This window comes from Salmo salar, chromosome 29, assembly GCF_965601325.2.
Source record: "Salmo salar chromosome 29, fSalSal1, whole genome shotgun sequence".
In the NCBI taxonomy this organism is placed as follows: Eukaryota; Metazoa; Chordata; class Actinopteri; order Salmoniformes; family Salmonidae; genus Salmo; species Salmo salar.
The window spans coordinates 13,876,303-14,015,980 of record NC_138319.1 but is presented as its reverse complement, the minus strand read 5'-3'; the positions used below and the strand labels follow the sequence as shown (position 1 = coordinate 14,015,980).

Here is a 139,678-nt window from a genome sequence, read left to right as displayed (position 1 = left end):
AGTTACACATGGAATAAACAAGCGTACAGCCAATAACACAATAGAAAAAAAGAAAGTCTATATACAGTGTGTGCAAATGGCGTGAGGAGGTAAGGCAATAAATAGGCCATAGTAGCGAAGTAATTACAATTTTGCAGATTAATACTGGAGTGATAGATGAGCAGATGATGATGTGCAAGTAGTGATACTGGTGTGCAAAAGAGCAGAAAAGTAAATAAAAACAATATGGGGATGAGGTAGGTAGATTGGGTGGGCTATTTACAGATGGACTATGTACAGCTGCAGCGATCGGTTAGCTGCTCAGATAGCTGATGTTTAAAACTTCTTAGGGCTAGGGGGCAGTATTTTCACGTCTGGATGAAAAGCATGCCCAAAGTAAACTGCCTGTTACTCAGGCCCAGAAGCTAGGATATGCATATAATTGGTAGATTTGGATAGAAAACACTCTACAGTTTCGAAAACTGTTAAAATAATGTCTCTGAGTATAACAGAACTGATTTGGCAGGCGAAACCCCGAGGACAAACCATCCAGGGAAAAATAAAATTGAGGTCATAGTATTTTCCATTAGTTTCCTATTGAAAGCCCTATTTAATAGGAACCTGGTAGCAGTTCCTATGGCTTCCACTAGATGTCAACAGTCTTTAGAAATTGGTTGATGTTTTTCTTTTGAGAAATGAAGAAGTACGGCTGTTCTTTGTGAGTGTCACTCCAGATGGATTCTACTATTTGGTGCGCGTGAACTGGAACGCGCTTCACGTTGTTTTTATCCGGTATTGAATACAGTATATTCCGTCTTAAATTTGATTGATTATTTACGTTTTAGGACACCTTAGGTTGGATTAGGAACGTTGTTTGAAATGTTTGGATCAAGTTTACAGGTAACTTATTAGATACTTTGTAGTCATGTTGGGCGAGTTGGAACCGGTGTATTTCTGAATCAAATGCGCCAAATAAATTCACATTTTGGGGATATAAAGAACGACATTATCGAACAAAAGGACCATTTGTGATATTTCTACGACATTTTGGAGCGCCAACAGAAGAAGATCTTCAAAAGTAAGGCATTTATTATATCGTTATTTCTGACTTTTGTGTCGCCACCTGCCTGGTTGAAAATTATTTTCATGTGTTTGTATGTGGGGCGCTGTCCTCAGATAATCGCATGGTCTGTTTTCGCCGTAAAGCCTTTTTGAAATCGGACACTGCGGCTGGATTAACAAGAAGTTAAGATTTATTTTGATGTATTACACTTATATTTTCGGTTATCTTGAATATTGATATTTCTGTAGTTTGAATTTGGCGTTCTGCAATTTCACTGGATGTTGTCAAATCGATACTGCTAACGGGATTGGCGCGGGAAGGGATCGCTAACAGGTTAAAGTTAGTGAGGGAAATGTAAGTCTCCAGCTTCAGTGAGTTTTGCAATTTGTTCCAGTCACTGGCAGCAGAAAACTGGAAGGAAAGGCAGCCAAAGGAGGTGCTGGCTTTGGGGACGACCAGTGAGATATACCTACTGGAGCGCGTGCTACGGGTGGGTATTGTTATCGTGACCAGTGAGCTGAGGTAAGGCGGAGCTTTACCTAGCATAGACTTATAGATGACCTGGAGCCAGTGGGTATGGCGACAAATATGTAGCGAGGGCCAGCCGACTAGAGCATATAGGTCGCAGTGGTGGGTGGTATAAGGGGTTTTGGTAACAAAACGAATGGCACTGTGATTGACTGCATCCAGTTTGCTGAGTAGAGTATTGGAAGCTATTTTGTAGATGACATCGCCGAAGTCGAGGATCAGTAGGATAGTCAGTTTTACTAGGGTAAGTTTGGCGGCGTGAGTGAAGGAGGCTTTGTTGCGAAATAGAAAGTTGATTCTAGATTTGATTTTGGATTGGAGATGTTTGATATGAGTCTGGAAGGAGAGTTTACAGTCTAGCCAGACACCTAGGTATTTGTAATTGTCCACATATTCTAGGTCAGAACCGTCCAGAGTAGTGATGCTGGTCGGGCGGGTGGGTGCGGGCAGCGAACGGTTGAAAAGCATGCATTTGGTTTTACTTGCATTTAAGAGCAGTTGGAGGCCACGGAAGGAGTGTTGTATGACATTGAAGCTTGTTTGGAGGTTAGTTAACACAGTGTCCAAAGGGCCAGATGTATACAGAATGGTGTCGTCTGCGTAGAGGTGGATCAGGGAATCACCAGCAGCAAGAGCGACATCGTTGATATATACAGAGAAAAGAGTCGGCCCGAGAATTGAACCCTGTGGTACCCCCATAGAGACTGCCAGAGGTCCGGACAACAGGCCCTCCGATTTGACACATTGAACTCTGTCTGCGAAGTAGTTGGTGGACCAGGCGAGGCAATCATTTGAGAAACCAAGGCTATTGAGTCTGCCGATAAGAATACGGTGATTGACAGAGTCGAAAGCCTTGGCCAGGTCGATGAAGACGGCTGCACAGTACTGTCTTTTATCGATGGTGGTTATGATATTGTTTAGTACCTTGAGCGTGGCTGAGGTGCACCCATGACCAGCTCGGAAACCGGATTGCAGAGAGGAGAAGGTACGGTGGGATTGAAAATGGTCAGTGATCTGTTCATTAACTTGGCTTTTGAAAGGCAGGGCAGGATGGATATAGGTCCATAACAGTTTGGGTCTAGAGTGTCACCCCCTTTAAAGAGGGGGATGACCGCGGCAGCTTTCCAATCTTTAGGGATCTCAGACGATACGAAAGAGAGGTTGAACAGACTGGTAATAGGGGTTGCAACAATGGCGGCAGATAGTTTTAGAAAGAGAGGGTCCAGATTGTCTAGCCCAGCTGATTTGTACGGGTCCAGGTTTTGCAGCTTTTTCAGAACATCTGCTATCTGGATTTGGGTGAAGGAGAAGCTGGGGAGGCTCGGGAAAGTAGCTGCGGGGGGTGCGGAGCTGTTGGCCGGGGTTGGGGTAGCCAGGAGGAAAGCATGGCCAGCCGTAGAGAAACGCTTATTGAAATTTAGGTAACCTGCCTAAATGACTACCGACCCGTAGCACTCACGTCTGTAGCCATGAAGAGCTTTAAAAGGCTGGTCATGGCTCACATCAACACCATTATCCCAGAAACCCTAGACCCACTCCAATTTGCATATTGCCCCAACAGATCCACAGATGACTCAACACTGCCCTTTCCCACCTGGACAAAAGGAACAGCTATGTGAGAATGCTATTCATTGACTACAGCTCAGCGTTCAACACCATAGTGCCCTCAAAGCTCTTCACTAAGTTAAGGAACCTGAGACTAAACACCTCCCTCTGCAACCGGATCCTGGACCCTGACGGGCCGCCCCCCAGGTGGTAAGGGTAGGTAACAACACATCCGCCAAACTGATCCTCAACACGGGGGCCCCTCAGGGGTGTGTGCTCAGTCCCCTCCTGTACTCCCTGTTCACTCATGACTGCATGGCCAGGCACAATTCCAACACCATCATAAAGTTTGCCGATGACACAACAGTTGTGGGCCCGATCACAGACAATGATGAGACAGCCTATAGGGAGAAGGTCAGAGACCTGGCCATGTGGTTCCAGGACAACAACCTCTCCCTTAACGTGATAAAGACAAAGGAGATGATTGTGGACTACAGGAAAAGGAGGACCAAACACACCCCCATTGTCATCGACTGGGCTGTAGTGGAGCAGGTTGAGCGCTTCAAGTTCCTTGGTGTCCACATCCCCAACCAACTATCATGGTCCAAACACACTAAGAAAGTTGTGAAAAGGGCATGACAAAGCCTATTCTGAAAATATTTGGCATGGGTCCTCAGATCCTCAAAAGGTTCTACCGCTGCACCATTGATAGCATCCCGACTGGTTGCATCACTGCCTGGTATGGAAACTGCTCGGCCTCCGACCACAAGGCACTACAGAAGGTAATGCCTATGGCCCAGTACATCACTGGGGCCAAGCTTCCTGCCATCCAGGACCTCTATACTAGGTGTTGTCAGAAGAAGGCCCTAAAAATGTTTAAAGACTCCAGCCACCCTGGTCATGGACTGTTCTCTCTGCTACCGCACGGCAAGCGGTCCCGGAGCGCCAAGTCTAGGTCCAAAATGCTTCTTAACAGCTTCTACACACAAAGCCATAAGACTCCTGAACATTTAATCAAAGGGCTACCCAGACCCCTCTTTTATACTGCTGCTGCTCTCTGTTTATTATCTATGCATAGTCACTTTAACTATACCTACACGTACATTTTACCTCAATTACCTTGGCTTCTGTTTAATTATTTGTTACTTTTATACTCTATTTTTTACTTAACACTTTTAAAAAAAACTTCTTAAAGCATTGTTGGTTAAGGGCTTGTAAGTAAGCATTTCACTGTAAGGTCTACACCTGTTGTATTCAGCGCATGTGACAAATACAATTTGATTTGATTTGTGATCACCAAAAAATGATCTTGTGATCTCAACCAAACAACTTTTTCATGTCGTGATAATGAGATAAATAAGTTATGATCTCGACATAACTAGAGAATACTTGTTTTATTCATATGTTCTCTCTGGACTTCCATACCTATCGACTTCTTGAAGCAGAGATCTCTTTGTCGGAGTTTACCCAGAATGCCCCGCTGACAACGTACGGGCAATGTACACAGTCAGCGTTAATACGATTCCAATGGAGTTTCCCATCTCCTCAAAAGTACAGTATCTCTGAGGTAACTCTCCCATAAATGGGTTGGCTGACAACTTTATGAAAATGATGCATGTGCATGGAATGAGGCAGAAGGCTGGTCAGATAGCTAGCAACAATGACAAGAAGCTGTCATGCGAGGAATCATAGGTGGCTCGTTTCAGCTCAGTGTATCTTGTTATTGATATCATGTCTTGTTTTGACTCATGTCATGTCTATGCTAATATGTATAACATTCGCTAGCTAGCTAACCAACGACTGTAATGACTAACAATGTTCTAATAAGTGCTCATTGTGCAAATGTGTTTATGATTTTACTAAATATTTGGAGAATACATCGTTTAGATGTTGTTCGCAATCTAAGCCCACCCTGTCTGTTTCGCCCCATACTTGCGCACACGTCGATTTCGTTGCTATTGACAAAATGCGATAGCAGCTGGGCCGGTCTGCTAATTTATAAAGATTAATAGTAATGGCGTTTTTTGTAGGCACTAACTCCGCTATGGCTCGTTGGCCAAAGCCTACATGGGGAAATTTAGTTTTTGTATGGTTTTGGGATAGATGCCGAAAATAAGGTCTGTGGAAAACCCAGGCTTAGGAGACCTTATGATTTGTTCTATGAGATCATCTTCATCAGCTAACGTAAGTTCAAAAAATATTTTAAGCGTGTATGTTATAAAAAAGAGCTCATAAAGGCTTCAGAATTGATAAAGGTCATGTTAACTGACTGATATTATCTCATAGAACAAAACGTAGGCTAAGCCTGTGTTAACCTCAGACCGTATTCTCTGTGGTTATCCCAAAACTCTATTCTTTCCCCATTTATTTTCCCCATAGGAATGGCTGACCAAACTAATTTCCGGTTTTTAGTACTATATGCTGGCGAACTCTATTTGACTGTATATGAACCAGAAAAAATGAGGGAGTGGGATGTCTCGCTTCCTCTTGCGTCTCTATTATGAAATCGTTTTTTACTCGTGTTATACAGCTACGACCGGAAGTGACTTTTTCGTGGCAGGTTAGGAGAATTAGTTTAAAGTTAGGAAAAGGGTTAGGGTTAGTTAAAATGTTCTCCTGACCTGCTATGAAAAGTCACTTACGGTTGTAGCAGTACTCCATCTAGTCACAACCAAAGATTAGCTCTTATATTGACAAGATATTTGAATGACCGCTCTAACAATGGAAGTAAATGTCATCAACGAGGGAAGGCAGACGAGATCAGGTGGGACCATTTTAGCCAATGATAGGGCAGATACGCATGTGAACGACAGGCACAACTAGGTCGTTTTTCTTAAAATTGCCAGTGTGGTGATACAGATGGTTTGTCGAGATTGATTTTAGCTAAGCCTAACCCAGCTATGGACAGAAGCGACTTTACGTAGCAGTTTAGAAGTAACACAGCAGGCTAGGATAATTAACGAACAGGTTAGGAAAATGAGGTTAAGGTTAGGAAAAGGGTTACGCTTCGATCACACCGACAGCATCATTGCATTTTGGTACACCAAAATGACACTCATTTCCAGTGAAACGCTGCGTTTGCCTTGATTTATCGAACGTATGCATCAACCTTATGCATAGACCGCTTGACAGAAATGGTAGCAGAAGGTGAATGTTGAATTTTTGTTGCATACATATCCAGATGATGCTGCATACTATTTTGTGCAATGACGCTGTCGGTGGGATCGAAGCGTTACGGTTAGGTTTAGCTAAAATGCTATAGTTGTCAATAACTGTTATCCAAATCAAATGAAATTTTATTGGTCTCTCACACACATGGTTAGCAGATGTTATTGCGAGTGTAGCGAAATGCTTGTGCTTCTAGTTACGACAGTGCAGCAATATCAACAAGTAATCTAAGAATTCCACAACGACTACCTAATACACACAAATCTAAGTAAAGGGATGGAATAAGAATATGTACATGTAAATATATGGATGAGCAATGACCGAGTGCCATAGGCAAGATGCAAAAGATAGTATAAAATACAGTATATACATATGGGATGACTAATGCAAGATATGTAAACATCATTATTAAAGTGGCATTAATAAAGTGACTAGTGTTCCATTTGTTAGAGTGGCCATGTAAGGGGTGCGTAACCGGTGGCAGGGAAGTCAGATGCAGGAGAGCAGAACTAAGTAATAGCCGAAGCAGTTTAATAGCGAAACCAACGGCATAGAGTAACAAGACATGGGTACAAAACCCATCGCGCACCAGTCAACATGTGCACAAGCACTTACAATAAACAATACCACACAAAGACATGGGGGGGAACAGAGGGTTAAATACACAACACGTAATGAGGGAATGAAAACCAGGTGTGTGGGAAAACAAGACAAAACCAATGGAAAATGAAAAATGGATTGGCGATGGCTAGAAGTCCGGTGACGTCGACCCCCGAACACCGCCCGAACAAGGAGAGGAACCGACTTCGGTAGAAGTCGTGACAGGCCAATGATTTAGAGTGGCCTATAATGTGGATAAAGAGTTACTTATCTAACAGAACACAGAGGGTGTTCTTTAGTGGAAGTCTATCAAACATAATCCAGTTAGAATCAGGAATTCCCCAGGGTAGCTGTTTAGGCCCATTGCTTTTTTAAAATCTTTACTAACAGCATGCCACTGACTTTGAGTAAAGCTAGAGTTTCTATGTATGCGGATGACTCAACACTATACACGTCAGCTACTACAGTGACTGAAATGACTGCAACACTCAACAAGAGCTGCAGTTAGTTTCAGAGTTGGTGGCAAGGAATAAGTTAGCCCTAAACATTTCTAAAACTAAAAGCATTGTATTTGGAACAAAACACTCACTAAACCCAAAACCTCAACTAAATCTTGTAAAGAATTATGTGGAAATTGAGCATGTTGAGATGACTAAACTGCTTGGAGTAACACTAGATTGTAAACTGTCATGGTCAAAACATATTGATGCAGTAGAAGCTAAAATGGGGAGAAGTCTGTCTATAATAATGCGATGCTCTGCCTTCTTAACAACACTATCAACATGGCAGGTCCTACAGGCCCTAGTCTTGTGGTCAGGTGCCACAAAAACGGACTTAGGAAAATTGCAATTGGCTCAGAACAGGGCAGCCCGGCTGGCCCTTGGATGTACACAGAGAGCTAATATTAATAATATGCACGTCAATCTCTCTTGGCTGAAAGTGGAGGAGAGATTGACTTCATCACTACTTTCATTTATGAGAAGTATTGACATGTTGAATGCACCGAGCTGTCTTTCTAAACTACTGGCACACAGCTCGGACACCCATGCATACCCCACAAGACATGCTACAAGAGGTCTCTTCATAGTCCCCATGTCCAGAACAGACTATGGGAGGCACACAGTACTACATAGAGCCATGACTACATGGAACTCTATTCCACATCAAGTAACTGACGCAAGCAGTAATATATGATTTAAAAAACAGATAACAAAAGACCTTATGGACAGCGGGGACTGTGAAGCAACACAAACATTGGCACAGACACATGCACACACACACACACACACACACACAGACACACACGATAACATACGCACTATACATACACATGGATTTAGTATGTAGATATGTGGTAGTGGTGGAGTAGGGGCCTGAGGGCACACAGTGTGTTGTGAAATCTGTGAATGTATTGTAGTGTTTTAAAATTGTATAAACTGCCTTAATTTTGCTGGACCCCAGGAAGAGTAGCTGCTACGTTGGCAGCAGCTAATGGGGATCCATAATAAATACAAATGATTTTAAGTCTGTATGTAGGCAGCAGCCTCTATGTGTTAGTGATGGCTGTTCAACAGTCTGATGGCCTTGAGATACAAGCTATTTTTCAGTCTCTCGGTCCCAGCTTTGATGCACCTGTACTGACCTCGCCTTCTGGATGGTAGCGGGGTAAACAGGCAGTGGCTCGGGTGGTTGTTGTCCTTGATGATCTTTTTGGCCTTCCTGTAACATCGGGTGCTGTAGGTGTCCTGCAGGGCAGGTAGTTTGCCACCAGTGATGCATTGTGCAGACCGCACCACCCTCTTGAGAGCCCTGCGTTTGTGGGCGGTGCAGTTGCCGTACCATGCGGTGATACAGCCCGGTAGGATGCTCTCGATTGTGCATCTGTAAAAGCTTGTGAGGGTTTTAGGTGACAAGCCAAATTTCTTCAGCCTCCTGATGTTTCTCCTTCTTCACCATGCTGTCTGTGTGGGTTGACCATTTCAGTTTGTCCGTAATGTGCACGCAGAAGAACTTAAAACTTTACACCTTCTCCACTGCTGTCCCGTTGATGTGGATAGGGGGGTGCTCCCTCTGCTGTTTCCTGAAGTCCACGATCATCTCCTTTGTTTTGTTGACGTTGAGTGAGAGGTTGTTTTCCTGACACCACACTCAGAGTGCCCTCACCTCTTCCCTATAGGCTGTCTCGTCGTTGTTGGTGATCAAGCCTACTACTGTTGTGTCGTCTGCAAACTTGATGACCAAGTTGGCGTGCATGGCCACGCAGTCATGGGTGAACAGGGAGTACAGGAGGGGCCTGAGCACGCACCCTTGTGGGGCCCCAGTGTTGAGGATCAGCGAAGTGGAGATGTTGTTTTCTACCTTCACCACCTGTGGGCCTGCCCGTCAGGAAGTCCAGGACCCAATCGCACAGGCGGGGTTGAAACCCAGGGCCTCAAGCTTAATGATGAGCTAGGAGGGTACTATGGTGTTGAATGCTGAGCTGTAGTCAATAAACTGCATTTTTACATAAGTATTCCTCTTGTCCAGATGGGATAGGCGATTGCATCGTCTGTGGACCTATTGGGGTGGTATGCAAATTGCAGTGGGTCTAGAGTGACAGGTAAGGTGGAGGTGATATGATCCTTGACTAGTCTCTCAAAGCACTTCATGATGACAGAAGTGAGTGCTACAGGCCGATAGTCATTCAATTCAGTTACCTTTGGCTTCTTGGGTACAGGAACAATGGTGGCCATCTTGAAGCATGTGGGGACAGCAGACTGGGATAGGGAGAGATTGAATATGTCCGTAAACACACCAGCTAGCTGGTCTGCGCATGCTCTGAGGCCGCGGCTAGGGATGCCGTCTGGGCCGGCAGCCTTGCGAGGGTTAACAAGTTTAATTGTCTTACTCATGTCGGCCATGGAGAAGGCGAGCCCACAGTTCTTGGTAGCGGGTCGCGTCAGTGGCACTGTGTTATCCTCAAAGTGGGCAAAGGTGTTTAGTTCGTCTGGAAGCAAGTCGTTGGTGTCCGTGACGTGGCTGATTTTCTTTTTGTAGTCCGTGATTGTCTGTTGACCCTGCCACATACGTCTCGTGTCTGAGCCGTTGAATTGCGACTCCACTTTGTCCCTATAGTGACATTTCGCTTGTTTGATTGCCTTGCGGAGGGAATAACTACTCTGTTTGTATTCGGCCATATTCCCGGTCATCTTTCCATGGTTAAATGGTTCACGCTTTTAGTTTGCGCAAATGCCGCCATCTATCCACGATTACTGGTTAGGGTAGGTTTTAATAGTCACAGTTGGTACATCTCCTATGCACTTCCTTATGAACTCACTCACTGAATCAGTGTATAAATCTATATTATTCTCTGAGGCTACCCGCATGATCAAAATAATCTTGAAGCGTGTATTCCGATTGGTCAATTTTAAAGCGTGGATTCCTCAGCCACAACCGTACAAACCATCAATCTTGACAAAACATCAGTACCATCACACCGGAATGACACATGCATCCACTTATATCAGTACATTTGAAACAGCCTAAACATTACTTAACTTCGACCTCTGTCACAACCAATGGTTTATATATACACTAGATGACTGACAGGGGGCACTGTTTTGAAGCCACCGTGCCTCCATATTGGCACTCCCCCAACGTTGTAAATAATATTTTAGAAGCTATAGAAATTAATTTATTAATGTCTACATTTTGCCACGTTTATTCTATTACAGACACCTTAAATCATACTTTTAAATTATATTATATGAGCTAAACATAACAATTAAAAAATATATAGAAACATTTTCCTTAAAGTCAATTTTTTTGAAAGTTCTATTGTTACTATCCCCCCCCCAAATACTTAAATACATGTAATTTTGTCCTTGGACATTTTTATTGAAATACTGTAGAATTCCATTCATTCATATGGAGTACTGCTTCGTACAGACAGTGGCTATTCAAATTCAAGGACTTTTAAGTACTTTTTCAAGCGCTCCAATTTATTTTCAAGGACCATCAATTTGTAATAGTTCATATTATGCAATTGTTTCTAGTCACCACCAGATGGCAGTATTATCGCCACAACCTCATGGAAAAAATTACTTAGTATTCATCACTACCTTACATGTTCTACTCAATAATATGTTGTTTCACTACTTATTACCAACATATATGAGTGGTAAGTCAGTACTGATCATTTTGTATTTTGAGTAGTGATGAGCAGAGTTTTGGGACATGCCTACTGGTGAATACACATTTCCTATTCGCATTACTACACAATTCTATCTTAATGACTGTGTTTATATTGTGCTTCAGCACAGGATGCATCATTGTGTCTTTCCCCCTTCATGTGGCTCTTCACGGCCAATTCACCCATGCTCGCAATGTCAAAGTGTGACGCATTCTTTGCACTTTACATGGTGTGGGTTGGATCCAGTGATGTCGTGGTTAAAAAAAAGATGGATAAACTATACTGAACAAAAATATAATACACAACAAGTAAAATGTTTCATGAGCGATCCCAGAAGGCCAGATTGAATCTACATTTGCCCAGTATTTTAGCTATCGATGTGATGCCTAATCAATCAGTTCTGTACCTGCCTGGCTGAGTGGCAGTGTGGGTGGAATAGGCGAGCACGCTTGGCAACCAGAGCGAGAAAACACGTGAGGAAATAAAACTCGGTAGTCTGCCTGAAAATGAATTCGCAAGACCAATACATTTTTCAACAAAATGTAATAAGCATATTTGATCATTATCTGTTCTCCTCTCATTTGAATTCAAGTGGGCATTTCTCTGACATCGCCTGATATACAGGTCCTGGATGGCAGGAAGCTTGGCCCCAGTGATGTACTGGGCCGTACGCACTACCCTCTGTAGCGCCTTGCGCTCGGAGGCCAAGCAGTTGCCATATCAGGTGGTGATGCTGCAACCAGTCAGGATGCTCGGGATGGTGCAGCTGTATAACTTTTTGAGGATCTGAGGACCCATGCCAAATCTTTTCAGTCTCGTGAGGGGGAATAGGCGTTGTCGTGCCCTCTTCATGACTGTCTTGATGTGTTCGGACCATGATAGTTTGTTGGTGATGTGGACACCAAGGAACTTGAAGCTCTCCACTTGCTCCACTACAGCCCCGTCGATGAGAATGGGGGCGTGCTCGGCCCTCCTTTTCATCTCCTTTGTCTTTATCACATTGAGGGAGAGGTTGTTGTCCTGGCACCACACTTCCAGGTCTCTGACCTCCTCCCTATAGGCTGTCTCATCGTTGTCGGTGATCAGGCCTACCGCCGCTATTTCGTCTGAAAACTTAATGATGGTGTTGGAGTTGTGCTTGGCCACGCAGTCATGGGTGAACAGGGATTACAGGAGGGGACTAAGCATGCATCCCTGAGGGGCCCCGTGTTTAGGATCAGCGTGGCAGATGTGTTGTTACCTACGCTTACCACCTGGGGGCGGCCCGTCAGGAAGTCCAGGATCCAGTTGCAGAGGGAGGTGTTTAGTCTCAGGGTCCTTATCTTAGTGATGAGCTTTGAGGGCACTATGGTGTTGATGTGAGCCATGACCAGCCTTTCAAAGCACTTCATGGCTACAGACGTCAGTAGTCATTAAGGCAGGTTAACTTGGTGTTCTTGGGCACAGGGACTATGGTCGTCTGCTTGAAACATGTACAGTACTGTGCAAAAGTTTTAGGCTGGTGTGAAAAAATGCTGTAAAATAAGAATGCTTTCAGAAATAGACATGTTAATAGATTACATTTATCAACGAACTAAATGCAAAGTGAGTGAACAGAAGAAAAATCTAAACCATATTTGTTGTGACCACCCTTTGCCTTCAAACAGCATAAATTCTTCTAGGCACACTTGTGGAAAGTCAGGGATTTTGTAGGCATATAGTCAGGTGTATGATTAAACAGTTATACCAAACAGGTGCTAATGATATGTAGGTTGAAACACAATCATTAACTGAAACAGAAACAGCTGTGTAGGAGGAATAAAACTGGGTGAGGAACAGCCAGTTAACAAGGTGAGGTTGCTGAAGACAGTTTACTGGCAAAGTCATACACCATGGCAAGACTGCGCACAGCAACAAGACACAAGGTATTTATATTGCATCAGCAAGGTGTCTCCCAGGAAGAAATTTCAAGGCAGACAGGCGTTTCCAGATGTGCTGTCCAAGCTCTTTTGAAGAAAGCACAAAGAAACGGGCAACGTTGAGGACCGTAGACGCAGTGGTCGGCCAAGGAAACTTACAGCAGCAGATGAAAGACACATCATGTTTACTTCCCTTCACAATCGGAAGATGTCCAGCAGTGCCATCAGCCCAGAATTGGCAGAGAACAGTTGGAACCTGGTACACCCATCTACTGTCCTGAGAAGTCTGGTCAGAAGTGGCTTTCATGGAAGACTTGCGGCAAAAAGCCATACCTCTGACGTGGAAACAAGGCCAAGCGACTCAACTATGCATGAAAAAACACAGGAACTGGGGTGCAGAAAAATGGCAGCAGGTGCTCTGAACTGATGAGTCAATGTGAAATATTTGGCTGTTAGCCGAAGGGCTGGAGAGCGGTACACAAATGACTGTCTGCAGGCAACAGTGAAGCATGGTGGAGGTTCCTTGCAAGTATGGGGCTGCATTTCTGCAAATGGAGTTGAGGAGACCATTCATTCTGACCAAATCCCCAATGACGAGAAGTACAGGCAGATACTTATCCACCATGCAATACCATCAGGGAGGCATCCGATTGGCCCCAAATTTATTCTGCAGCATGACAACGACCGCAAACATACAGCGAAAGTCATTGAGAACTATCTTCAGCGTAAAGGAGTCCTGGAAAGGATGGTATGGCCCCCACAGAGCCTTGATCTCAACATCATCGAGTCTGTCTGGGATTACATGAAGAGAGAGAAGCACCTGAGGCTGCCTTAATCCACAGAACTGTGCTTAGTTCTCCAAGATGTTTGGGCCAACCTACCTGCCGAGTTCCTTCAAAAACTGTGTGCAAGTGTACCTAGAAGGGTTGATGCTGTTTTGAATGCAAAGGGTGGTCACACCAAATATTGATTTGATGTAGATTTTTCTCCTTCCTTGGTGCTGAAAAGAAAGCTCTGCTGTTGGGACAGCTTTATGTAGGCACCGTTATAGTGCAATGCACATATTGTTTAGTATTGTGGCTTTGCTGGCATGCACCTAAACCATTTTGAGGGAGTTTTTCCCAAGAGTTACATGCTAAAACTGCCACTGAGCCTACTTGAATTTCAGAGTTTCAAGTTCAAGTACTTAAGCGCCTCAATATGGCCGACCAGTAGCTTCAAAGCCTCTGACTAGCCAATAAATAGCATGAGCAATCCAGGGTTTATATATACACAACCCCAACAATCTTTCAGTGTTAAGATTACTTCCGGGAGGTTTTGAGTCATTCATAACTTTAATCAAATGAAATTTTTCAGCAATGAATGATTGAACAACATAGGGTGCACTGGAGACAGAATAGATTTTTCATTACTCTCCATGGTCCTGATCCTCCGAATCTGCTGCAGGATCAGTTTTAGGGATGTGAAGGAAACCATAGATATCCTATTAAATTACATATGAAGTATTCTAATTCCTAATTCTGTGAAGGAAACAATGGAAATCACTCACAACAAATATTGTACCAGCCTAGATAACCCAAGAGCAGTACCAGTAGTAGACTATTTCTTCATCAAGTGGGGAACAAAAGACAGCCAATTGTCAGAATGGTATAGCCTATATTTCATTACATCTGTACAGGAATGCATTGTAAATACATTTTACATCTAGCGCATTGTTTGCATAGTAAGACGACAAAAATCGTAAAAAAAGAAATGAAGACAACATATCATGTGCAGACTACAAGTCTATCTTTTTAATATTTAGAATAAAGGCACTATAGAAAAAGGATTCAACTTATCCTGTAGCATATTTGCAATTGGATTATAAGAAAATAATGTATAGTAAATAATGTATTACATACAGCATCATATTACAAATTCAATTAAAAATTGACCCGTTCAGTCTTCCGTGGCATTATTTTTGCATTTGAGCTAACATTCACTCTGTTGCACTCTTCAGCTGCTGTAGATGCCGAATCAGTTCCTGGGGCAGACCCAGTTCAGACACTATGTCCATGCAACACTGTAGAAGTTGCTCAAGACTTTCCCCTGTAATGGTAAAGGGGTCTGTGGGCAGTGTGAAGCTCAAACGGGGCTTTTGTGGCAAGATGGGACCAATGTCCATATCACTGTCTTTCCTACAGCAGTCTGAGCCCTTGCTGCATCCCCCGCCTCCACAGCAGCTTGACTCAACCTCTCCAACCCCCAGATCCTCCATGTTCTCCGAGACGTCACTGACGCTGGGTACGGGGTTCTCCAAAACCGTCTTCATTGCCTCCATGAGAGAGTCCTCATGCTTTACAACCCGCTGTAGGAGGTCAGTCACTGAGGTGGGGGTGTCTGGTCTCTGGAGCTGGCACCAGCACTGTATAGCACTGTGTAGAGAGATACAAAGGGCCAACAGAATCAGAGACAATGGGAGAGAGAACAGAGTGGGACAGGCATGGGTCACGCACAACAAAGAGGACAGCAATAATGTAGCCAGCACAAAGAGTCATATGGTCACATCATGGAAAGAAGCTACCTTATTATTCCTTTTAGCTGCCCAATGGCCATGGTGCTTGCAGCTCCTTCCCTGTATCCCATGTTGAAACCAAGCTGGAGTGATGCTTCTTTTCCATGGTCGATGCCATCAACATAGCCGTCCTGACAGAGAACCACAGAACAGCATAACGTTCGTTACATTGTTTCTAGAGAGGGTGCTGTGGGTTTTACCAAGCAGACAGTTGTATTTACATTAGCTGCCTACAATGCCCACATTGTGTGCTGGGTGACGCTAGAAGCAGGGCGAAACACTTCGAGTTTTTGTTTCAACCTGGTAGTTACTTGCGTTCACCTGGTTTCCCATGTCTGAATGACCCTTATTAGAAGGAGAGGACCATGAAAACGAGAAATGTTTCGCCCCTACAGGTCCGACATTGAACAGCCCTGTGCTACAGAGAAGTGAACATTCTAGCTATAACTGGCTGATTAGCCGAATAATTGTGAACAAGTCCAATAAACCAACGCAATACGTAAAATATTAGGATAAAAAGACGGAACATGTAGCTAGCTATGACAGCTAGCTAGGTGGAAACATGATTGATAAACATTATCCATGCATTTACCTTCACACGTTTCTTCATATTGTACTTCCATTCTTTGTCCTGTAAATTAATATCATCCGCATCCTCGTCAAATACATCCTCTCCACTGTACTGTACAGACTTAACCCAAGACATCGTGGACTTTAAAAAATGAATTTCTGCTTCTTCAAGCTTGAACGTTTAGTAACATAGTTTGACTGCAAATTACGTGGGCCAGAAAAGTTAATGACGTCATCACAGTGCGCGTTGAGTTTTTTTCTTCTTTGGATGGCAACGTGTTCCCAAAGAGACTAGTGCTTACATTCTGCCATCTACTGCGGTGAAGTAAAATCACACACTCGTCTCCAGATTAGGTTTTATTTAGACTGTAGATGGCGCTAAACCCATACAGGTCTACAGAGCTGCTAAAAAAAGAAAAGGCCTACTGTACCACTGTTTGTCATCTACATTTGTTTACTCTATGCCAATTTTTTTAACAAGTAAAACTAATTATATGAAAACATTAATGAGGATGTAGTTCATAAACATCCAAGGAGTAGGTCTATTTCGAAGATAGCCTACACAGAAATGCAAATGAGCCTTTGCTGTAGCCTATATCAAAATGAATTGCATCATAGATAGTACGTTATGCATTTGAATGATTGGTATTATCAATAACCTTTCCATCTACTACCCATCCCAAATAAAATGCACACTATTCATATGTGGGAAATAAATATCTGATAACCTTGTTCTAGTCACTAGTGAAAATAGAAATACAGAGTATTCTCTTTAAAGCCTCTGTGGACACAGACAGTCTCTTTTTCTTGCCCCTAGCACTTCAGCCCACCTCTTTGGGATCTTTGCCTGACTGCGGACAGTCCTAATTCATTAAAGCTCCCTGAAACTGAGAGAGGGATGTTAATATTTAATCATTAAATTACTGGCACAATGGAAGAACGCCAGAACAGAAATAATGGCAATACCTTACACTTTCAGACTACTTTGTGTGCAATAAATGTTTCTGTCTATTTACAGAGTTTTGGAGCCCAGATATTTATCCATTAAGAGAGTTGCAAAATGTCCTTTGGGAGCTGGTGTACACGCAGAGTAAACATATTTTGAAAATGGACTACTCTCTCCCATAGCATTTCATTCATGATGCCGAAAATGTTAATACTTTTACTTTGGCAGCTACAGTACCTAACCCACATCCTTGATCATTCTAGTAAAATTTGATTTAGGAATTATGATTGACTGCTTTGTGTAATTGAGTAGTGACCAAATTAATGTTAATTTTCAATAAGTCTTCACATTTTGTTTAAGTAAATGTCACAGGGCTGAGATTGAATATCAAATGTAGATCATCTTGTTGTGGTATTAGAGGTCTGTACCATATGATCTATTTACACAATACATCCGCAAACATCTTTTGTCCAGCTTGACTGCATCTGTTGTTGATGTCACTGCTCAGACGCTCTTTGCTATCTATCTCCTGTTGAAGTTTCAAAGAGGAAAATACTTGCTCATCAATATTGCATTTCCCCCTTCTTACTTTTGAGAGAAGAAAAAAGTCCCTGCTTTATTTTAAGATTTCCCATTCTTCATGCCACGCTTTATGGAAAACACAGGAGAGACAGAATGTGGTGGACAAATGCATTTCACCTAGGTAAGAATGCATTTGCAGGAGCTGGACAACAATGGCCTTGAGAATACTCAGAGGCCACGGTGGGTTTGTCTTTGCTTTGGAAATGGAGTCAGTCCGTGGGCCTCATTCACAGCAGCAGCCACACCTTCAGTCCCTCTGCACAGAAAGCAGAACAACCAGCCAGGGCAATCGCCTGACACATTTCCATCCAATTTCCACTGCAGAATGTGTTCATTTTTGGCCTAATGGCATGTCATTTTGCTGGAGCCTTTGGTCAAGAATTAATCCTGGAATCAAAACAGATTTTCCGGAGAGCAATCTTCCATCAAGTATTGATTTTTTTACACTCACGGAGCCTGTACTCCCTAATTTAACCTGACAGCCGGCAGCACAATGGACTGGGAGCACCTTGGCATCTCACAGAGGGAACTCTCCACCTCCTCCTCGCTCTCTCGTTCTCACTCTCTTTCTCTCTCCCTCCCTCCTTCTTTATCTCTGTCTCCCTCTTTCAAAAAGTGAACGCAAGGTGTGGAAAAAAGAATCAGGGAATGTAAAGCTTCCTTCTCCCCTGTTTTTACCTCTAATTATGTTTTCAAGTATAGTGCAACTCTGCAAGGTATAAGGCTGAGAGAGAAAAGGGGAGAGAGTCTTCTGGGGCCATCAGGTATCATTATGGGCCTGTTGACATCTCTCTGTTTTTGAGTGATTCTCATCTGTGATTTCCCCCAGCCATTTTCCTGAGATGTGCGTGGAGGGTCTCATCATGGCCCCATAAAGAAGGCCAAAGTGTCCTCACTGGGCCCCCACTAATAAGACAGCAAAGATGCAGCCAACCATACCACTCACTCCTCTATCCATATCTCCTCTCTCACTAACTGCCTTTTGCTTTGTGCTCTCTGTCTCTTTGTCTCAAAGTACACTATAGGTGGTTCAGGGAGAGAGTGAGAGGCGGATGAAGAGGTGGATGTTGTCCATACAAACATCTCATCAGAGGAACAGTTCTCTTCCAGACTACCAAACATCCGAAAGAAGGGATCTCTGACCCTTCAAGACTCCTGTGATCCATGTACAGAAATATATAGCACTCTCTCAGATGGTACCACTCCACTTAGAATAAAACCCAGTCGTCTTGTTTTGACCTTTTTTGGATTATATAAATCTGAAAGAAATGGACAGCACAACGATTTCCCACAACGATCAGGATAGCTATGCTGTGTGTATAATGAAATATAGCAGTGACTATGGCTAGAGATCCGGTTCGGGTCCATTCATTTCAACTCATTAATTGAAAGTCAATCCATGGGCAATCCTCCTATTTATAAAGCCAATTCCTTATTGAGTTAACTTGGGGTAGAATTGACCCTGGAAGAGATAATCAGACCTATAGATTTTCACCCTGACAACAATAATTAGGTAAAGCAGATGGTGTTTGCCATTCGATTTTTACATAATGTTCTGAACATTACAGTAATGTAAATATCTCTATTGAATTCATTCAAAATGATTGAACTTATCATTTCCACAACACCAAGAATGGTAGAGAAAAAACTGAAGTCAAATCAACCTCCTTGGAGAAGTGGGACACATGAAACACTGGGCGTAACCCTGAGTCCTGATGGAAAACTGAAGGCATCACAAAGTGAGAAGATGCATTCACACAGTCAGTGTAGACAAGACAGTGTGGAAAGTTTAATGGGCTGTGGGCAATGCAATCTGCTGCTCCAGTCAGGGTGCCAGCCATCTCCATAAAAACCTCGGCTATTAACTCTTCAACCTTCAAACGCCTCAAATTGTGTCATGGCTAATAATGGTGGAAAAACCTCCAGAACAACACCAAAAGCAACAAGGGATCATATGCATGGACAACTTGGATTGCATGAGGATTGGTAATTGTACCCCCAGAGGCATCCTGGTGTGCAGAGCAGAGCAGCATAGTGGGAGACTTCTCAGCGGCTTTGGGGGCTGAGCAGTGAGAGGAGCAACATCTCAACCTTGAGGAGGAAGTGAAAACAAGGAAGCGGAGGGCTGCCGGTAGTGAGGGATACACCGACAGTTCGTTTACTGAGAACATCAGCCCAGTGCACATTGTCGGAAAGATAAGGGAAGTGAATACCTCATGACTGATGGAAAACAAAGGGGGCAATTTAAAACCATCTGCATCCAACACATGCACCCTCCTCCTCCACCTTTATCTTTCTGTGTCCTGACTGATATTGAAACATAATCCATTTGGACTGCCGACATGTCATAATATTTTCTTCTAACCCTCTTTCCCTTCCAGGACAATTTCAGTTGGTGTCTAGTTGAACAGGAATGTGCTATAAGTCAGTCGGTTGACTTTTGCAGAGAGATAATTTTTTTTCTATTCAGACTGTCATAGATCAACCCAGAGAGACGTATTTCTCTCTTGTTTGAAAGACTATATATACGTTCTGTAGCCAAAATCCAAATAGAATTGTCTAATTTGCCAACAGCACATAAAGAAGTGATAAATGTCCCCCTCTGATTTAATTGAGATAGGGCACTTGTTCTTGTCTATAACTGTGCTGTACTTTGTCATGCATTTGTATGTTTTATATGGAACCCAGGAAGAGTATCTGCTGCATGTGCAGAAGCTAATGGTGATCCTAATAAACTAAAGAAAAATAAAATGCAAAGAACTCTGACCTGTTTCTGATTATTATTAGGGGTCAAACAGCTTCAGTATTGACAGTATTGATTAAAGATACTTTATTAGAAACCTTAAATAAATACAATTAATAGAACAGAATATTCTATACTGAACAAAAATATAAATGCAAAATTTAAGGTGTTGGTCCCATGTTTCATGAGCTGAAATAAAAGATCCCAGAAATGTTCCATAGGCACAAAAAAACGTATTTCTCTCAAGTGTGCACAAATTTGTTTACATCCCTGTTGGTGAGCATTTCTCCTTTGCCAAGATAATTCATCCACCTGACAGGTGTTGCATGTCAAGAAGCTGATTAAACAGCATGACCATTACAAAGGTGGTGGGGACAATAAAAGGCCACTCTAAAATGTGCAGTTTTGTGACACAACACAATGCCACAGATGTCTCAAGTTTTGAGGGAAGGTGCAATTGGCATGCTGACTGCAGGAATGTCCAACAGAGCTGTTGCCAGAGAATTGAACGTGCATTTCTCTACAATAAGCCGAGGCTTTAGAGAATTTGGCAGTACGTCCAACCAGCCTCACAACCGCAGACCATGTGTAACCTGGCCAGTTCAGGATCTCCACATCCGGCTTCACCTGTGGGATCGTCTGAGGAGAGGGATGCTGCTGAGGAGTATTTATGTCTGTAATAAAGCCCTTTTGTCTGGAAAAACTCATTGGCTGGGCCTGGTTCCCCAATGGGTGGGCCTGGCTCCCGAGTGGGCGGGCATATGCCAAATGAATTTATTTCAATTGACTGATTTCCTTCTATGAAATGTAACTCAGTAAAATCCTTGAAGTTGTTGCATGTTTACATCTATATTTGTGTTGATTACGGTTCTCAACAACGCTCCATGATATGTGGACCAAAATATCTGCATATCAACTGTGCAATTTTGAACGTTTGAGTGTGATTCTGTATCAGTATTGCACTGTCCAGAGGCAAATGGGTGAACTGAAAAATCATGTGGACTTTAAGAATGTTTGTCTATTCTATTCAATTTCTATGATACCACCTCACATATCGGGTTACACCTCTCCTTACAAGATTAGCGTGTTGTCTATATGTTGAGAGTGAGATCTGTTGTTTCTGTGCACTGGTCACTCACTTATTGACACTAACTTTTGGAGTTGAAGTTTACTTTTCCATCAACAAACTAGAAACATTTGAAGATAGTGAAAAAAGGTGAGTCGGAATAGCTGTCTCTGCACAATGATATGGCACATAGTAAAATAAAGGAACTGGAATAAATACAAAACAAAAGAATATAAAATAGCCCAAGTTATACCTCAACCATCGCCACTTAAAAATACATCTCGTATTTGGAAACGAAGAGGGGAAAAACTGAAAGGATGACAAAAAACATCTTCAACATCAGTTTTCAGCCTAATGTTAATAATTTATGTTTTCTGTGCTTTTTTTTATTATTATTATTTATTTACTACTTTCTATTCACCAGACAGTCAGTTTTCAAAGGCTTCATGGACAAGAAAGCTATTTCAAACTTTGGAGTTTAGTTTCAAAAGGCTTTCACCCAAGAATGTGTTTTCCCCCTCATACACTTGTATCGGTATTGTTTTCTGCTAAGGCAAAGAAATGAAACATTGATGTGAAATAACCCTGACATGTATTCCTTTCTATTGACCCTATGGAAATCTAAATGAATTGCTACTGACCCCAGAGGTTTGCAGCCTGTCCGTTTTGCTTTTAGGTGCAAACTCTCTGTATTGAAAGGTGGTTCATTGGTGGAAAAGCCTTTGTGGACACATCTCTCTCAATCATGGCACAGTGGAAGTGCAAGAAAAAAAAAACCCTCTAATCTGATAGTCAAGGGGGTGGGGTGGGGGGGATATGGAGCAGAACACAGAAGTCTGAGTTAACTTTATGCTCCAACTATACATGTACGTATACACTGTGTCAGGGTTTTAATGGAATTGAGATGCACTTGCGTTGACAGCAAAGTATGCATTGGTAAAATAGGATAGGAAAATATGTCAAAATCTTGCGAGACTGGAGAACAGTGAATTCAAAAAGCCGATTTTCTGCAATCCATCCCTTATTACCCCAACTGCAGTGTTTAAAATGTCTGTTGGTACACTCTTAGAACCCCAACGAACACTCTTTTTCTAAGAGTCTATATTAGGAATGTGGTGCATTATTGCTTTCTTCATCACAATATGCAGCTCTTAGCAGAGAACTTCTCTGAAATGTCCCTAAACATATATTTTAGATTCGGATGATTTATTCTACATTTCATAAGAAACAAGACAGTCCATTCATGTCAAACAATTGTTTATTATTAATTATGGTACAAATAAATGTGACAGACTTGAAGAATTTTAGAAATACACAAAGTGCTGCATAACTGACCAAACAGATATTGCTCTATAGATTAAGTTCAGTCTATAAAATTTAAAGCAACCTTTGCAGATTCATCAGCTTTGGTTTCAAGGTCGTTCTTGAGTTCTAACAATATTTCAAAACCAGTTGGTTGTGTGAGTCTGTGTGGATATCGTTTGAAAACATTTATTTAAATTATGAATCTTTTTTCTTTTTTTTAACATAATTGGGTGCGATTATAAAGCCTTCTTTGTCCCTTCTGAAATAGGGCACACCTTGAAGACTGTAACTGAGCAGTGCATGTAACAAAGTCACAGAGAGAGAGAGAAAAAAAAACAAGTAACAACAAAGTTTAGAAAGTCCTGTACATGTGACCCTGGAAACCACTTGACAAAAATAAAACACATTTCATACAGAATCTCAGTTCAGACACAACCCCCCCTGACCCCCCCCCCCCCCCCCCCATGAGAAGTGAACACTACTTACAAACATTTTACAGGAGCCATTTTTCTGTATTTTCTTCTGTCATGGCGTTTGCATGGCATTGCTCAGTGTACGAGGACAGGGCTGAGGTAAAATGTCAATGAACTACAACCTATCTAATCATCGACTCTCTTCGTATTTCAAGATTGTCAGCGACATGAACCCATTTCTCTGTACAATGTGCATATAACTATAGAGCTTTGGTCCAGCATCGAAAGGTTGAGCGAAGGTATAAATCCGTTCTTTGTCTTTGTTTTTGGTTACAGCTTCATTGTTAAGCCTCAGTACTACAATGCCCATACTATACATCCGCCGCAGCATCATCACTTCTCTTACATGTCGGGATGAGGTGGGGTGAGACAGGGAGGGAACACACAAACATCTTTGGATTGATTTAAATCACATATGACTTAAAGTATATTATGATTGACCACTATTTAGTAATACTGACTTTGAATATCTAAAAAGGTGTACTATGACACTGTTTAACACTACTTCCTGTAAAGGTATACCATAAAGAATAAATATAAGGAACTCGTCAGGGAGCTTGTATGTATAGTACCTCTTCAACCTCAGCCTACTGGAACATACAGTCCAGACTACCATATCAATGAATGTCTATTTCCTTATGCGTTTGTAAGTGTTATCAAGTGCACTTTGCGTTGCTAGGCAACGACAGTGCACAGGGGGACTAACAGACATTGAACAAAACACACCAATACGAAAACATTGCCGAAAATCCAAGTTCACTCACCCTGTCATGTAACACTCGCCATTCTCCCTTCACCTTATTTAAGTGTTTTATATGAGTCAAATAAGAACATTTCACATTAATGTGAAATCTTAAGAGTTCTGAGAAGTGGTTTTACACATATGTACTAGTTTGCAATATTCAGTGGAGAAGTTCAACACATTGGCAGTATAGGTTATTGACACATCAACGGTGTAACAATATTGATTCCTTGAATCGTCCATGTGGGTCCTGGTAATATTGAAGTACACCTATGGGGGGTGATCTTCGACGTTATGATGAGACTCTGTTTAGATCTGTATATTAACAGCTACACAGCAACAACACCCTATGATTTGTTAGTTGAAATGAATATGGATTATGTCTGGCGGACGGGCTATTGGGTTGTCTTGCATTTCACACAACTTTTTCCAATACACTTTTTTAATTAGGCTATACTGTCTGTCAAGGCTTCGCTATAGAATCACTCAAAGCAAAAGACAATGAAAACAAACACAAAACAACAGCATGACATTTTGCAAACAGTATTTGACCCCTGAAGACAACGATTCAGAGATGAGAAAAACCTTCCGATTGATTCGATTAGAATGAGTTGCTGAATGCTTAAAGAAAGTAATCCATATTTTGCTCTAAGGGCAGAAAAATGTGAGATAATTGCTAAATCCTCTACATGTGTAATTTGTTCTCTGTGACAGTGTACTCTGAAGAATGTACTTAATGATTTGAAGCTTGGGCTACCTTTTTTGTTTTGTTGTCTTGTTTTCAGATTCCTGTAACCCAAACCTTGTTATCGGAAACACGCGGGAGCAATTCTGTTATGCTATGCTACAGCAAATAGAACAAACTAGACACACACTTCAGAAAGGAATGGGCAGAAAAGTCCTCACAGTCCAACACATTTTCTATATTGCAATATAAGAGGGTTGTCAATTAACAAAGAGTTCTCTTTTGAAAGTAAACATTTTATTTGGCATTCCGTTGGCTTTTGTGTAAAGTAGTTGAACTCAGTGTATGAAAGAAACCCCACAGAAAAAAAAGAACAAAAGGGAACTTATAAGCACATCAAAATAACTAAAACGTAATCGGCCAAGGTAAAAATCTCCCCAAGTCCTTGAGCTGAAGTAATGTGTTCTTTGGCTATCAGGCTTTGGCAACAGAATGACTTACAGCAGCACTTGACACAGTATAACATTGAGGGAAGTTCTCCCTGACACAACACTAGGCCTGAAATAACAGAATTGACGGCATGTTTCTGTATGTATATAAAAAAAAGTCACAGTTGTCAGAAAAGGAAAATAAGGTTGAAAAGACGTTGTCTTCCGTAGTGGATGACATAAATATTTTGGTGAACAGAGACAGAACCTTTATGGTTAGGTACTGAGTATACTCACACTGTTTGGACAGCCTTAAGTTTATTGTCCTTCATCAACAAAACATAGACACTCTCATAAAATCATTGATAAATACCTGTAAAAGTTGTTACCTGTAAAAACACTGTGACTTAAAATAGCTGCAGATGAGAAGGAATCTGAGACAAACAACATAATGTCATTGTTTCACCACAAAAATGCATTTACACGACAAATCTTTCAAAGAGAACTTTGACATTGTGATTTCAATCTGAAGACGGTATTTAGTAGATATTTACATATAAGCCCAGGAAATAAAATTAAGTGAAACAAAGATAAAATGTACACCCAACCTCACACATATATCGTAGATTTTTTGCCAGTACAAATGTAAAAATTTAGAACACATTTACACTTAAAAAATTATTCTTAGTATTCTGATGCAACAGACTTTGGTAAGTAGTTAGTGTTTTTGTCTTTGATTTTGGTATGATCTCTTTACTAAAATTTCCCTAATGGGAACCCAAATTTGGACAATGTTCTGGTCTATGAGGCCAGAATTCGATTGCTTTGAAACAGCACACTGTAGGTTTGTAATTTTTTCTCTCAAATGTGAACATATTTTTTCTTATATTTGGTTTTTGCCAAAATATTTAAATAACTGTGGTAATCACACGGACAACACTTATTTTTGTTTGCAAACTTTCATAACTGTCCTTTCAGTTGCCTTTAAAAAGGGAGAGGAATGTTCTTTCAGTCTTCATCTTACTTTGGGTCATGATCCACCATGTTGTTAGGACTTTCCTCTTTACCTCTAGTTTTGGTCGTTCATTTTGGGAGCTCTTCCAGAGAATCAGAGAGAGGGTCCATGGGCGCGGTCGGGCCGAGGTCCAGGTCCAGGTCACCGGGCTGTTTCAACCGCTTTATTGTGTTTTTCAACGCTTGCCTCTTGTTGCAGAACCAGACACGGACCACCTCACGGTCATAGTTCAGTTTCTCAGCTATCTCGGTCATTTCCTGTCCAGAGGGGTGCGTGTTCTTCTCAAAGTGGCTGTTGAGGATCTCCAGCGCTTGTGGGGTGAAAGAGGTCCTCCGCTTGCGTTTTTTGGAGGGCTCACTGCCGATAAACTCGGTCAGGTTCTGCATGCCGGACCGGTGGCGGGCCTCGGCCTCGGCCATCCAGCGCTCCAGAACCGGCTTAATCTTCTGGGCGCTTTTTGGGGTGATGTCCAACTTCTCAAACCTGGCAGGATATAAAAGGCCAGGGTTCAGTTTGCCTGTCAGACTGCTACCTATAGGGTTCTCTTGGGCTTCCTGTGGTAGGAAAAAGTGGCTTCTCAGGATGGTGTGTCTGGGGAGAATTGAGAGAGAAGAATCTTACTTAGGTGCCCTGCTGGGCCAAGGGATAACCTGCCTGCCTCAGTGAACTGGGCCTCCTATCCCAAGCAGCTGCCACTGGGACAGAGACACCCACCAGCCTTGGTTACATCCATGACAGTTTGTAGCCAAAGTTATAGCAGTTGAAAGTGAACGTTACATGTGGTGCCATTTTGTTTTCGCTTTGTTCGCTTGTCTTTTGTTTGGTTGGCTGTGGCTGTAGTTCTCTGTCCCAGATAGGCAGCGTTGGGGTGAGGAGACCCTGCCAATGGCTAAAAAAATACTTCAGATGGACCAATAAAACTGCCCGAGCACCTGACTATAATGGTCAAACACTGAGCTTTAGCTATGGAGACTACACTAGTATGCATTGATACACAATACCATCAACCTATCATATCATCAATCAGAAAATGGTAAAAACGGGTTAACCGAACAATGCAATTTTTCCCATACCTTCCTTCAAGTGATAAAAGTCAAGGTTTTTCATGCATATGGTCAAGCAGGCAGCAGTGCAAGCACTTAAACACAGAACTATCATTTACAAAAGCAGTTTGAATTATTCATAAAAATTGACATTTTAATACGTTTTTCTAACTTTTCTCCCTCCTAAGGGCTCATTGTATATTTAAAAAGAATACATTTCCACTTTTCAGTCTTGAATATACTTGCAAGTTTATGAATGCATGAAGCATAAGTAAATATTCTAATTTAGCCTATTGTGTACTTTAGTGCCTTTGAAAAGAACCCTCAATAGCTCAAAACTATCGTTCCAAAGTTCTGAAAGAGTTCCTAAGTCATGAACAGTAGCTAAATGATGGCTTGCTGGATCAGTATGCTCTCAACAAATAGTGGATATATACTACTGTACTATTAGAACATTGTAAGGGGTATCTGTACTGTAACTCAGTGTATTTTGACCCTGTCAGCTGCAGTGTTCTGTGAGACAAGCACAGAGATGGCGTTTGGCTTGGACGTGCTGAAGGATGATGGACCTGGGCTAAAGTTGCTGGGTTTCTCACATGCCGTGTAATAATGGAATCAGTGTCAGAGTGTGGTTTAAGCTGCCCTGCCCTCTAATGAGAGTCCAGACATCTGTCTAGGTGTTCGGGGGCGAGTGGCTGAGAGAAAAAGGAATACGCCTTTAAAACAACAGCGGAACATGTCTAGGCCTCTTCTATGACCTCGACCTATCACGGATGCCTTTGATATCATTTTCCTGGAAGGCAGGTGAGGAGATGCCTCAGAGCTGGGAGAAAGGACCCCTCTCACAGGACCAAAACGAAAGACATTTTTTAGTGGAGAGTCGACTTGTTATACAGAACGAAAGCGAATAATACCCTGTGTTTTTCCCGCTTTTCCCATCTCTGTTTTTACATTTCTGCTTGTCGACGGGCAGTATTATTTATAAGCCACTCTTAAACAGTGGAAAGAGGACGGTTCCATCCCGCAAGGAATACATTAGCCAGTAAATATAAGGAGTGGGTAGAAACAGGACATTTCATGGATCGACAGGGACCAAATGCACTCAAATGAGTGGAGAGCTGCTCGGCTGGCTCCTCAGTGAGGAGCCACTCCTACTAGTTGAGAACCACCAGTGGGAAATGAATACATACTGTATATCTACCTCTTTTACCCCCCTTTCCTCTCTCTCTCCCAACGGTCTTAAAAGTACCTTTTTCAGGCCATGCATAAACATCTGCTAAGTGCTAATGCTTACAGTGCTGTTTGTTTAACCCTTTAACAATATCGTGAGGCCATGTGTAAGAATGGGTATTTGACTAAGTGGAAGGTCCATTACTTACAGAATACAGGGGACAGATCCGATGTATTAAATCAGTATCCGAGCTTTCAGATATGAATCCAACATGCCAGGTACAGGTGGAGAAAGAAGTAGATGCGATGCAATATAAATAGGGTGGATGTGAAGGCACGTTTCTGCTTAATTTGATGTGTAAGTTTGAGTGTAAATTAATGTTGTAAATGCATGCAGCTTAAACATGGAAACATAATTCCCCATTCAGGAATTACACCAGAAACGAGTAGTTAAGACAACACTGTGCACCGATGCATTCTGAGCGGTATTCACATTAACAGCACTGTGAATCTTTGGACGTGTAGTTGCATTGAGGAGGAGGTGGATTTAAACTTAATGCATATTTTTCTGCAAGAAAATGTGTCATCCATGCCATCAATCATAATTTGCAACGTTATCTAAAAAGCATTTATGCAATATCATTATTTTAACCCTACACTTTATTTTACTAGGCAAGTCAGTTAAGAACAAATTCTTATTTTCAATGACGGCCTAGGAACAGTGGGTTAACTGCCTTGTTCAGGGGCAGAACAACAGATTTATACCTTGTCAGCTAGGAGATTCGAACTTGCAACCTTTCAGTTAATAGCCCAACGCTCTAACCACTAGGCTACCCTGCCGCCCCAACACGACAGATTGTATTTGCTGCTTGTACAAAGCACTCTATGATAAGACAATATTCAAACCCATTGGTCTGATGATGTCCTTATGGGATGTTTGTGGCCCTGTGATAAGCTAATAAAGCTTTTTAACAAAGTGAGCAATGGAATCCGACAAGATGGAACTCTGTGTCACTGTCTGTTCCAGTGATATATGACAACAGCAAGCCCCTAAGCTAGCACGCGGTCCCCTCGTCTCCTCCAACTTCCATGTCTCTGTTGATGTTAACTAAACTAAAGCATGTGAAGACGATCTACTTAAAACGTCATACCAACAAAACAAAAAAACGACGGTCTTACCGACATAGATAAACTCACGAGGACACATTACCTGTTTCTTTATTTTTGAAGCTAATGGCTTTTAATGTACGTTCTAAATGTCTGAATTATGCATGCGTGTAAATATTTCATGGGTGATTTTTTTGAAGACTTGAAACATTAGTTTGAAAGGGCCGTTGCTCATAAGAAGCCTGCTCCCCCAGTTTCAGATGATACCGGGCCATTTGATGTTGATGTGGTGAACATTTTAAGAGCGCATGGTAGCAGTGTGTCACATACTGTAGGCAGGACAGGTCATCAGCAGAGCACATGCAGTTCAGAAGCGCATTACAAATTAATACAGGAATAAGAAGGGGCACAGTGATGATAACTGTTGACAGTGATGCATGCTACTACAGTAAAGCACAATACTATATGGGTGGGTAGAGTACAAAGAAAAGGCAAAATGACATTAGCCACAGGTCACTGCCAAATGTCCGAACTTAATTAGATGTGATTACGATATTAAAACGATTGATTTCCTAAATTTGGTGAGAAAAATAAAATAGAACAGAAATAATTGTACTTTTAGATCATGGGAAACTTAAGAATGAAGGAGTTTGAATGCTGTGATTGTAATATAACGGCTAGAGATGTGCACTTCTAAGGGGTTTAGGTAAGGTTTAGTTAATTGGTGCTGAAGTTAAAGGAGGAAAGGCTTAAAAAGGACGAGACATTACCTGGTAACACCAAATGTCTGATTATCTAATGAATAAACGCAGCGTTTAAACGCACGTCCTTACGGGACTGTAGAACATGACAATCTTATTAACAGACCAGTTCTTGTCAGGTTCTCTTAAGCCCAATGTAGAGTGAACAGCAATAGGCCTTAGTAATTATTAAATGCTTTAAGTGCTTCGTGTAATACTCTAGGTAATGTATTTTGCATAAGTAAGTCATGTCAGAGGAGAGAAGAAAAAAAAAGAGAGGAGGACAAAGAATTGACGCGAGACCTTGATTTGACTGGATGGTCTTCAATTATGTATTCATTTTAATATCTTAATGATGTCTGCTTAAATATGAGATGAAATATGGATGTGAGTCGTCATGGACACCAGAAGGTGATGTGCGGTCTCAAAGACAGCACTCCGGAGCACCTTTGTCTACTGTAGCGACTACTGTAGCGACTACTGTAGCGACTACTGTAGCGACTACTACACCGACAGGAGAGCGCAGCGAGAGGATCAGTTGATCTACAGAGAAATGACCGTACATCATTCCGATATAAAGCGGTTTCAGATGTTCTACACGAGGTTCGACATATTTATTTGAATAAAACTGGTAAGATATTGCTTTCATTTGCCCTTTTAGTACCACAATGAGTAAGTCAACTTAACTCCTGCACTGCAGTCAAGAAAAAAAACTTTTATCACTTGATGGGAAGGATAGGAATATTCCAGGAGACACCATAATCAACAGATCGATGCCAGAAAATAGCATGCTTTGCTGTGAATCATTCGGCACCCCAAGTCCTCCTTACCTGCAGATGGCAGACTGACTATAGGCCGGGCCCTCGGCCGCGCTGAGCGCCTGACCCACCTGCGTCTGGGTCAGGCCCAGGGACAAGCGGCGGATTTTGAACGCTTTGGCGAACTCCCGAATCTCCTCCAGGTTGACCCCATCCACCTCGCTGGCGGCCGTCTGGGGGTCTACAATACAACACAGATAGAGGGGGGGGGGGGGGGGGTCAAAAAACAAGAAGGACCAAGGCACTCTTCGTATAGTTAAAACGCCTTTAAAAAACCATTTGTCAGGGAGTACAGATGGAGGCAGAGGGAGGGGGGTTAGCGCCATTAAACACACCGAATACAAAGAATATAGCTAATTCACATACATTCCACTATAATGTGACATTTCTGGTCTCTGTTGACGAACAACAGCAGTAGGTTTAGAAATATATTGTGAATTGAGTTAACGGTGATTGAAATTCTGGTGCTTCTCTGTCCGCTGGTTGATAATAGCAGCCTCTGTACAATATGTACTGTGACGGTATCGAGAGTGAATGGCGGGCTTTGCGTTTAACACTAAATTGAAAACGTTCCTCATTTAATCTTCGACATAAAAGCTCATAGACACATAATGGACACAGCAGCGTAGAGACATGTCCGTTCAATAGGCTAGTCCGCCGTGGTGCCATTGCCGTTCTCGGCATTCCTCCTGTTTCATTAGGAACAATAAGCAGACTGAAAGCCAACAGTTTTATAGCCCAAACTCTGTGCTTTTATCATGAAAAAAAAGAAGCCTGTGGAATGTTTATTAGAGGATCATTCCAATCATCCGTCCCTCCTTTGGGGAAGTCAATTGACACCTCCACAGAAAGACTGTGCTGCTGTGTGTGCTGCACTACTCAGTTGTTCAAAGATGACATCCAACTCTACTCTAAAGAAGACATTTTATTGTATAAATGTTGTTTGTAAATTGCTGCTTTGCGGACCCACATTTAAGTGACTTTGGGGACCTATTTTCCCTGAAGCATTTTGAAGAATTTCATAGCTAATAAAAAGTGATTTCACATTGTACATCAATGTCAGGTTCCCTGGCATCCTGCTTACTAAAGCAAAGTTTGTGCCAGTGAATTATTCATCTTGGTCATTATCAATGAATTATTAAAAGGAATTTTCCAAGCGTATTTAAGAAGAAAAAAATCTATCGGGCTGCCATCTTGCCGTGAGGCCTCATAAGAGACGCAGCGATTCTGAGCTTCTACGGCGGCAGAGCGCTAGACGTGCGAACATCTGGAGACATGGGACCAAGTCATCCCAAATGGCACCCTACTCCCAATGTAGTGCACTACTTTGACCAGGACCTATCGTTATTTTTTTCCCCCACTGAATGGAGGGTTCGCCTAGTCAAATGCAGGGCACTATATACGGAATAAGCTGCCATTTGGGATGCAGGCCCTGTATATCTTAAAAGGATGGGAGGATGGTCACTAACTGCATCCTCATCGGTTCAACCTTGGTGAGCATCTGATCATCCCCCAACGGAGAGCCGCTGAAGTGCGTTTCTATATGAAATGATTAGTCCTCTCTGGATCACTGTCTGTCCACTGTGATCCATCGCTGGTCTCCTTCCTATACGACTGCCTTCAAGGCTTTACCAAATAATACACATTCCATATGATGACGTTGCATTTCATTTACATTGGGTTTGAAATTCCTATGTACCCTGTGTAGGTATTTGTGATCTGAAAAGACATTGAATGCTTGAAAAATACCATCCACTCATTTAGAATAAAAATGTTGGTCATACTTTACTATAGTATGGATACTATCTGTTGATAAGCAACTGCTTGCTAAGGTTACGTTTAGGGTTAGGTTTAGAATAAGGGTAAGGGTTAAGGTTAGGGTTAGGGTTAAGTTTAGGGTTAGGATACGGGTTAAGGTTAGGGTTAGTAGATAGTTAGGTTGAATGCTAATAATGGTTTGTGGATAGTCTGTAAAGCATCTACAGATGGACTATCCAAATAAAGTGTTACCCTTGGACCTTGCAAATACAATGAGCTGGTCGAAGGGCAGTATATTGGCAAGAGGAATGTAGAATCAAAAAGTGTATTATGTATGATTGGACGCAGAAATAAGGCTCCATGTCCACATACGGGATATTCACCGAGGGGCTATGCATTCTAGAACCACGTGGAAGGTGTGTTCCGCGATGCATTGACGGAGAACCTTTCATACCATGCCGATCACTTCTATGTGTTCATTTGACAGTAGAAATGTGTTCAACGTCCACTGAAGTAGCTAGAACGTTTACTAGGTAGCTACGGTAGTTGCCTTGGTAACCAAACAAACAGACTTGCTAGTTTAGCTAACCAAACCATGAGTCCTCGCTTGCTAGTATGACAATTGAATTGAATTCGACTGTTGTTTTCAAAAGCAGCTGAAACATAGAACATGTAAGAATGAACTATAGCCATCGAATTTTACCGTGCTGATATACCATGCGTTACAAGGAAATAATGCACACTCTAGAATGGCCTTCAAGCCAATCAGAAACAAGTATTATCAACAATGCCATGGTGTAATTAAGCAATACGGCCAGAGGAGGTGTGGTATATGGCCAATATACCATGGCTAAGGGCTGTTCTTAGGCCCAGCCCTTAGCCGAGGAGTCCTATTGCTATTATAAACTGGTTACCAATTTAGTAAAACTAAATGTTTTGCCATACCCGTGGTATATGGTCTGATATACCATGGCTTTCAGTCAATCAGAATTCAGGGCTCAAACCACCCAGTACATAAAACAAGTTGATCAATGGCAACTCCTTTATATTGAATGCAGAACTCAGCCGCAGATGCCTTCAAAATGAGGGAATTTAAGTGAATAGCCTGTGCCAAATTAAATGTATTTATATTTATCTGACTAAATCAGAGTTTTTAAGGCAACGGTTGGCAAGCTGAAAAGCCTTAGGCCCTATGATTTATTAAGGGTCCACAGAGGGCTAAGCATTTGGAATCTGAGGCTGGTCTTCACTACACACAGTGTTTTTGATAGTCTAATAAACAGAATATTAAATAAATCCTTTAAGAAGAGGAAGGAGAACAATCTAAAGTTTCTGGACAAACAGAAATCCAGTGCTCTTGAAATAGAAGGTTCACCATACCAAAGACTGCGGTCAATTAAAACAATTCTCTGACAATGTAGGTTTATCTGTAGACTTGTATGTTCTCTTAACATGTATGTGTGTGTGTGTGTGTGTGTGTGTGTGTGTGTGTGTGTGTGTGTGTGCGCGCGCGCGCGCGCGAGTGTGTGTGCGTGCGTGTGTCACCGGGTACTCACTGCTGACCAGCTGACCCACGCTGAGGGCGGAGGAGGAAGATGAGGACGAGGAGGAGGAAGAGGCCTGGCGGAGAGGACTCTGGCTGTGGGGCATGTGGAGCAGGTTGGGCTGAGACGACACTGGGCCTGTCTGAACATGCTGAGCCTGAGGCAGCTGAGGACACACAGAAATGAAATATTGACTTAAAACAACAATACAACCCCTATAACGTTGCACCAATAGCACTATAAGCGATCTTCATAACCACCCACAGCAGTTATGGTGACTCTCCAGCACCTGTACATTGCTGTGACACTGCAGCAATTCTATTTGACATTAACAGCTTAATGAAGGCAGGTCTGTGCAGGAAAAGACACGTGGACACCCCCTCTCCCGTATCAAACATCATTTAGGATTTACAGGCAATGTGCTTCGGCTCCATGAAAACAATGTATTTTCATGTTTGTGAGCAAATGAATTGCTCTTACAAGATCAAGCTGATATGTCTTCACTCTAAAGTGAAGGCCGTCTCCTCCGTAAACTAGGTTGGCTTTCCCACTCCTCTCTCTCGCTATTAATTATTTTCCCCTCGGTATGTGTGTTGTTTGGAAAGTGCGGTGGATGTCAACAGAGATGCACATACTGTCAAGACAGCTGACAGGCAGAGAGAATTATCTAGCTTCACTGGAAATATTCCGCACTGCCGGCGCTGACAACCGTAAATTACACCTGTGGAACTGTCGTCGTCGTGCGTCTTTGAAGTGAGGACAAAAACCATAAACTTTATTACAAATGCGATCTGGTGTTCCGTGAAGTCACATTTAAGGCCGTCTTCTGAGTTAATCCACCCTATCAGATTGAACTATTGTCCTTCCCATTTACATATCACGTTTCACTTTTTTAACCTGCTTTTTTTTTATGGCTGAAAGCCTGGTTGATATTAGGTAGACTTAAACCTGTGTAATTTATTTGGTTTCATTAGTAGGTGTGCGTCTGTCACCTACCATGTATGTACAAGTCCAAAAGAAGGAAGCTATTTACTTTGTACATAAAACTTCCGCACTAGGTGGGATTTAACCTCACTCATACAAACAAACAGCATTAAAGAACTCATGTTCTTCCGAGCACAAGAGAGCCTTCTGTCCTGTTTAGAGGTTCAGTCTGGTCTTGTATTGTTTCGCTAGCTAGAGACACATGATTATCCCTTCAAATGTTTGATTATGAAGGAGAATTACATGCTCAGGTCACAGAGGTCAAATAGGTGTGTGGGGGGGGAGTATTTTAGTTTTAAATGGGATGATGAAAAGCATTGCTATTTGTTTGGCTCTGCAGGAGCTCTGCATGAGCTCAGCATACTTCCTGAGAGGGAGTCTAAGAGGATGCCTGACAGGTGCTTTACGCACACGCACACTGCTTGACAGATTTTTTTCTTCTTTCTGTAGTATTTCTATAATCTTTACTGCCCTAGTCAAAAGAGTCCATTTGAATGGTTTTATCGAAAGCAACTTCTTCCAAACACTGGGACCAATGAAATGTTACAGTTGGGAGTTATGTTTTTTGTGAAGGTATAACCTTTTCAAGTTGCGTTTAGACAGAAGATGAGACGACTTGATAGCTGAAAGAAAAAAACATCAGACTTGACTCGTTTTGTACAGGTTACTTTTCTCAAGAGTAAACCCGAAAAAAAGTTCAATCTACACAGATGATTTTTCTCCTCGCCCATTTTTTATAGTGTGTATCTATGTGTTCCTATAACCAGGTTTCCATCCAACCTTTTTATGCCTAAAAAAATGTCACGACAGGCCTGACGGAAAGAGCAAATTTGTCAGTAAACTTTCCAAATGTCGACAAAAAACACACGCTGGACAAGGTGGGATCTTTTTGTGATGGTAAAGTTAATTATGCGATAAATGGCGGTGGAAAAGCTTTTATGCGCAAATATTGATACATTTTTTGATTTTACTTTTATTTCACTAGGCAGGTCAGTTAAGAAAAATATATGATTTACGATGACAGCCTAGGAACAGTGGGTTAACTGCCTTGTTCAGGGGCAGAACGACAGATTTTTACCTTGTCGCCTCGGGGATTCGGCCAATGCTCTAACCGCTAGGCCACCTGCCGCTCTAACCATCATGCGATAACATGTTGTGTGGTCCTCCCACTACGACTCGGGAAAGCATGCAGTTTATTAGGCTACAGATGAAATAAGTTACGGTGAACTTCACAGGGTGGTGAAAGTGCACGGTGATGAGCTTGATGCTCCTTTCCTATAAATATCGAGGGTCTTATTCTGGTGACATGATGTTCGATGCTTGGTTGACGTTTGACAAATGTAAATAATCTTGCTCTTTTGTCCATAATAATCTCATCATGTAGGCTATACCCGCACTGTATCTGCAAACTGTTGGCTAGCGCGCACGTACCAATACCAGAGTGGACACATTCGCTATATAATTGTTTTTGTGACAAAACCATCAGTAGAGTTGAAGTCATTTTTCTAAGCACTACATCATCACGCACAGCCTTTTATTCGCAACAAGTCCGTTTGATGGAAACACATCTCTGGTGGGAAAATGCGCATCATTTGCTTATGTGGAATTTAGAATAGTCGCATGAAAATCTGTCGCCAATTGGATGGAAAATGTTTTTGGTCTGCAAATGTACTGTGATTAAGAACATATCTTCATGTGTCTGCATTGTGTGTGTGTGTGTGTGTGTGTGTGTGTGTGTGTGTGTGTGTGTGTGTGTGTGTGTGTCCACGCATGTTTGTATCTGTGCATGTGTGTGCGTGTACTGTACGTCTGTGTGTGTGGTTACCTGCTGTCCAGGCTTGATTGGTGACAGTGTGATTCCCTGGGTGTTGATGACAGGCAGGATTTGATTGCCGATCACCGTGGCGATGATCTGGCCCTGGGCGTTGGTCAGAAGCTGGGGTGTAATTGGCTGGACCTGCAGCGCTGGGTTTACGCCCCCTGATTGGCTCGAGGGCCCCCCAGAGTTGGGCATAAGTGGGATCGTTCCAATTATCTACGAAGGAGGGGTGAGAGGAGAAGGGAAGAAATCAGATGGGTCGTTCCAGTGAGCTACAGTACACGGATAAGTGTAGGAGGGTGAACGCCATTAGAACATATTGTTCGTGTGATCTACTGGACAGAAGTATGGAGCGATGTTCATGTTCTGTATGAAATCCCACAGCAAGTAAAACATAAAGTACTGTGCACGTCAATACAAGTATATCAGTGAGCGCCCAAACCATTAGAATGACAGTATCAAGCCCAAGCGCAGAGCACTTGATGGTTGAGTAAGTGTATGAGGGAACGCACAGGCAGATTCTCTGATCATCTGTCACAGAGGAGCTTTTTATAGGCCAAGGCAAGCAAAGGCAGAGCACCCAGCTGGGAGCACACTGCAAAGGTCAGCTCTGAGTACCTGTGTGTGTGCTGGTGCAGACCACTGACTGTGTTATCCATCATCAGGCCAGGAGAGGGGCGTGTGTGTGTGATTCATGTGTGTATATGCGTCTCTGTCTGTTTCTGTTAAGGGGGGGTTGGTAATGTGGCTGTGTTGAGAGATCTCCCTCCCTTCCCCTTCCCTCAACGCGCACACACACACACACACACGACCAAACAGCTCCCAGGGTCCCTGGGGTACTGCATCCCCTACTCCCCTCTTCCTCCCCCCCAGCTCTCCTCTGCTCTCCTCCACGGCTGTAATCAGGAAGTGCAGATCAAAAAGGGCGGCAGAGTGTCACCGCAGCGTTTTAGCTCTCAGAGCTGCCAGAGTGCGGCCAAGAGTAGCGCTTTAGGGGGGGGGGGGGGGGGACTTAGCGCCTCTTCCCAATGATGAAGGTTAATGTCATCTGAGGACTGGTCCTGGACAGACAACTTCAGTCTCTCTGCCTGCTCTCTGCACTGACAGAACAACAGCACCCATTATGCCAGAGGAGAGTGAACATGGTTGGGGTTGCCATTATTTTACAAACCTTGTCGTTTGGACCAGGCTGGAAGATTTGGGCTGGCACGTTCGCATTTTTTGTTATAGATATGTAAACAGTCACAGGCAAAATTCAAAGCAAAATAAATGGACACAAGCACAATGAATGTTTTGGTAGCTCATGCTGCACAGGGTTTCGACCTACTTCAAGCCTCGTGTATAAATGAGACACCGACATAATTTAATCTAGGCAGGGATTCAATTATTACACATGCACCTGTCACTTCATATGATTTCACAGCGAGATGCAAACAGATCCCTTCATACTGTAGTCCAGCATCTCACCACTGCTCCCGGTGCTAATCTAATTCTTCCTGCCATGCCTCCCTCTGCCTGGTCCCCCTCCCCTCTCTCCCCATTCCCTGTTTGATATAATGTGGAGGGATCAGTGGTAGAATTGTAGGCCGGCAATCTGTAATTCATCCCCTCCACGGCTCATTTGCTTACGTTGCTTCGCATTAAGCGACAGATAATTTATCTCTCTCTCTCCGCGCTCCGTGTCGCCTGCTCCGATTCCACCCTGTAATGCTCTCCTCTCCTGCCACTTAGCATATTTTATTGCGCCGCCTGACGCTCATGCCTCCCGACGGCTGGCTTCGCGTGCCTCTGTGGCGGTTGACTTGTTCCGCTCAATTATTCATCCTTATTGGACTAAGTGGTTGTTCTATAAACGTAATAACACACAGGCAGGGAACTGACAGCTTAGCTCTCGTCCCCGGACGCACCGCTAGCGCCGCGTCTCCACCTCTCCCTCAGACTTCCTGGGTGTTGCATGGCAGTGCTCAAATGGCATTTCTCAAGGCAGTCGATTGTGACACTGATTCTGTAAAACATAATACATTTAGAGGGAAGACCTGGTGGGCGGCAGGTAGCCTCGAGTGTAGAGCGTTGGGCCACTGACCGAAAGGTCGCTGGCTTGAATACTGGAGCCGACTAGGTGAAAAATCTGTCGCTGTGCCCTTGAGCAAGGCACTAAACCCTAATTGCTCTAGGGGTGCTGGCCAATGGCGACCTTTACTGTGACCCCACTCCCTGTGGGTGTCTCAGGGGGAGTTGGGATACGGAAGAAACACATTTCCATCACACATTTGTGTATAACAGAACAAATATAAGCACCCACAACTTATTATTATTTTACCTGTAGATTCAGAGAGGTCCATGGAGAAGACATGCTTTGGTCTCAGGCTACAGCCAGTTATGGCATTTTTTAACAACATACGCTGTGGCACCTTCTCACAAACAATAGTATTGTCAGCTTTGTCCAACCAGCATTCTTTATGTTTCTCGTTCCTTTTTGTCTTTTTCCTCCTCCTGTATTTTTTTTCCAATCGTGAGGCGTGTCAGGACCTGGGTCCTCTTTCGCTCTCTCTCTCCCTTCTCTCAGCAGAACTCATTAATGAACACATTAATCAATGATGTCGCTCTTGCTGCTGGTGATTCTCTGATCCACCTCTACGCAGACGACACCATTCTGTATACTTCTGGCCCCTCTTTGGACACTGTGTTAACTAACCTCCAGACGAGCTTCAATGCCATACAATTCTCCTTCCGTGGCCTCCAACTGCTCTTAAACGCAAGTAAAACTAAATGCATGCTATTCAATCGATCACTGCCCGCACCTGCCCACCCGCCCAGCATCACTACTCTGGACGGTTCTGACTTAGAATGTGTGGACAACTACAAATACCTAGGTGTCTGGTTAGACTGTAAACTCTCCTTCCAGACTCACATTAAGCATCTCCAATCCAAAATTAAATCTAGAATCGGCTTCCTATATCGCAACAAAGCATCCTTCACTCATGATGCCAAACATACCCTCGTAAAACTGACCATCCTACCGATCCTAGACTTCGGTGATGTCATCTATAAAATAGCCTCCAACACTCTACTCAACAAACTGGATGCAGTCTATCACAGTGCCATCCGTTTTGTCACCAAAGCACCATACACTACCCACCATTGCGACCTGTATGCTCTCGTTGGTTGGCCCTCGCTTCATACTCGTCGCCAAACCCACTGGCTACAGGTTATCTACAAGTCTCTGCTGGGTAAAGCCCCGCCTTATCTCAGCTCACTGGTCACCATAGCAGCACCCACTCGTAGCACGCGCTCCAGCAGGTATATCTCACTGGTCACCCCCAAAGCCAATTTCTCCTTTGGTCATCTTTCCTTCCAGTTCTCTGCTGCCAATGACTGGAACAAACTGCAAAAATCTCTGAAGCTGGAGACTCATATCTCCCTCACTAACTTTAAGCACCAGCTGTCAGAGCAGCTCACAGACCACTGCACCTGTACATAGCCCATCTGTAAACAGCCCATCTATCTACCTACCTCATCCCCATACTGTATTTATTTATCTTGCTCCTTTGCACCCCAGTATCTCTACTTGCACATTCATCTTCTGCACATCTACCATTCCAGTGTTTAATTGCTATATTGTAATTACTTCGCCACCATGGCCTATTTATTAACTTAACTCATTTGCACTCACTGTATATAGACTTTGTGTTTTATTTTGTTCTACTGTATTATTAACTGTATGTTTTGTTTATTCCATGTGTAACTCTGTGTTGTCGTATGTGTCGAATTGCTATGCTTTATCTTGGCCAGGTCGCAGTTGCAAATGAGAACTTGTTCTCAACTAGCCTACCTGGTTAAATAAAGGTGAAAATAAATAAATAAATAAATACAATGAAGATTATGCTGCTCTTCTCTTGTTTCCACAGAAATGTCATGTCATCTCCTCAGCCAGGACAATCGGTGGCGTTAGCCATGGTGGCCAGACAATATCCTTAGCCATTTCCCCCTCCTTCTCTCTCCATGAAGTGAATAGAGGCCCTTGTTGGGAAATCCTGACTTTCTTCATTAGAGCTCCAAGACACCAAGCATATCAATTTGATAAGGGTATGTAAATTGCTTTATACATCTCCCGAATCCTCTTGATTGTCTGGCTCTAAGATGGAATGCCGGTGTAGGTAATGTTGGGTACAGTAAAATCTTCCACAACATGCAAATCTGCACAGCAACTAGCATTCACCTGGCTTAATTTGTCCTGCTGTTATCGTTAAAGCAGGTGTTCAAAAGTTAAAATGGCAATGCCAGAATGTTTCCTCTACCTCTGAGGACTTCCACGAGCAGGAGTGATTTGTATTCCAATGGAGTTCCTCCCTGGTTGTGTGCATGCAGGTTAACAGTGCATGTGGGTGTTCCTACCTGGTGTAGTGTGCATTAGTAACAGCAGTGTCTGCCCTGCGGGCTGTAGCCTTTATCAAAGCCCATTGAAGTGGATGGATGGCTCATGGGGGTTTCACCAGGAAACACAAAGACCAGCCACCAGGGGTTAACAGGGCTGGGAGTTCCCCCCCCATCACAGACCGTTTTGGGGCTAGCTACTTTTCAGGTCATATATCTTACCATTTCTCTCTTTGTCAAATATTATAGGTTTCTCTATGGAGTCATGGAAGGTATGGCACAGAATGTGTGGTAAAATTGTGCATAGTACAAGGGAATACGTAGTCATATGACAGAAACATTTGTGAGGAAATGTTTCCTCTAGTATGGCCTCAATCTTCTCATTCACGTTTCGATACTGAGGAACTAAGGTAAAATGGTGTAGTGCTTTCCTTAGGCAGACTGTGTACTGATATGAAATTCATTATTGAATGAACTCTTTCTTACAGTACAGCCTTAATCACAAAGATGGGACTGAAGAGTGGCTTCGTTGATTACTGGACACATATACTTCATAATCAGGTTGACACATGTTAAAGCCACATTATTAAATCCAATGCTTTTCAAGGCCCCTGTCTGGAACCTACTCTAACAAGAAATCCAGGGTGCAACTTTCACTAGGGACGGGGGACATGTCCCCCCCACATTCTGAAATTGCATTTTCATCATTGAAACGTGATACAAACAAGGCAACGGGGTGCTTTAGGACCACGCGGACGCCTATGAGCAGTCGGGTAGGCTGTTTGGAGTGTTTATCTGACAAAAAAGAAAATATATATATTATGTCCCCCCCACTTATAAAACCAAAGTTGCGCCCCTGAAGAAATCCAATGGACATTAGTGATAGGGTGAATGACTGTAACCCCTACTGTACTGTGTTCCGCTCTCTTCAAAATACCAAAATACTTCATTTAGAATAAAAGACCTCTCTTAGGAGAAGAAAGGACTCAAAATCAATGCAGGACAGGGATTTTCACACAGATACCTTTTATCAAAGTCCTTGTGCTTTAGTACAGTTACAATGCTGTCACAATGTTGTCTTACCTAGCTAGAGAATTAATATTCAAGAAGTGTACATGTATTCGAGCTGTTCTAGTTCCTCTATCATTCTCCCAGCAAAATAAACACCAAAGTCTGATAAAAGCTATTCTTTTGTTTCCTATTTGAGAGTCTACATACCGACACCATTTCTGCTTTTACGGTGGGCAGCTTCTGAGGCAGTGTTTGTCGGCCTCCCAGTCAAGTTCCAGTCATGCATTTAGTCTCTGTAATGTTCCCTTCCCAGTATAAGAGGGGTGGTGGTGTGTACGTGCGCGCGTGTGCGGTGGGGGGACCCTGGCTACGTTAGTAGTGTGGTGCACGTCTCAGAGTGCTCAGACTGAATAATGCTCTGAAATAATGAGGTGGGGAGCAAAGGACTGTAGCCCAGGGCTTTGACCGTCTCAGTGACCTGATTATGTCAGCCAATGTCAGTCGGCGATACACTACAAAAGCACAGAGCATCCCATCAAATCCATCTCCATGGCGATCTGTCCCTGCGTCCCCGGCACCTTTTCCCAGACCAGGGAAACCCATACTGTCTCATTAGCCGCATTTAGCATCAAGGGCTAACACAGATTCACACAAGCTGTTTTCAGTACGTGTGGACAAACATAGAAAAACATCTACAGTCATACACAATTATAAGTAGCCTACAATACAGTTGAAGTCAGAAGTTTACATACACCTTAGCCAAATACATTTAAACTCAGTTTTTCACAATTCCTGACATTTAATCCTAGTAAAAATTCCCTGTCTTCGGTCAGTTAGGATCACCACTTTATTTTAAGAATGTGAAATGTCAGAATAATAGTAGAGAGAATGATTTATTTCAGCTTTTATTTCTTTCATCGCGTTCCCAGTGGGTCAGAAGTTTACATACACTCAATTAGTATTTGGTAGCATTGCCTTTAAATTGTTTAACTTGGGTCAAACATTTTGGGGAGCCTTCCACAAGCTTCCCACAATAAGTTGGGTGAATTTTGGCCCATTCCTCCTGACAGAGCTGGTGTAACTGAGTCAGGTTTGTAGGCCTCCTTGCTCACACACGCTTTTTCAGTTCTACCCACAAATTGTCTATAGGACTGAGGTCAGGGCTTTGTGATGGCCACCCCAATACCTTGACTTTGTTGTCCTTAAGCCATTTTGCCACAACTTTGGAAGTATGCTTGGGGTCATTGTCCATTTGGTAGACCCATTTGCGACCAAGCTTTAACTTCCTGACTGATGTCTTGAGATGTTGCTTCAATATATCCACATAATTTTCCTACCTCAAGAGGCCATCTATTTTGTGAAGTGCACTAGTCCCTCCTGCAGCAAAGTATCCCCACTTCTTTGGCTTGCAAGCCTCCCCCTTTTTCCTCCAAACATAACGATGGTCATTATGGCCAAACAGTTCTATTTTTGTTTCATCAGACCAGAGAACATTTCTCCAAAAAGTACAATCTTTGTCCTCATGTGCAGTTGCAAACCGTAGTCTAGCTTTTTTTATGGTGGTTTTGGAGCAGTGGCTTCTTCCTTGCTGAGCGTCCTTTCAGGTTATGTCGATAAAGGACTCATTTTACTGTGAATATAGATACTTTTGTACCTGTTTCCTCCAGCATCTTCACAAGGTCCGTTGCCGTTGTTCTGGGATTGATTCGCACTTTCTCAGAACGCGTCTCTTTCCTGAGCGATATGACGGCTGCGTGGTCCCATGGTGTTTATTCTTGCGTACTATTGTTTGTACAAATGAACGTGGTACCTTCAGGCGTTTGGAAATTGCTCCCAAGGATGAACCAGTCTTGTGGAGGTCTACAACTTTTTTCCTGAGGTCTTGGCTGATTTCTTTTGATTTTCCCATGATGTCAAGCAAAGAGGCACTGAGTTTGAATGTAGGCCTTGAAATACATCCACAGGTACACCTCCAATTGACTCAAATGATGTCAATTAGCCTATCAGAAGCTTCTAAAGCCATGACATAATTTTTGGGAATTTTCCTAGCTGTTTAAAGGCACAGTCAACTTAGTGTATGTTAACGTCTGACCCACTGGAATTGTGATACAGTGAATTATAAGTGAAATAATCTGTCTGTAAACAATTGTTGGAAAAATGACATGTGTCATGCACACAGAAGATGTCCTAACCGACTTGCCAAAACCATAGTTTGTTAAAAACAAATTTGTGGAGTGGTTGAAAAACAAGTTTTAATGACTTCAACTGTATGTGCATTGCTCTGTCATGAGCATGTTGACAAAATCTTCCCTGTACAGCAATTCTTACCCCTTACAGACTTCCTACACAAACAAGCATGGAATTAGGTCCGTCTTATCATAAAACCACAAAAGGTATTCGTCGGGCCGTGGTTTTAATTGAGTGATAAACAGGATAGCGGGAGGAGGGCGGAGAGCGAGGGATGAAATAGGGGTTAAGGTAAATAACTGGCTGGCGTGAAAGGGCACATTGTCCATGCGATCTTCCTTTAATATGCGCCGTGTGCATCTGCGATAAGATGATTCATTAGATAGGGCCCCACTCTGACAAGCGTCATCGTTCAAGCCTCTGGCTACTGATGGAACAATTCTGCAGCCACCCTGTAAATATGACAAGGTCAGCGTTTTACTGCGACGGGTGCATGCGGATAAGAGGAGGAAGGGCTTTGTTTATTCCCAAAAAGCTTAACATATGGCAGGATGGCTGCCGCGGAGCAACGCCACATAACACACAGCTAAAAAAATAAATAAATAAACCCCCAAACAAGATTACTACATAAGAAAATGAAATATTGAGACCATCCAGTCTTTGGAATTGTGTTTGTGTGTATTTAGTTAGTGGAAAGTGTTTTTTAAGACTGGTATAGTGTAACGTTGACTGAAGAACATGGAAAATATAGTGAAACCATCATTATGTGATGTGATTTCATTTACAAGTAGTTCTAGTCAGGTCTAATGAACACCGTGAAACCTATAGGATACCTCTTTTGATATTAAGACTGGTAAAGATCACTAACCTGTCCTTGTGCATTAGTGACCAGTTGCCCCGTGACTCCAGCTTGCAGGTTGGAGAGGGTGTTGCCAAAGACCTGGGATCCGGCCATGGAGCCCATAGCTGCTGCTGCTGCCGCCACCGCAGCCTGGCTGGCCAGAGGGTTCAACTGCAGGGACAGAATCATACAGGTAATGACTGTTACTGTTTGGTTATAAATTAGAACGGTGATCCGTGTTCTCCAAGTGGTACTGTAAGTAAACAAACATGGGAGACAGTGTAGGATGAGGGAAGTGAAGTAGCTTGACAGAATATGGTGCTGATGCTTTGTTACTAAAGACAGTAGTACTGTGAGGTATATGTCGAGTAGTCCATCATCCAGCCCTTAGAAGTGTGTGCCCAGAAGAGAGCCGGGGTGTGGTCCGGGAGGGCAGGGACAGGGGGTGGGGTCCGGGAGGGCAGGGACAGGGGGTGGGGTCCGGGAGGGCAGGGACAGGGGGTGGGGTCCGGGAGGGCAGGGACAGGGGGTGGGGTCCGGGAGGGCAGGGACAGGGGGTGGGGTCCGGGAGGGCAGGGACAGGGGGTAGGGTCCGGGAGGGCGGGGACAGGGGGTGGGGTCCGGGAGGGCACAAAGAGGGGGTGGGCCGGTGAATAAGTGCCTATTTTACCAGTCTAAGGGCTTCCTGTGGCCCTCGGGGCTACCCCAGGGCCCTGCAGCATCTCTGCAGGGACCGGGCAGCCCCAGACCATGTCGGTTTAACAACAGAAGGAGCCATGGTAGCTATGCATCATTGTATCCTCAACCACCTCAACACGCTCCCACTCTGAATCAACCTGCCACCATACCGCGCCACCACACTGCTCCTTCCCAGGGTTAAAAAAAAATGACCGCGTTTACCCCTGCTGTAATGGACTCATCTGGAACTGGTGGACAGGCCAAGTGATTGTAAAGGAACGTCTCCCGTGTGGGCAGAGCCCGTGGAGCTCCAACCTCGTAGGAGCGTGAGATCACCCAGATAAATCAAGCTAACCACGTATTAGAGGGTGGAAATGCACTGCTGATTTGGTTGTAGTGCGGCAGAGCAGAGCCTTATTAGGTTGAGTAAGTGGGAAAAAATAGCAGGCCGGCAGAGGAGACCGTCCAATGACTCAAGAGAATAGAGAAATAATAGAAATACTGTTTAGGCTGTGAATAACTATTCCTGGTGGTTGGCAATAATGTTATGCAGAGGGCTAATACATATTCAAAGACGGTTGGAGGAAATATTGAACAGCCTAATAGCACCTTAAAGGGGCAATCTGGAATTCAAACAGAAACAAAGCCACCACCACACCACTTTTTTTGGTAAACAGCTGAGGGATGGGGGCGGGAGAAATGTAATCACTCAAATTCCTATATAGCCTTTATATGTCACGCCGAGTAGACAATGTTACAGTCATGTAAAAACAATATTGATAAGTAGATAGATAACTTATATTATCATTCAGATAGTTCTGGACAATATCAAAAACTACTCCAGCAAAGGCATAAATTCCACTCCTTTTTCTCTCCGCACAATCGCTCTATGGGGATTTGAGCGTTGTTAAACTGAGACCGTTCAGTTGCCATTCATCTTTTATTGTTCCCTATCACCATGTGTTATTACGCTTTCTGAAATCAAATGATGGAGAAAAAAAAATGCCACAGAACGATCAATACTTTCTCATTGACAGTAAAGGTTAAGCACATTAAGAATGACACTGCATTTGTCTTATGAAATCATATTTCATGTTGGTGGCCTCAAATTGGCCATGATTGATATTGCGTCCCCTAGTCTGAAAGTCATCCATTTTTTTTTCTCTCTCCAGATAATCACAGGATTTTCTTTCTTATGTGCCCGTGCCCCGTTCGTCCTTCTGAAGCAACCTCAGTAGAAAACGTTAAGAAGAAATGTCTTTCCGCTTTTGTTATTTACCTTTTACAGCGCATTTGAGAGTTCATTCAAGCTTTTACTCGTCATTGGCTACTTGACAGCTATCATCATCGCCAAATGATAAAACATTTGCACATCGTTTCCATATATCTTTGGAGGGTTATAACTTTTGACAATTTGATTTGTTCTTCCATGATCTTGTTCCAATCAGAGGCTCATAATTTACAGTTAATTTCCTCTACTGAGGGTAGTAAAGGCCAGAGGAACAAAACAGAAGAGGAAGCATGTATTTCATTACTTGACATTCAGTAATCGTTTTGAAAACATGTCACTCTACAGTGATATGGATGCCCTGAAGGACTCGTGTCATTTTGGATATCCATATTTGCGATGATATCTACCGACTTCTAAACTTATCTCATTCATTTTTGGATCATATTGAAGCTCGTGTCAATGGAGATAGCAGTAGTTTGTTGATTTTTACATCTCATGGAATCAGCGGGAGTTCAAGATAAACAGGATCAAAATAACCTGGCTACCCCATGGAGTGGCAAGATGCCTTCGTGCCAAAACATCTTTGGAGTGGGATTGGTACTTAGACAGACTGATAGAGTGTCTAGACTCCTTTTTTTATGATAAAGTACACAGTGTCACTTAGCCTTTTTAGCATGACATTGTCTTTTTAGCATGACATTGTCTTTTTAGCATGACTGTCTTTTTAACATGACATTGTCTTTTTAGCATGACATTGTCTTTTTAGCATGACATTGTAGTAGTGAGAGCGAGATATACAGTAGATATAAGGGTTGTCTTCCTTACAATTCACATGCAAGTTCACACAATGACCTGTATTTGTGGCATATTTTCATAATATCAGAAAAACTAAAGCAGCTCCAGGAGAGTGTGACCAGACCCCCATCCTGCGTCCCAAATGCCACCCTATTCCCTAGTGCACTTCTTTTGACCAGGGCCCATAGGGAATCCCATGGCTGAAATCCAGATCTGTGGTGGGGGAATGGAGAGAGTCAGCCAGAACCCTATATCCTGCTTCCTGCTGGAGGAACAGAGCTGGATTTGAGGGGGGCTTATCTGGGCCGAATCTTCAAATGACTACATGTATCGGTGAGAAAGTGGTGGGAAAGGGTCGCCTGGGGATATCAGTTAGTCAGTCAGGGATTACATTAATAGATAATCCTCCCTCCATTTCTGAGTGGAGCCGCTCTCTCTCCTCTGCTGAGGGGGGGAGTGAGAGGTGATACAATGGCCAAGCCCAGGTGAGACAGAGAGGATTTGGTTATGTAATCGTTGTGATCGTTTAAAATATCAGGCCCTTAGGCGTTTTGGTTATGCTGGTCTGATAAAGAGGATTTCCTCGTGTAACTGGGTTGATGATGTGTGTTTGGTAATCCCACGGGGTGATGTGCTAGCCTGATAGAGGCACGGTGGAGAGGAGGAGGATGTAGAGAGGGGTGTCTACACAACAGCAGAGCAGAGCAGAGCAGAGCCAGGCTTCATGTGGAGGCGGAGAGGTCTAGATCAGTGAACAGACAACGGTATCAGCTCTGACAGAGTCACTTGACTTCCTGATGTAGTTGGCGTCCAGTCAAAATCAAATCAAATCACGTAAAATCACGTACACATATTCTGCAGATGTTGTCGCGGGTGCAGCGAAATGCTTATGCTCCTAGCTCCAGCAGTGCAGTAAAACTTAACGATACAAAACAATACACGCAAATCCCCCCCCCCCCAAAAAAAAATAAAAAGAAAGGAATGAACAAATATAGAAATATTAGAACCAGCAATATCAGAATCCGGAATATAATATGATGGTGTGTACAGACAGTATACGAATAGAAAAGGTTTGTACAGAAGTAGTTATACAGGATGAGCCTTGACTTGAATACAGTGTATACATATAAAGTGTGTAAAATAGTATGTAAACATTATTAAAGTGACCAGAGTTCAATGACTATGTAGATAGGGCATCAGTCTCTAAGGTGCAAGGTAGAGTACCAGGTGGTAGCCGGCTAGAACAGTAACTAAGGTTCAGGGCAGGGTGCTGAGTGTAGGTGGAAGCTGTTTTTCAGTCTCTCGGTCCCAGCTTTGATGCACCTGTACTGTCTCCGCCTTCTAGATGGTAGCGGGTGAACTGGCCTTGGCTCGGGTGGCTGAGGTTCTTGAGAATTTTCTTGGCCTTCCTGTGATACTGGGTGCTGTATATGTCATGGAGGGCAGGCGGTGTGCCCCCGTTGCTGCGTCGGGCTGACCGCACCACCCTCTGGGGAGCCCTGCAGTTGCGGACGGTGCAGTTACCGTACCAGGCGGTGATACAGGCCGACAGGATGCTCTCAATGTTGCATTTGTAGAAGTTCCTGACAGTCTTAGGGGCCAAGGGAAATGTCTTCAGCGTCCTGAGGTTGAAGAGGCACTATTTGGCTTTTTTTAACACACTGTCTGCGTGGATGTACCATTTCAGATCGTCAGTGATGTGCACGCTGAGGAATTTGAAGCTTTTCACCCTCTCCACTGCAGCCCCGTCGATGTGGGTGGGGGCGTGCTCCCTGTGCTGTCTCCTGTAATCCACGATCAGCTCCTTCATTTTGCTGATGTTGAGGGAGAGGTTATTTTCCTGGCACCACTCCATCAGGGCCCTCACCTCCTCCCTGTAGGCTGTCTCGTTGTTTTTGGTAACCAGTCCTACAACTGCTGTATTCGTCTGCAAACTTGATGATTCATTTGGAGACGTGTGTGTCCATGCAGTCATGGATGAACAGGGAGTACAGGAGGGTGCTGAGCACGCACCCTTGTGGGGCCCCAGTATTGAGGATCAGTGTTGTTTCCTACCTTCACCACCTGGGTTCAGCCCGTCAGGAAGTCCAGAACCCAGTTGCACAGGCTGAGGTTTAGACTCAGGGCCCCGAGCCGTGTCGTTGTCAGTGTGTGTTGTGTGTGTGTGTGAGTAAATTTCCCACCCGGTGTGTGTTTGTGTGTGTGTGTGTGTGTGATACTATTGTGCTTTGAAACTATGCTGCTATGTCCTGTGTAGCTACAGTGTATAAGTGGGCAGCTGAACAACTGTTTGTGGTAGTATTATTGTGTTTGATATCCCTCTGCTATTCAGAGGCTGTTATTCTAGTAAAACGAGAGCGCCGACTGGGCTGTAGCCTAGGATCTTGTATTGGGTAATATGGCTAGCAGTTTGAGGGAGAGCCAGGCATAAGGAGGGGGGATAGCGGTGTTTGACACCTAAACAGGTGATTTTCCGCCACAGTGCTTCCTCTCAACAGCACAACAGGAGGCAGAAAATGACAGACCTGGCCCAGCATTTGTGTTGATTGCGTGTGTTGCAGGAGATAAATAGCGATCTTCCTGTTTGCAGGGCCGCCATGTAAATCATTGTGTTCCAGACTTTTCATCCTCCCGTCAATAGGCTGGTGAATCGTGTGGTTATGGAGTCTTAGTGTTATGGATCTCACTAGTCGCTCACTGTGGCTGAATCGGGACAATAACACGCAAAACAGGAGGCCCATGAGTCTGATAATGACATTAAATAATTGCATAAATACATATTCTGGAGTCACCAGCGAGTGTTGCGTCTTCTGATGCTGTGTCATGTAAAGTCAGTTTCACTGTAGGACCAAAAACCAGTTTGAGACAGACAGCAGGTTATCAACACTGGACCACTAGCCACAGATGTTTCCGGTCACTACTACTTGCCATCAGTCTCTATAAGCCATATTCATCATCCTAACGGTATACATACTGTACAGTACATGGAGTATGGGTCAATATAGAGAAAATAAGGTCCTCGATTCAAGGTAGGTCATTCTTTGATAAAACAGTCACGTTGTTAAAAAGACATGTTTTTTCACCATGGGCAAAAGTTGAGGAGTATTACTATTATGCTCTATTATGCTCACTGTTGCCTGTGCTGTTGCCATTTGACCATGAGGGTCACCCGGGGGCAGTAACCCGTGTAATCTCTGGAATAGGAGAGAAAATAGGCTTTCTGTGAGCGTGGAGAAACCCCCTGGAAACTAAAGTGTCTGACACAAACTAACTGGAGTTTATTCTGGGCAGGCTCTTCTTATGTGCCTGTTTTTAAGTTAATCACTTTTTTTTCTCCGGAGGACACAACGGGACAGAACACAGCAGAGGAAATGGGTATCAACCGGGGCCAGACAACAAAAAGGAAGCAACTCACGGGACTTTAGTTTTGATAGGCTTGATGCATGCGCCGCGCAAACTTTTTGACGTTTAGCTTCCCCCCGAAAACTCACAATAATTGAGCAAAACATAATTATCTGTTGGTTTTGCAGAGATATGTATTGTAAAAGGAAAACAGAACGTTCTAGCATCACCAATGAGCTTGGAACAACATCCATTATTGTCCTCAGTTCTCTCAGCTCCTTATAAGGTCATTATCAGAGAGCATTTAGCTGGACCAAACCACCTAAGAGTGGACAATTACGGTAGGATGAAAATACTTCCTCTAGTGGAACTGCATACACAGCATGTGTAATGGACAAACAAACCTGTACATGAGAGCAGAGTATATCTGACCAGTATTGAAAATAATGTACTTCAGCTTGTCTGAGAGGGTCCTCGTGTAGTAATGGGGATGATAGCGCTAGAAGGAAGCCTGGCAAAGTAACGCAATTGAATGCAGCCAGATACACATAGCCCCATCTGTCAAAGTAGCACATCCATCTTAACTCCTTCTGTCATACTCGTCATCACTCAGCCAAAAGTATGGCAAAGTGAACCAAACAGGGAAAATGAACAATCAATAGCGTTATCGCTTCTGGATGAGAGGAACGGGCGTCTATCTCAGGAGGAAAAACAAAAGAAGTTTCCCATCCCTCGCTCCATTTTTCCCGGCCCCACCTCGCACATCCCTCCATCCCTCTCTTCTTTCCCCGCTCCTGAGTGAATGTAATCAGCTGTGACATGAGAAAGCACGCTCTCCGTCTGCCAGTCCTCTGCTGGGCCTATCTTCCCCAAACAGCTCCCCTCCTTGCCCCAACCTCCTTCCCCTCGCATCCGCCACTAGGCTCATGTACATCGAAATGCCATTAGGCCCTCTCAAACACCTCTAGTCCCTGGGTTGGCTGGGGTGACTGAGGCTCACACACTGCTCCTCCACTCCAGGTCATCAGAGCTCCGCCTGGGCCACCGATGGGCCTCTGTTACCACTCTACTTATGCGCCATTGTCACAAATCAACATTGGAAAGGACATTGAACATTGACGATGAGGGAAGAGAAAGCCAGAAAGGCATATAGAACGCCAGGGACAGTAAACGCCATGACAATACAACACCACGACAACAGTAACCACACGGACCATTCTACTGGCAGTGGACCAGAGACGGGTGGGAGTGGGGAGCGGTACGTGCTAACGGCGTGATGTCATCCTCTCCCAGCATTCCCGACAACTAGTTAACAGAGGGTGGTTGGGCTGATCAAATAAGATGTATTAACTCCAGGAAATAGACCTCCTTAGTTGGCGTGGAGAATGGCCATATTTAATGAACTTAATGAGGCAGAATGCAAATGAAGGAAGGGCAGAGTCGTGAAAACGTCGGGGCTAACTATAAAGGGATGATTGAGTGCAGGAGAGTAGCCGCCAATCTCCTCTCTCGCCAGCTTCATGTGAAATGAACAGCGGCTTGAATCGTTACGTCAAACCTGTTCTCGCCCATGTGTTGATAATTGTGGGGCTTGAGAGTTCACAACGGGGACCACAATGTTCAGTTTTCTCTGGTCAGAGGGACCAAAGACTGTGTGGCTACAACACGTAGCGTATAACATCCCTTTCATTCTAATTTCTCCCACCGCTTGAGGAATGGTCCATAATATTAGTCTTTATTTTTTTTCAGGTGTGTTACATTTACGGCCACTGGCTATGTGATGAAGTACTATTCGTGGAAATTCGCTGACCATTCCGGTTTTATGAAGTGACATATTTGGTGCAGTTATATCCGTATGGTTGTAAAGTTGAGAAACATTAGTTTTTTAGATTTTTTTTTTAAGCCACCTTTCCTCTCCTGCCGCAGATGTAAAACAGCAGAGAGAGTATTACTCTGGCTGAGAGTGTGAAGTGGATGCATTGCGTCCCTGGTCTGTGCTACTTCTCAGTTTACTACAAAAGTAAGTGAAAAATGAAACATCCGGTCAAAAATGCACTGAATAACAAAACCAGATAATCACACGGCAAATCACTAGGGGCTGGTTTCTCGGACACAGACTAAGCAGTCCTAGACTTAAAAGCATTCTCAATGGAGATTCTTCATATTAGGAAGTGCTTTTTAGTCTGTGACCAGGCTTAATCTGTGTCCGGGAAACAACCCCGGGAGATGAATGAAATTATGTTGGGTGTGCATTCAACCATTTCTGTTAAAAAAGTGAAGGAACAGCAATCACCTAACAAGATTAAACAAAATATATTGCTTAACTTTGGCAATTTTTTATGACATGATCACCGTAGCCACCATTATTTTTCATTTGGCGTAGAAATGCCATCTCTTTTCACGTTGCTGTTGTTTGACATATAAATATAGCATTTGAATGACTTTAATATCCTCCTAATCAATGACCGGTGATCTTTCCATGTCCTCAATTCAATATAGAAAGGGTCATCCATGATCCGGCTTTATAAACACAATAAAGGTAAATGATTACTCTCCTCTGTGGTGTCCAACAATACAGCCTATAATGAAGAGAAATGAGGGAGATTGAGGGGGAGGCCTGTCACGTGTCATTGGTCGACTCTGAGTCCAGAGATTAATCACAAGAGAGGCGCTCCATGGCCGAGACGTGGTCACCCCAGATCGATAAACCCCACCGCTCGGCGCGCACACACACACACACACACACACACACACACACACACACACACACACGGAGACAGACACACACGGAGACAGACCACACACACAGACACACACACAGACACACTCTCACACATACACGTTTCAATTTTTCTCAAACCCGTACAAGCATTTTTTTGGAGCAATGTTGTTGATTTTCAAAACAGAGTCGACAAGACACAGAACTCTGTGGCCTTTTGCAAAACAGTAAATGCGTTTTTTTACATTCAACAAAACTATATTATACCGTCCGAATTGCAAATAGATTCATCAAAAGAACACGACTGCCTGCAAAAACATGAACACAGCCACATTTCCTGTATGTCTTGAGTCCAAGCAGACAAAACAGAAAGTTAGTATTCTAAAAATCCCAGTAGATGAATTCATTTTCTTTGCTGTTAGTAAAGTACAACTATCCAAAGGTTGCAGAATTATGGGCAATTACTCTCCTTTTTATGAATATTTCGCCAAACAATTTCATACACATCAAATTTTATCCCTGATAAAAAAAGTTTGTAAAACATAAGTACATTGTGTGCAGGATTCATTCATCAGTATCATCGCAATCCAATTCCCCGTATTCTGTCACACTATCCACAATAGAAAGACGGAAAGGTGAACACAATGGAGGAACACAACTGATATGAATGTATAGGCCTCGATCCCCTCCAAAGCGAAGCTATATAATGGAAGGCCACAATGTTCGAAGAAAAACTAACCCACCCAACTTCATTCTCTGCATGTCTGCAATATTGTAAAAAATCATTAGATTGTCCCCATTGCCTAGATCCTTCCATATATTGTACATGGTGTGACACTGATGGGGTATTTTATAATGTTGTGCAGTAGTATTTACTGATTGCCGGAAACGGTGAACACAATAGCACACATTTCTCTTCTGATGAAAACAATGCGTTAATATTCTGTGAACAGAACCCTTAACAGTGAATGTTGAATTGACCGATGACATTCGGATGAAAAGTTTGGCAAAAGGTGGTCTAAGATATGCAAGTCAGGTACTAAGGCAAGAGAACCATCAGACGTTCTGTGAACGTACTCGAGCATTGCTGTTCTGCCGTAGATCGTTTCAACACAGATCTCAAAAATTGCTTGAGGAAAAACTAAGTAAAACTATTGACTTTGAATTCTGGTTCATTCACAGAATCTTCCATATCAGTTTCACTCTGCTAATCAAATGGGGCAGAAGATCCCCCACCTGGACGAATACATGATGGCGCTTCCCTTTCCTTTATTTCAATGGTGTATCAGCAGTTTAGAGTACAGCTATTGAGTGCCCCCACGAAGCCTGAATTAGATCATCTAATTCCAACATAACATGCAAATAAAACATTTTCTGGTCATATTTAGCTCTGACAAGAAATTAGGACTTTTGACTTGGTCTTAGCATGATGCCATAATGTAATAACATTCAATTAAAATAGGAGGCTCTTTGCGATGCTGCTGCTGTTGTGCGATGCGGCTGTTTTCCTTGTGTGAGCCCGATGCTCTGTTTGCGGTCACTAATGGGCATCAGAAATTACAGGCCGCAGAATCGTGGCCTGCGGGAGGATTGGCCTCCTCAGTGGAGCGGAGCACTTAGAACGTAGCCTGTGTCTGGGAGCCCACTGGAGGAGGGGGGGGGGGAACTCAATGTCACGGCTTACCCTCATAATTAAAGAAACCCTATTCTGTGTCCACTGTTAAGTGAGCCTTGGCTCAGCTCCTCATCTCCAAGGCTCTACTGTGGGCGTCTAATGTGTGTTGCACCCAATGTGAGCGTGGGCTGATCTGGGCACCAAGTCTGTCTACTGGCCATCTGCTCTGGGCTGGTAGCCTCTTGTCTTCAGCCTCTCGTCAGCCTCTCGTCAGCCTCCTCTCCTCTGCCCAGTGGGAGAGGAAGGCTGGCTGGGGAAGAGGAACAAGCTCCAAAACACAGATGGGAAGCAGCAAATAGGTGAGCATGTCGCTGTTCAGCTACTGCACATAGTAACAGAGTGCTGTGTAAAGAAAACCTGCTTGCAGTGGTGTAAAAAGTCCCTAATTGTCATATTTGAGTAAAAGTAAAAGTCACCCAGTAAAATACCACTTGAGTAAAAGTAAAAATAATTTCTAAAATATACTTAAGTATCAAAAGTAAAAGTATAAATCATTTCAAATTCCTTATTTTGAACCAGACAGCAATATTTTCTTGTTTCTTTAATTTACGGATCACCAGGGGCAAAGCATGTACACTACATGACCAAACGAATGAGGACACCTGGTCGTCGAACATCTCATTCCAAAATCATGGACATTAATATGGAATATCTCCCCCTTTTGCTGCTATAACAGCCTCCACTCTTCTGGGAAGGCTTTCTTGCTAGATTTTGGAACATTGCTGCGGGACTTGCTTCCATTCAGCAACAAGAGCATTAGTGAGGTTGGGCACTGATGTTGGGCGATTAGGCCTGGCTCGCAATCGACATTCCAATTCATCCCAAAAGTCTTCAATCGAGCTGAGGTCAGGGCTCTGTGGAGGCCAGTCAAGTTCTTCCACACTGATCTTGACAAACCATTTCTGTATGGTCCTCGCTTTGTGCATGGTGGCATTGTCATGCTGAAACAGGAAAGGGCCTTCCCCAAACTGTTGCTACAAAGTTGGAAGCACAGGATTGTCTGGAATGTCATTGTATGCTGTAGCGTTAAGATTTCCCTTCAATGGAATTAAGAGGCCTAGCCCGAACCATGAAAAACAGCCCCAAACCATTATTCCTCCTCCACCAAACTTTACAGTTGGCACTACGCATTCGAGCAGGTAGCGTTCTCCTGGCATCTGCCAAACCCAGATTAGTCGGTTGGACTGCCAGATGATGAAGCGTGATTCATCACTCCAGAGAACACGTTTCCACTGCTCCGGAGTCCAATGGAGGCAAACTTTACACCCCTCCAGCTGACTCTCGGCATTGCGCATGGTGATCTTAGGCTTGTGTGCGGCTGCTCTGCCATGGAAACCAATGTCATAGACCTCCCAACGAAGAGTTATTGTGCTGACGTGCTCTCAGAGGGAGATTGGAACTCAGTAGTGAGTTTTGCAACCGAGGACAGACAATTTTTACTTGCTACGCGCTTCAGCACTCCGCAGTCCCATTCTGTGAGCTTGTGTGGCCTACCACTTCGCGGCTGAGCTGTTGTTGCTCCTAGACGTTTCCACTTCACAATAACAGCATTACAGTTGACCAGGGCAGCTCTAGCAGGGCAGAAACTGACTTGTTGGGAAGGTGGAATCCTATGATGGTGCCACGTTGAAAGTCACTGAGCTCTTCAGTACAGGCCATTCTACTGCCAATGTTTGTCTATGGAGATTGCATGTCTGTGTGCTCGATTTTATACACATGTCCCCATACATGTAGTTAGTATATATATATATATATACTAACAGTTGAAGTCAGAAGTTTACATACACTTAGGTTGGAGTCATTAACACTCGTTTTTCAACCACTCCACAAATTTCCTGTTAACAAACTATAGTTTTGGCAAGTCGGTTAGGACATCTACTGTGTGCATGACACAAGTAATTTGTCCAACAATTGTTTACAGACAGATTATTTCACTTATAATTCACTGTATCACAATTCCAGTGGGTCAGAAGTTTACATACGTTAAGTTGACTGTGCCTTTAAAAAGCTTGGAAAATTACCAAAAATGATGCCATGGCTTTAGAAGCTTCTGACAGGCTAATTGACATCATTTGAGTCAATTGGAGGTGCACCTGTGGAGGTATTTCAAGGCCTACCTTCAAACTCAGTGCCTCTTTGCTTCACATCATGGGAAAATCAAAAGAAATCAGCCAAGGCCTCAGAAAAAAATTGTAGCCCTCCACAAGTCTGATTCATCCTTGGGAGCAATTACCAAACACCTGAAGGTACCACGTTCATCTGTACAAACAATAGTACGCAAGTATAAACACCATGGGACCATGCAGCTGTTAAACTGCTCAGGAAGGAGACGCCTTCTGTCTCCTAGAGATGAACGTACTTTGGTACGAAAAGTGCAAATCAATCCCAGAACAACAGCAAAGGACATTGTGAAGATGCTGGAGGAAACAGGTACAAAAGTATCTATATCCACAGTAAAACAAGTGTTATATCGACATAACCTGAAAGGCCACTCAGCAAGGAAGAAAACACTGCTCCAAAACCGCCATAAAAAAGCCAGACTATGGTTTGCAACTGCACATGGGGACAAAGATCGTACGTTTTGGAGAAATGTCCTCTGGTCTGATGAAACAAAAATAGAACTGTTTGGCCATAATGACCATCGTTATGTTTGGAGGAAAAAGGGGGAGGCTTGCAAGCCGAAAAACACCATCCCAACCGTGAAGCACAGGGGTGTCAGCATCATGTTGTGGGGGTGCTTTGCTGCAGGAGGGACTGGTGCACTTCACAAAATAGATGGCATCATGAGGTAGGAAAATTATGTGGATATATTGAAGCAACATCTCAAGACATCAGTCAGGAAGTGAAACCTTGGTCGCAAATGGATCTACCAAATGGACAATGACCCCAAGCATACTTCCAAAGTTGTGGCAAAATGGCTTAAGGACAACAAAGTCAAGGTATTGGAGTGGTCATCACAAAGCCCTGACCTCAATCCTATAGTGGGCAGAACCTGACTCAGTTACACCAGCTCTGTCAGGAGGAATGGGCCAAAATTCACCCAACTTATTGTGGGAAGTTTGTGGAAGGCTACCTGAAACGTTTGACCCAAGTTAAACAATTTAAAGGCAATGATACCAAATACTAATTGAGTGTATGTAAACTTCTGACCCACTGGGAGTGTGATGAAAGAAATAAAAGCTGAAATAAATCATTCTCTCTACTATTATTCTGACATTTCACATTCTTAAAATAAAGTGGTGATCCTAACTGACCTAAGACAGGGAATTTTTACTTAAATGTCAGGAATTGTGAAAAACTGAGTTTTAAATGTATTTGGCTAAGGTGTATGTAAACTTCCGACTTCATCTGTATAATGCAGAATTCCCTAATTTGAAAAGGGTTTCCACATACTTGTGTGTATATAGAGTATGTTTAGTGAGTCGGCCAGATCAGAGGCAGTAGGGATGACCATGGACGTTTTCTTTATGTGTGCGAATTTGACAATTTTCCTGTTCTGCTAAGCATTCAAAATGTAACGAGTACTTTTGGGTGTCAGGGAAAATGTATGGAGTAAAAAGTGCATTCTTTTCTTTAGGAATGTAGTGAAGTAAAAGTAAAAGTTGTCAAAAATATGAATAGTAAACTAAAGTACAGATACCCCAAAATAACTACTTAAGTATTTTACACCACTGCCTGCTTGTTACATCCCTAATTCAAGAATGGCAGTAAATGCAAAATTCCGGGAACTTTCAATAAATTCACAGGTTTTCCATGAATCCTGGTTGGAGGATTCGTAATTTCCTGCTTATTCTCTCCTGATTCCAAGTAGAATTGTTTTTTAGAAAATATAGTAAACATGAATATGCTTATTTTTGGGACTTATTCCAAATTTCATTGGCCTGAGTCTGAATATTTCCTAGGCCCTAATCCCTCTCATTTGAAGTAAATAAAAGTAGCATTGCTGTCATGGTCATGGCTGTTTCCCTCATCTGGCTCCCCTTATGCACTATAATTATTCATATGGAAAATGTGGCGCTGTCTGTTGATGGGCAACAGTCTTATTTTCTGCTTCAGTCAACAGTGCACATTTGTATTTCTAAATTGTGGTGGTGGTGCGGAGGTCGTTACGTAAGGCAATTTTCTGCCTTCTTAAGAGCCGGATCTCCTTTGCATTAATGAGACTACCTCCCTCCACCCCCTCCCAACCTGAGCAGCTAAGGAACCCGACTACTCACAAGGCCCTACTTCTAGCACTAGACGGCAGTGACGGCACTACATATGAGCCTTCATCCTTCCACAGACCCCAGCAGCACAATTACACACAAGTTTATAAAAAATAATACTAATTGTAAACAACAAATTCATTTGATGTGGTGCTTTATGAAATTTGATATCAATTCTGACGTATTTAATTTGTTAGTAGTTAATTGCGATTATGACCATATGACAGTGGTGTGTGTATTAAGCCTATGACTTCTTCTTAGTTACTTCTAACACTGCATTTTTGTTCACTAAAGAATATTCGATTTTCTCATGAGATTTCTGAGACGTACATGGACAATTTCATAGACTTAAGTCAGCCCGGAAAATGGAAATCATGGGTACATTTAAGCATGCTTAGGGGCATGTCATTTTAATTTCGATTTAAAACACGGCGGAATTATCAGGGGCTGCAGGCGCGTACCTGATCTGGAAAAATCAATGAATCGATGTGCAAGAGCCCTTTAATACACATGTTAATATAATGGGAATAACACCCCCTACCCCCCCCCCCCCCCCCCCCAGAAAGAGAGGAAAGGGGCAGATTGGAGGATTCTGACTCTAACAGCGGTTGACAAAGGAAAAAGTGCGCTGCAGCGGAAGACAGTGACACGGGTGTTTGAAGGAGCCTCAGCTGGAGACAAAAGCAGTTGAGATGGGCTGGAGACCGACCGAGGGGAGGGAGGGAGGGAGGGAGGGAGGGAGGGAGGGAGGGAGGGAGGGAGGGAGGGAGAGAGAGAGAGAGTGCAGACAGCCAGGCCCCTGAAAGCCTGTTGTGGTTGGCAGGTGCTGACCTTGGTGACGATGGGTTTTCACGAGAGGGCTCTAATGAAGCCTGATTGCCAGGGACTGCTGACGGGGAGTCAGGAGCGGAGGGGAGAGAAGAGGGGAGAAGGAAGAAGGAGCGAGAAAAGGATAGGGGAGAGAGAGGGCTCAGGTAATTGCAGCACTTGTGGGTCTGAGGCCCCACGGCCCTGTGATGTCGGGGTCCACTGAGGAAGAGAGAGAGAGAGAGAGAGAGAGAGAGATTTTGATGGTAAATTGTGGAGAGCTGGGACAAGAGGGAGGCAGGGAGAGAGCAGGGCTCTGGGGTGGAATTACCCCAGTGAGTTTGTGGGATGGCGGGAAAGAGAAGAGTGGACAGGCCCAGTGTGGAGCTCTGACAGGGACGGAGGAGAGGAAAGCAGAGGACTGCAGGGGGGAGGCCAGACACACGGCAGGAAGCTGACGAAGGGATAGAGGATGGAGGATGGAGACAGGACATACTGAAACCCTGAAACCCTGAAACCACAGAGCTAGACACCGCTAGACACTGCGCCAAGGTCAAGGGCTATTAGTGAACACACAACACATAGTGTGTGACAGGACAGCCCAGACCAAGACAAAAGATAGTGTTAGGCTGGAAAATACAATATACTGTACATGGGCCTCTGGAAGTTGTTGCACAACAAGAAACAGCAGATAATGTTCAGGCAGACTGCGTATTGTTGCTAACCAATCAGACAGTTTGTGTAAAGAGATATTTTTGTTTCTATTGAAAAGCAGGAACGGGGAGAAAAGACTAATGAGAAATAAAACAAGAATGGAAGAGAATGATAACGTGGAAGAATGTATGTATGTACTTCGTAACCCTGCACATCGCCTCGGTACTGGTACCCCTTGTACATAGACAATTCAATGTGTATCTATTATTACTTTTGTTATTACGTGTTTTACTTTTCTATTATTTCTCTATTTTCTTTCTCCCTGCATTGTTGGGAAGGGCCCGTAACTAAGCATTTCACTGTTAGTCCACACCTGTTGTTTACGAAGCATGCGATGAATAAAACTCGATTTGACGCGTGTGTTTGTGTGCATGCCTGTATACAGTATGCGTGCGTCTGCGGCGTGTGTGTGTGTGTGTGTATGTGTACATGCAAACAACATCTGTGTGTATACATGTGTGTGTGTAAGTGCTAGCTCCAGTGGATGGCACACAGGGGTCACGAGGGCCCGGGCTCAGCGAATTGAATAAGAGAGAGTTGATGGGCTGGCCTAAGCCCCCCGCTGCCGCCGGATCAGTATGTAGCAGCCTCTCTCTCCCTCCTCTGCCTCTCCCTGCCGGGGCCGATGTAACTCAGTGGACTGGCAAATTACACCAGACCTACAGCTGTAGCCCGACATTATGATTAATTTGATCAGTAATTTCTCCTGTTTTTCATTTTAATCGCCGTGACTATTCTGCTGTGGCAGGTCTTTCAGATCTAATTAAGATCAATTCCGCTGTAACAGACTTGGGCGAGCGCCGCGCACCCCGTCAAATCCCTGAGCTCTGCTGGGCGTGGAGAAAACCTGCTCCTCTAATCAATCAACTTCCAGCAAATTCAGCCCGGCTGCAGCAATCAGCCTATTAACACACTTAAGCAAATTTCATAATCTCCCTCCCTGTCTATTTGTCATCACTGTGGAGGGGAGTCTGAGGCCATTGCCTGTGACTGCCTGGAACTCAGCATGCTGGAGAGGGACGGGAGAGGTAGCGGCGTAGTCGAGGATTCTGTGGTGGAGACACACTGAGGAGTGGGAGAGTGAAACTCACGTCAAACTGTGGAGAGTCCACCAATAACCTTAGGGCTGCTAGGCTACTGAAACAAAAACAAGGGAGCATTGTCTCAAAGCAACAGTTTGGTTTTTCTTCATCCACTGTAATGTTGATATTGGTAAGCCAGTGGATATTTGTGCTGCCCTCTCCATACAAAGACCGTTTTCCCATTGGCGATAGCAAAGGGTTATTTTCGAGAGGTTCTCGAGAGGTATTGATTCTCGAGAGAGAGTAAACTTGCGAAATTATCACGTCTAGAGCGCTACCTCCGGAGATCGCGCACAACACTCGCAGTTGACCCTGGAGCAGGGCAGTGTGAACACAATATGTCGTTGAGCTCAACACTACAGTAGGATATAAATGGTCAGTGGCAACCTGTAATTCAGGGCAGGTGGGGCAGTGCCACACCTGTTTTGAGCCACACCTGTTTAGCTATAAAAAATATATATTAAATATACACTGTATATATTTTTGTGTTGTTGTTGCCTGATTTGGCATTAATACGTGTCAGATATCAGTTTGCAAACAATGTAAAAATGTAGTTAATAAAGCCGCATACAAACATGGTCTCTTTTTAGCGTTCTTGAGGAAGGCAGCTCCAAAATGCAGGTGTTTCAACCTAACTCAGTGCTTTCTGTGGTAGTGGGGCAGCCAGGGGAAAATACGGAGCATAGGGGTTGGTAATGTTCTCTCGTTGCGCCGTGATTGGCTCAGGGTTCTGTCACTTATGGGGACACCAGTCACCGCAAAATCTACAGGGAGAGCTCGAACATTCAAGCCCCTTGGGTGCTGCCATAGATTTACATTAGAAGTGCCCATCCCAGAAGGCTCAAGGGCATTGGTCGTTACAGATAAAATTACGTCAAATCACGTTACATCTACAGGAGTTTTGATTGGGCTGATCATGTCAACATTATACTTTCAAAATCTTACCTAGCAAGGTATCGGTGCTCATAGCCCATTGCACATAAACATTACACAACAAGTTGGAAATCACAAATTCAACAATGAGTTTGGAAAGAATCAGTGGCTAACTGCAAGCGTTGCAAAGCAATCACTAGCCTGCTATTCAGTGGAGTGGGTGTGTGGTCCAAGTCTGGGTTTAAGAGTCTTTTTTCCAAGCTTAAATGGATAAACATTCATATGCAACACCATACGCCAGAAAAGTTTGAATACATTGGCCATGCTGTCAATCCTGCATGACTTCTGCCGCGTTCAAAACAACTGGAAACTCTGAACTGGGAAATCTGACTTCAGTAAGTTCAACAGAACTGGGAACTCTGAAAAGAACGAGCTCCGACTGGGAAAATACGTTTTGAACGGTCTTCCAACTCGGAATTCCAAGTCGGGAACTCTGGCCTCTGTCTAGAGCTCCGACCTGAAGATCACTGAAGTCATGATTCGACCTTGTTTTTTTCACAGTTCCCAGTTGTCATGAAAGCACCATAAATCCAGAGAATGCCTGACTATGATGACAAAGTTAGATGACAAAATTTGCTCACAAGAAGGAACGCCGCGCCACCTTCCTGTTCAAGTGAGCACAACAAGGTGAGTGCAAAAAACTCTTGTATGCTGCTGCATAAATTATGTAATATGCCAGGGAGATATGTACAGTATACTGTAGCTAAGAAAGTAATACTATGTGTATCTTGTGTAGTAAGTTGTTAGTAGCCCATGTTTTTCACTCTAATAATTTGGTCCCTTTCCCCTCAGAACTTAGCCTACTGTTCTGACTTGGTGGTGCACATGTAGCCTATAGCCTGTTTTAGAGAAATGTCATCAATCATTGAGTATTGTAAGAGCTTTCATTATCTGCTCATATGCCCCTTTTATTTCAACTACAGTTGGCGTACAGGGAGAATATTTGTAAGAACGGTCCATGTTCTGAATTCTGTCGCTGTACATTTCAAAAGTGCTGAACAAATAGTTATATTGACTACGTCCGTCCTAGCTCGCTCATTAATGTCTTCATCGAAATGACTGATTGCTTCTCGTCCGCGCGCTGTTCCCTTATGCCAAAGTTTGTACATCTCTGTTGTCAGTAGAAACCACATTTGTTTAAGCAAGTCAGCCATATCAGATATGTTTTTTAAAAAGACAGTAAATGAGGCTGAACGAACTGTTTCGCTGACAGACAAGGCTCATACTGATAGCCAGATGTAGTGGTGGTAAGAATTCACTCCTTGGTGCTGAAAAGAAAGCTCTGCTGTTGGGACATCTTTGTGTAAACCCTAACAGTTTGTGGGCACCGTTTGTCACCGTTACAATGCAATTCATGTATTGTTTAGTGTTGTGTTGTGGATTTGCTGGCATGCATGAAAAAAAAAAAAAATGGGGAGTTTGCCCCACCAAGATTTACATGCTAAAATCACCACTGTAAATATAATAGCAGAGCAATGTTTTTGAAACAGCTGAAATGTATAGATATTTGAGACTTGTTTTATTGATTTTTTTACAAGAAAGTGCAGTAAAAACCTGTTACTGTAGCTAAGAAAGTTTAGCTAGAAGTAACTCTTTGCTTTTGTCTTGAAGCTAAAATAAGGAGTGTACAGACCTTTAATTGTCTGCACGTGATTGTGTATTTTTGCAATATTCAAGTGTACTATGTTGCAATAATTACAGCCAGGTCAGTATTTGACGTCCATCCATGTCTGAGGACGTTGGGAGATGATGTGAAAACGGTCCACTAGGGGCAACAGTGAGCGCTGTTAACTTCAAGTAGGTCTCAGTTTTGCAGCGGTGTGGACGGGGATGGTGGATGGGAGTAAGCATCTGCCTTTGGTGCCATTAACTCCACATTTTTTAAGGTTAGGGTTAAGTTTAAGGTTAGGGTTAAGTTTAAGGTTAGGGGTTAGGGCTAAGTTTAAGGTTAGGGGTAAGTTTAAGGTTAGGGTTAAGTTTAAGGTTAGGGTTAAGTTTAAGGTTAGGGGTTAGGGGTAAGTTTAAGGTTAGGGTAAGTTTAAGGTTAGGGGTAAGTTTAAGGTTAGGGGTTAGGGGTAAGTTTAAGGTTAGGGTAAGTTTAAGGTTAGGGGTTAGGGGTAAGTTTAAGGTTAGGGGTAAGCATCTGCGTTCGGTGCCAAAAGTTGCATGTTTGAATCCAGCAATAGAAAGTTGTTTTGAGATTTTGGTTTTAACCCTTAGGTTAATCATTCTGAGTTAATGCCTAACCTTAACATTTCGGAGTTAATGCCTAAACTTAAGCCTAACCTTAAAAATGTGGAGTTAATGCCTAAACTTGACATTTGAGACACATGGATGAATGTCTGCATGAAGAGTTGCCTGCTTAATGTTGGCTAGTAGCTAGCTAGCTAGTAGAATAGTTTGCAGTAGTTAGCCTCCTGGCTAGTGGCTACTGTGACATTTACGGTACTTTTGAGCTGCGAAGCAAGAACGCCAACCAAACCCTTTCTCGGCTTGTGACATTCCTGTTGCTAATGTGAATTGGAAAGTGTTTGTACATACACTATATATACAAAAGTATGTGGACACCCTTTCAAATTAGTGGATTCGGCTATTTCAGCCACACCCATTGCTAAACAGGTGTATAAAATCAAGCACACAGCCATGCAATCTCCATATACAATTGGCAATAGAATATTACATTGGCAATAGAATGGCCTGTACTGGAGAGCTCAGTGACTTTCAGCGTGGCACCGTCATAAGATGCCACCTTTCCAACAAGTAAGTTCGTCATATTTCTGCCCTGCTAGAGCTGCCCCGGCCAATTGTATGTGCTGTTATTGTGAAGTAGAAACATCTAGGAGCAACAATGGCTCAGCCGCGAAGTGGTAGGCCACACAAGCTCACAGAACGGGACCGTGGAGTGCTGAAGCGCGTACAAATCCTCTGTCCTCGGTTGCAACACTCACTACCGAGTTCCAAACTGCCTCTGGAAGCAACGTCAGCACAAGAACTGTTCGTCGGGAGCTTCATGAAATGGGTTTCCATGGTCGAGCAGCCACACGCAATGCCAAGCGTCGGCTGGAGTGGTATAAAGCTCAGCGATATTGTACTCTGGAGCACACTTCAGGGAAAGGGGGATAACTAGTCAATTGTACAACTGAAATGTGTCTTCTGCATTTAACCCAACCCCTCTGAATCAGAGCGGTGCGGGGTGCTGCCTTAATCAACATCCACATCTTCAGCACCTGGGGAACAGTGGGTTAACTGCCTTGCTCAGGGGCAGAACAACAGATTTTTACCTTGTCAGCTCAGGGATTTCAATCCATGAACATTTTGTTCACTGGCCCAACTCTCTAACCACTAGGCTACCTCACCATCTGACAATCTGACGGACGAATCTGGGTTTGGTGGATGCTAGGAGAACGTTACCTGCCCGAATGCATAGTGCCAACTGTAAAGTTTGGTGGAGGAGGAATAATGGTCTGGGGCTGTTTTTAATGGTTCGGGCTAGGCCCCTTAGTACCAGCGAAGGGAAATCTTAAAGCATACAGTTAAATTCTAGACGATTCTCTGCTTCCAACTTTGTGGCAACAGTTTGAAGAAGGCCCTTTCCTGTTTTAGCATGACAATGCCCCTGTGCACAAAGCGAGGTCCATACAGAAATGGTTTGTCTAGATCGGTGTGGAAGAACTTGACTGGCCTGCACAGAGCCCTGACCTCAACCCCATCAAACATCTTTGGGATGAATTGGAACGCCGACTGCGAGCCAAGCCTAATCGCCCAACATCAATCCCCGACCTCACTAATGCTTTGTAGCTGAATGGAAGCAAGTCCCCTCAGCAATGTTCCAACATCTAGCGGAAAAGCCTTCCCAGAAGAATGGAGGATGTTATAGCAGCGAAGGGGAGACCAACTCCATATTAATTCCCATGATTTTGGAATGAGATATTTTGGTCATGTAGTGTATTATGTCAATTGAGATTTTCGTCCTGATAACTCTATTCAGTGAGAATCAGCTCACAGACATTTAGAGCTGTTGATTCTATTCACCTCCCAGTGATGGACAATTGGGAGAGTAATAGTCTCCTAATGAATGTTTGTCTATCTGACACTCCCTCTGGTTATTGAAACTAATGGCTGTGGTTATTAAAACAAATGGTTGAATGGCTGAGTGGTCATGTGTGTGTGAATAATAGGAGATGAAATGAGAGCTGTTATCTTTGCTAGAGTGCATCTCAAATGGCACCCTATTCCCTATATAGTGTACTACTTTTAACCAGAGCCTTATGAAAAAGTAGTGAAAAGTAGTGCAGTAAATAGGGAGCCATTTGGGACGCAGCCCTAGCACGCACGCACACACGCACACACGCACACACGCACACACACACACACACAAAATGGAGGGTGCAGATCTATCTATGTTTCTACGTATCTATCCCTGGATAAGAGCGTCTGCTAAATGACTAAAATGTAAATGTATCCCCAGTCATCATAATCAGGATCTCAGCTTCTTAATCCAATAGTAAGGATGAGGTCTGGTGGTGAAACTAGTGAAGGATTTCATTACAGTACAAATAGATTATGATTGCTCATTAATTGTGCTAGTAAACAGAGGAGCATTATATTTAATTGTGAGTACGTCAGGCACTGCGGTATGTCAGGCAGGGATTGCTCTCTGTAGCTCTGCTTTCTAGACCTGAAATTCTTTTAAAAAATGTACAAATATTCAAAGAAGACATAGGGGGGCTTTGCTTGATTGTGAAGCACATCAGAACACGTATGTACTCCAGAAAAGAAGGTTATTACTGCTAGGTTTTGGCCCTCATGCTGGCTGTGTCTGAGTGGACCAGTACTGTGGGTTCGTCCCAAATAGCACCCTATTGCCTATATACTTGTGACCAGAGCCCTATGGGGGGAATGGATGGAATAGGGTGGCATTTGGGATGCACAGCCTTTGACTGTGCTGGACTGTGGTTATAGTATATGGTTGGTGTCTAGGTCTGGGAGGCAGGTAGCAGCTAGCCAGCTTTTGGAGGCCATTAAATGCGGGCGTCTGTTTTTCCTGCTGAGTCTCACTAGGCCGTGACAGGGCCGGAGAGGGGTGCAAGGGGGAAACAAATGGCCGTACTCATCCTGGCCATAAAGAAGGGTGCAGCGCCACAACCCAATAAAGGCCTGACGCTGATGAATGTGGCCAGGGAGAAAGAGGCGACCCTGGCCGAGCTCCACCAGAAATGAAACCACAGGGATATAAAATAGGTTATTATCGTCACACACTGACAGCCAGACGGACAGAAGGGGGCCGAGATGGATGGACAGACAAACTGACGAAAAAAGGAGGTTGGATGAAGGAAGGGCAGCTAAGATAAAAAAAAGGACTGATAAACGTTGATGAGAACCTGATGTATCCGAGAGGAGTTCAAAAACGATGCATGGTGGCTCGCGACTCAGTTTAGTGTGCTTTGAACAACCCTCTCGCTGAACAATGACCTTGTCAATTACAGTAGATGCACATTTTAATGTCCCCACAATGACATCAGAGCTACCCGACAGGCGTCAAACACTAGCTCTGGAATCATATCAAGTATAAAACACTACCTAGACAAACAGGGTCTAATGAGTAGTCATCCGCATTGTGTTATGTCAAGATTGGCCTTCGTCTCTCCACAATACACCCCACAACACCATATCATCACAATACCACCACTAGTAAGACTATTTGAACACACATCCACTGGCTGAGGTTTTTGTATGAGGGCGTCAAAGACGCAGCAGCAATAGGAAGTAGGCCTATGTAAGCTACAGCTCTTGCAACTTGGATAACACAAGTTAAAGATCATTTTGGGACCAACACAGTGGCATACAGTAACGGGGTAGAGTGAGCTCACCTGCAGTGGCATGGGCGGTGTGACGGGCGAGGGCAGGCTGCGGGCCGGTGATTGGTTCTGCCTGAGCGGCGGAGACTGCGGCGGTAGGCCCGAGCCGGTCATGGAGGTGGTGGAGGAGGCGGAGCCAGGGGAGGGGACCGAGACAGAGGACGGCTGTAGGCTGGGCGAGGTCATGTGACCCCGCGATGACAGATGGTTGTGGACGTGGCTGTGGGAGTGTTGATGCTGCTGATGGTGTTGCTGTTGTTGGTGATGGTGCTGTTGTTGCTGCTGGTGGTGCTGTTGTATCTGTTGAAGCTGCTGCAGGTGCTGAAGCTGGGAGTTCAGGGATGAGGTAGCTGGTGAAGGAAGAGGGGCAGAACATCAAACTGATATCGTCACTACTGTTTCTTGAACCAATCATTCAGAAATGTTTGTAACACATTCATGTGTAAACACGAAAACCAGCAGTCAGGGTATCATACCGAAACATAATGTTCAGACCTAACAATAGACAGACAATAGGTCGAGGTGTGGGGATATCAATGTAAATTGCCCAGTCCCACAACAAAGTCCAGTAACCTCTAGCACGGAGTTCCAGAAGAACCCGACTTCAGTAGTTAGAGGACAAAGCTATCCACATGAACCGATATAATTGGTGTCTCTGGAGAGGAGCTCTTCATTTTCACTCGGAGGATGTCACAATCTCGCGTTTAATTGCGGGAACATCTCCCTAAGAAGAGTCATTCGTCTTGAACGGCAAGTCTGAAGAAATCACACGGTGATCCTCATCTCGGGATTTAAACGCTAACGAAACCTGACGCACCTCTCTCACCGTTTCAGTGACACGCAGCCAGAGATGGACGGACAGGCGGACGGGCCAGATGGAGAGACAGACACGTTCATGTGTACGTCAACGCGGACGCAGCCACAAGGTTCTTAGAATATGCCGTACGTATACGTATCCAGCTCTTCATATATAATACAGTGCGTGGTGGTGCATTTCACAAATTCTAAACCATTGACTCAGAAAATCATTGGTTCTTATTTTTTTTATTTTTTTTACAAAACCCTAAGTGACTGTATGAGTGACTGTTTTGACCTAAGGCATACAGCATTTCGCCCTTATAATCACTCAGCGGGTAGTATAAAGAGAGTGACACAAAACCAAGTCATTTCTAATGGCAAAACCAAATATTTGATCAAGACGTCAAATTTCTCCCTGACCTTTACCGGTTCTCTAGAAAAAAGACTGTAGGTTCTGAGACCATTATTTGACTGTGAATCGACCTGACTTTTTTCCTTGACAAGAGGATACTGGCGGTGCGGTGAACGACAGGCACCACGCAAAGATCTGATAGACATTCCGAGGGCTCTTGTTACCGTTGGTCTGCCCCCCAGCCTAATACCTGGTGGTGTTTTTTTTTGCCAGTTCTGGGACTGCATGTGAGTGTACTACAGTATCTTGCAAAAGTACTATTACCTACTTTCTGTATGTTAAGAATGCTATTTTAAGGCGTAGAACATCAATATAACCTACAGTGACCGGGCTACCGCGACGGAGTCCTCTTTCAGCCTTTGAAACAATGAGAGGTCTCGAGAAATGGAGAGAATAACAATAGATCAATGGCAGAAAAGAGAGTGTTGGCTGGCGTTTGATAACACAACAGAGCATTTGTGAATAGAGGGGTAGACCAGCTTGTATACATACTGAATCAATGCGCTTCAATAATTAAACCAACGGCTGGTTCATAGCGAGATGTATTAATAAAACATGAGGGCAGACATTTCTTTGATTAGTCCGGCCGCTCTGGGTTCTGGGAGAGGCGCATGCGAGCATTTGATCAAGACCTCCCTCTTTTCCTCGGCTCTAAGTAGCAGAAGAAGAATCCCAGTGAAGAAAGCAAGTGCATGTGTCCTAAGTGGCACCCTATTCCTTGCACAGTGCACTAGTTTTGACCGGAGCGCTATCGGGCCCTGCTCAAAAGTAGTGCACTATAAAGGGAATAGTGTGTCGTTTGGGATGTGGGCCAGTGTCTCTGGGCCAGTAAATAGCGGCAACACTTTCACATTTCTTCTACCTCCTGACACATTGACACCTCTCCCACACCCACCATGAATTATATATCATCTTTGGCTCGCAAAAGCCAAGAGTCCAATTCTCATTTGAAATGTTGGGGCAAGTTGTCCAGCAAGCTATGACAGGACTGGGCACCTCTCTTCCTGCTCGCAAGTGTACCGCAAGGAAATGTGGAGTGCGCCAGTTAAAAAGATGGAAAAGACAGAAAGAATGAAAAGGAGAGCGAGAGAGATAAAAAGAGATTTCTGTCAAAAAATGTATCTAAACCAGGGGAAGATCAAAGAGGAGTCAGAGAATTTCCTCCAGCGTCGACCGTGAGGCCGAGGAGGAAAGAGAGGCAAAACAAAAGAATATGAAAAAGGAAAACAAATACAGAGGGAATATGGAAGAAGCCCCATGTGGCCTTATTATAACGGCTACACCGCAGGTAACTATATTCTTTAACAGCGATGCTTTATAAATTCTGTCATCTTGTTTAGACCGTCAGGCCCACTGACCCTTCTTCCCCCTGTTGCTGGGCACCCGGCTTAAGGAAGAGCATTCTTCTAACAGCGGCTGTCTGATTTCTTTGGCTGACCTCATAATCTCGCACCCCTGTATCCACTAATTGTTCGTGCTACCTCCTCAAGCAGACAGTGGATGGAGGAGGAGGAGGAGGAGAAATGGAGTTTAGGGGAAGATGGAGACAAGGGCAAAAGGCTGCTGGGATCCTATGGAGCTCATTATATGTTCTTCACTCCCATGGCTGCATGTTCACCAATCCTGGTACTGTGTTCAAGTGGCCCTCTCACTTACAGGCACCATGCTTAGGGGTACAGGATAAAGGAGCCCAATCTGACTGTTGAACCAGCAAGCCTCTGATAATCATGATATTAAGAATAAGCCACAACACAGACAAAATACTGAAAATACATGCCAGCTGAAGAAATTATGTCAAATGTTCATTAGATGTGTATTATTGTAAGTTGTAATCTACTGTATACTGTAGCACTTTTGGACCATAAGAGGTCCCAGTAGGTGGAAGATGAAAATACCTCAAACAGGATACAGTGATTCTACACAGAGGAGTGAGAGTCATATGACCCAGGATCATGTAGGCCAGGGGTGTCAAACCCCTTTGACCCGGGGGGGGGCCGCATTTGTCCTTCAACGAGGTCCGGAGCGCCGCACTGAAAATTGGTTGTACTTCCTCTCCGTCCAAATTTGCTAATCAATACTCCCTATCTAGCTTTCATTTCGGTGATTATTAGCGAGCTGTACACAGTCAAGAAACTGTATGGACCATTATTTCAAATCAAATCAAATGTATTTGTCACCTTCGCCGATGACAACAGGTGTAGACCTTACAGTGAAATGCTTACTTACAAGCCCTTAACCAACAATGCAGTTTTAAGAAAATCTCCCCCCCAAAAAGTAAGAGATAAGAATAACAATAATTAAAGAGCAGCAGTAAATAACAATAGCGGGGCTATATACAGGGGGTGTCGAGGTAAGAGGTAATTATGTGCATGTAGGTAGAGTTATTAAAGTGGCTATGCATAGATAATAACAGAGAGTAGCAGCAGCATGTGGTGGGGGGGCAATGCAAATAGTCTGGGTAACCATTTCATTAGCTGTTCAGGAGTCTTATGGCTTGGAGGTATGCCGTTTTGATTTGGTTTCAATCGATACAAAGTATATTGAGTTTGTTTTTAGGTATTTTTTTAACTCAAACCACCCGTGAGCCGGATCCCATTTGTTTGACACCCCTAATGTAGGCTCTTGTTTACTTTGTTTCACCGTGGACGGTGCCACTGTAGAAATGAACTGTCATCTTTGACTGCTGCAGCCCTGACTCTGTGAAGTACAAAGCGAGACTGATTGTCAAAGGTCGCAAGGCTAGGTCAAAACCGGCTCGTACGTCAAACAAAATGCTATTTTTGTTTCCTGTGTCGCTCAGGAGAGGATGAGAGAGAGAAGCAGCCACCTCTCTCATTACAACAGACCCCTCTCTGGGCCCTGCCCCATTACTGCAGTTCTCTCTCTGGGCTTGATTTGGCCTCTGTCCTTTTCTCCTCGGTGTTAACAACAGCTCACCCCTGTGTTTGTGTGTGTGAGTGTGTGAGCGGGTAATGTGCACTTGTCCATATCTGTCTATAGGATGCATATGTGTACTAACTATTTTGAAAGTCAGGATACTAAATCATTCCATACATATAAGGAACAATAAAGACAAAAAATATAGATTTATAAAGAAATAACTTTTAAGGAGAAGCAAGTTAACTTACTTTTATAGCACTGCACACTATGTGTGTGTGTGTGGGGGGGTGTGGTTAGGACACATGCATACGAGGTACAATAAAAGATACTGTATAGAATTAATGAAAAAGGCCAAGTATTTGTTATATACAGTATTGAAAGAAAGTCACCAATGGCAAAAGGTCATGTGATAATTGAAAGGAGAAGCATTCAATGTGTCTACAGCCATGCTCATCACACTCAGCTGCCAGCAAAGGCCAGGTCAAAGCCCACATGAAAGAGACAGTTAAGAAATAAACAGATAAAAGGACATTGACTGGTCTGGTTTCAACCCACAAAAGTTTAGTCCATTGGTTAACGCTTTAGTAAATCTCTTTCGTACATTGTATTGTGTGTATCGCACAGACATAACGATGAGGAGTCCAGTCCATTTAATGTTGTGTAAAGAGTTAGTTCTTCAAGTACAAAAATAAGAACATTGTAGGCTACAACATTCGATGCAAAATGGTACAATGTGTGTTCAAATGTTCGGAGGCATAAAACGTCAAAAGGTCAAAAACAAATTTAAAGTGACCACGCTCTATCTTCACCTCTCTCCTCCCAGCATCATTAGCAGACTGCAGTAAAATAGGAGCCAGTCTGGAGTCTGAAGAGGTGCCTTCATGAAGTAAATGAAAATATATGTTCTGACTCATCCAGTATTTTAGGGGGTCGTCTTAACATTGCGGTGGTTCTTGAACAAGCAAAGGGAGAGGAGAGGAGGAGAGGAGATAATGAGAGGAAACAACAGACCTATTATGTCTCTGCCTCACGTCCCACTGTGGGAGTACATGAAGCACTATCTCGAATGGTTGCTCAATGAGCCACACGGATAATTACTCCACTGGAGAGAGATGGACTAGTCGGCGAGGCACTTGGCAATTATGAACATGGACGGAGGAAGGTCATTTTTACCCCGAGGATTAAGAGGAAGCACACTCAGACTAATAAACTGGATGAAAACATCTTATTTCTTGCAGAAACTTATTTTGCACATGCAGCTGTTTCCATGCAACTTTATCAAGGTGGTAAATTAGGAGGAGCACTGACTCCAGAGAAATAGTAAATGTTATTGGTATTAGCAATATGGCGGCTCAATTTAGCATGCGGCATTAGATTTCAATTACATGTTTCCCTTCACCCTTTTTTAATAGATATTGAACTAAAACTGAAAATATTTTATTTTGTGTAGTGGAGGATTTCAAATTTCAGCACCAGACAGTGTGGTGTTACATCCTATAAACACTGAAACAACAGATAACGCTCACACACTGAACTAAAGGTCACACGACACATTTCAATGTCATAGGTTTCCCTAGACATCTGGGAGCACAAATGTGTTTCTCAGTTTTTCATTCGGTAGCTGTGGTATACGAATCACGTTGAGAGTATGAAAAATTGATTCCTGCTCCTTGGCCATGGTTAGAATAAACACAGGGCAAATAACACCAGATAAAAGATCCAGCTGTGTACAAAAATATTACCTGCAGTCACTGTAGACAATATCAATGTTTCAGTGTCGCTTTGGAGGGGTTTAGACACTACAAAAATGGAAGCAGTAGAGACTTGAGTCGAATGGGCCATGGGGTTTTACAGAGTAAAATGCACCGCTTGTAGGGATCCACAGATAATGCTTTCACTTTGTGATGCAAGGCAATATGAAGCTGTGTTGTGGAATTCTCACCCCAGGGGAAGGATTTGAAAGTATTGAGTATTGAGTCCTCTCCATGGAGATATTAGAATACAAATAAGTAAAAAGATACAGTATAATAGCGGACCTGCTTTATCTGTGATTCACCGTCGATATTTAATTGCTATAATTGATTTGAATAGCTTTTTTTTTTTTATATAGCCTGTATCTGTCCACGTGAACGGTCAATACCTTACATCAATACAGTAGTACAGTCAATCAAGATGGCCGAACATCCCAACTGGCTCTTTAACTACAGCTGAGGAATGACACAGCTGATCACAGTTGTCCGCTGAGTTGTTCTCTGTAACACTTAATCGGACATAACACTAGGCATGGCTGCTTAACCCACTCATTCCCTACAGTAGGAAAACTCCCTTATGAACATAACAGGCTTTTCTCGCTCTTCAAAAGTCCGTCCCGAAGGGAGGCTCAGACAGAGGTGGAGGTGATACAGAACGTGCCACTGAACACAACAGACGTACATCGTCCATCTAACAGTATCTCTGCCTTTTGCCATTCTGTGGTAGATAACAGGGGAGAGTCTGGAGCCCCTGTGAAGCCTGGTCGGCCCTGGCAGGCCAGGCCGGGCTATTACAGCCCGTTCACGGTCCCATCATCTGTCGTCAGACCGAGGCGGAGGACGTGAGTAAAAGCCTCATGCAAAATTTATGTTCATGCGGCTGTTTCAGTGGGTGGAAAAATCAATATTGCGGGCCCTGATGCACGGAGATGACTGAGTGCTCTCTGACTGACAGTAAAAGCTGGGAGAGATTGAGGGGCAACATTTACTGCTCCCGAAATGGAGTGTAGTCGAGCTCCTCTAACAGTCTACTCAACTTAAATTAGAATTTCATTGGGGATTATTTTGATAACAGTTGCGATTGTGGGAGGTTTAAAGAAATGATGCCGTTAGAAAAGAGAGAGGAGGGAGGGAGGGAGGGAGGGAGAAATAAGAGCACACGGCTTGTTTTCAAGTCCTTCAAAAAAAGCATCTTTCCTTCTCAGCTTCCCGGCAGCTACATTATGGGGTTATTAAGCATTGCTTCGTTCGCCTACTCACTCCCCCACTCCCCCAGATATGAAATGATTCTAAAATAATGAAAAGACAATGTGGGGATGAGTAGGACATCATAGGCCCTTTGTTGTACGCTGCCTCGCTTACATAAGCTTTTGAAAGTGTGCCATATTACCCACAGTGCATTTGGAGAGAGGAATGCGAGAATAGGAGAGAGAGAGGAGAGAAAGAATTCAGTGGGATGAAGTAACCCCAAAACAATGGGATTTGCTCTCCATTCTTCTTCCTCCATATTCTGTCTTTAATTATTCCCTTTGGTTGTCTGTGGGAGAGTGTAAGCACTTTCGCACAGCACAACATGCCCACCAGCACAACATTGTCAGCCCCAGTGATGTGGAGACTTCTGAGTGACACAGAGCCTCTTGTGATTAGTGATGCTCTTTAATACAACACAACACAGCAGCGATATGATTGGGGGGGGGGGGCAGATTTCAAAATGCAAAGGCAAAGATGGTGTCAGAAATATATGAGAGCTTTATGATGTAAATCACAAGCACCACTACTTGTGATACATTTCATACCACATAAACCGAAATGAAGGCAAATACGCTACAAAATGCAAACATCAGAAATGTATATTTCATTACACATGCAAACAATCCAATATATTTCTTACGCAGCGTTTAACATAACCTCAGCTGTTTCCTAGAGGGATTATTTGTGCCGGTTTAGTAGTTTCCTCCTGAATCGCATATGAGATATTTGAGGGCCCAGAACGATGTATGATGAATGAAGTAGTGCACTACTTATACGCTTATCATGCTCACTGACTAGCAACAGGTTTAGCAAAGGGCAGCAGCAGTAAATGAAATTCACCACCGGGACAATATATCATCAGAAGAAAAAAATGCATGCACCCGAAACTTACAAGCCTTTGCCAGGTGCTTGATGGGGGAAGAGGAAGGGGTAGTGGAGAGGGGAAGATGGGGTTTGGGGTGAGGAGCAGGCAGAGGGGAAAGCAGAAGATTTGTTGAATCATTTCTATTTTCTTATGGGCTGATCTGTGTCTTGTAACCATTTCACTGCAGCCGGAAAAAAGAGAGTACCAGGGCTAATTTCACAGTGAGAGCTCACTGAACAAAACCTCCATTGTCGGTGCGAAAAGGTGCTAAATCTACTTTGTCACTCTGAATTACAGCCACATAATTCAGGAACCGGAGAGGAAGGGGGAAGAGAGGAGGCGAGTACAGGAAGGGTGAGCGATGTGTTTGAACAGAGACAGAAACCATTGCTTTTCTCTCTACCCTGAGATGTACTAAGTAATGCTCTCTTATGATCAGAGAGTAATGGATCTCTCCGGTCTAAACATGCCATCCTGCTCAAACACTATATAATCCATCTGTGATGTATCTGTGGTTAATCCAGAGATGGGCCCCCAGGGACCCCCCCAGACCTCCTGGGCTTTTGAGCTCCTCTGACACTGATACAAGCTCCCCTGTCTTATCCCTGATACACTAAACCTATTAATTAAGGCAATTAGGCCCCGGCCAGCAATTAGTAACCACAGATAGCTTTTAGCAGCCTAGCGGACCAGCCTTCTCCCAATGGCCATGGGGTTTGTTTCAACACTATCTGCTGTCACCACAGGCTCTCTGGTTTCACAGACATGGAACTGGCGAGCCGTGGTTAATAATGACCTTAGAGTGATCTGGGCTGGACTGGATCCTTATGACCCCCTGAGCCTTATGCTCTTTACGGAGTCGCACTTTGTTCTGCTAAGTTGTTTCTATTACTTTTCAAACACGCCGGGCTGTTCCCCTTTGAAATCCCTGTGTTATGTCTGTCTGGTCACTGTAGGGAATGGAAAGGTTGAGTGCACAGGCTATTGATTAAAATGAGTAAATGTGGGGTGAGTGTAAGCAGTGTTCATTAGTAGATAAGTCTTTATTGATTTCCTGTTATTATTAAGTTGATGGTAGATTTGTATTGAAAAAGTGTTGGGCTGTATTGATAATCTGATATTTTTGTATTGACAAAACGATGTATTCCAATAACGCTTGAGCTGCTTGTCCATTATGAAAGAAATATCTATTACTTTTGAAAAGTATTCAGTGCTGTAAGAAAGCAAAACTATATATTTCTGAATAAATCTCCGGATTTCTGACAAACACATACTGAATGTTACCAATTTCAGTAACAATTCTTTTGTAAGTATCCCTAGAGGAAAATTCAGATTGAATAGCTTCTTTTAAGTCCTCACTTGGTAGAAGGAAAAGAAGCCTTTCAGAACGTTTTCCTCCACATTTCTAAAACCTCTAACCCATGAAGATGAATTTTCAAACAACCCAGTGGTAAAATACACTACAGTCTCGCTGTAAAGCCTTCGCTTCAGTAAAGGTGTGTGTTTGTAACGACGTTTGGAGTTGAACTGCTTGATAATAAAACAAAATGGGCTGAATGCATACGTTCAACAACAGAGGACAGATCATTCAATAAGTCACCTTACTGAGAAACAGGAAATAAAGGACACAGCTGTGCTACTTTACACAATTCTACATCGGAGGCAATCTGTGATAACACCATGTTCATTCCAGTTCTGTCCCTTAAAATGACCATTAACATTACAAGTCATGCGGAACACAGATAAATGTAAAATGTCACCCAATTCTGCCAGGCGGGAATTTCCGTTCCACAAGATTACCATCTCTGTCTGCTCTCTACCACAGCACATTGTCTAATATTTCATTTACAATATTTCATAAGGTAATTTTTCCTATCAGTGACCATGTAAATCACAAATCAATTTTCATTTAAAATGCTCGACTACAGATTGTTCCTGAAAGCGTAGGAATCGTGCCTTGGCAATCTCTGGCGGACCTTTTAATGTGTGAGGGGTGCTAATCCTCTGTTAACCTTCTGGAAGGGAAATAACCAGAGTGAGAGGTAATTCTGTATATGCTAACAACCATCTGTCCGACTGTCTAAGCTCTGAGGTAATTTGCTCGAAATATTGGAAATATGGAAATGTCAAAATGTTTTAAAAACAAAATATTTTGATGATAATAATTGTATTACCTAAAGTACAAGTTCAGTATCGAAGAAGTAAAAAACATATATATTTAACGCCATCCCATTTTTCATTCCATATTTGACTGAGCATGGGGCGACAGAAGGAGTCAGGCTGGTAATGTAATGTATTGTTATAGTCCAGTTGATCGAATCAGAGCTGGCTAGGGTAAAGGGAATGTGTTCCAACTTCGTAATTTAATTTAATACCAGTTGGAAAATCGCAAGTCATTTCAGGCCTCCCTGCACCACCTCTCTGTCAGAATAGAACATTTTACTCTTCCACACAGACCTCTATTGTCAGCCCAAATAGCTAGGCGACAAACACTGTTACTATCGCGCAAAGCATGTGTAGAAATACACATCACACCCTATACAGTACAGGTACCTCACGTATAGTTCTTGGGTCTATGTTTATGACATGATGTTAGCAGAACGTCTCCCTCAGTGCTCTCTCTGTCGCAGTAAGGGCACATGTCAGGGCTCGCTGTAGTGAAGCAGCCACAGCCATGTCTGATTAGCATTGTTATTACTACACTGACATCAAGAGTGCTCTCTCTCTTTGTCTCTCTCGCCCTCTCTCCCTTTCCCTCTCTCTCTCTTTCTCTCTCTCCCCCCTCTCTCTCCCTCTCTCTCCCCTTTCTCCCTCTCTCTCGCTCCCCCCTCTCTCTCACCCCTCTCTCTCGCTCTCTCACCCTCCCTTTTTCTCTCTCCCTCTCTCTTAGGCTCCACCAGCAACTCGCTGTCCTCCAGCACAGCTGAAAACAAACAACGACATGTGGAGGAGCTGGGATTTAGCAGGTCAATGTTGTGACCAGCAAAGCTGGGAGAGTATGCCAGACAAAGGCCATTTTTAAAGACATAAGCCGTAAATAAATTGTATACAATGAGAAAGAATAAATAGTATTCCTCATATTACTTGATCCTATGCGTGATGTTGCAATACAACCGCAAATTGAGGACAAACGTTTTGAAATAATGTAACATTCGGAGGTGAAATTGAATTACACCTCTGCTTCAAAAACGAACATGTAGGTTTAAATAGTACGTCTCAAGGGATAGGTGTATGCGTGTGTGTACGAGTGTTCGCCTGCTTGAGTGAAAACAAGGGTGTTTGATTCTAACCTTTTGAACACTGCTCTGGCTCATTCTGATTGGTGAGTTATTTTCTTTCCCTGAACTGTCACACAGGCAGTCGCCCCCCCCCCCCCCCCCCCCCCCCACGTTTCCCAAACAATAAACTAGTGGCAGCTGATATCAATGGCAGAGATGAGAACCCAGGCGTCATATCTGCTGGGATTGCCTGGGCGAACCTGCCTCAGTCTGCTCTTCATCTTCAACAGCACCTCTCACTCTCAATTATTTGGCTGCTGTCACAACAAATCAATCAAATTATCGCTCCAGGACAGTGTATGCAGCTGCTCCTTATGGCGTCGCTAGTTGCATTACCTTTGAAATGTATGAGGTCTGCATTTTATCACTGTTATTTATTTAGAATGCCACTCCCTCCCCTGCGAATCACCTTACAACCGCAGCAAAGTTGAATCATTAAAGGAACGACGTGCAATACATACTGGTGGAGGACGCTTCCAATTAAACAGGAGACGGGCTGGGACAGTTTCTATTGCGATGAGATAGGGAGAGGGGTGTTGATCTAGGGGACGTATGAGAGGACTTGGAGGTAATAAAGTCTCACAAGTCTGTCTGATATTATAATAATCCATCCTGATGCACTAGGAATTTGACAAACACTTACAAAGCTGCTATATGTAACTTTTTGGGCGATCCGACCAAATCTACATTGAAATGTGAGTTATAAATATGTCATTCTCATTGAAAGCAAGACTAAGAAGTGGTGGATCTGTTCTATGAATGCTATTTCTATGCTTCCCTTCTTAAGTTTAGTTTTTGATTCTTTTACTTTTAGTCAGTTTTGTACACCAGCTTCAAACAGCTGAAAATACAATATTTTTGGTTATTGAAAATATATTTCACAGCGGTTCAGATCGTACAATTAAGTGATAATGCCATTGAAGCCGCTGTTTGGAGGATATATTGGCACGGGTGTTGTTCAGTCCTCGACTACGTCTCGGGCCGGCAAACTGTGGCAATATTTCCTCCAAACACCGGCTTTGAGGGCATTATTACTTTTATACAACGGTTTACCAATATATTCAAATAATGATTGACATATTTTCATTAAAAACTTTATTTTGATTAAGTTATTCATACTATTTCATCATTCCACAAGATATAGTCCCGAAAAAAGTCTAGGGTTGCTAGAGATGCGACCCAGTCATTTGTTGTTTTTGTTCTGTATCTATGGACGCGACCCAGTTGTTCAGTCTTTTCTTTCTGTATCTACGGACGTGACCCAATCGTTCATTCTAAATGTTCCTGTCATAAGCGTCATTAAGGACAGACCAAGGCATCCTTAATGTGCTCATTCTTACTTGTTTATTTAAAGAGAACACTTAAACAAACGACAGCAAACAGTTCCGTAAGGTTCACAGACTATAACGGAAAATAACCACCACAAAACCCAAAGGAAAACAGGCTGCCTAAGTATGGCTTCCAATCAGAGACAACAAAAGACACCTGCCTCTGATTGGAAACCACACTCGGCCAAACCTGGAAAACGAAACATTGAAAACTATAACCAAAATCCCCTAGAATTTTGTTTTTAAAAACACACAAAACAAACACCCCCTGCCACACCCTGACCATACTACAATGACAAAACACCCCTTTACTGGTCAGGACGTGACAGTTCCATTCACATACTGGCTGGCAACGTTCTTATCCCTTGCTTGCTAGCTAGCCAACTACGGCAAATTTACAGTCACGTCAAAAACTGCATCCAGAATAACAGCAAAGTAGCTGCATTTGCATTTTTTTAAAGATGTTTTCTAGAGACATTTATTTAGATACATCCATAACAATGAGCTAATGAGGAGCGATTTTGCCTGGCATAGAAAATGTGCTCACTCGTCAAGACACTGTTGTTCAGAGGAGCTAGCCAAAAACACAGCTAACACAATCACTTCAAACTGAAGCTGGAAAGACTGCAAACTAGCTGCACTTCATTTCGTTTGTTTCACACCCTGATCTGTTTCACCTGTCTTTGTGCTTGTCTCCACCCCCCTCCAGGTGTCACCCATCGTCCCCATTATCCCCTGTGTATTTATACCTGTGTTCTCTGTTTGTCTGTTGCCAGTTCGTTTTGTTTCGTCAAGCCTACCAGCGTTTTTACCTCTGTTCCTGTCTCTTGATTGTTCCTGTTTTGACCTTTTCTGCCCACCCTGAGCCTGCCTGCCGTCCTGTACCTTTGCTCCACTACTCTGGATTACCGACCTCTGCCTGACCTGACCCGGAGCCTGCCTGCCATCCTGTACCTTTGCCCCACTACTCTGGATTATGGACCCCTGCCTGACTTGACCTTTCGTTTGCCTGCCCTGTTGCTGTAAAAAACTTTGTTACTTCGACACAGTCTGCATTTGGGTCTTACCTGAAACGTGATAGTTTGACCTTTTTTCAATTGACCAACGCCATCTCCTCCCAAGGAGCCACCATTGGTGGGTGCGAGGAGTTGCTTCACAGTCTGATGGAAGGGTTCCAGGCGGTGGCCAAACGGCACAACCTAGCGTTGGACACATTGCAGGAGTAATTCCGTGGGTTGTCCACTAGGCAGCCTACCATGACGTTAACCTCCCAGCCCCTCAGTAACCCGGTGTCCCGGGAACCCCGCTTACCTCCCCCGGAGCGCTTCGATGGCGACTCGGGCACCTGTCGGGCGTTTCTCGCTCAGTGTTCCCTCATCATGGAGCTGCAGCCTTCCTCCTTCCTCTCGGACAGCTCTAAGATAGTGTACCTCATCACGCGGCTGTCCAGGAGGGCCCTCGCCTGGCTAATCTGCCTGCGGCAGATTATGTGGTGGATTTCCACACGCTAGCAGCGGAGGGTGCCTGGAACCCAGAAGTGCTGTTCGGCACGTTCCTGCTCGGATTATCGGAGTAAGTAAAGGACGAGTTTGCAGCCCGGGAACTACCGGTGGATCTCGTCTCACTCATCGCCTTAACCACCCGGATCGATGGACGGGAACGTAGGAGGGAGACGAGGTCTGATTGTGGTCCCAATCGCTCACTCAAGGATCCCACCTTGCATCTGATGAACTCCGGAAGTCCCTGGCGTCTACGTCCACGAGAGGAGCCAAGCTTACCCGAGTTTCTTCAAGAGCCTCCGAAGAGTGCCGATTTACCTCTTCCCGAGCCAATGCAGCTTGGCAGGGCTAGGCTGTCTCCAGCTGAACGCGTACGCAGACTTAACACCCAGAGTTGTCTGTATTGCGGTACTGCCGGTCATTAGGTGTCTACCTGTCCCTTTAAGATACCTAGCTCATTTGTAGGAATGAGTACTCTTATGGGTCTTAGGGATAATTTTGCATCTCCCCCTACTCGCCCCTCTCTCCATGCCGCCCTGCTGTGGGGCGACCAGTCCAAGTCTCTCCAGATATTCATCAACTCGGGGTCCGATATGAGTCTTATGGACGTTACCCTGGCGTCCGAGCTGAGCATCCCAACTCAACCCATCTTCATTCACATGGATGTTAGAGCACTGGACGGGCGCTCTCTAGGCCGGGTCACCCACCATACCACCCCCATCAACCTACGAGTGTCGGGGAACCACAGCGAGATGATCCAATTCCTGCTAAGTCACCGCAGGTTACCGTGGTATTGGGATTACCTTGGCTCCAGCAACACAATCTCTCTATTGACTGGTCTACTGGTGCCATCATCTGCTGGAGCCCGTTCTGCCACACTCATTGACTGAAGTCAGCTCTGCCTGCCCCGGGACGTCTTCCTGGGGGCTTGGAAATTGACCCGGACTTCTCCGCCAGGACGTCCGGGAGGGGTTCAGTAAGGCCCGGTCCACTTCGCTTCACAACACCGACTGGTACCCAAGAATGTCAAGCCTGATGCGCTGCCACGCCGCTATAGCCCTGCGGCTACACCTCATGAAGCCGAGACCATTCTCTCCTGCTCCAAGATCATTAGCCCCTCTGCTGTTCGTCCTCTGTTGCCCAGTACCCTCCGTATACTTCCTATTTTTCATGTGTCTAGATGTAAACCCATGTCTCACAGCCCTTTGTCTCCTGTTTTTTCCCCCTCTGTTCCTGTCTCTTGATTGTTCCTGTTTTTCCCAGTTTTGACCTTTTCTGCCCACCCTGAGAATGCCTGCCATCCTGTACCTTTGCCCCACTACTCTGGATTACCTACCTCTGCCTGACCTGACCCTGAGCCTGCCTACCGTCCTGTACCTTTGCCCCACTACTCTGGATTATTGACCCCCTAGACCTGTCATTTGCCTGCCCCTGTTACTGTAATAAACATTGTTACTTCGACACAGTCTGCATTTGGGTCTTACCTGAAACGTGATAGTTTGACCTTTTTTCAATTGACCTTTTTTTGTATATATTCATAAAAATGATGCCAGTTGATTAAGGATTTCGACTGGCTGAGAAGCGCTGTCTGTCTGTATCATCCGATTCATTAGTATGGGACAACAGGAGATTCAACATTGAAACAATGTTGCAAATGTCGGAGAGACAGACAGCAACGTTTATACAAATCTCCGCTGTTGAAAACTAAATATTAGTCTAAAAGAAATTGAGATTATAGTGGAGATCAAGTTTATAAATTGCTTGGCTGGGCTGATGAGACAGTGGATTGTGCAGTCAGATGGAACAGAGTAAATAGGCATTTTAACATCATATATTATTTAAATTGAACCTTTATTTAACTAGGCAAGTCAGTTAAGAACAAATTTTTATTTACAATGATGGCCTACCCTGGTCAAACCCAGACAATGCTGGGCCAATTCTGCACCACCCTATGGGACTCCCAATCACAGCTGTTTGTGATACAGCCTGGATTTGAACCAGGGTGTCTGTAATGACGCCTCTAACACTGAAATGCAGTGCCTTAGACCGCTGCGCCATTCGGGAGCCCAATTTAGCCGGTGGCAACTTGTGGAATAGACACCGGCTGGAATATTGTTTTAACCAATCAGCATTCAGGATTAGACCCTCGTTGTATTCTGATTTTCTACATTGCTTGTTTTGTCACATAAACTGAAATTAGGTGAACTATTATAAGTTTTGCATGGCTCATCTTTACCACCATGACTGTCTGCTGTAATGTTAGTTATTCTTAGGATTCTCAATATTAAAAATGTTATGTGACAGAGCTTTTTATTTGCTGCCAAGTACACACACATGCAAATGTGCGGGCGCGCACACACACATTGTATGACAGTATAGTTCAAACAAAGTGGCATGTTTGAAATGCACCAATGGTGGAATGGGGTAAGGAAAAGGGTATAGACAGGCATTCACTTTAAATCCCATGGTTCCTGGGAGCTGTGGTGCTGTGGTGAGCTAATCTCTTAAAAGAGCGGTGGCGTACCCCCACCTGCATTCAGCTGAGCGGGAGAGATGGAGTCTGACATGGACTAACTAGTGCACCACTTTGGTGTTGTAATGAGCAGAGTGATTTCCATAATTTGTATCATGTTAACACCCACTCACAACATGACAACGGTACCGATAGTGTTTGAGCGTTTTCATCAAACCATGGAGGAGACGTGTCTTTGATTACTACTGACATGTCTTCTCATTAGGCGGTACCGCTAGGTGAGTGGGATGCACAGCGTTTATCTACCTGGATCCCTGAGTGCCGTTTCAAGTGAGGCGAACAATACTCTCACCTCACCATTGGAACTGGGGTCTCTGATGTCATGTGCCTGGTGCCTGGGCTGAGAAAGAATAAGGACGGGATACGCTTATTAATAAGAAAGGGGTTTGTTTGGTTGAATTGAGTCTTGAATTAGTGCCGAGTCAGTCATAGAGAAAAGAAGCAGGCGAATGATGTTTCATTTATTTCCCTCCATTGAGCATTACAATTCTGCTTCTTTGATACTTTACAACTTACAATACAAGGAAGGCAATCTTGCATGGCCAATTACTGTAGGCTGTACGTGCAATAAAGCTGCATTGAAAATCCAATAAAATGTTATCACACTCGTAGAAAAAAAGGGTTCCAAAAGGGTTCTTCAGCTGTCCCCATGTGATAACTTTTTTGGGTTCTAGGTAGAACCCTTTTTTAGTTTCAGGTAGAACCGTTTGGGTCCCATGTAGGACCCTCTGTGGAAAGGGTTCTACGTGGAACCGTAGAAGGGGTTCTCCTATGGGGACAGCCGAAGAACCCTTTTAGGTTCTAGATAGAACCATTTTTTCTAAGAGTGCAGGGTATTTATGTGAGTAATCTATACTTCCAAGAATGCTATATCTAGTTCGCTACTTGTTGTGCAACAGTTTTTCGCTTCATTCACCTATCTAATTATACAATATACAACAGTAATATAGTAATAATTACGTCAAACTATGTTAATTACAGTTAATCAATATGCATCATCACATAATTGGACAAACAGCATAACCCTAAACTAGTTTGCAGGTACAACAGTGTAAACTCCGTTACACAAGATACCTTTCTCCCTTGTTTAGTTTCAATGGGAATTTGTTTGTACAGAATGCTTCCTGGCATAAATCATTCTGACAAATAACAAGTTACACTGGGTGCTGCTGTGTTTACCGTGTCCGCGACAAGATGCTGCTGCTGCTCCGTTTTATTTAAGCAGCAGCTCCAACTTTACTGCACAACCTCATTACAATGACGGTTATTCATCACTCTGTCTCACTCTCACAACTCTCCAGCCTGCACACTCCTCTCTCTCCCGCCCTATCTCCCGCTCTCGCTCTCTTTCTCTGTCTCGCCCCTCTCTCTCTCTCTCGCTCTCTATTCATTTTAAAGAAGGATCTTAGACGAGGCAAAACGCCAGGAGTTTTTAACGAGAGATAAGCGATCAAAGATGCTTAACGGGAATCGTTTGGCTCTCACATTTCTCTGCTTATCGCAGTTGTAAGAATGTTTAGCACCTTAAAAAAGCTGATGGGGTGAACAATACGGATTAAAAAGCCAGTGAGCGCTGACAGAAAAGGTATACTTTTTAGCATCACATTTGGGCATTTGTTAAAGCGTGGAAAAAGTGGAATCCATCCTGGCTATAGTAGCTACTAAATTGTGCTATGTACTGTGAATTCAACCCCCCCCCCCCCCCCCCCAAGTCAAACAGCCATATTTGCTGATCATTAGCCGGGTCATTAGATTTAAATAGAGTCAGAGATCCTCCTGCAGTCTCATTACTGTAGGCTAACAGTTGTCTGTGTCTGTTCTGACGCTAATTAACCAGCGTAGCGGCGTGTCACGGTGCGGTGTAGCAGGGCTGTAAACACACTTGCTCCCGAGGTCGTGAAATGAGCTGGCTGCTAGCTCTGGGCACTGCAGGCGACAGCAGGGAGTAGGGACACTGACAACAGTAAATGTGTGATTAATCAGGGCTGAGGGGGACTGGGGTGAGTGGGGGTGGAGAGGGCGAAAGGGCGAGGGCAGGGGCAAGGGGGCAGGCCGGGGCTGCCTGACAGAGGTGCTGTGCCAGCAGGCCTCATAGTCAGCAGGGCCCTGATGAGCTCCGACAGGGGAGAGTGGAGGGGCGCCGCGTGGCCAGAGGGCCCTGGACACAGTCAAGACATTTAGCTTCACTCCTGACTTGTGTCACTTTCTCTCCGCGGAGGTCCCTTCAATGCGTCCCCTCTCAGATAGGACGGGAGGGGAACGTGTGAATACGTCTGTGCGCTTAAAAAGAAACCGCAGAGGCATTTCCTTCCTTAGCTTTGTACCCAACGAATGGTGTCTGTTAAAATGGCGTCTGTTAAAAAAGACGATTGAGAGGTGTAGGTTATGTTCCTTCGACATTATGACAATGTGTTTGTCAGTCGGTTATCACAGCCTCTGGCTTGTCCCACATACAATATGAGAAGTTGTTGAAGTGTGAGACAGACAGACCTTCTGGTCCCATTATCCTCCGTTGCTCCGGGATACATTGGAGGGGCTTCAATGGCTAGATAGATGTGGGGTTTATTAAAAGCTCACCCCATAGCGATGATGCACGTTGTTATTTATGCATGTTTGTGTCCATTAGGGCTTCTACCTTCCTTCCCATTTCCTCACTCATTCCATCTGTCCATCCATTTCCTCACATGAAGAGAAGGTGGGGTGGGGGTCTCCTCTCTATGCACTTTGTGCTGCACTGGCATTATTGTAATCTCCACCCAAAAACACACTGCTTTACATGCAGCCTGGCATCTTTTTACATTAGCGACTCCAGGAACCCTCTCATCCAACATTCATGACTGAAGGTTTCCCCAGCCATCCCTCAGTCTAATGGTATAAAAGAGACAATGTTTTAAACATTAAAATGAAAACCATTTACAACTATGATCAAAAGAGAACACTTGGGCATTAAAGTTTAAAAGGCGAGGATAAGTACAGCCACGTGGACGGATGGATGAGGAAGGAAAGAGAGAAAAGAGAGTACAGTGCACTCTTACACAGAGAAAACAGGCACAAAGTGCTTTTGCGCCGCGCGGCAAAACGCTGACCTGTAATTAATATGGCTCTTTCTCCAGGAAAGTTGAAGATGAGCGGCTTTTTGGAACATAACCCCCCCGAAACTCTTTTTATCCCCTCTGGGTTTTTTAGATTGACATTTTTTACAGGTGAATCGTAACACATAACCTGTGTAGCATAAACTGTACATACTGGTACGTACAGTGTGTGAGGGCTAAGTACTTTTGGTGAATGTTATAACATAAGATTACTGCTGTTATTACGTCAAATGCATGCATTTATACGCATTACTGTCAAAATGACTGTAAATTGAGTCTCCCACCCTGTCCTCTATAGGTTATCTGGTGGAGTGGCCCTCTTACCTTGCAGGTTCTGTAGGGGAAGGGTCATGATGCCCTGTGCGGCTGCTGCAGCCATCAGGCCCTGGATGTTGGCCGTGGGCAGCGAGAGCACCAGCCCCTGCTGGCCTCCCAGGTGGCCGCCTGTATTGAAGGGAATGAGGATGGGCTGGTTCAGGCCTGGAGACCCCCCGGCCAGCTGCTGGGCTAGTTGCTGAGCCACCAGCAGAGACTGAATAGAAAGACACTGGGTTACAAAAATGTATTGACATTAGTAAAAGGCATAGTGAAGGTGATGAATGTATTAGTATGCATAGTAGCGAGAGGTCACATTCCCCTTCCATTTCATCCATAGGTTTATGAGTGTCTTGTGTCGGGATATGGAACGAACCATTCATAAAGATACATTATGATATTCACGTCAAATTCATCTGGGAGGGAATTAATGGGTTAACAAGGTAACCACACATGTAACGCTCATTTCACTCAAGGGACTGAAGTGCTTTAATCAATGTGCTGCTCTGATGAATGCTGTTGTTTTTGTTGATGACACCTGCTTTGAAACATGCCACAGCCAGAGTGACAGTCAGAACGCAGCGCGGCTTATTGGCGTGTGGAAAAAGGAATACAACGCCAACCTTTGAATGAGAGCAGTGCATTTTCCTCTCAGACGGATGCAGAATGGTTTACATTTCATTACAGTGAACGCACAGGTTTTGCTCGCCTGAGGTAGAGTATGTCATGATACGCTGTAGACCAGACTATTTACCAAGAGAGTTTTTATCTATATTTTTCGTAGCTGTCTATTTACCACCAGAAACCGATGCTGGCACGAAGACCGTACTCAACGACCTGTATACACGCTCCTCCAGGGGCGGCGCTCCTAGTGGCCGGGGACTTTAATGCAGGGAAACTTCAATCCGTTTTACCTCATTTCTACCAGCATGTTACAAAAAGAAACTCTAGACCACCTTTACTCCACATACAGAGACGCGTACAAAGCTCTCCCTCAACCTCCATTGAGCAAGTCTGACCACAGCTCAGCTCAACGTTCAACACCATAGTGCCCTCAAAGCTCATCACTAAGATAAGGACCCTGTGACTAAACACCTCCCTCCGCAACTGGATCCTGGACTTCCTGAAGGGCTGCCCCCAGGTGGTAAGGGTAGGCAACAACACATCTGCCACGCTAATCCTCAACACGGGTGGGCCCCTCAGGGGTGCATGCTTAGTCCCCTCCTGTACTCCCTGTTCACCCATGACTGCGTGGCCAAGCACGACTCCAACACCACCATTAGCAGACGACACAACGGTGGTAGGACTGATCTCCGACAACGATGAGACAACCTACAGGGAGGAGGTCAGAGACCTAGCAGTGTGGTGCCAGGACAACAGCCTCTCCCTCAACGTGATCAAGACAAAGGAGATGATCGTGGACTACAGGAAAAGGAGGGCCGAGCACCTCCCCATTCTCATCGACGGGGCTGTAGTGGAGCAGGTTGAGAGCTTCAAGTTCCTTGGTGTCCACATCACCAACAAACTAATATGGTCAAAACACACCAAGACAGTTATGAAGAGGGTATGACAGCGCCTATTTCCCCTCAGGAGACTGAAAAGATTTGGCATGGGTCCTCAGATTCTCAAAACGTTCTACAGCTGCACCATCGATAGCATCCTGACTGGTTGCATCACTGCCTGGTATGGCAACTGCTCGGCCTCCGACCGCAAGGCACTACAGAGGGTGGTGCGTACGGCCCAGTACATCACTGGGGCCAAGCTTCCTGCCATCCAGGACCTATATACTAGGTGGTGTCAGAGGAAGTCCTTAAAAATTGCCAAAGATTCCAGCCATCCTAGTCATAGACTGTTCTCTCTGCTACTGCACGGCAAGCGGTACCGGAGCACCAAGTCTAGGTCCAAAAGGCTTCTTAACAGCTTCTACCCTCAAGCAATACAACTGCTGAACAGCTCATCAAATGGCTACTCAGACTATTTGCATTGACCCTCTCCCCTTTTTTTCACGCTGCTGCTACTCGCTATTTATTATGTATTATCTATGCATAGTCACTTTACCCCTACCTACACGTACATATTACCCCAATTACCTTGACTAACCTGTACCCCCGCACATTGACTCGGTACCGGTACCACCTGTATATAGCCTCGTTATTGTTATTTTATTGTTGCTCTTTTATTTTTTACTTTCGTTTATTTTGTATATATTTTTTTAAACTCTTATTTTTCTTAAAACTGCATTGTTGGTTAAGGGCTTGTAAGTAAGCATTTCACGGTAAGGTGTACACCTGTTGTAGTCGGTGCATGTGACAAATAAAATTGGATTTGATTTGACCTCTGGTACCCTAGAATCAGTCATTTCGCAAATATCAGCACTTTCCTCCTTTGCTAGAAGATACAGTACATCACTGACTTCATGTCAGCATTCACTAATATTAGAGTAGAATCTGTGCAGTCATAGACACAGACGCTAAGATATGTTATCTGGAGTATTGCCAGGAGATCTTTGGCAGAGTAGAGGAGCAGTTCAAATGTATCTTCACAGGGTGTGGGTTTGCAAATATACAGACAACATTTATATTGCCACAGTGCTTTGACCCCGAGTTTAATTCATGTTCTTTACACAAGATGTGGAAAGGTTGCAGCGCCATCGGGAATACAGAGCTGTGACATCCAGATATTTATTCAACTTGATATCATCGAGATTTTCTTCAGTTTGCCAGATGCAGACTTCTCATAAAGTCATCAGAGGACACAAGCGTTTTACATGGTGTAAAACCACATTCCTGAAATATCTGCTGGGTTGTGCCTCTAGACAGAAAGAATGCATGGTGTCTTTGTGTCCAAGCCCAGGCTAAAACACGTCCCTTAAACGTCTCAGCTCCTGTACGCCTGTAGTTCACCTGCCTGCCCTGCGACCTCGGCGCTGCTCCTGCTCTGCATGACTCCTCTACGCTGACCTGAGTCCACAAAACTTTAACAGTACTAGGCAGCTATCTGCTTCTATTTTGAATGGGGCGTCTGTGGCGAGGGAGCGGAGGGGCCGACTGGTGCCAACACGCCACCATACTTCCAGGCTTGGTGCTGCTGGGTGACAGCGGTGTCACTAAGATAACCCGGCGCGCTAAGGAAAGCAAGCACCAGTTCCCGACATAATCCCAGTTTAAGGAATGTGATGTTACACCGGTTTAAAGCCAAGAGGCTGGGAGAGATAGGAAGGTGAAACACTAGCATTTAAACAGAAAACAGGGCAAGAGAAAACCTACATCTGTTTCTAATTTCCTCATGTATTTGTTTCACCAACACCTTTGATCAAAAGGTGACCAGGGACGAAGCTTTAGTAGTCAATGACATGGGGAGAGGTTTAGTGCTAGCAACTGTATCCTGTAAACAAAACTGATTAAATAACAATGATTCTTGTTTTTTTTTTTATTATAAACCGGGTGGTTCGAGCCCTGAATGCTGATGGGCTGACAGCCGTAGTATATCAGACCGTATACCAGGGTATGACAAAACATTTCTTTTCACTGCTCTAATTACATTGGTCAACAGTTTATAATAGCAATAAGGCTCCTCGGACATTTGTGGTATACGGCCAATATACTGTACCACGGCTAAGGGCTGTATCCAGGCACTCTGCGTTGCGTCGTGCGTAAGAACAGCCCTTAGCCATGGTATATTGGCCATATACCACACCCCCTCATGCCTTATTGCTTAAATAGTCAATACGCATTAGGTTTAAAAAACATTCAGAAGCATTTTAGTTTGCTTTGAAGTACTATAGAAAATCATAACACAAAGGAGTGCCACTAGTTGACTTTGAACGTATTCCAAATTACGTTTGTCATGAGCTATAAATAAGGAATTAGTCATTTGAGTGAGCAAAGACTAACCATCAAAGGACAATAACAAAGGGGGGAATTTTGTCAGCACAAGTGACATATGTTTAATCTTGTTTTTTTCAAGTAAATTTCATGTTGAATTGTAGCGGCAGATAATCAAAGACATCTTTGAACATTCATTTCAACTTCAAATGAAATGAGATCCTTTTCGCCTGACACTGAAGACAGAGCTACATGGAAGGGAATGATATTAAAAAACAATTCTACATACATCAAATGTACTGCTGATTTATTATTACAAGCACGTGTCTGCCAGCTTCAGAGCACTTCCAGTAAATAAGACCCCTTGCTATTTGTCTTTAGGCAGTGTTTGTTGCTGGGCGGCTCATGGCTTTTGTGAAGAGAAGAGGGGGGGCAGTTTAGAAATTGATTGTCTACCTATCTCGCTCCGGTAAAACATGCAAAGTGTGAGTACTAATTTAACTGAACATCAGATCTGAAAAACAAGCCTCTGGCCACCACCACATTCCAGATCATAAAAACTATACTGTCTTTTAAAATACCAGAGCATTATAGTAAACAACCCATTCTGCTTCCTTAGGGTATCTTTGTGAATAGTTCGGCATTATTTCCCATTCTTTGTTTGTCTTGCCTGTCTTTCCAACACTGGTCTAGTGGGGATGGTGTGGTACTGGCTTTGGCATGGCTGACAGCTGAGTGTGGAGGAGTGGGGCTCCAAGGGAGCAGGCAAGTGTTCTGGGTTGGAGTTTGGCTCTGGATGGGGTCTGAGTAGGAATCCAGACCTGGATAAGGTACCCTGCTTCTCTGCATGTGTTCTGGGTCGAGTTGGGCCCTGGATGGGGTCTGGGGTGGGGTCTGGGTGGGGCTGGATGGGGCTTTAGACCTAGATGAGGTACCCTGCCTCTCTGCGTGTGTCTGGGTCGAGTTGGGCTCTGAATGGGGTCTGGGTGGGGCTGGATGGGGCTTTAGACCTAGATGAGGTACCCTGCCTCTCTGCCCATTAGGGGCCAGCAGGCCCTTCCATCTGCAGCCCAGGCAGGCTCTGAGAAATTGCCCGTAATCACAGAGATAGACGACTTTTGTCGGGGGGGAGGAAGGCGCATTCATGTTGGGTAAACTACCCTCGGATAATGGCTGTTCGCACAATATCCGGCTCCGGAGAGAGGATCTATCAAAACATATTGATCCCGAAACAGGAGAATTGGTTATGGCATGCGCAACGCCTTTGTTTCTGAAAAGTGTTAGATTCACTGAGACTGTACTGACAGCATTAATATATTAGACTGAGACTGTTGGGGGAACAATCTCTCGTAGCTCATACAGTAGGCTCTGGCACAACCAGCTGCACTAAAGCATTTCTATTTGGTCTAATACCCTTCTTTAGCATCCGTGTATTAAACAGCTATCATGTCTCTCATCAACAATGTGGTTTTAATCAGCCTGGTTGTCGGCTGCTCATTCTGCTGAGCTGAGTGAGATAATTCAGCAGGGAACTCAGTGAGTTAGTCTCTCTTCCCCTCACGTATCCTCTTTTGTTTACCCTGATGAGGATTGATTCGGTAGCGGATCCCTTAATTGAGTAACACTGAGTGCCGTGTCCCAAATGGCACCCTATTCCTTATTCCCTAGAGCACTACTTTTAACCAGGGCCCATGGAGCTCAGGTCAAAAGTAGTGCACTATAAAGGGAATAGGGTGTCATTTGGGATGCGAACCCCTGAGTGCCGGGAGAGTGTGCTCATTAAGGGAAGGGAGGGAGGGAAGCTCTGTGCCTGCTTGGTTGCCTGTCTGGCTGTTCACACTACTGTGTTTAGGGAGGTGACAGTGAGACAGCACTAATGAGATAAATGTTCATTAAACATGGCAGAGCCACCAGCCCAGTAAAACCAATCACATATGCTGGCTGTCCTATTGAGCTGTTTAGTAGGGCTGCCTGGGGTTGGAGTGAGTTTTGTTGGCCTTGAAGGGGAGGGGCAGAGGAAATGTAAACAACTCTCTATATATTCTATGTTGATGACAAAGTGATCACCAAAAAACTGCTTCATAGTATATGCTCATAAAGACATCTCAACTGATTATCTTTGGGGAGGATTTGATATAATTTGGAGATAATTTTCATGCTCTTCTGTATCTGGTGAAATTATGTGTTTAGGTGCAGCCAGTGGTGTAAAGTACTTAAGTACTACTTCAGTCGTTTTTGGGGGGTATCTGTACGTTTTACTTACTTATATTTGATAACTTTTACTTTTACTTCACTACGTTTCTAAAGAAAATAATGTACTTTTTACTCAATACATTTTCCCTGACACCCAAAAGTAGTCGTTACATTTTGAATGCTTAGCAGAACAGGAAATGGTCCAATTCACACATTTATCAAGATAACATCCCCGGTCATCTCCACTGCTTCTGATCTGGCAGACTCACTAAACACAAATGCTTTGTTTGTAAATTATGTCTGAGTGTTGGAGTGTGCCCCTGGAGTGTGCCCCTTAATATAAGGAATTTTTGATTATTCGTACTTTAACTTTTGATACTTAAGTATAATTTAGCAATTACATTTACTTTTGAGACTTAAGTATACTTAAAACCAAATACTTTTAGACTTTTACTCAAGGAGTATTTCACTGGGTGACTTTCAGTTTTACTTGAGTCATTTTCTATTAAAGTATCTTTACTTTTACTCAACTTTGACAATTGGGTACTTTTTCCACCACTGGGTGCAGGTCAATAGGAGACATGGAGAGACACCCACCTGTGGTCCCACCGGGTAGGCGGGGTGACACTGTCCCAGCTGACTCTGTTCTGACGGGCTGCTGCTGGCATCAGACTGGACAGAGCCATCACGGGCTCCTGAAGTAGAGAAAGATAGAGGGGGAGGGAGAGAGAGAGATGTTAATCCACTATAACATTGAAACAATCATGCCCAAAAAAAACATCCACACGCAGACATAGCCAGCTGTGATCACACAGCCCCGAGTACGGAGGGGAGAGGATTTTGTGTTAAAGTGATATATCAATAACCGCTGCGGCACCGTTCACAATCAGCGCTGAATAAACCACCCGCCAGCTGAGAGTCTCATTGATGTGAGGATGATGCTTACCAGGCAGCCGCTCCCCCGACGGCCTCGATTACAGCTGAGGGATGAGAGATGGAGGGCCACATAAACTGTGGGGCCCGGCCCTGCATTATTCCCACATTTACATTGTTGAGTATCATCACCCATCTAACCCCCCTTCCCCCTTGTACCAGAAGACAGCCTGTGGCTATGAGACACAATTAGACCTGTTTCCTACAGTATGAGGCCACGGCGGAGCAAGGAGGAGCACATCCGACAGGGACATGATAATAAGCCTGGCCTGCTGTGTGATGTGACGGCAGGAGAGAAAACAAAACCACTCAGGGTGGGTGGGCGGTGAGACACAGGCCCTGTGTCCCAAATGGCACCCTATTCCCTATGTAGGGCACTACTTTTGACCGGGGCCCATAGCGCACCATTTGGGACACAGGACACGGACTGTTAAAACATGGACCCTCGCTCTCAGCATCTCTCAACAGCTCATGCGCATCTCAGACCTCGGTCATCATGTGTGATGACGTGCTTTGATAGAAAAGTCCCTTGCCACTATAGTACAGTTTTTATAGGTCCCTTCTGCCTAGCTGTTGTAACTTTTATACTGTAGATAAACCATGAAACTATTCACCAAAAGTATATTCCTTCAGATAGTTCAATGATAAACTATTTGCTTTTATACCATATGGGCTAACTTGTATAACGTCCATCTTTGCCAAAAGTCAAGAACATTGATCACAGGTCAAAAGAAGTCATCAATACAGAGGTCTCGGCATATTGATATTTTCTCTAAATGCAGCCATACGTCAATGGTAGGCTACTATACAACTCTTTCAATGTATTGTACAACAGATTAAAACTCACTTTCCACAAAAAAATTGAATTCAAGTTGGTAAAAGAAGTAAACAAATCAAGGAAAGTAGGAAAGCGAGTGGGAGAGTTCTAGAGAAAGCGAAAGAACGTGAATACACTTGTGTATCCCTTTTCAATTTGAGCAAGTTACAAGAAGAAAAATATATCTAAAACAATCACTGCATCAAAGTTTGACCTTTGTATTACTGAAGGCTTTACTGTCAAGATGTGGTTGCTGGTTGGTTGTGTGGGACTGGGAAGGTTACAAATTTGCGCATTACTTCCAAAACTCCACTCTGCCATCCAAAATCATCTCATCTTTACATAAACTCCACTCTGCCATCCAAAATCATCTCATCTTTACATAAACTCCAAATAATTGGTGAATGGCATGACCCATCAAATGAACCTTAAGCATTTGATGCTTGATTTAATTGCCCTGGGGGACAAGCCTGCATTTTGAGCTGGTTTCTACCTCTGGCTCACTGGGCCTGCGTCTTGATATTGGTCCACATAAACCCAAGCTTGTCAACCCTGCAGTCACTTAACATTAGACAGTGCAGTTTCTTACCAATTTTACCCATTATGGGTCAAACATAGCCCAACCCCAATGCCTTTAATTATTGAAGGGAAGAAAAAACCATTTTGAAGACAAAGGCTTTGGATTTGGACAGCAGAAACCTAGTCTCATCCTAACACCGGGGCAAACATTTCAAAAGAGGTTATCATAAGCGCAAGATGATGAGCTTAGTTTAGGGTTTCTCACTGATAAGATATATGACGTCAATTCAACCATTTCTTCTGACTTGATCTAATGTCTTTGAAGCCAAGTTTCTTCATATAACGACAACCGGAATTCACAAGTCAATCGAGGATCTCATTCATATTTGGGAATCCATTAGGCATTACTCAATAGCCACACTAGTTTCCAAACAATTTCGACAACTACAAGCACGCATATCATCAAATGTCATATCAAAGAATGGCACAAAAAAAAACGACAGTGGAATTGTACATTGAACACTGGCAGCAGTTCATCTCATTAGCATATATCCATTCCGTCTCAATATCAGAGATGAAATAAACAGCGGCTTGACTATGGCATCCACCCCTAATCAGAGGGATCACTCTGCTCTATTATTGATGAACGAATGAAAGTTTACAGCATGGCAATACCATCAATAAGTAATGAACGTAGTTGGTGTAGTGAATAATATATTCCATTTGATAAGCAGCGCAGAGGGCTATGGCTTATTAAATAACTGCTGTATGCCTTTCATTGCGTCATCTCGCAATAATTTTAGCGGGATGTTAAGAGAAAGCTTGATCTGCCTGCAAATATCTGTGACGTAAACACGTTGAGCTCTGGGAAAGGAATCGATAATAAATGAATGTACATGCACATCTTTTCCCTAAGGTGTTGGTCGTGATTTCTTTGACAAAATTAAAACGCTGACAGGAGAAATATCTTGGGAGTCCATCTTCAATTATCTTTTATTACTAGGTTCTTTGTTATTTTAACCAGTTTATATAATGTGAAGGTTTCTTTAAGTGGATTCCCTTTTGGACAGTAACACTGGACTGACAACAGCAATAATGACACTTGGAATGATAAAATGTTTGCTGAAATAATGTTTTATACGTATTTTCTCCTTATACGTTAATACAATTTTATACTTAGACTGAAGTAATTCCTTCACTATTTTATGCACAAAAATCCAGAAAACATCAATGTGTTCACATTTCATTTTGAATTGGTAAACTCTCTTTGGTACACTTTTCCCAGCATTGCAGCACATAGACCTCAAATTGAACTTAAGAGCTTAATGATTGTTATTATAAAATACAATTTCTCAACTCTGTTATTTGTGCTGATTTAACACAACAGAATAACCCCAAACTATCTCCCATATAGCCTAACCCCTGTCATCTCTTCTAAACTACAACAATAATGATTCCTATATCAGTGATCGGTGGCTTATGGTGTGGAAATATTCCCAATATCTGACACTAAATAAATTATCTTGCATTGATCACCTAAGTGGCGACTGGAGAGCCACGTTCAATGCCCACACAGGGCAGGGGGTTTGTATATGGGGTGCAAAGAGCTGCATTTAATTGACGTCATCCGCGGCTCGTCTCAATACAGAGTGCTGCCCCAAGCACAACACCACACAAAACAATTAGTCCGCATTTCATAAAGCAATCAGTATACCATCTACTCTAATGCAACAACTGCTTTATCCATTGACCATGTGAATGACATGGGTGTTATTGAAGGCTTTGTGTCCGAGTTAGCTTTCACCCCACTGCATTTATGAATCAATTTTTGTCCATAAAAGAAGCGTTAACACTTAAGCTATTTTAGTGGCGATGCATTATAAGCTGTCAAATATAGGAGAGAGCGCCACGGTAACGATTCAGGCTTTTCAAAATCAACCAGCCCATAAACTCCCCAACCCCCCTTTTTTAGTAATGGCTCTTTTCAAAAAGCTGGGCTGAGGGCATGTTGTTTCGTTATATAGCTGTTCTCATTGAGATGTAATATGCAGGTTGACGTTTATTGGGATGAATCTTGTCCTGGAGGCAGAGCTGAGTGATTTCTAGATGGGCCAGCGGCAAAGTCAAAATTGGCTAGACAAACTGTGCCTTTGGTCTTCATTTAAGGTTAGCACTTTGATTAAGGTTAGGGTTAGGGTTAAGGTTAGGGTTAGGTTTAAAATCCGATTTTATGACTTCGTTGCTGTGCCATCTAGTGGCTACCCTGCAGAGCTGCCTCCAGTACACGAGTCATCCTAATAAATGACAACGTGCATTTAATATATCAACAACAACAATTACTAAACGTATCTCAAAAACGGTTTATTCCCCCTCCATATTTATTATTCATGCTTTTTTTCTACTATTAAATATCAACACAATATCGACATTCAAAAGAAAACACATTTGTGCATTCTTATCATACAGTTTCTATTTGCTATGGAAATGTGGGTTTTTGTTCCTTATTGTTAAGCGCTAAACAAATGAGAGTGAAAGCCCAGGCTGCAGGAATCAATAGAGATTCACTGATGATGGGGGTCAGGGCATCATACTGGGCCAAAGAAATGACAAGTCACATCATACACAAGGTTTAATTCTATCAATACCAGACCAATTGTGCTGGATTGTTTGGCCATTGATTCCACTAATGCTTCTGAAATGCCTGACACGGCATAGCTTTTATGGTATTGGCACAAACACAAGTTTACTACACACAGGAGCGAAAGAGGGAGAGGAGGAGAGAGAGAGAGAGAGTTTCCTATTCCCCAGTAAGTCATACTGCATTATATCTGAAAATACTGTACATAAGAGAAGGGACAGTACTGCATAGTGCCCTGGATTTACAGTGGTTTAAATGGACACATACAATTAGATTTTTGATTTGTCAATAACTCAGCCATCTTTCGATCAATCCCTTAGCTTTTCTCAAACTAGGTTAAGACACGCACCATTGGCCTACGTTCCAAACGTCGGAAGCCTTTTTAAACCTCAAATACACTACACGTTTGACATTTCCTGTGTTGCAGGAACGTTGTCCTGCAAAAGGGTGATCAAATACGTCTGTAGCATTGTTCTGTCTTTCATTGAGCACACCAAAGCCCTCAACAATAACCCAGAGGATAATGTTCTGCCAATAACCTCTGGGTCCTCTTTATTAGATGGCTCCCTGAGGATGAGCAGGAAAGTAATACTCTGTTTAGAGACCCTCAGAGGAGAGGCTGGCTGGTTATACGTCAATAGCGTTTTTGGAGTCGGAACACACCAGACATTGACTGTTGAGTGGCTGCCTGTAATACCATTAGCTGCATTATCGTACACTAGAGCCTGGAGAGCTGTCATTTCCTTAATTAAGGGCCCAGCGCAGGGGCTTGGTGGTCAGGGGCCGAGCCAGTCTCTCTGGGCCCCTTATATTAATGGTTGATTTCTGCTGGAGCAGCAAGGAGCTCCAGACCCTACAGGCAAAAATATCAAATTCATTCATTATTCCACCAAGAAGTGGAATTATGGAGTCAAGGTATTACACGGGAAGCAAAGTAAAGCACATGGCAGTGTGGATTGGATTTTTCACCTCAGCAGTTCTTCAGCCACTTCTGGAGTCAGTAATTACAGGACCACCAGAGAACATGGGATGTGGGGGGGGGGGGGGGGGGGGGGGGGGGGTATATAGACTGACTAGTCTGTCTTTCCATTAAGAAATTATTACAGGGTAAAAACAACGTTTTTGAAGTGTAGACCCCCCCTGTTGCAGCTCAGTGTAGTTATTGGTCATCGTTAGTATGTAAATGCAACTGATAACAGGGAAGTCGCATCCTCCCATAGTTATCCTCTCTTACATGGCCATGGGTCTTCCTCCAACAGGAAGTGCTCTCGGCCTGCTCTTACCTGCCTCTCCTCCTGCATTGAAGTGGACCAGGAGCCAAGCAGACTGGAGAGCACAAGTGGGACAGGATGAGGTCAATTGGAGAGAAGGGGTAATGCTCATCTCAAAGGTTAAGAAGGAGAGGGTGTGATGAAGAGTGAGAGAGACGGGGGGGGGGGGTGGAGAGGAGGAAGAGGGGGAGAGTTGGAGCATTTGTGCAGGCAGCTCTCAGGGGAGCGGAACACTTTGCACATGAGTACATCTGTTGCGGTCCATTCTCCTCATTCCCCAAGCAATGTCAACCTGATTACCTCAGGGTTGAAAGAGACCAATAACAATCCCAAATTATTCCTCATCCTTTTATGGTCATCAGTGCAGCATGGACGGTGAAATCAGGGCCTGCCTGAGAGAGCTGTAAGCCTGTTAGGAGAGCTGGGGAATGCTGAGGTGCCTCCCTTCCTATTGATGGGAGCCTCTTCTGAAATTACTTAAATTATATTTGTGGTAAATAGGATTCAGCCTGATCTGGTGCCCCCTTCATCGTCACGCCAGAGGGTTTCTCTTTAACCATGGCTCGCTGTCTGGATCTCAATCCAACGTGTTTTCCTGTCACAAACAAAGTAATTTGTGGAGTAATATGTCTTCATGTTCAAATTAGCAAATAAGTGATTCATCATTATATGCAATTCATTTCAAAAGTACTCTACATGACCAAAACTATGTGGACACTAGGGCTGTTGCAGTGACCGTATTACCGCCACACCGGTGGTCACGAGTCATGAAGGCAGTCAGATTCCATATGACCATTTAATCACAGGTGATTAGGCTTCTCCAAGCTTTGATGTGGCTGCTGGTCATTAGTAGTCTACCAAATTTGCTAACTGCCTGGTACTCAGCACTCTATTGACCCTCTAATCACTCTGACATCAATGCAAATGAAATCAAAAATCACATCAAACACTTCTTGAGAGCCCATGAGCTCAAGTTGCGCAACATTTCTATAGGCTATGCAATTGCGTGAGAAAACAGAGTGATGGCCTTTACTAAAAAGAGGAGGATCCCATCAGTTTTCTATAGACTAGGTCTACTATATTTATTTCTCAACTTTCCTAATATTAAGCACATTGCTTATATTTAAAACAGGAGTATTGCATACCTGGCTGGCATGAAAACGAACCACAGGAAAAGCGTCCTCCATTCGCTATTTAAGTGCATAGATTAAATGTATTTTTTCCCCGCAGCCCCTGTTTCAATACAGGTGCATGATAATTGTCCATTCTAAATCAAAACAAATATCACACATATATTGTTAAGTATATGTAAAGACAAGATTAAATCAAGAATAGTCTGATGGGTGACAATATTAGCCTATTACTTGTGAATTATATATTATCACTTGTGAATGATGCCCAGAATAAGAAACAATGCCTTTTTGTTGTTGTTGACTTTTTCGAATCATAGTGGCACACCTCATGTAGCCTAGCCCATAGGTCTATATGTTTTGATAAGGTTTGTATCACAACTAAAGTGGCCAAATAAATTCCTAAAATTAAGTACATTAATGCGCTTTACAAGGGCTGTAGAGCATAACTTGCATATATAAACAGCGCGTGAGTTTCAAGTTTGGGGTAGATAATTTTCACCATAAAAATGCACCTTCATAATAAAAGCATTACATGCATAATTGCATTTGCGGTCACTTTTAATAGTGGTGTTTTCCGCTAAATGGTACAGGCTTACAGCCTACTTCCATGTGCCCATTGCTGTGCTTATAATGTGAAGATATAGCCTCATAGTTTATCAACATTTTAAGCTAAACGTTCTGATCTGTTGCATCAGCTACATTGCTTAACATTTTTTGAGGGATGCTAGTGGTTGTATTAATTTGGGATCTATCGCATCCCACCACTGTCCCTGACTAAGTTTGGAATATTTATTTCTTGCACAGAATAGAATAGGTCGACTTTTGTACTATGGGGGATAGTAGAATGACATAGGCTAGTGCTTTTGCTGTTCATTAGGCCTAATCATCTTGTTAGCAGATGAAAAGTAAACGTGGACAGTTCTTTCAATATCTTCAATATGCACGTCGGAATTGGATAAGGACTCTTGCAGTTGCATCCCCAGTGTGTCTGTCTTCACTTGTAGCCTGTGAGAAAGAGCTGATTACGTGATAGAGTCACATCATGTAGCCCAACATTTGTAGAAGAACTAAAGTTACATTAATAACTCTAAATTAAGCATATAGGAATAAATATTTATTTGGTAACCGCTCAACACATGTGCGCATTCCCTCAAACAGTTTGGAGAAAATCTCCTTTCTATTTTATTCAGCTTTGTTAAATTCTATTCTTCATACTATAAAATAATGCCACGGAATTCTAAGCAAATCTTGTCTGCTAAATGAACTAGTGTAGCCCACAGCCATTTGGAATAGCCAGATCAGGACTTAACATAAGGACAACTTAGAGTATGCTATTCTGTTCTTCTGAAATACACTACATTTTCTTAATATCATGCTTCTTTAGACCTGTCTAAAATAAATATTGGAGTTATGGTGAAGTTGTATGCTATATTACATGGATTTATTAGACTTTTTAAAATGTAGATGTTCCAAAGGTCTGAATCAGTGGCTTGTAGGCTATGTGTGGAAGCCAGGAGATGCTAAATGTGTTTATGTTAATTAACAGGCAATTACCGCGAGACCGACAGTTATTTGCTAAAAAATCACCGGCTGACAAAATTTTCTGACCGCCACAGCCCTAGTGGACACCTGCTCGTCGAACATCTAGTTCCAAAATCATGGGCATTAATATGGAGTTGGTTCCCCTTTTGTGGTAACAGCCTCCACTATTCTGGGAAGGCTTTCTACTAGATGTTGGAACATTGCTGCGGGGACTTGCTTCCATTCAGCCACAAGAGCATTAGGGAGTTGGGCACTGATGTTGGGCGATTAGGCCTGGCTCGCAGGGGTTGAGGTCAGGGCTTTCTTCCACACCGATCTCGACAAACAACTTCTGTATGGACCTCGTTTTGTGCACGGGGGCATTGTCATGTTGAAACAGGAAAGGGCCTTCCTCAAACTGTTGCCACAAAGTTGGAAGCACAGAATGGTCTAGAATGTCATTGTATGCTGTAAGATTTCCCTTCACTGGAACTAAGGGGCCTAGCCCGAACAGCCCCAGACCATTATTCCTCCTCCACCAAACTTTACAGTTGGCACTATGCATTGGGACAGGTAGGGATCTCTTGGCATCCACCAAACCCAGTGATTCATCACTCCAGAGAACGTGTTTCCACTGCTCCAGAGTCCAATGGCAGTGAGCTTTACACCACTCAAGCTGACGCTTGGCTTTGCGCATGTTGATCTTAGCTGCTCGGCTGCTCGGCCATGGAAAACCATTTCATGAAGCTCCAGAAGCAGTTTGCAACTCGGTAGTGAGTGTTGCAACCGAGGGCAGATTATTTTTTTCGCGCTACACGTTTCAGTACTCGGCGGTCCCGTTCTGTGAACTTGTGTGGTCTACCACTCCACGGCAGAGCCGTTGTTGCTCCTAGACGTTTACACTTCACAATAACAGCACTTACAGTTGCCGGGGCAGCTCTAGCAGGGCAGAAATGTGACGAACTGACTTGTTGGAAATGTGGTATCCTGTGACGGTGCCACTTTGAAAGTCACCGAGCTCTTCAGTAAGGCCATTCTACTGCCAATGTTTGTCTATGGAGATTGCGTGGCTGTGTGCTCTATTTTATACCCCTGTCAGCAACGGGTGTGGCTGAAATAGCCGAATCCACGAATTTGAATGGGTGTCCACATAATTTTGTATATATAGTGTATCAAAGAAAGAAACAGTGATATCTATGTGAACTGTTCACAACCCTTACATTACTGTAGGCAGAAAATGTAGAATATACGGTGAACTCACCGCGTCCAAAGAGCGGCCGCTTGTCAACCTGCGTTGCATCTGGCCAAATGAGAGCAGTGGCAGAACAATTAAGAGGCAGCCGGTGGCGTCTGTGGGTGGAGACTGGGCAGGGGGGCAACTAGACACCCACATATCACGCTTGACACATCAGCCTCGGGCCCTCAGGCTATCCTACACTAATGCTGTCCCACTTTCTGCCCCCTGTCCCACAGAGCTTCTGTTCCCCCCCCCCCCCCCCCCCCGATACTCTGCCTCCACATCGCCCACTCTCATAACGGTATCATAATAATGGATTACACTGCTACTGTGCAGCATCTATCATCCCACAATCACAGAAAGTGCTCCAGTCTGCATAGGAGTCTATCTCACCTCAATCCCCAGCAATGTGAAGCAGGGTGCTAACCTCCAAATGAGGATTTATACAACTCACTATTAGTCAGGGGGTGACACGGTGAAAATGCAAAGTTCTGCAATGTTTTAGCTATATAGATTCTATGGGCATAACAACAAACATGGTGAAGGGGCGGTGGGGGGGGGCAGAACCGACCCTCCATTCTCTCGAACAAGAATTTCCACAGTACACAACATTCTCATAGTGCCGTCACGCTGTGGAGGGAGGGGAACGTACGGGATCGTCTATTGCTTTGAAGCCCGTAACTCCATTTCCCAAGAAAAGAAGCATCACAATGTTATTTCACATCCTCAGATATGAAGGGGGGGGGAACATAATAACTTCTCGATAGCCTGGATCTCGACTGCCCTATACCCCCCCCCCCCCAACCCCTCCCCTACACCCCCGCCTCCTCCACACACCCTTTTCTCTTCCCTCAATCTTTGGTTTCAAAGGAAGCGAATCAGCCAGAAGGACAGAAGGTTATGCATTAGTACTGGTCATTGCTCAAAGAACGAGCGCTATAAATAATAAAGGGTTGTGAAGGACACATGGGCTTGGATGGATCTCTGGTTCACGCCGCACAAGTCAAAGACAACATTGTAATTTCCATTCCCTGCTTCAATTATTTCCCAACATCAACGACCGTGTCAACGCCAAGGAGTTGTGACGTTTCTTTGTTCGTCCAACATGAAGAGCTTTTCGATATTGTTTATGGAAACTAGACTATGCAATACATATTTCTTTGAAAAGTATTCTTTCCCCCTAAAAAAGCCAGAGTATGGTGAGAACAGAATAAAGTGTATTATAGTATTCATTACATTTCCTTTGCCACTGGCAAAGTGCCCTCAATGTAATTTGCTTTACGATATTTATTTGTACAGCAACGCAAAGGTTAACAATTCATTTCTACTGTATCTGCACAGTATATTCAACAGATCATAATGTCAGTCACTTGGAAGTGCTCAGTGTCACTATGAATGTAATCTACATGACTGGAGTTTTTATGTGTAAAACAGATGACCTTCTCTCCGTGTCCATCTCCATCTTCCTTATTTTCTCCTTGTTCCTCAATGCTATCTGATCTGTGATGGTAAAGATAGGGAAGATAGCCCACGGGAGCTCCGGGCGCATTAGAGAATGTATTATACCTGCTTTATAGGCATGCAGCTGAAATCCTCCTAATGAGATCCACCTCCCGGAGAGAAAGAGAGAGAGAGAGAGAGAGAGTCCTACTCCCTTTCTTCCTCTCCTTTATCCTAGTCTCTTTAACTTTACTGAGCTGGTCCCATTCACACACTGTGTCTCTACCACTTCATTACTTAACCCGAGCACAGCAGAACATTACAGGCCTCTTTGCATTAGCAAGCAGCCAAACACACCCCCCCCCCCAGTCACTCGCCCTGCTCACTAAGCTGATTACACAAAAATAATAGGTGCGGAGGGCTGCCTCCAGCAGTGTGTGTCTTTGTGTTTATGCAGAAGAGTGAAAGGCAGGTTGAAGGAGACAAGGGGATGAGGAAGTGGGAGATAAGTGAGTGATGGTATGAAATGAAATACATGCTGATCCTAATAAGAAAAAAAAGTTTCTTCCTGGTGATAACCATATTTTTATACTGGCGTATCAACTACCACTTCGGTAATCCAAATCATTTAAATTATTTCAGTGAGGTACTGTACAGTAGCTGCCAGAGTGTAAAAAAGCATAAATATATGTTCTTATTACGAAATACAACAAATGAAGAGATGTAGGGTATTATACAGTAGTCTGTCTAGACCTTTTCTTCGGAATGACCTCCAATCGCATGCATCAATAGAAGATTCCTTTTTCTCTCCTCTTTTTAGTCTGTAGGTGACCTTTCTGAAAATGTTCCTCCATTTTGGTAGAATCGGTATAAGTGCAGGCCATTTCATGTAAACAGTAAGTGTATGAAATGAGTGGCCCTGTCGTTCCAGCCAGGCTCTATTTGACAGCATGATGATAGAAGCGTCACATCCTTGGGAGAGTAAATGCAAACTGACAAGAGATGAGCCTTTGGTTGCGGAATATAATACCCGAATTGTGCTCCGAGTGCCTTATTATCTTGTCTGCTGGTGTTTGAAAGGGGGAGATTTGCTTGAGAGGGGAAGACAGAAACTGTACACAGCCACGCCATCTCGCCCCCACGGGGGGAGAAATAGCGCGGCTTCCTAACCACAGCTTTCGCAACCTAATGTCCATTTTTCCTAGGCAATAAATACATGTCATCAGGATGTTGTGGTGCCTCATGGCTTCTGCTAGCTGGAGTGGAAGGCTATTTGCACAACCGTGAGAAATGAGCTTTTAAAAAAAACGTGTGAAACCATTTCACCAGTGAAGGGAGCATGGCTGGGTGTGTGGTAGGCAAACATTACTCCCAATGACATTGTCTATCAGTGCTTCCTGAGCACTCAACCGAGCCCGAGAACACCCGGACCGTACACACCTTCACTTCAATCAACTTTTTTTTTGCAGCAGCAGCAATCAGAAATTTGTACTTATCCACTTAACTGTCAAAAATTCTATTAAAGCCAAAAGCAGCACTCTACTCTATACAAAACAGTTCATCACAAAATAACCCGGCTGAACCTGAACTCGCTCGCTGTGTTGACGCCGTCAGAAAGAGTCACTGAATGTCATTCTCATACTTTTTCTGCTATTTTCCTCTGCTGCCTCTCAACCCACTATAGCTCATAGCCACCTAGGAGAACATAGGCGCTTTCAGCCATACAGTCTCCAAGGACATGCTTTTGTTGACCGCTGCATGGATATTTTCAAGAGCATGGTGTGAAACCATATTGTGTAGGTTTTGACAAACGCCTCTATCATTGTGTACAATGAGGACGACCCAGCGGTACGATTTTTAACAATGAGGACGCAATAATGCAGAACTGATTTTTCTTTCCCAGGAGGATTTTTATGTCCAAGTGGCGATAAAGAGCTGGTGAACTGTACAATATCTACAAAATCAAATAAACAGGATGATGAACCAAAGGGTCGAACTAAACCTAATTAAATAGAGCTCTTAAAAGAAAAACTCTGGCTTCAAATACACTTGTTAACCCGGCAGCATGATGACCTTTAACCTGTTCCTGTCTGTCAGTCAAACAAAGAAATTTGTTTAAATAAGGGGAAAGGGGACACTAAAACGTGTCTTCCGCATTTAACCCAACCCGTCTGAATCAGTGATGTGCGGGGGGGACTGCCTTAATCGACACCCACGTAATCGGCACCGGGGAGCAGTTGTTGTTGGGGGTTGACTGCCTTGCTCAAGGGCAGAACGGCAGATTTCTCCATCTTGCCGGCTCTGGGATTTGAACCAGTGACCTTTCGGTTACTGGCCCAACGCTCTTAACCACTATCCATCACGCATCTGACCAATGGGAACATTACATTTCACCTCATGATCAATTAACGTTCAGAAGCATGAATTACAATCGAAATATCTTCAGATTATACACATACTCGAAGGTCCCCACAGGCAAATCCTACGTCCGCACTCCCCGTAACTCTCGAAAACTCTATGCCTTCTTCAATCGCCACAGTTGACCGTCGCATCTACAACCAGGAAATGTACCTCTTCAATAAACAAGGATGAACAAGGTAATTGTTAAACAATTATTTTAGCTTAACCTTAACGTTTTAATGGTTAAACGTGATCACATGTTCGTTGTACCATCTGATCGCTGCATGCCTGCATAGAAAGGGAAATGTTTGGCAACGCACCACAAGAGGTTTTGCACACTGAAACCAATCTCCATAACCCTGTTTACAGGTGATCAACAATCAAAAGGACATCACCTATCCACACATTATTACAATTAATACATGTGCTTTTCTCAATTAATAGTAGACTTAATCACTGTCTGGTTATTCATAAGGCCTGTCTTTAGCTTAGGTGACAGAGGGCATAGGATAATCGTCACATGTAGGCTACATTGACCCCACCCACCAAAGTAATGATAAAAATGACACACAAAAATCTGAAACTTTCCTTTGCTGTTCTGGGTTAAATCATCAACGAACATTGTGAAGAGTTGCGTCACAAAAAGTTTGGAAGTCCATCAACAGCAAATAATATTGTGGATTTTGTCTAATATGTTAGGTTGGTGGCTTGGGACTTCTTAACCAAATCAAAAGTATCTGAAATGACTCCTATTAGTAGCTTAATAACCATTATCCAGAAGGGGTTTGTTCACAGTACATATGGAATCCTGAGTAATAGTGTTGAGATACATGGACAATCATAGCTTGGCTAATAAACTGGGGTCAAAATGTAACACAATCTTAAGAGTCAGGATTTCTCTCAACATCCCACAATTTCTTTACTTGGACACATAAAACTACACAACAATACATCGGAGAGGGAAACGCCGGAGCATTGGACATCCACATACATGATCAAACATTTAAACAACAACTTGGAGACTTCATTATATTTTTTCCTGATGAAGAAATTCAAAGTATAAGCAATCTCCTTAATAAAACCTGCACATTTATAAAAGTTTGCTTCGGCCATCGTAAAGAGATACGTATCCATCCTCAACCTAGAGTACATGCCTCTGTAGTCTATGGCAAAGGGGACTAAAGGAGGCTGATAAGATAGCATGGAGTCTCCATACCTCACACTCTCATATCCGCACCAAGGTAGCACTGCACTCTACACCCTCTAAAAACGGAGGATAGTACTGTAACATAGGCTAAACATGCATAAACAAACGTGTGCACAAAGGTACAGTACAACCTTGGCTTAACATGACACTTTTTCTTGTTTGTGAGCGGCAACCATCCTCCTGTCATCCACTTTGCCCTGTGGCCTGCAGTTAAGGGAGCAGTGCTGCTTCGTGAGAGGAGTTGAGCTACCTATCCCTCTCTCTCGCTCTCTCTCCCCCTCTCTTTCTCTCTCTCTCTCTCTTTCTCTCTCGTTCATCTCCTGACTGTAGCGAGCAAGGAGGCTGGGTAGCCTGGCAACCACATGTCCTGACTGCCTCTATGCTGTGCCAAGTCTCCGGAGAGGAGCAGTGGTTCTGAGGGCACACCCCAGGCACAGCCTACGGGCAGAGTCATGCCTTCCTCCATCAGCCCCACAAGAGACACCAGGGCAACTCAGGCCAGTCACATATCAAGACATCCTCTACCAAAACACACCACTGTATTTATAACAGGTGACAGCAGGTGAATTTACATGAATTGCAAAATGATAACAGTTATGTTAAATACACTATTATAAGAATAACAACTGCCATTTAAGAAAAGTGCATTGCAATATGAAGGATGTAATTTCTCATTTAGAAAATATTTTTTTTATCATTGTAGTCTGTTCAGCAGAAATGGTCTATAATTGAATGTGTGTGTGTGAGAGAGAGATACAGAAATAAAGGGAGGGAGAGAGAGAGAGAGAACAAACAAACATGGACTAATGGGCTTCAGCTGTTATCAGGAGTCTGAAGGTGAAGTGAAAGAAGGCTTGATGCTTATTACAGAAAATTGTAACAGTGTTGAGATGAATGAGTTACCTGTTACCCTAGTCTCTGTGTTGGAGAGCCCTGGGATATCCTAAAAAATTCATTTGAATGACAGCTGGAGCCGTACACTGATCAGGACGTGAGGCTGTTTGGATAACCTTCCCCCAAAAAAATATTTCTCAGAAGTTCAGCCAAGTGGTGCTTTGTGGCAACAACAGAACACAACACTGTCAGGCTACACACAATCGTCACCTTGCACCACTCACTTGTCTAGTCCCAAAACACACAACCTGTACAGACACACAAACACACACCATACAGTACCTGGCTACTGTACGCTTTATCATAACGGGATAGCTGTCGTCTGATGCATTATTCATTTAGCAATAACCAATGCCTCTCTCGTCTTTCTACGTCCAATGTAACACTGCCTTGTTTATGATTCGTGTTACAGGTAGACTGTTAGAGCATCGCTCCTCTTGGGCACCAATGATTTTGGAGGACGTCACCAGCAATGGGTTGTTCCAGATGTTATTTGTACTAATGAGTGTAAGCGATTTCATGTACTTGATCATTAGAATTCATCCAAAAGGAGATTAGCCCTGATTATACATTGATTATTAGAAACTCAACTTATTTTTAACGTGATATATTTGTATTTCTGGCAGCAGGTAGCACACATAAATTAGAAAAGATAGCATCTCTTTTAGCATTATCATAACGCCTCCAAGTCTTAGCACTGAGTGCAGTACATCTATGTAGAGGGTTGTAACACACCTGCTCAATGTTTTTACTCAGGAAGCGCACCCCTTTCCCTTAACTAACACGTATGGGGGAGAAAGTCACAATACTACCAAATAAAAAACATCATGACATGTAAAAGTAAATGAGATGTAAAAATTGTATGTATTGTTGTGCTGACAGTGTTTCAATAGAAAAGGAGTTAATAAGGTACTGTAGCTAAGTGCAGGCCAAATGCAGAATCCAAATGTTTTTTTTGAAATATATTTTGTGTGTATTGTATGAGTATAATGGTGAGAATAATACATTAATGTTTTTCTGTTTTTCTGGTATAATCTGAGCTCGAGGTAGCCTACGCTCTGTTGCCACCTATAAACCCACATCTAACCTTACACATACATTATTGTGAGGCCAAATAGAATCATCTACAATTATGCCATTTGGTGACTGCACTCTTCTCGTCAGAGTCCGTGTGTACATATTTGGTATTTGTTCATTTGGTACTACTTTTTCATAGGATGTTTATGTTACAGAACAATATGTATCTTTGTTGTATTACTATAATACTATCATTAGTATGTTTATAATGTGGTACGTTAATATGAGTATGTATTTTCCTACCAATATAGTCACGTATAAGTAGTACTGTAGTAGTGTGTATCAATATTATCTGTAAGACACAATTCAGTTTGTTTTCTTTCGTGAAAACATATCAAATCCATTATCTTGTAATTCCACAAGTTCGCCTATCTCTTCAGACCACTAAAAGCCTCTCTGCACACGCATACATTTACTGTAATTTGAAGGGGGTTTATGGAATTTGAGTCAATCTTTTACACTGATGTCCATGGGTATTTTCAGAAATAGACGTATTACATCCTTAACGGCTGAGTACTGACTCATAACCTTAAAAGCGTGTTCAGATGTGTACTAAGTCTAAAAGTACTGTACCATGAAATAGCCTTTGATGAAAGCACAGAGTAAAATGTTGTCTTAAATAGACCACATCACACTTGCAGTACAGGCTAACAAAAAAAGTCAACTTTAGCCTCTCCATGGCATACAATAAGGGTTCTATTAGCTCATTTAATTAAAACATTCAAATTGCAATGCCTGAGAGAATTGGTAGAAGAAGAAAAAAAAGTATGCCTATGTGGTGCCTTTTTGAAAAGCAGAAATGCATATCTTAGATCCATATTACCATATCAATGTTGGAATCGCTACATGTTTTTTTATTAACCATACTATGATGGCACCAAACATTTATTGAGTGATCATTTGGTGTAAATAAGGATTAGTGAGTGACTGAATGTATTTTGAATTATTTTTGTGACCGCATTGACTAAAAACTGAATGCCAATACTTCCATCAAAAAGGATCTGAGCAAAATCCAAAACAAACAAGTTGAAATAATTGAGGTAGTGTATAAGCTTTACTTTGAGGCTGAATCTACATGTTACAGCAGTCAATATTAGACATAGTGTTATGACCTTTATAGTTTCATTATAAAACGTGTTTGAATCTCATTAGACCTATTGATTCATTGTTATGACCTAGGATTAAATTAGACTGCCTGGATAAGTAAATTAGTTTAACTAAAAAAATATTAATTAACTTGGTCACAACTGTAATTGAACCTGAACATGAAATAAATAAGAGAGATGGATAAATACACATTTTCTATCTGTTAAAATGACATCCATTTCTTGCTAATTAGTATCTCTTGATATTGTAAGTGGGATTTGAATGTAATTCCCTATAAGAGCTATAGGCCATTTTCCAACAATTATTCATTTGACCATCATTTCAATGTCTAAATTGCTAATGTTATATTAAGTGATTTAAATGTGTTTACTGTATATACTTTTAATAAATATAAATTAATCTTCATACCGTTATTTGCCATTGGACTACAAAAAACGTTTGTTAGTTGCTTACATATTAATACATTGGGATGATACACCACTGCAGAGATAATCAAGCACAAGCACATTTCACAAACCAAAACCAAAGCCAGAGATCCTCACCACTTGCTCAATTCATAGGAATTTTTTCCCCCTGATACAATATAGCCTAACATTCTCTCTAATTTGGCATATTTTGTCACAACGTTCACACTTTTCACTTTCACACAAGCAACAAAATATAAAACGCCACGTTCCAAGACATAGGCTGCATTTACACAGGCAGCCCAATTCTGATTTTTTTTTCTCTCACTAATTGGTCTTTTGACCTGTCAGATCAGCTCTCAGAAAGATCTGATGTAAAAAGATCTGATGGGATTGGTCAAAAGACCAATTAGTGGGAAAATGAAAGAATTGGGCTGCCTGTGTAAACGCAGCCATAGATGCTTATTTTCAAAGTTATGAAAGGAAGGGTCACTTGTCACAAATATTTTCGTCTGTCCTACCAATCTAATCTATGTAAACTCTACAAACGCTAATTCCTAAATGTGTATGCCTATGCCTAAAGGCACATTGGAACTCCAAGTGTGATATTTGAATAATCACCTAAACTTAAACTTCTCAAGATAAACTTCTCAAGATAAATCAATTAATCAATTAACACAAGACTCATAACAAAATACCAACCCGTTTATAGTATGACTTCACTTATATTTCCAGTGAAAAAAGTCATGAAGACATAATGAACATGTAAAACACCACATCACCTGAAAACTCACCTAAATAACTTGTCTTCTACAATACTACAACTCAGGCAACCAACCCTATTGCATCCACCTCTTTCCCGAATCCCTGCACCTCAACTTAGTTAGTTAGGTCTATCACAGTCTTCTAGCACCTGCTCCAGCAGCACCTGGTCTCAGACACCCCTATCCAACACACACAGAAGCAGAGCATTCCCCTGGCCTCTCGTGCCACGACCGGTCCCCGAAGGGAGAGGAGAGACCGAGAGCTGTCCTGTCCATGGACTCACCATAGAGCTTGTTGGGAATGTCCTCTCTGTCCCTGGCCTCGGAGGACAGGAGCAGGGACTCGTCGTTGAGCTCGCTATCTGGGGTGGCCGCTTTGTCCTCGGCCCGGAGTTCCGCCACGCTCATCTCGCTGCGCAGGGAGAGCAGCGGCTTGCTCAGCTGCCCTGTAATCATCGGATCGTGGAAGGGAGCTGGGGAGCCCAGGTGGGGAATACAATAGAACAACGTGGTTAGATTTGCCTCGCAGCACACTATTCTACACCGGCTTGTTCTCTCTGTCTACCCCCCCATTCACTCTCCCCTTCTCTCTATCCCGGTGTCTCCCCTCTATTGCTCACTCATCTCTCTCTCTCTCTCCCGCCTTTCCCCTCCCTCTCTCTCTCTCTCTCTCTCTCTCTCTCTAGCGCTGTCTCTTGTATCTGAGACTGGTGCTCCCGCTGATATTGCTGGCTGCAGCCTGCCCAGTGAAGAGCGGTTAAGGTTCGTATGGCTTTGCCATGATACCTTTCAGCCTTAAAGGTTCTCCACACCTCTCCAGGCTCGATAATACCAACAGAACAGACGTGTCACAATTTAATCATTACACTCATCCTGTACACGCATACTGTACCTAGAAATTAAATTGCTAAAGATGTATCTGCTATTACAAAAAAAAAAAAAAATCTATGTAGACAGTTTATTCATTTCTACAGAGGTAAAGCCTGCATGATACTTTCAGTAAGAGCAAGAAGTCAAAGGTGTCATTATTCTTAAGCATTAGTCAGAGGCAACCAGTGAACGATTAAGGCCTCTTCCAATCAAGAGCTGGAATAGATCACAGGCATATGATAGCTCCTCCCCAAATTACGTTTTGAAATTCCAATGTCTCACATTTTACAAAAACAAAAACCACCATAAACTGGAGGGAATTAGAATGACTGTCAATGAATTATTAACAAAGTAATGTACAGTGTAATGAAGTAACCTGGCTAATTACTGATGTGCAACTATCTAAAAGTGCACAAAATAAATAAACAAACAAAAAGCATACATACCTAAATGAAGCTCCACTAAATGACAAAAATAGCGTAAAAGATTGTCTTCTGAATGTCCCCAAAAAATCTGACAGAGACCAATTAAAACATGCTCGCCACCACAGAGCAGAGACCAGCTAGTGCATGATGCTCGCTACAAAAACACGCCTCGACCTTGTTGCATCTGAATAGCCACTGCGGGTTCAAGCCTGAGGTTGCTTCCAAGGCAAGCACTGGAGATGTCAACTCTACTTTCTCTCCTCTTTCTCTCTCTCTCTCTCTCTCTCTCTCTCTCTCTCTCTCTCTCTCTCTCTCTCTCTCTCTCTCTGCCTCTCCTGTGTCTCCTCTCCCTCGTGTCACCTCAGACTGTTCCCCCTCCCTCCTGCTCTGAGACACACAAAGAACCGCAGCAACACAGAGGGGTAAAACTCTGTCCCTCTCACGCTGCCTTATTTATGGACAAGAACGTTCGGTCTAAATGGGTTGGAGATGGGGACAGGTGACCAGCATGAATGGCGGGAGGGAAAGGGGGGGGGGGGGGGGTCAACCTTGCCCCTGCGCCAGTACACCACCACCCCCACTCCTGCCAGGGTGGTCGATGTTTTCCTGCCCAGAGGGGCTCTTTTAATGCGCTCATCAGAGGAATCGGGGGGGGGGCTTTGATATGACATGATAATCTATGAAAATGTTCATCAATGGAAATAGTAGCTGTCATCCGAAGGCGAGCCGGCAGGTCAATACTCATATCCCTGGTAACAATGTCGCTTGTCATCAGGGCTTCATTGGTGGAGCACTTAAATATGGAACTCTGAGCATAAATGCTCCTCTCTGCCTGGAGAGGTAAACACATTTTCCCCTCTGTCTGAGGCTGGTCTTACGCTCTCTCTGCATCCATTTGGGCCCACCCCCACCTCCCATCTCCTATCCTTTGAGTCACTTGATAGGTCCACTGGAGGGCAAAATTAATACCTAATTGAATCTTGCAGTCATCAAAATAATCAATAGTTTTTTATTATTTATTCTTCACAGTCTGTCGGCTATTTGAAAGCTCAGAGGGACAGCAGCAGGGGACACGGGCGGTGCTGAAACTTCTCTCGTCATGTCATTGTCACCGGGGCATGAGAGTTCGCAAGACAAAATATAAAATAGAATAAAAATCAAGGCAGTGCCTTTTGTTGGAATGTGGGGAAAAATTAAGAGAACGGGGAATCTTTTCCCCAGCAGGTATGATGAGAAATAGAATAATAATCAACTGACACTTAGATCACGACAGGGTCCGGATCTGTCCATCATTCCATTTCTTTCCTTTTTCCTCTTTTCATCATATAAGGAGTGTGGGTAATGCTGGCATTTCTCTTCCTGACAGACTCTAAACAAGTGGTGGGAATGAGATCACAGCTCTCATCTTCAGTTCCAATGGCCTCTAAGGCTGCTGGAGGATAGGCGCAGCATCTGTCTCTTCCTCCTTCCTCCAGGGCTGTTAATTAGATGATTAAAAAAAGGTCTCTGGGTGCAGCTTTTTAGCCGAAGTGGGAATGGGTGTGTTTGGTGTGGGGGCTTAGGGGTGGAGTGGGGTGAGTAGCGGGGAGTGGAGTGAGTAGGGGGGAGTGGGGTGAGTAGGGGGGAGTGGGGTGAGTGAGTAGGGGGGAGTGGGGTGAGTAGGGGGGAGTGGGGTTGCCTTAGTCCCCATGGCCTCAGGGCAGAAACAGGGAAAAGCACTTGGCTTTCACTCCTCGGTCCCTCCCACTCCTCCGTCCCTACACTCAGTGTCCATGGAAGAGGTGGTCAGCACAGCGCTCATCCGATATCCATGCTAATAGCTAATGGCCTTAATGCCCGTTGTCCCGTGAGTCCCCCTGAGCAAGGGACTTCTGCCTTGGTCGACCATGCTCGGCTCAACCGAAATTCAAGGCTCTGGACACTGGAAGAGAATGATAATGAAGTAATGTTAATAATAATAAAAAGAATAAGAATAAATAGTAATAACAAGGATAAAAATGGTGGTAATAATAATTATAATTATAATAATAATTGCACCCTGTTCTGTGTCAAACATATAGCCTGTCCTTCAGAATCAAGTAAGTTCTAATATAATATTATGACAATCATTCTTTTACAATTATAAGTTAATAATCCTAATTTATAACACATTACACAATTGAAATGAATAATCTATAATGTTCTAAGGAAATGGTGAATTTACAGTGGCTATTTGTTTTCTGCAAGTTGCCTCATTCTACTCTGTTCCAAAGCTATCATATCCAGGTATTTGACAGTAAATCTATAAACTGATTCAGTATGACAAGTATTGTCTTCTTTTATTAAGGCGTTATTGACATACCCACAGTCACTTGTCATAAATTAAGAATAGATCATTCTTTGTGGCAGAATATGTGTTGCTTAAATTTAGATCACAATTGATGTCCCTGAGGAAATAGCAGAGTTGTTACACTTGTGTACAGTGTTTGAGTACAAGATGCAGGGTAAATAAGCCCTTCTTTTCACCTTAAGAAAGTTAGTCTCCAAATAATAATGAAAAAGCACACGGAGAAGTTATCTGTGAGAAGTAACATTGAGAAGTTCTCTGAGATTTAGAAAAACAAATGCCTATAAAAGGTTAAGTAGGAGCATTAAAGGGAATATGCTTCAACAAAAATGAGTGATGTCATTGTCACCAATGCTGGTGGGTGGAAGGATAATGCTGATGAAATGGAAGGATAATGCACCCTACACCCCAGAGATATTGTATAATGTTCATCCAGCACCTCTATGGCATGCTGCATGTGCTATGAGAGATGATGATTTGTCTCCCCCTTAGGGTAGGGAAACATACTGTTTATCCATCCATTCCCCCGCTATGGCACCTCTGTTGTGCACTGGCCGGCTTTTACAGTAGTGTCCAGCTATTCTCATGTTAAGACAAAACTATGTAAATAAATACATGCAAAAAGGTCAAGTGAAATCTCAAATATACAGTATTTTCAAGAAATATGCTCTGATGCTTCCTTATCCTTTATGTGACCCCAGTGCAATTCATTCAGATTTCTTCTTCAAGTGATACCAGCATCGTACAGTAAACTGATGGCTAACTTGAAATTTAATGTAAGGCATCTCTCCCATAAGCACGTTGTTCTCTGAATAGAGTAGGACGACTTTTCCCAGAATGACCGTTTAAACCATCCAACAGGAAAAGATACGTTTCTCTTTCATATTTCTCATTAATAATCAATGGTTAAGGCTCCCTACCTCCACTAAAATAAAATAAAAATGCTCCAAAATGCCATGCCATAATGGATCAGCGCAGGCCGAAGACTATCAAAGACTGTGTACTAAAAAGAGCTCTTTGAAGCCTGTAAACCAGGAGACACAGCGGATCCACAACAAATAAAAGAACCTGATTGGACAGGAGTGTGTTTTTTGTACATCAATCCACAGTGCTGACATTCTGGAGCATCAAAGCCTTTGCTGTGTTAACCTGACTCCTCCTACAAGGGCAGGGGAAGCTTTCCCAGTGGAAAATGCAACAAGCTTTCGGTCGTGTTCCTCTGCTCAGACGTTGCTGACCAGATCTTACGATACCCGGATAGGTATTTTATGTATCAGCTAACCATATCATATGATATAGCGATCTGGTGCCCGACGGCACCAGATTGGTTGGCGCATGCAACATCTGAGCAGGGGAAAGCTACCTTTACCTTTACCAGTGCGACATATGACTGGTCATTTCGGAACGCACCTCCCTCAGCATTCTACAGAACAGGTCTAACCTACACTACATACTGTAGATCTGCTCCAAACCGGCTTAGTGAAACAGCAATGTATCAACTTTAGGAAGGTCACCATGTTAATTCCAATACCTCCTGTAGTCAGCGTTTACCAAAATCCACAATTAGATTTCAAAAACAAAACATTACAAACTCAGAAAGCTGTGCAGAGGGGAAAAAAGAGAGGGAAATAGAGAGTGATATCACTGGGCCAACGTTACATTCGCCACTATCACGACAGACAGGCCCAGAGAGCCACACAGCACCATGGGAGTTTAAAGTCAACTTCCCCCAGCCTCCCCCTGCCACCCCTGGGACCTGCACCGTAACCACATTCTCATGAAAGGTGTGAAAATCTGATTTCCCAAAAAGGATTGGTAATTTTCTATGAGGGAAGAGGCAGCGATCGATAAATCATTGCTAAATAGATTGTAAAGAAAAAAAATGATTCCCCACTGGTGTCAGTGCATTAGAATTATCCTGAGGATGGATAAGAGGAGGTGGGGGTGGAACTCAATCTCAATAAAGCAGAGACAAATCATGCCTATAGCACCCATCTGGACCCAAGCCACACCACTACCACAGCAGAGTAAAGCCTTATAAATATCATTCTAGTTTGAGAGGCAGGAGAATGAGCACAAATGTTTTTACTCTACTGGTTCCCACGCGTTTGTTTTGTCTGATGCCGCCCCCCCCCAACAACAAATACAATATGAGCCTATCATAGCCTGTAATGTTCTCTCAGGCCAAGCCGGCAACGGCAGCCTCAGATGCCAGGAGTGACTTCTTGCAGTGAACGTCTTTGAATGTATCACTTCATTGGGTTTTCATGTCAACAGGGAGTGTTAGTCATTCACTGTCTAATACAAACTAATTGCAGAAGGGGGCAGTGGGTTGGATCTACTGTTGGCTGATCATAATTAGGGGAGAAGCGATACTCTGAATGTCAACTAGAGGAAGACATTGTTTTCCTGCTTAGATAGAAATGAATAGATGATCCAAGCCCACATCTATCGCATTTGCATGGAAATGCTTTTTGTTGAAAAACATTACATTTCCCTTGATACCTTGTTTGACATTAATGACAAGTTGGACAATAACACATTCCATTCCATTAATGATCATTTGGACAATAACACATTGTATTCTATTAATGATAAGTTGGACAATAAAACATTACATTCCTCTTGACACCTTGACAATAACTATTCTTCCACTGGCTGTGGTGTCAATGCTTCTAGGCAAGCAACACTGAACCACGCGTGAGAGCACCAGCTGTTCATGCTCTCGCTAGCTGATGTAAGAAAGACCTTTAAACAAGGCCGCAGGGCCAGACGGATTATCAAGACGCATACTCAGAGCATATGCTGACCAGCTGACAAGTGTCTTTACTGACATTTTCAACCTCTCCCTGACCCAGTCTGTAATATGTACATGTTTCAAGCTAACCACTATAGTCCCTGCGCCAAAGAGCGCCAAGGTAACATGTCTCAATGACTACCGCCCTGTAGCACTCACATCTTTAGCCATGAAATGCTTTGAAAGGCTGGTTATGGCTCACATCAACACCATCATCCCAGAAACCCTGGACACACTTAAATTCGCATACTGCCCCAACAAATCCACAGATGACGCAATCTCTATTGCACTCCACACTGCCTATTCCCACCTGGACAAAAGGAACACCAACGTCAGAATGCTGTTCATTGACTACAGCTCAGCGTTCAACAGCATAGTGCCATCACCAAGCTAAGGACCCTAGGACAGAACACCTCCCTCTGCAACTGTATCCTGGACTTCCTGACGGGCCGCCCAAGGTGGTGAGGGTAGGTAACAACACATCTGTCACTCTGACCCTCAACACGGGGTCCTCTCAGGGGTGCATGCTTAGTCCCCTCCTGTACCCTCTGTTCACCCACGACTGCATGGCTGTGCACGACTCCAACACCATTATTAAGTTTGCCAACAACACGACGGTGGTAGGCCTGATCACCGGCAACGATGAGACAGCCTATAGGGAGGAGGTCAGACACCTGGCTGTGTGGTGCCAGGACAACAACCTCGCCCTCAACGTGGGCAAGACAAATGAGCTTATTGTGGACTACAGGAAACGGAGTGCCGAACAAGCCCTCATTCACATCGACGGGGCTGCTGTGGAGCGGGTTGAGAGCTTCAAGTTCCTCAGTTCCTCTGTGTCCACACCCTGAAGGACCTATCATGGTGCAAACCGTTGGTGACGTTTTTTTTCATGAGCATGTCCTTACTTCTATTACAGCATATTGGATGACCGTCATTCATATTCCATTCATCCAGTTCAATGTAACAACCATAGGTTTAGGCTACTACATGATACTCACATTTTCCTTATAACCATCATGAGGTTGCTACAACCTAGCCTATGAATTAAAGTCTACAACGTAGGTGCACACAGGTCGAAAGAAAAGATTGAGGTGACAGACAGTGACACATGGACACAGTGATACATTCAATACCTCCTTGCACACTCCTTCCTGCATCTAGCTGATCTAGAGTGTAATCATTAGTCCAATAGTTATCCCTGTTTTGCTCCATTTGCTTCCATTTAAGAAACGTTTTTCTTAAAAAAAAAAATCTTAAAAGAATACACCCCTGTACACCACTGAGGCCGAAATCCCTGCCATTCAGGACCTCTATACCAGGCGGTGTTAGAGGAAAGCCCTAAAAATTGTCAAGGACTCCAGCCACCCAAGTCCTAAACTGTTCTCTCTGCTGCCACATGGCAAGCGGTACCGGAGCACCAAGTCTGGGACCAAAAGGCTCCTGAACAACTTCTACCCCCATGCCATAAGACTCCTGAACAGTTAATCAAATGGCTACCCGGACTATTTACATTTGTATTTTTTTTTTTCGTTGATTCTATTGCACCGGCTCTATGCACACTCACTAGACTTCACCCACTCACATATACTACACTGACACTCCAACACACATACACATACACAAACACACACATATGCATATTGACGCCAAACACACACACACAGTCACACAGACACACTTGCAAGCTTTTTACACACGCTGCTGACACTCTGTTTATTATCTATCCTGATTCCCTAGTCACTTTTACCCCTACCACATGTACCTACAACTACCTCGTACCGCTGCACATTGACTCGGTACAGGTACTCCTTATATATAGCCTTGTTATTGTTATTTTGTTGTGTTACTATTTCCTTTATTTTATTTTTTAGCATTTGTCTTACTTTTTAACTCTGCATTGTTGTGAATGGGCTTGTAAGTAAGCATATCACGGTAAAGTCTACACCTGTTGATTTCAGCACATGTCACCAATACAATTTGATTTAATTTTGACTAATATAGTTAACTGTGTGGGTTGGCTACCTTATTTAATATATTATACTAGATGCATAATGCTCTCAAGGCTCTACTTTGCAGGGAATGGCTGTAACAAGTGTTTCTAAAGGCAGTACATTATTATAATACCCTACTCAGTTATTTATTATCAAAACAATTGGCATCTATACTGAACAAAAATTTAAATGCAACATGTAAAGTGTTGGTCTCATGTTTCATGAGCTGAAATAAATGTGTTTACATCCCTGTTAGGGAGCATTTCTCCTTTGCCAAGATAATCCACCCCGTTGACAGGTGTGGCATATCAAGAAGCTGACAAAACAGCATGATCATTACACAGGTGCACCTTATGCTGGAGACAATACATGGCCACAACACAATGCCACAGATGTCTCAAGTTTTGAGGGAGCATGCAATTGGCATGCGGACTGCAGGAATGCCCACCAGAGCTTTTGCCAGAGAATGTTATGTTCATTTCTCTACCATAAGCCATCGTTTTAGAGAATTTGGCAGTACGTCCAAACAGCCTCACAACCACAGACCACGTGTAACCACGCCATCCCAGGACCTCCACATCCAGATTTTTCACCTGCGGGATCGTCTGAGACCAGCCAGCCAGACAGCTGATGAAACTGAGGAGTATTTCTATCTGTAATAAAGCCTTTTTGTGGGGAAAAACCCATTCTGATTGGCTGGGCCTGGCTCCCCAGTTGCGCCCCTGCCCAGTCATGTGAAATCCATAGATTAGGGCCTAATTAATTTATTTCAATTGACTGATTTCCTTATGAACTGTAACTCAGCAAAATTGTTGAAGGGGTTCCATATTGCGTTTATATTTTTTGATCAATATATTATGTCCCGGGGCCTCCCGAGTAGTGCAGCGGTCTAAGGCACTGCATCGCAGTGCTTGAGGTGTCACTACAGACCCGGGTTTGATCCCAGGCTGTGTCACAACTGGCCGTGATCAGGAGTCCCATAGGGCGTCGCACAATTGGCCCAGCGTCGTCCAGGTTAGGGGAGGGTTTGGCTGGGGGGGCCTTTACTTTGCTCATCGCGCTGTAGTGACTCCTTGTGGCGGGCCGGGCGCCTGCAGGCTGACCCTGGTCGTCAGTTGAACGGTGTTTCCTCCGACACAAGGAGGCTTCCGGCTTCCGGGTTAAGCGGGCGGGTGTTAAGGAGCGCAGTTTGGCGGGTCATGTTTCGAAGGACGCATGACTCGACCTTCGCCTCTCCCGAGCCCCTTCGGGAGCTGCGGCGATGATACAAGAACATAATTGAAATTCTGAGAAAAAAGGGGTAACATACAACAGCAACAAAAATTATAGTATATTATGTCCCGCTACTCTGGAGAATTGGCTCACAAATGTAGGCCTAGGTCATGGCCAAATATTCCTAGCCTATGTGCTGATGTCATTATATGCACCAAATAAAATTCATAGACCTTCCTCAAATGTTTGTTTATTTAATTTGAGATTATAGAGATTACAATGTATCTTATTGTTATTGACACAAAAGACAGGTGTTTCATAGTATTTTAACAAGATGATTTCATCTGGCAATATTGACCACCAAAACATTTAAGAGCTTAGAAGTCCCACATGACAAACATTTTCTGGTAAACAGCTGAGCTAGGTTCTAAAATGTGGCATAACAACTACGTATATAACCATTCACAAATGACATTGAAAGACTTGAATCTATATTAATGGATACAACTTATACTAGGCTACTTATTGCAAAGGTTACTACCTTCCGTTTCAACAAAGATAATGATTGATTTCAAGCCAGAAAAATGTGTGAAAATAATATTTTTTTAAACATATATATATTTTTTTATGGAGCGGACAGGTCAGTTTTCATGACGTCATGTGCTGACAGAAATGGAAAATTGCATTGTTTACAAGAATGAATTTGCTTGCATATCATAGTCTGTACATGTATATACTTTTTTATTTTATTTACTTAGTTTTTGTCCTTTTTTCTATTATTCAAGTAAGTTTACTCTGTTATCCTGAATATTGCTCTGTATTTGTGAAAAAATGCATAGATTCAACACAAAGGCAACACTGATAGGCTTACCCTTGGAGAATCCAGATTTGGTAGCCTACAAATGTCCAGAACTGGATAGAAATATAAAAGGGAAATGTGTACTTATGAGGTGCTTTTAAGACAAGGTGACAACAAATGTTCCTTCTCTGATACCTGCAGGGCCAAAGTCTCTCATGTGTTCACAGTAGACCAGCATGGAGTATTGATTTGTCCAGAATCACTCAGATCTGAGAGAAATGTGTTGATTGTTTCCCAGTAGTTCCCTCTTCTAGTGATGCGGTGGAATAGAAGAAGTAAGAGGTAAAGCCATCTCTAACCAAGATGCAGCTCCCTGTTTGCATCAATTTGGGGAGTTAAAGCCCTACTATAGTAAGACTGAGGATTGAAATGCATACAGCGCATTTGGAAGGTATTCAGACCCCTTGACTTTTCCACATTTTGTTACATTACAGCCTTAATCTAACATTTATAAAATATATAAAAAAAAGAAAAATAGTAATCTACACACAATACCCCATTATGACAAAGCAAAAACAGGTTTTTAGAAATTTTTGTGAAATTATAAAAAATAAAAAAACAGAAATATCTTATTAACATAAGTATTCATAGCATTTGCTATTAGACTTGAAATTAAGCTCAGGTGCATCCTGCTTACACTGATAGTCCTTGAGATGTTTCTACAACTTGATTGGAGTCCACCTGTGGTAAATTCAATTGATTGGACATGATTTGGAAAGGCACACACCTGTCTATATAAGTCCCACAGTTGACAATGCATGTCAGAGCAAAAACCTAGAAGGGCCTTGGTCAGGGAGGTGACCAAGAACCCAATGGTCACTCTGACAGAGCTCTAGAGTTCCCCTGTGGAGATTGGAGAACCTTCCAGAAGGACAATCATCTCTGCAGCACTCCACCAATCAGGCCTTTATGGTAGAGTGGCCAGACGGAAGCCACTCCTCAGTAAAAGGCACACGACAGCCTGCTTGGAGTTTACCAAAAGGCAACTAAAGACTCTTGGCATTCAGGCCAAACAGCTCAATCTTGGTTTCATCAGTCCAGAGAATCTTGTTTCTCATGGTCTGAGAGTCCTTTATGTGCCTTTTGGTAAACTCCAAGCGTGCTGTCGTGCATTTTACTGAGGAGTAGCTTCTGTCTGGCCACTCTACCATAAAGCCCTGATTGCTGTAGTGCTGCAGAGATGGTTGTCCTTCTGGAAGGTTCTCCCATCTGTATAGAGGAACTCTGGAGCTCTGTCAGAGTGACCATTGGGTTTTAATAAATACATTGGCGCATTAATTAATTAGCGACAGCCTTTATGACCTTCCACTAATCTGTTTCATGTCTCAGGTAGCCCGTGAAAGCAAGCATGGTTAGAATGCAATAATTGACTAATATTTGACATATTCAAATAATTCCCATGTGCCAACGTATCGTCACGGTTGGTGCCATGGTGAAACCTGCACTCCTGTAGATCTGTTCTGCAAAGAAACATTATTTTTATAGTAAAAAAAGGCAATTTTGCTAGCTGTAGGCATTTAGAATTAAATGTGGAGTGGAGTTTTATAGTTACGGGGTGACATCACGTGCCCTGTGTACCTTCAAAATGATTCAGCAATCATAATTTATAAAAAAAAAAATGTAATATCATCATTTGTTGCAATAAAGAAAGCTCAACAAATGAAAAATCCACCCCTGTATAATGTATAAAAATGTTGTCGATCTTTAGAACATTTCTGCTAAATTTGTCATTGCCATTACACATATCGAAATGATTTGTTTGCGACATTGCTTTTGTCTAATAAAAATGGGTCAATGGAAACATGGCAGCAAAACAATTTTAGATTTTTCAGTTATCTAAACTAATCATGGCCGAATACTGACCGGGGACGCAGGGCATGTGCCCAGGGGCTCTGACCTCCAGGGGGCCCCCATTGATTTTGTTAGTCACTCTCACTCATATATCATTAACATGATATACGTCATGGCAAAATGTTTAGAATTGAATGAAATTTGCTTTAAAACTGCAAAAATGTATCTCTGCCCCATGGCAAAATAAGTAGAATTGCATGAAATATGTTATAAAAGGTCAACATGTTCTCTCCGCTCCATGGCAAAATGTGTCATTCTGCAGAAAGCTTGCTTTAAAACTGAAAAAAAAGTAATTTTATAAGCAAAATTATTAGAATTGCATGAAATTTGTTATAAAATTGCAAAAAAAAAATCTGCCCCATGGCAAATTGTGTAAAATATAATTTTTTCTCTCCACCGTCAAGAGGAGACACACAAAAAATGTGCCCGCTTGGTTGGGGGGGGGGGACAACCAAATCTCACTTAGGTATCCCAAAATGCTAGAGCAGGCCCTGATGTTGACCACCGAAACATTTCACAGGATGTCCCACTTGGTAAACATTTTATGGTAAACACCTGTGTAATGCTGTTTAATTAGCTTCTTGAAATGCCACACCTGTCAGGTGGATACTGTAGATTATCTTGGCAAAGGAGAAATGCTCACTAAGAGGGATGTAAACACATTTCTGCACAGAATTTGAGAGAAATTAGCTTTTTGTGCATATGGAAAAGTTCTGGGATCTTTTATTTGAGCTCATAAATCATGGGAACAACACTTTACATGTTGTGTTTATATTTTTGTTCAGTATACATAGACTCAACAGACAAACTTTGATAGGCCTACCCTTGGAGAACCCAGATTTGGTAGCCTACAAATGTCCAGAAGTGGATAGAAATATAAAAGGGAAATGTGTGCTTATGAGGTGCTTTTAAGACAAGGTGACAACAAATGTTTCTTCTCTGATACCTGCAGGGCCAAAGCCTCTCGTGTTCACAGTAGACCAGCATGGAGTATTGATTTGTCGAGAATCACTCAGATCTGAGAGAAATGTGTTGATTGTTTCCCAGCAGGTCCCTCTTCTAGTGATGCGGTGGGATAGAAGAGGTAAGAGGTAAAGCCATCTCTAACCAAGATGCAGCTCGATTTGAGGAGTTGGGCCCTAGTGATATAGAGGTTAAAAAGGCATACCACAGCCACAGCATACACAGGTAAAGTTTTCACTTCCTCACCTTGAAAGATGGAAGACCAATGATAGTCTGGTAGTCTTGATATCACACCCATACCTGAATCTGACATTACAGAGCACAAGTGTTTTAGTTTAATACATTGGGGGAATTAAGCCCTATATGACTATTTTTATTAGCCTATTTTCAGTATTATAGAATTAAAGGAAAGGGGGATACCTAGTCAGTTGTACAACTGAATGCATTAAACTGAAACGTCTGTTCCGCATTTAACCCAACCCCTCTGAATCAGAGAGGTGCGGGGGGCTGCCATAATCGACATCCACGTCTTCGGTGGCCGGGGAACAGTGGGTTAACTGCCTTGCTCAGGGGAAGAATGGCATATTTTTACCTTGTCAGCTCTGGGATTCAATCCAGCAACCTTTTGGTTACTACTACTACTACTACTACTACTAGTAGTAGTAGTAGTAGTAGTAGTAGTAGTAGTAGTAGTAGTAGTAGTAGTAGTAGTAGTAGTATAATTGCAGCAGCCACACATTCGTTGTAGTAATTGCAGCAGTAAATATGTGGTAGTAGTAATAGCAGCAGCAAATATGTGTTTGCAGTAGGCTATGCAGTGGTTCTCAAACCTCTCCTCGGGCCCCCCAGACATTTCACAGTTTTGTTGTAGCCATGAGCTAGCTCACCTGATTCAAGGGCTTGATAATTAGCTGACAAGATTAATCAAATGTGCTAGCTCTGGAATTGTTAAATACATAGAATGGCTGGGAATCACTGAGCCGAGGTTTGAGAACTACTGGGCTAGTGAAGACTGGAGGAGGTGCAGTCCATTTGGCAAAAGAAACTCTGAGACCCATAATGCCACACGTTTCTGGTTTCTGTCATGTGATTTTTTCTTATGACTGGCACCGTTACGTTTGTCAACAAGGGGCTGCTTTGTGAATATACTGGCATTTGGTGAATTCGTTTAGTTTTCTTTTGAGCAACATTAGCTCAATATCTAAATTGACTAATGGATAGTTGCAAATAGAACGCTGTTTTGCTTTCTCTTCCAATCATCATGGCAGAAGTAGAGGAGAAGGTAAGCCTCATCTTGTCTGTCAGACATTACCACAATGTTTTGCAGTCAATTCAATCGACTTTATCTTCATGTATCGGTTTTCTAGGAAATAATTCAAAAGTGTAACTGGTTTAATTGCATTTGCGACCTCGTGTGCAACCATGCATTGTAATAGAGAATGCCTGGACATTGCTAAACAACGTAAACAAAGACAACATAACACTTAACAGTATTTTCCTAGCTAGCTACTCTTGTACTATTGCTCTATTATGCATGTAATGAGTTTGCTCTAGCAGATTGTAAAGTCTTGCCCCGGTCCATTAATAAACACGTGTAATTTAGGGCAGGAAACCAAGTGAAGAATCCACAGATGAGTCTGAGGTAAGTGTTGTGTGCCAACAATAAGACATTTCATTCATTTAGGCTGAAGTAACTGTAGCAAACATCTATGCTGTCTGCATTGATGCTATCCCCACCTGTAAACATAATACAGCAACCTCTTATTTTACAGAAAAAACAGCAGATTTAGAGAAATGTTCTTATGCAATTTTCTGGATGTTTGTCATGTTGTGGAGAAAAAAAGTCTGGATCAACAGCAGAATATACCATGTCTGACCGTGTCAGAGATGCATGCGGTTGTGAAGTACACTGTTTCAACAAACATTTAGATTTTTGGATATGTTTTATATCGTCCTGCTCCTTTAATTTTGTGTCTGCGAAGCGCTAAATAAAATATAGCATGCCAGACTGCTAGGGTGAGGAGCAGCCTCTCTTTAAATGATACAGAGAATGAAATGTCAGGAACAGCCAGTACATTGAACAATTCCACCCCTACTCCCCCAAATAAAAACAATTCAGAATGGGGGGGGGGGGGGGAGAAATCTCAACCAGTAAATGAAAATTCTGCTGCCCCCTATCACCAGTCCGCTCTACTACTTTAACACACAAACACTGACAGGCAAAAAAAAGCACCTGGGACTGCATGATTGTATGTCCCCTTTGAATTGTTACAAGGCCCTGTTTATTTATTTTTTGTGTTGTAGCTTGCCCGTTTGCTATTCGCCTGTCTCCGTCGCAGGGTTGTCAGCGGACAAACTTGATGAAGGCAGTGAGAGTGCAGTCTATGTGTTTAAGGCTTTGCCAGAGATTACTAGATAGGAACCAAGTAAGATGCTCCCACTAGTCTCTTGGCCCATGCTCTGTAGACCGATTCACATTCCCTCAATTTTTTTCCCCTCATGGGTTGTTGTGATATACATTTTCTGTCAGACTCCTAATTTAGCATGCCCTACTGAATATTTATTAATTTAAAAATGTGTTGATGTGGTAGAGCCTCATCAGCCTAAAAAAGAAAAGAAAAGGAGCTTACCACACTAACAGAAGTCTGCAAAACAGTGCATGTAGTCTCTGTATGGGGCAAGAGTTTGTTGTTGTTCTGTGTTATGGCTCGGTAAACCGTGACAAATGCCCACGCATTAGAAATTTCACAATGAGAATAAACAGGAAATGGACATGGCGGTGTGGAGTGGGAAAGGATGGTTCTTGGAAATGACATTCTCTCCACACGTTGCAAGCCCTCACCTTCTGCCATAGTGCTCGTAATAGCAGTCTTTGTTTTGTGTTGATGCACCATATAGGCGGCCACAGTCTATGCAGCATTGGTTATAAACTGGGTTATGGGGAATATTCCGACTGTGACCGCAAATGTACACTGGAGAATATGGCAGCAGCGCATATTCTCTGGATTCTAGGGAGGGCTGTAATCCATTTCAGTTCCTGGGACAGTGTGTGAAGCAGGCAGTAGAGAGTTTGGATGATCTGGTTACAGGTGGAGAGTTGACTGACCTTTGACATTTGTGTGACTGTGTGTCTCTAGAAACATTTACCTTGCTGATAAGGAATGGGAATTTTGAATGAGATGTATTGAATTCCCTACCTTGCTGATAGGGAGTGGGAATGGAAATTCTATAAATTCCATACAAAATTCCCATTCCCTGTCAGCAAGGTAAATGCATGAATCTGTGCCAGTGTAATAGTCTGTATATTATAGATGAATCATGTTGGATTGTTTCAACTGAATCCCCCTTTAAACTAGGAGGAGGACAGTGTGGAGGAGCCTAAGCTGAAGTATGAACGATTGGCCAATGGGGTGACTGAAATTCTCCAAAAGGATGCTGCCAGCTGTATGACTGTCCATGAAAAGGTACAGATCCTAACCCACCAGGGCTTTTCAGGCTAAACTAAAATAGATTTCAAATGTAATTGTTTGTGCAAATGTTTGATACATATTCAATGTTGTTTGGCATTCTCTCTGTAAAGTATGGAGAGGCAGGCCATTCCTTTCTCACCCACCACACATCAGCAGCCACCAGCCATTGTCTTTTTTCCCTTGTTCCATTTCATCCATCTTTTCGCTCCCCTCTTCTCTTTTTGAATGTTGATATTTTTCCGTGGGCCACTCTGACCTGGATGGCTAATCGTCATGGCACCGAGTGCACTCATGCACGTCTGAACAGAGGACGAGTCATACCTGGTTCTGTCTGCTCACCTGATGTTTTATTAGCCACTATTGATTTTCATGTATTTATATATTTTTTTTCCCCCTTTTTCTCCCTCTTTCATCCTATAAAAAAATAAAGTGTGTCAGAGTGAGAGACGAGACATTGCTGTGCTGAAATGCCAGATTTGATCTGACTCTCTTTCTTACCAGTGTTTTTGTGCTTGTGTACCTACCTCCTGCGGGCTACAGTACCTGCACTGTCACACAGGCCCCCAACCCAGCCAACCCCCAGCACCTTTAAAACCACCAACACCCCGCATTGCCTGATGTTGCCTCATACTTTAAGTGCCTGAATCGGGATTTAATTTGAACAATTCCATTCTGATAAATCCTTTTAAAAGTCACTCCGCCTCGCAAGGTTGACCCCTTTATTTATTTATTTTTGGTTATTTTATTTGGGGAGATTGCAGGGGCTCTGTTTGACATGCTCAGCTGTGCCTGTAAATATAAGCATTTCATTACAGACTGCACTGAAGCATGGTGGGCTCACCGCACACGCAGGCCTGGGGATGGGGGGAGGGAGGGAGGGATTAGGGGGAGGGTCTGAAGCTGGGCCTGGGTGGAAAAATGCACACATAATCTAATGCCAAAAAGTCACCCAGTTTTTATAATTTCTTGTCCCAGTGGACCTACACACACACACACATACTCAAACACACACATACTCTCATACGTGGCAGAAGCAGGAAACATGGGGAGCCAGTTTCTGCTCTGTAGAAAATAATAGCTTTATGGTGGGCAGGAGAGGCAGTGGTTGGGTTGCTGGCGACGCGAGGAGAAGCCAGATGTACAGTGCATTTATTATGTTTAACCCTTTTAATTTGAGAGACAAAATACCATTTCACACTGTCTGCTTTAATAAATAGGGTTTTCCCTCCCCCTGTAATTTCACAGTTTTTGCCCCAGAGCAAACTGATTCCACCCCACTCTACCCGCCTCCCTCAGCTACGCTAGACAGGGTGCATTTTTAATCCTCTTGCCACAGCTTTCGTCAGTATAACATTTTTGCAAAAATCTTGGATTGTTCCCAGGTGTTTTAAAGATTAATCTCAGGTTCATTCCATTTCAGTTCCTTGCGCTGGGCACTCACTTTGGGAAAGTTTTCCTTCTGGACATCCAAGGCAATGTGACTCAGAAGTTTGAAATTGTAAGTACTCCACACAATCCCAAAAGAGTCACTTGCTCTCTGCCTCAGAACTTTCCCAGTCATTTAGTGTCAATGTTGTTGCGGTCTCTCCTCAGAGTCCAGTGAGGATCAACCAGATCAGCCTAGATGAGAGTGGAGAGCATGTTGGGATCTGCTCTGAGGACGGCAAGGTGAGAGCTAGCTCTCTGCTCAGAACTGGTGGCCATAAAGGAGGGCTGTGTCCTAAATGGCACCCTATTCCTATATAGCCCACAGGGCTCTGGTCAAAAGTAGTGCACTATGTAAGACAGGGGTAGGCAACCCTGATCCTGGCGTGCCACGAGCACTTCGTGTTTGTGATCTTACCGACCTGGAAGACCAGGTGTGTTGAATTTAGGCAATCACTGAACTGATCAATTAGCTCAGATGGTCAGGTGTGGTGCCTAGTTGGAACAAGATCCTGCGGCACTCCAGGAAAAGGGTTGCCTACCGCTGATGTAGGGAATAGGATGCCATTTGGGATGCATCCTAGATTTCTGCACCACCATTAGGTGGTATGCATGACACATTCGGACGTTCAACATCACTTTCCACTTACCCCTTTCCACTTGCAATTCTACAATTTAATGAACTCCTATCATCAATTCCAAAAGCAAAGAATATTCCTGTTCATATTTAGGATTGAATAGAACTTGTTACCTGGAGAAAAGTAATTTAGAAATCTGTGCCCAAGTTCTCATAGAAGACTTACAAACCAGAAGCTGTATCTTCTTCATGCCTGTTTACTTTCGTAAATCTACACATTTCTAGGGATTTTGAACAAGCACATGTTCGGTGCTCGTGTTGTGAGGGGAACGACTCTCCCATCCATCTGCCTGTCAGTCATCAGATCTCTATGGATACCCTGTCAGTGTTCTCTGCCTTGTTGTTATCTCTCCTCTCCTGATCATTATTACCATCCTTCATGGATCCTGCAGTCCAGATATGCTCTCTGATATCGCCCCCTCACACGCACTCCAGCAGCAAAACAAGATCTTGTCGACACTGAAAGTTGCGCCGACAATTAAAATTGTCGCCACCGCAGTTGTTCATCCTCGACCAATTCAGTTTGCCGTTAATCCATGTCAATCCTTTCAGATAATCCAGAATCGTCTATGCGATTCAAGATTGAGAGTGCAAAGGCCGTGATGTTGTTTGTTTGCCTTTTTTTGACTCGCGGACAGTCAAGCTGTGGCACAGTATAATTGTTGCATTAGATATTGCTGTAGCTAAGCTAACTGCGGCTGTGGTAAAAACCTGGTATCAAAGCACCGGAGGGTTCAGAGAATCAACCTGTCCACTAATTGGTGACCCGGCAGATGGCTAGCAGTGATCCAATCAAAGTCTTACTGTCCAGAACCCCCCCCCCCCTTCATACACAACAGTGACTCTGTAACTCTGACTGCTCCCAGACCAGCTGCGGACAGACGTTAATTAGGGACAGAGATGTATTTTGCCCGAAGACCCTGGTCTATTCAATGAACCCTGTAAACTAGGTTGAAGGAATAAGTTGGAAAAACATATATATATATATATATATATATATATATATATATATATATATATTATATAATATATATATTAGTTTCATTATTTTTCATTTCATGCTATACTGACTTATCCTTTCTTGTCATTCTATCATGTCTTTATTGCAGGTTCAAGTGTTTGGACTCTACACAAGGGAAGGCTTCCATGAGAACTTTGACTGTCCTGTCAAAGTAAGCAGATTTCAATATTCTTTTAACGTCATACTTTTATGACAAGTTGAGAGTATATGTACCGGGTGGTATAATAATAGCCCGCACCATAACTTGTATGCGTTCTAAATTGATCTAATTCCCATATCCTCCAGGTGGTGGCGTTACACCCTCGGTTCAGCAGTTCAAACTACAAACAATTTGTCACTGGAGGCAACAAGGTGAGATTGAAAGGGATTTTTCAATGTGGGTACAGTATACAGCCCATCTCAACAGTGTTAGCAGGAGTGTAGTTGAAAACTGTTGCGGATGAGCTAATGTGTACAGAACTCTATATTCATGTTTTAGTTAACAAATATTCAGCATAAATTAGCCGTTGTTTTTCAAAATAATGAATTTAGATTTGGTTCTGGTGAAACAGATTCACTTGAGCCCCCCCGTGCTTGGTTGATGGCTGTGCACACACAGGCCTTTGTTGACTGGTGTGAAAGCCTCCTACTTTCCCCTGTCTCTCGTCTGGAGTGCACTCCGGGGCAAGCGGCCCATTTTCACAAAGTGCTGCTCGCTCAACAGTGTTTGAAAGGCAGTGCTTCACAAGCACACCAAATAGATGTCATTATCAGGAGGACCCATAGTCTTAGGGTCCCGGGTAGGCTGACACAGCAGTCTCTTCTCTAACATACCCATAAATGTGTCTCAGATTCAGAAAACACTTTATGTTAGGTACTAATGTTCCCTTTCCATTGCCAAAGACTGCAGTCTGCCGCAACGCCACTTAGTGCAAATGGCACAACAGACAAAAAATTCTGTACAGTACGGTACAATCCCCCCCAACAACATTGGAGAAAAAAGTTATATACATACCTACAACACTGGCGACGGTGAAAGTGTTTAAGCTGCTCGACTTATAAAACGCTCATTGTTAGTGTTATTTTTCCATTTTCTCACAATTGGTACTGATTTCTTCCTTCTCCGTGTGCTCAAGACCCTCCGTAAAGCACCCTGTGAGGAAAATCAATAAGGCTCAAATGGAGCCACATCCTGTCAAAGGCAATTCAATTCCGTCTCCACAGTTCTTCCAGTGTCATATCCTCTCTTTGTGGAGAGAACTGTTAACATTTCCAGACTGTTGAATTAAAGGCCGGGGCTGTCTCCCTATCACCGACCCCCCCCCCCCCCCCCCCGTTCATAATAACTAAAGGCTATTGTACATCCATCTGTATGACTGTGACACTGAGAGATGCTTTTTATGTATATGGCCTTCTCTGAGGTGAAGCCACAGCCGACTGAAAAGGGGGACTACAGCCATCGTTATGTCTCAAAGCCGTTGACGAGAATCAGTGATTCAGAGAAATACCACGTAGGCCGTCAAACCTTCTGAAGTAATGAGGTTCTCGACAATTGATTTTGTCAGTCTTGTATGAAGACCACAATCTTTCATGCCATCTTTAGTTTACCCTTCCAGTTCTTTACTCACATCATGTCATACATAAACACTGATCGGTTAGTTGAATCAGGTAAAGATGAGATCATGTCTGCTCACTGAGCTGCGCTGGACGGTGTTGAAAGACAATGTCTGTTTACTTAATATTTATGATAAAGCTCAAGTTGAATACAATCCTCCCACTCTGGGAGACCCACTGACACAACAGACTGTCCTCCTGTCCCTGTGCTCTACTGCCCTCTGGTGGTGGGAATACAAGAACCACAAGCCACTGCTCTAAGGACACGGTTGCTTGTGCCTGTCTTCAATCCATGGTGGTAAGTTGGATATTAATGGCACATGGTTCTGATGTGAAATGTTTTTTTTTATGTTGCTCTCCCAAGCTTCTTCTGTATGAGAGGAACTGGCTGAACCGCTGGAAGACATCCACTCTGCACGAAGGGGAGGGCGCCATCACTAACGTCCAGTGGAGGGCCAATCTCATCGCCTGGGCCAACAATGTGGTAAGGACAGCAGTCAAAGCTTCAGAATCAGATCTTTTTTTTGTTGCGTCATACAGCGTGTCATCTTAAATAGACGCGTTGACATGTCTGTCACAAACATGAAATGCGTAGTGCGTTAGACATGCAAAGAGTGAATATACTCTCTTTGTCTTGGCCTCTTTCAGGGGGTGAAAATCTATGACATCAGCACCAAACAACGAATCACCAACGTCTTACGGGATAACGTCAGCCTGCGGCCTGATATGTACCCATGCAGTCTGTGCTGGAAAGACAACTCCACCCTCATCATCGGCTGGGGCTCCTCCGTTAAGATCTGTGCCGTGAAGGAGAGGGACCACGCGGAGATGAGAGACCTTCCTAGCCGTTATGTGGAAATTGGTGAGGGCGGGCCGTGCATGTACTAGTCACAGTATTAATGTAACGACATGTTTTGTGGGGTTTTACTGTAACAGGATGTGGAGGTGATGTGGAGTCATTTGGGCTTCTCTCTTGCAGTGTCTGCGTTTGAAACCGAGTTCTTCATCAGTGGCCTGGCGCCTCTAGCAGACCAGCTGGTCAACCTGTACTTTGTGAAGGAAAACTCTGACCACATGGTACTGTTTGGGTAGATACTGTGTGATGGAATGGCTTAAGTGGTCACAGACATGATATTTGAATGTTGATCTAGTCGACATATTTACGCGCGCGCGCGTGTGTGTGTGTTTGATCAGGAGGAGGAGTTCAGAGCGCGGCCTCGTCTGGACATCATCCAGCCTCTCCCAGAGGGCTTTGAGGAGATCTCATCAGACGCCCTGACTGTCCGCAACTTCCAGGAGAACGAGTGTCGAGACTACCGGCTGGGTGAGTCAGTCAGAAACCTCCCCCCGGCAAACACTACTCCGAGAGACAGTCTGCATTTCCACATTCTAGCTACTTTAACCTACTATGCAGGATAGATCACATGCTCTGTCCTGTACCCTCGTGTCAACAGAACATTCCGAGGGAGAGTCCCTTTTCTACATCATCAGCCCTAAAGACATTGTGGTGGCCAAAGAGAGAGACCAGGATGACCACATTGACTGGCTGCTGGACAAGAAGAAGTATGAGGTCAGTGTTTTTTTTTTAAGGATCCAATCAAGCAGACTTGGTATGAGGATTTCAGTATTTCCCTGCGTTGTACAGTATCTTCTCAGTGATCAGTTGAGAGCAGCTTTTCAGCAAATGTGTTGCATTGAGATACATATTATAAACCTTATAAGACATTAGAAGATATGCGTGCTTATAACGGGTAATAATGCATTATACAGGAAGCTCTGATGGCTGCTGAGATCAGCTTCAAGAACGTTAAACGCCATGAAGTCCAGGTACTGTATAGGCATTGGTCATGTTTTATTCGTACCTTCAATAGTGCTATTCACTCTCTATTCTTGCTCCTATTTTACCTACACATATGTATTTTACCGGATCCCACCATAAGTCAACCCGCTTTAGCAAATTAACGACGCAAAGGTTAGTAAAGTAACCTTTGTCTTCTCAGCTGGTTAAAATCACATGATACACACCAGATGAAACTACAGAAGATTCAACACTTGATGAAATGACAGAAGACACAGTCCATTACTCATGTTTTGTTCCCTAATGGAGTTTCTCTTCTGTTCTAATCAGAAAATTGGGATGGCCTACATAAATCACCTGGTGGAGAAGGGTGACTACGACACCGCTGCCAGGTACTACAGCCTTTTAGTTCTTTCAGTTGTGTTTCTTCTGCAAAATACCAGTACAAGGAGTAGATTAAGTGATTGTTTCCCCTCTCTCTCGCTCTCGTTCTCTTCAATCCAGGAAGTGTCAGAAGGTGCTGGGTAAAAACATGGAACTCTGGGAGAATGAGGTGTACAGGTTTAAAACCATTGGGCAGTTGAAGGTGAGTCAGTTCACCTTGTGACATCGCAAAGTGATAGGGCCAGGACGATACCCGTTTTCGCGATACTCCTCAGTATCGTGGCAAGGAAACCAAACACAAAGCAGATTTAACTTTAGGAAAACACCCCTAATGTTGGAAACAAACATCATTATGTTGTCATCCAGTCAAATGTATTTATTTTCCAAGCTATAACACAATATTTTCCATACAGCAGGTTTTAAAGAACCAAAGAGTTTGGTCTGCTTCGTGTTTTCATTTTTTGCCATATTGCGACACGGGTGTCATCCCGGCCCTAAAAAGTGATAAATTACGGCATTAAACACTAAGCAAGTTTTAGAAGTAACAATACTCTGTGTTGCCCTCAGTATTAACTGTTATAAGTATCTCTATCATTTTCTCCTCCCCATATATATTCGTATAACTCTCTCTCGTCTCCTTTTGTCCTCTCCTCCGGTCTCTGCCTCTCCTCCGGTCTCTGCCTCTCCTCCGGTCTCTGCCTCTCCTCCGGTCTCTGCCTCTCCTCCGGTCTCTGCCTCTCCTCTGGTCTCTGCCTCTCCAGGCCATCAGCCAATACTTGCCCAGAGGGGACCTGCGTCTCAGACCTGCCATATATGAGATGATCTTAAATGAGTTTCTAAAGACGGACTATGAGGTATATCTGTCTGTCTCTTCCTGATGTTCTTCTTACTGCCGTGTTGTAGTATTATATCAAGTACTCAAGAAGAACCAAATATAGTAGCGGCAAATATGAACTCATTTACCCAGCCTCTCTCTCTCTCTCTCTCTCTCTCCAAGGGCTTTGCCACGTTGATCCGCGAGTGGCCAGGAGAGCTCTACAATAACATGACCATTGTTCAGGCAGTCGCCGACCACCTCAAGAAGGACCCCACGAACAGCACCCTGCTCACCACACTGGCTGAACTGTGAGTGACTCTCCACTGGTTTCACAATGTGGATTGACATCATAACCTCTCAAT

At 43.4% G+C, this 139,678-nt stretch overlaps 3 protein-coding genes and 1 long non-coding RNA gene across 7 annotated transcripts in view; 2 read left to right on the top strand and 2 right to left on the bottom strand.

Moving 5' to 3' along the window:
• Nucleotides 1-14,718: 14,718 nt before the first annotated feature.
• On the bottom strand, nucleotides 14,719-16,328 carry otulina (OTU deubiquitinase with linear linkage specificity a). The gene is made up of 3 exons (XM_014180825.3): nucleotides 16,099-16,328; nucleotides 15,516-15,637; nucleotides 14,719-15,366 (listed from the first exon to the last, which is right to left on the bottom strand). The coding sequence occupies exons 1-3, from the start codon at nucleotides 16,210-16,212 to the stop codon at nucleotides 14,931-14,933; spliced, it is 672 nt and encodes a 223-aa protein (XP_014036300.1). The 5' UTR covers nucleotides 16,213-16,328; the 3' UTR covers nucleotides 14,719-14,930.
• A 6,872-nt stretch (nucleotides 16,329-23,200) lies between these two features.
• LOC106590158 (POU domain, class 6, transcription factor 2) lies at nucleotides 23,201-115,536 on the bottom strand. 2 transcript variants are annotated; one of them, XM_014180821.3, is made up of 9 exons: nucleotides 115,162-115,536; nucleotides 96,113-96,210; nucleotides 89,508-89,730; nucleotides 69,509-69,846; nucleotides 45,485-45,628; nucleotides 37,051-37,260; nucleotides 34,254-34,407; nucleotides 30,952-31,120; nucleotides 23,201-26,652 (listed from the first exon to the last, which is right to left on the bottom strand). In XM_014180821.3, the coding sequence occupies exons 1-9, from the start codon at nucleotides 115,331-115,333 to the stop codon at nucleotides 26,130-26,132; spliced, it is 2,031 nt and encodes a 676-aa protein (XP_014036296.1). In that variant the 5' UTR covers nucleotides 115,334-115,536; the 3' UTR covers nucleotides 23,201-26,129. The 2 variants fall into 2 exon arrangements, with proteins under 2 accessions (XP_014036296.1, XP_014036297.1); XM_014180822.3 differs by having other exon boundaries at nucleotides 89,508-89,715.
• Nucleotides 69,973-80,533, top strand: LOC106590159 (uncharacterized). The gene is made up of 2 exons (XR_001325013.3): nucleotides 69,973-70,438; nucleotides 80,344-80,533. It is a non-coding gene; the product is annotated as an uncharacterized LOC106590159 (long non-coding RNA).
• A 13,725-nt stretch (nucleotides 115,537-129,261) lies between the features above and the next one.
• The window catches only part of LOC106590157 (VPS41 subunit of HOPS complex), a 14,286-nt gene continuing 3,869 nt past the window's right edge, over nucleotides 129,262-139,678 (top strand). For 2 of the 3 annotated variants that reach the window (XM_082970672.1, XM_014180818.3), the window contains exons 1-17: nucleotides 129,262-129,453; nucleotides 129,775-129,813; nucleotides 131,528-131,635; nucleotides 133,062-133,139; nucleotides 133,235-133,309; nucleotides 134,813-134,875; nucleotides 135,010-135,075; nucleotides 136,682-136,801; nucleotides 136,966-137,179; nucleotides 137,297-137,394; nucleotides 137,512-137,641; nucleotides 137,772-137,887; nucleotides 138,088-138,144; nucleotides 138,446-138,507; nucleotides 138,620-138,701; nucleotides 139,261-139,353; nucleotides 139,497-139,624. In XM_082970672.1, the coding sequence (XP_082826798.1) occupies nucleotides 129,433-129,453; nucleotides 129,775-129,813; nucleotides 131,528-131,635; nucleotides 133,062-133,139; nucleotides 133,235-133,309; nucleotides 134,813-134,875; nucleotides 135,010-135,075; nucleotides 136,682-136,801; nucleotides 136,966-137,179; nucleotides 137,297-137,394; nucleotides 137,512-137,641; nucleotides 137,772-137,887; nucleotides 138,088-138,144; nucleotides 138,446-138,507; nucleotides 138,620-138,701; nucleotides 139,261-139,353; nucleotides 139,497-139,624 (1,550 nt within the window). In that variant the 5' untranslated portion in view covers nucleotides 129,262-129,432. The remainder of the gene's footprint in view (nucleotides 129,454-129,774; nucleotides 129,814-131,527; nucleotides 131,636-133,061; nucleotides 133,140-133,234; nucleotides 133,310-134,812; nucleotides 134,876-135,009; nucleotides 135,076-136,681; nucleotides 136,802-136,965; nucleotides 137,180-137,296; nucleotides 137,395-137,511; nucleotides 137,642-137,771; nucleotides 137,888-138,087; nucleotides 138,145-138,445; nucleotides 138,508-138,619; nucleotides 138,702-139,260; nucleotides 139,354-139,496; nucleotides 139,625-139,678) is intronic. The other variant, XM_082970671.1, reaches the window with a different exon arrangement.

What these genes read in the sequence shown, in the direction of transcription:
- otulina (XM_014180825.3), bottom strand. Translation starts at nt 16,212, where the DNA reads ATGTCTTGGGTTAAGTCTGTACAGTACAGTGGAGAGGATGTATTTGAC. An exon ending in ATATGAAGAAACGTGTGAAG is followed by an intron (nt 15,638 to 16,098) that starts GTAAATGCATGG and finishes GTTCTCTGTCAG; the next exon opens with GACGGCTATGTTGATGGCAT. An exon ending in CAGCTAAAAGGAATAATAAG is followed by an intron (nt 15,367 to 15,515) that starts GTAGCTTCTTTC and finishes CTCTCTACACAG; the next exon opens with TGCTATACAGTGCTGGTGCC.
- LOC106590158 (XM_014180821.3), bottom strand. Translation starts at nt 115,333, where the DNA reads ATGATTACAGGGCAGCTGAGCAAGCCGCTGCTCTCCCTGCGCAGCGAG. An exon ending in TCCCCTACAGAACCTGCAAG is followed by an intron (nt 69,847 to 89,507) that starts GTAAGAGGGCCA and finishes TTCCTTCACCAG; the next exon opens with CTACCTCATCCCTGAACTCC. An exon ending in TCACTAATGCACAAGGACAG is followed by an intron (nt 37,261 to 45,484) that starts GTTAGTGATCTT and finishes CCTCCTTCGTAG; the next exon opens with ATAATTGGAACGATCCCACT.